The sequence below is a fragment of the Syzygium oleosum genome, unplaced genomic scaffold, assembly GCF_021117445.2.
Source record: "Syzygium oleosum isolate NSW1041296 unplaced genomic scaffold, Sole_v2.1 Sole_v2.02, whole genome shotgun sequence".
NCBI lineage: Eukaryota > Viridiplantae > Streptophyta > Magnoliopsida > Myrtales > Myrtaceae > Syzygium > Syzygium oleosum.
The window spans coordinates 4264379-4405510 of NW_026607486.1; the positions used below are offsets into that span (position 1 = coordinate 4264379).

The 141132-nt window shown below is 40.8% G+C and overlaps 11 protein-coding genes and 1 long non-coding RNA gene across 21 annotated transcripts; 9 read left to right on the plus strand and 3 right to left on the minus strand.

Moving 5' to 3' along the window:
- Positions 1-10991: 10991 nt before the first annotated feature.
- Positions 10992-12773, minus strand: LOC130137427 (uncharacterized). The gene is made up of 2 exons (XR_008815870.1): positions 11519-12773; positions 10992-11432 (listed from the first exon to the last, which is right to left on the minus strand). It is a non-coding gene; the product is annotated as an uncharacterized LOC130137427 (long non-coding RNA).
- A 4518-nt stretch (positions 12774-17291) lies between these two features.
- LOC115668440 (cold shock protein 2-like) lies at positions 17292-18462 on the plus strand. Its single transcript, XM_030589897.2, has one exon. It carries the CDS (start codon positions 17506-17508, stop codon positions 18151-18153), a length of 648 nt encoding a protein of 215 aa, XP_030445757.1. The 5' UTR covers positions 17292-17505; the 3' UTR covers positions 18154-18462.
- Positions 18463-26197: 7735 nt separating this feature from the next.
- LOC115668306 (auxin transporter-like protein 3) lies at positions 26198-29355 on the minus strand. The gene is made up of 8 exons (XM_030589775.2): positions 29063-29355; positions 28784-28969; positions 28528-28640; positions 28189-28372; positions 27922-28019; positions 27298-27505; positions 26890-27147; positions 26198-26675 (listed from the first exon to the last, which is right to left on the minus strand). The coding sequence occupies exons 1-8, from the start codon at positions 29216-29218 to the stop codon at positions 26481-26483; spliced, it is 1398 nt and encodes a 465-aa protein (XP_030445635.1). The 5' UTR covers positions 29219-29355; the 3' UTR covers positions 26198-26480.
- Positions 29356-38262: 8907 nt separating this feature from the next.
- On the plus strand, positions 38263-39725 carry LOC115663451 (pathogenesis-related thaumatin-like protein 3.5). The gene is made up of 3 exons (XM_030585456.2): positions 38263-38444; positions 38719-39382; positions 39578-39725. The coding sequence occupies exons 1-3, from the start codon at positions 38384-38386 to the stop codon at positions 39714-39716; spliced, it is 864 nt and encodes a 287-aa protein (XP_030441316.1). The 5' UTR covers positions 38263-38383; the 3' UTR covers positions 39717-39725.
- Positions 39726-41944: 2219 nt separating this feature from the next.
- LOC115665359 (ubiquitin-fold modifier 1) lies at positions 41945-46097 on the plus strand. Its single transcript, XM_030587239.2, has 4 exons — positions 41945-42104; positions 42266-42363; positions 45574-45606; positions 45831-46097. Exons 1-4 carry the CDS (start codon positions 42010-42012, stop codon positions 45911-45913), a joined length of 309 nt encoding a protein of 102 aa, XP_030443099.1. The 5' UTR covers positions 41945-42009; the 3' UTR covers positions 45914-46097.
- Positions 46098-52073: 5976 nt separating this feature from the next.
- On the plus strand, positions 52074-57674 carry LOC115665349 (O-fucosyltransferase 10-like). Its single transcript, XM_030587230.2, has 10 exons — positions 52074-52636; positions 53225-53321; positions 53559-53626; positions 53821-53909; positions 54275-54472; positions 54690-54894; positions 54987-55154; positions 55287-55454; positions 55969-56159; positions 57080-57674. Exons 1-10 carry the CDS (start codon positions 52280-52282, stop codon positions 57282-57284), a joined length of 1746 nt encoding a protein of 581 aa, XP_030443090.1. The 5' UTR covers positions 52074-52279; the 3' UTR covers positions 57285-57674.
- A 3485-nt stretch (positions 57675-61159) lies between these two features.
- On the plus strand, positions 61160-66497 carry LOC115662757 (pentatricopeptide repeat-containing protein At4g08210). Of its 3 annotated transcripts, none has more exons than XM_056308645.1 (3): positions 61160-63710; positions 63792-63948; positions 65967-66497. In XM_056308645.1, exon 1 carries the CDS (start codon positions 61428-61430, stop codon positions 63501-63503), a length of 2076 nt encoding a protein of 691 aa, XP_056164620.1. In that variant the 5' UTR covers positions 61160-61427; the 3' UTR covers positions 63504-63710; positions 63792-63948; positions 65967-66497. The 3 variants fall into 3 exon arrangements, with proteins under 3 accessions (XP_056164620.1, XP_030440733.1, XP_030440724.1); XM_030584873.2 differs by lacking the exon at positions 65967-66497 and adding an exon at positions 64126-65911; XM_030584864.2 differs by lacking the exon at positions 65967-66497 and adding an exon at positions 64674-65911.
- A 1112-nt stretch (positions 66498-67609) lies between these two features.
- Positions 67610-69716, minus strand: LOC115668759 (uncharacterized). The gene is made up of 2 exons (XM_030590160.2): positions 68870-69716; positions 67610-68334 (listed from the first exon to the last, which is right to left on the minus strand). The coding sequence occupies exons 1-2, from the start codon at positions 69546-69548 to the stop codon at positions 67733-67735; spliced, it is 1281 nt and encodes a 426-aa protein (XP_030446020.1). The 5' UTR covers positions 69549-69716; the 3' UTR covers positions 67610-67732.
- A 5708-nt stretch (positions 69717-75424) lies between these two features.
- On the plus strand, positions 75425-81001 carry LOC115667977 (serine/threonine-protein kinase MPS1). Of its 4 annotated transcripts, XM_056305049.1 has the most exons (7): positions 75425-75797; positions 76805-76933; positions 77039-77215; positions 77394-78427; positions 79280-79480; positions 80011-80172; positions 80253-81001. In XM_056305049.1, exons 1-7 carry the CDS (start codon positions 75641-75643, stop codon positions 80823-80825), a joined length of 2433 nt encoding a protein of 810 aa, XP_056161024.1. In that variant the 5' UTR covers positions 75425-75640; the 3' UTR covers positions 80826-81001. The 4 variants fall into 4 exon arrangements, with proteins under 4 accessions (XP_056161024.1, XP_030445360.1, XP_030445364.1 ...); XM_030589500.2 differs by having other exon boundaries at positions 76805-77215; XM_030589504.2 differs by having other exon boundaries at positions 75426-75797; positions 76805-77215; positions 77463-78427.
- Positions 81002-83886: 2885 nt separating this feature from the next.
- Positions 83887-90231, plus strand: LOC115667532 (biotin--protein ligase 1, chloroplastic-like). 4 transcript variants are annotated; one of them, XM_030589108.2, is made up of 10 exons: positions 83887-84168; positions 84576-84843; positions 84917-84978; positions 85056-85204; positions 85488-85608; positions 85794-85949; positions 86958-87003; positions 88699-88765; positions 89072-89148; positions 89731-90231. In XM_030589108.2, the coding sequence occupies exons 2-10, from the start codon at positions 84578-84580 to the stop codon at positions 89768-89770; spliced, it is 984 nt and encodes a 327-aa protein (XP_030444968.1). In that variant the 5' UTR covers positions 83887-84168; positions 84576-84577; the 3' UTR covers positions 89771-90231. The 4 variants fall into 4 exon arrangements, with proteins under 4 accessions (XP_030444968.1, XP_030444967.1, XP_056164797.1 ...); XM_030589107.2 differs by having other exon boundaries at positions 83887-84163; XM_056308822.1 differs by having other exon boundaries at positions 83887-84152.
- A 7463-nt stretch (positions 90232-97694) lies between these two features.
- LOC115666125 (oxysterol-binding protein-related protein 1C) lies at positions 97695-105875 on the plus strand. Of its 2 annotated transcripts, none has more exons than XM_030587911.2 (10): positions 97695-98438; positions 99184-99540; positions 100753-100852; positions 101115-101563; positions 102101-102256; positions 102600-102767; positions 102839-102979; positions 103950-104180; positions 104755-104868; positions 105394-105875. In XM_030587911.2, exons 1-10 carry the CDS (start codon positions 97899-97901, stop codon positions 105559-105561), a joined length of 2424 nt encoding a protein of 807 aa, XP_030443771.1. In that variant the 5' UTR covers positions 97695-97898; the 3' UTR covers positions 105562-105875. The 2 variants fall into 2 exon arrangements, with proteins under 2 accessions (XP_030443771.1, XP_030443777.1); XM_030587917.2 differs by having other exon boundaries at positions 97696-98438; positions 101118-101563.
- A 19330-nt stretch (positions 105876-125205) lies between these two features.
- LOC115666270 (phosphatidylinositol 4-phosphate 5-kinase 1) lies at positions 125206-129865 on the plus strand. The gene is made up of 8 exons (XM_056308465.1): positions 125206-126660; positions 126752-126913; positions 127173-127338; positions 127433-127543; positions 127634-127827; positions 127925-128055; positions 128153-128246; positions 128926-129865. The coding sequence occupies exons 1-8, from the start codon at positions 125468-125470 to the stop codon at positions 129233-129235; spliced, it is 2361 nt and encodes a 786-aa protein (XP_056164440.1). The 5' UTR covers positions 125206-125467; the 3' UTR covers positions 129236-129865.
- The last annotated feature ends 11267 nt before the right edge of the window (positions 129866-141132 follow it).

Sequence of the window (141132 nt, forward strand, 5' to 3'; positions counted from 1 at the left end):
TTCGTCTGAATAATTTCTTCGTCTGCATTTGCATCTGAATAACTTCTGCATCTGCATCTGAATATCTTCTGCTTCTGAATCTCAGAACTTCGATTATGTGGGTCTTCAAAAATATACTTGACAGCTTGTAAAGTCTGAATAACTTTCTTCTGAGCTTCCAGAATATACAGACCTGGAATAATTCAGAATAAGTATCAGATTTACAATAACATAGAAGGTTTTGTCAACTTCAAAATTAATAGGAGTTTTCCTCAACAATCTCCCCCTTTTTGATGGTGACAAAACTTTCTTTGCAGATTGAATTATTTTGAAAATAAATAAACATATTAAGCTCAATAAACACAGATTGAAAGAGTAAACTCTGTTGATATCTGTGTCTTTCTTCCTTTGAGAATAACCTGTAAATCTGCAATATGATTTCTCCCCCTTTTTGTCATCAACAAAAAGAATAGTAATAGATAGGATAATGCACTGATATTAAGAAATCAACCAGTCTAACAATAAGTATGAGAAATATTACAGACCAATTGAAAAAAATAGAGAGAAATGTTGAAAACCAGGCTATTTTTTAGGAGTACGAATCAGTTGAAAATTTTCCAATATTGAGACAGCCTCCCCAATCTTCGAACTGCATTGACCTATGGCTTTATCCATGCTGGATGAGCACATAGCAATGGCTTCCTCTAATTCCGCCTTATCTGCTGCTGCTTGAAGTTGTTGAGCCTTGGTGTTTTCCTCAACAATTTTCTGTAGGTTCTGCAAATTTTGTTCTAGAGCAGCCTGCTTGTCCTTTATCTCGAGCGAGAATAGAAAGGATGTTCGATTTTCGAGATGGTCGACCTTGGTCATTAGCTTCTTCGACCGATTGTACCCTCGGGCCGATTGGTGGAATCTCCCCCGAACAGGTGATTGATCTTCGAAACATGTTCTTCATGAATTGGTTCTGAAACATTTGGAACTGGTTCGGGAACATGTTCTGGTTCTGCAGTGTGACCTGATTCAAAGTGTGCTGCTTCTGCTTCCTCATTTGCATCATGCAGAAGAGTTTTTCTTTTCTTTCTGTACACTTTGATTGGGGTTGGAGAATCAGTTTGCTTGCTTGCTGAATTGGTTCTTTTCCTTTGCTCCTTTTCTTTCTGAACTTTCTTGCCAATAGATTTTGCCTCTGACTGTTGAGCCTCTTTCCTTTTTACTATGTCCCTTACATCTTCAAATTTCTTCATTTTGGAGAGCATTTTTTCTCCAACAAACATAAGTGGAAGCATAGTTTCTCGCAACTCACCAGGAATAGATAAATTGAGATACATGAAGATACGAGTGATCAAAGCTCCATATGGCAGATGACCCTTATCTTTCTGTAATGCTCTGTACATATGGAATATTATGAGGTGAGGAAGAGAGAAGGATTGACCTGTCAAGATAGCCCAAATGAGCTTGATCTCTGATTTCGAAAGGTCAGTTTTTTAGGCATCCTTTGGCTTTAAACAGTTGATGATGATCTTATGCAAGATCACCGATCGTCTTGATAAGTCAGAATAGGAGAGATGTATTTTTGATCCTTGAGCAAAGTTCGGATTTTCAGAAGCTAGCTGAGAAGCCTCTTCAAGACTTACTGCCAATGGAGTAAAAGTGGAGTGTGTGGCTCCAATTATCCTTGCCAACTCATGCGCCTTTAAATCAACTTTCTTGTCACCAATAGTAAACTGTAACCAGTTTGGTGACAGAATTGAAAGATTTGAATAAAAGTAGGCAGTTAATTCAGCATAAGTGTTGGCAGATTGAAGGCAAAATTCATAAACCCCTAATTTTTCAAATAGGTTTTGTACAGAAATTCCAGCCTTCTCCAAATACTCGAAATCCACAGTTCTATTGTTCATTACTCCTCTATCAAGTAACAGCCTGTAGTACATCTGATGCGCAGTGCTTCTGAATAAGCCTCCTGTTCCAGGCAAGCCAGATGCTATGCCAACTTTTATCTCAAAATTCTCAAAAAATCGTGCATCATCATCTGGAACAACAAATTTTGAAGCACTAGATGTCTTAGGGCTTACATGAACCGATTTCTTTTCAGGTGGAGTTGAAGCTTCTCCAACTTTTTCTTTGCCCTTTCTTGAAGAAGTTTCTTGTGGAGTAGTGCTGGTTGGAACTTGCCCTGATTTAGTGCAGTATTCAGAATAGATTTTCACAAGGTGAGTTTCAGAGCGAAGATCGTTGTCTTTCAGACAAGCACGAAGAGCAGACTCAGAGGCATTATTCCTTTTCAGCCTTTGATAATTCTCCCACACACGTTTAATGTTTATGAACCGAAAATCAGTTTTACCAGACGATTTCGGTGGAGACGAACGCTGAGGGGTTGACGCTTCAGAAGGGTCGGCATGATGATCGGATTCTGAGTCTGAAACTTCTAAAAATTCCGCCGGTGCGGTAGATTTTGAGTCTTGATTAAGAATACGAGAAGATCTTCTATGGGCCACCATCTTGACCGGCATTATGATCACCTTTGAAGACGAAAGTTTCGATCTTTTGGAAGAAGAAGAGGAGAGTCTCTGTATATCGGAAGGTTTTTGAGAGAAAAAGATCGTACTGATAGGGTTTGGAAAAGAGAAGGACGGGTTTAAAAAGGAGGTTGATAACTTTTTGGAAGGAAAAAGTACTTTTAGAAATTAAGAGATATCCTAAACAAGTAGGAAGAAAATATACTCTCTAAAACTTAACCAAACATATCAATATATTAGGCAGATTTTATCAGATAAAATAGAATGCATACCTGATTTGCTTCCAAGTATAACGAATTATAAAAGTATCCTGCCAAAAATGTCAATTATATACCCGCCAAAATTTGAATAAGGAACGTACCTGTCTTTGTGAGTCTGAAAAATGTTCAGACTGAGAATACTTGAGTCTGAACAATTTCCTGTCTATCAAACACTTCAAGAAAATGGATAAGTAATGCACAGTTTTTCTCTGATGAATTCAAATGAAGATTTATCAAGAGATTTTGTAAATATATCAGCTAATTGATTCTTAGAATCAATAAATTGAATATTTACATCACCATTTTGAACATGATCTCGAATAAAGTGATGCTTGATTTCAATATGCTTAGCACGAGAATGAAGAATTGGGTTCTTTGTCAAATTGATTGCACTTGTGTTGTCACATTTGATTGCAACACTTGATTCTTCAATATCAAAGTCTTGTAATTGTTGCTTCATCCACGTAAATGCATGACAAGAACTTCCCAATGCTACATATTCTCGCCTCGTTGTAGAAAGTGCAACCGTACTCGCTTCTTTGAGTACCAGGATACCAACATATTCCCAAACAGTTGACATGTACCGGAAGTACTTTTCCTGTCCACTTTACATCCAGCTAAATCAGCATCAGAATATCCAGTAAGAGTAAAATCTGAATCTTTGGAATACCAAAGACCTAACATTGGATATGTTCCAATGTATTTGATTATTCTTTTTACTGCAGAGAAATGAGATTCCCTTGGGTCTGATTGAAATCTTGCACACATACAGACACTAAAAAGAATGTCAGGTCTAGAAGCAGTTAGATATAATAAAGAGCCTATCATGCTTCTATATACCTTCTGATCAACCTTTTTACCATTTTCATCTTTGTCCAGTTTGGATGAATGAGACATGGGAATGTCTGTCTTCTTACAATTCTGTAATCCAAATTTCTTGATAATCTCCTTTGCATACTTCTCTTGGCAAATGAATGTACCATCTTTGGTTTGTTTCACTTGAAGGCCAAGAAAGAATGATAATTCTCCCATCATACTCATCTCGAATTCATTCTGCATATTCTTTGAGAATTCCTTGCATAGCAATTCGTTAGAAGATCCAAAGATTATATCATCAACATAAATTTGAATAATTAAGAAATCCTTACCCTTTTTCTTAACAAATAAAGTTGTATCAACTTTACCTTTGGTAAAACCATTTTGCAGAAGGAAGTTACTTAACCTTTCATACCAAGCTCTTGGTGCTTGTTTCAGACCGTAAAGAGCCTTCTTGAGTCTGTAGACATGATCACTCTTTCTTGGTTCTTCGAAACCAGGTGGTTGTTCCACATATACTTCTTCTTTGATATATCCATTCAGAAAGGTACTTTTCACGTCCATCTGAAATAATGTAAAGTTATGGAAACAAGCATAAGCTAGTAGTAGCCGAATGGCTTCTAACCTTGCAACTGGTGCATATGTTTCATCATAGTCTATGCCTTCTTCTTGAGAATAGCCTTTTGCAATCAGTCTTGCTTTGTTTCTTGTAACTTTCCCTTTGTCATCCAGTTTGTTTCTGAATACCCATTTTGTTCCAATTACTGGATGATTTTTGGGTCTTGGCACAAGCTCCCATACTTTATTGATTCTGAACTGCTGAAGTTCCTCCTGCATAGCATCGATCCAGCTTTCATCTGATAAAGCTTCACCAACTTCTTTTGGCTCTATTTCTGATATCAAAGCCAAGTTGCTGATGTTCTCTTTGTGTTTGGATCTTGTCTTGATACCATCTTCTATATCTCCAATAACGAGGTTCTTCGGATGACTGGATTTATGTTTCCAGTTTTTGTCATATTTTTCCTTCTGAAAATCTGCAGACTCTGAACTTTCTGGTTGAGTCTGTATTTTATCTTCTTTGCCTTTTGATGCTTCTGATAATTCTTGAATGTTGGGAGATGGTTCAGATTCATCTCTGTGAGTCTGAATGTTTTCTTCAAACCTCACATTCATTGATTCTTCAACAGTCTGAGAGTTCTTGTTGTAGACTCTGTATGCTTTACTTGAAGTTGAGTATCCAAGGAAAAATCCTTCATCTGCTTTCTCATCAAACTTTCCAGTGCGGTCATTTGGATTTTTCAGGATATAGCATTTACAACCAAACACTCGAAAATATGAAATGTTGGGCTTTCTACCTTTGTAAAGCTCATAGGGGGTTTTCTCAAGAATGGGTCCGAGAAAAGCTCATTAATGATATAGCATCTTGTAAAACCGCATCCGCCCGGAAATAAAAGGAATTTTGCTTTCAATCAAGCAAAGTTCTTGCCATTTCTTGCAAAGAACGATTTTTCCTTTCCACAACACCATTTTGTTCTGGTGTATAAGGAGTAGAAAAATTATGTTGAAAGCCATTTTCCTCACAAAAATCTGAAAAACTTTGATTTTCAAATTCTCCCCCATGATCAGTTTTAATGCAGGAAATGGAATAGCCCATTTCATTCTGAACTCTTTTTGCAAATTTTGAAAAATATGAAAATGTTTCATTTTTATGAGCAAGAAAGAACACCCAAGTAAATCTTGTGAAGTCATCAACAATGACTAAACAATATTTCTTACCACCAATACTTTGTGTTCGGTTGGTCCAAATAGGTCCATATGAAGAAGGCGCAAAGCACGATCCGTGGAAACATGATGTATAGACTTGAAAGAACTTCTTACTTGTTTTCCTAGAGTGCGGGCATTGCATAACTCGTTTTCTTGTATTTCAAATCTGGTAGACCTCGAACCAGTTTCTTGTTTGAGATCTTTGAGATTTGTTTCATACTGATATGCCCCAGCTTCTATGCCATAGATCTTCATCCTCTTTGATTGAGATCAAGCAATGAGTGGAGTTTGGATTGACATCTAGAAGATAGATATTGCCATGTCTTCTCCCTGTAAATGTTTGAGAAGAATCTTTGCTTGTCCCTGAGCATGTATCTTCTTGAAAGTTGATTCTGAAACCTGTATCACATAGTTGGCTTATGCTTATCAAGTTGTAGTTGAGTCCTTTTACCAACGAGACATCATTGATTGTAAGTCCTCCAATTTCAACTGTTCCTTTGCCAACGATTTTTCCTTTGGTATTTCCTCCAAAGGATACTTTTCCACCATTCAGATTGTGTAGATCAACGAATATACTTGGATCTCCTGTCATATGTCTAGAGCATCCACTGTCTAGGTACCACTTCCTTTTTCTCTTTGTGGTAACCTGCAAAAAACACAACATCTCAAGTTTTCTTTGGTACCCAAATTTGTTTGGGTCCTTGAGCATTAGTATAGGCTGTCTTAACAAAATCTCTTCTAACAGGTCTCCAGACCTTAGGACATTCATTCTCAAAATGTTGTGGATCTCCACATTTTGAGCACTTGAGTGCACTTCGACCAACAGGTTTTACAAAATTCCTTTTGAAATGATTTTTATAAGCTTGTCGAGGAGGTCTTTGTTTTAATCTCTCCTTGACCTTTGGAAAATCAATCAAGCTATCACTTTCCTTCACAAATCCGAGACCAGATTTGTTGTAGTAAGGAATTTGGATAGAAAGGATATGCTTCAAGGTTTCTGAACCCTTTGAAAATTTGGAAGTAATTTCTGAAACTTGCTTTTTCAAAACTACATTTTCTTTGGAAAGAAAATCTCGACTTTCCTTGACTTGATGAAATTCTTTTTGAAGGAAATCGATTTTTTCTTTTTGTGAAACATCCTGTTGCCTCAGTGATGAATTTTCCTTTTTCAAAGAAGAGATGCATTTAAGAGCAGTCTTGAATTCAAAGCATAATTCATCAATGTAATTTGATACCTCAATAGGCATGTCAGAATGTTTTACCTCAATTTCCACTTTGGGATCGGGAATCGAATCGAGTCCGAGTCGACTTAGCCATTAGACGTAAATCTTCATCACTGTCTTCACATTCCGTGTCACTCCGGTTTCGCTTTTAAGGCCTTCTTTGCTTTCTCAAACTTGGTCTTTTTCGAAGTGGACAATTTGGCTTGATATGTCCACGTTTCTTACAGTGAAAGCATATAACATCCTTCGATCTTTCTGTCTCATCGAAAGATTTCTTCTTTTCAAAAGGCTTCTTTCCCCTGAGGTTTCTTCCTTTGATCTTCATTTTCTTATACTTCTTTATAAATAGAGCTAGTTCTTCATCATCAACGTCTTCATCTTCAGAATCTGCATCAGAATCAATGTTAGTCTTCAAAGCAATTGATTTATTACCTTTGAATTCAATCTCCTCATTTCGTTTCTCAGTCTCATATGATTGAAGAGTTCCAATTAACTCATTCACTGATAGAGGCTTGATCCTTTGTGTCTCTCGAAGAGATGTTTTGATGTTGTCCCACTGATTTGTCAGTCCTCTCAGAAGTTTGTTGACTTTCATTGCATCTGGAACTGGTTGTCCTTGATAAGCAAGACCGTTTACTATATCAGTAAACCTGTCATATAAATCAGCAATTGATTCTCCAGGCTTCATTTTGAAAGATTCATATTGACCAAGCAGAAGATTAATTTGAGTTTCCTTGGCTCGATCTGTTCCTTCATAAGTAATAAGAAGAGTATCCCAGATTTCCTTAGCTGATTCACAAGCAGCAATTTTTTTATATTCAATAGGTGATAAGGCACAATAAAGAGAATAAATTGCTTTGGAATCTAAGGTTTCTCTTTTGGATATCTCAGTTTGAGATAATGGAGGATCTGCTGCTTTGCTTGCATCTGCCTTTTCTTTTGAATCAGAAGACTTTGGATTGACACCTCTGATGATGACATCCCATTGCATGTGATCAATTGACTTTATGAATGCCTTCATCTTATTCTTCCAGACACTATATTCCTTGCCATCGAAATATGGTGGTCTGTTGTTGCTCTGTCCTTCAATGAGCCCTGGAGCACCATAGCTAGCCATATAGATCGTTAGCTCAGAAGTAAGACACTTCAATAAATGAGCAACCTGCTCTGATACCAATTGATGTAGCTAGCAAGGATCACCTAGAGGGGGGTGAATAGGTGATCTAAAACAATTTTTAGTAATTTATGCGGAAACGAAATAAATCACAGAAGAGTCTGAATAAAGTTCAGATTCAAGACAGATTATATAGACGGTGCTCTTGATGTGCAGAATGTAAAGTAAGAGATAAGGGAAAGAGAATCTGCACACAAGTTTATAGTGGTTCGGCTTATAGCAAGCCTACGTCCACTCTCCCACGCTCTACCTACCGGGCCGGATTTCACTATGTAATCAAGAGGAATTACAACTTCTGAGTGTTAACACTCTTGTGTATGATAGGACTCTCTATCTCACACAATTACTCTTACAAAGTGTCCCTCAAGATCTTAATATTTGGCTCAGAATGACAAGAGAAAAATGATTGGATTAAGCTCGGACTTTGGACTTGTTGATTCTTGATTCAGACGCCTTCTCGCTGCTCGTTGATCTCCTTAAATACTCCTCTGCTTCCAAACTAGCCGTTGGACAGCTTTCAGAGGATCATCTTCCAATCTTTACCTTGGACAGATTTGTATAGTAAGAAATTGAGTAGCCATTGGTTGACAGATTCTGAATCCCGCTGATTATGGTCGCCCATACAATCAGAATCTTGGTTTCCATAAGTAGAACTTTGTCCGTTGTAATGCATTCTTGTCATGATGTTTGATTGTCAATCAGTTTGATTCAGATTGAGACAATCAGAACATTCCTTCTGTGAAATCCATGCCAGATCACTAGCTGTTGTGTTACGTTCTGAATTTTGCGTCTGAAGATATTCTGCGTCTGCATCAGAAGAACTCCTGCGTCTCGCGTCCCGAAGAATTTCTGCGTCTCGAATAATTTCTTCTGCGTCCGACGAATTTCTTCGTCTCGAATAATTTCTTCGCCCGCATTTGCATCTCGAATAACTTCGCATCCGCATCCGAATATCTTCGCTTCGAATCTCGTAACTTCGATTATGTGGGTTTTCAAAAATATACTTGACAGCTTGTAAAGTCTGAATAACTTTCTTCTGAGCTTCCAGAATATACATACCTGGAATAATTCAGAATAAGTATCAGATTTACAATAACATAGAAGGTTTTGTCAACTTCAAAATTAATAGGAGTTTTCCTCAACAACAATGAGGGTGGAATTCAGAATCCAGGAAAAAGCAGCATACTTTGGTTTCAACTTTCTGAAAGATGATTTCCCAATTAAACGTGGCAATTTGCATCATTAAAGATGCTTTGACACGAGACAAATCAACAGTCCTTCAACTGTTTGAAGGTAAGGAGGGCAGTTGGTTCAGCCACCAAGTCTCTCTTCTATGGTCAGAATTGTAAGATGGTACTTGGTTCATCCATCCTCCGCCAAGTCTCCCTTCTATGGTCAGAATTGTAAGACGTAAGATGGTACTTGGTTCATCGATCGTCCGCGGTTCATCCATCGTCCGCCAAGTCTCTCTTCTATAGTAAGAATTGTAAGACGGTACTTGGTTCATCCATCATCCGCCAAGTCTCTCTTCTATGGTCAGAATTGTAAGATGGCACTTGGTTCATCCACCAAGTCTCTCTTCTATGGTCAGAATTCAACGCTCTGAAAAGATTCTAGTCGCAGCTCTCAACCCAAATTTGGTAGATTGTATATCAGAATCTGGGAGCCAAACGAGTGACCTACGGTAGTAGCTGCATATGCCTACGATAGTTGCTCTTTCTCGTCGCGTGGAACTCGGCGATGAAAGAGACCGTACTTAGACACCCCATAGATTCGCTCATCACACATTCAACTGTTTGAGGTAAGAAGGCACTTAGTTCATCCAGTCTCTCTTCTATGTTCAGTATCAGAGGCACCAGATAATGCTAATCACAGCTCTCAATCCAAATTGGTAGTCTGTATATGAGAATTCTGGAGCCCAACGAGACACTTGTGGTAGTTGCTGCATACGCATAAGCTCGCCGAGGATAGTTGCTCCGTCTCATCGCATGGAACTCAGCGATGAACGTCGAGATATTAGTGTGGCTGTGATAATAGTGTCACAATGCTTAAGTTTTTTTCTGTCGAAAGTAAATATTTTATTCATATCTCAAGATTTTAAGATGATATTTAGACCTGTTAAACGGGTGGGTCGGGTCGGGTCGGGTTTGGGTCCGATCATAAATGGTCCGACTCAAATTGATCCATTAATCCGTTTATGACCCATTTATTTATAATATAAATATCCCGACCCATACCCGATCCAACCCATATTGCTAAAACACTTCTATATTTAACTCAATATAGGAAAAATTATTTCTTATGACTTTTTTTAAAAATTATACTACTAAAACATTTTCATACAATACAATTTTAAATTTAAATTTATTTAATTTTTTTTAAAATCCAATTTTTAATTAATTTTAATTTTTAAATTTTTCCTTTATTTTTGGCTGGTGGTCGGCCACAACAACGGCTGGCATCCGGCCACCAACCACAGGTGAGGACGAGCTCGCCGGAGGCCGGCGAAGCTCGAGCTCGCTAATCTGACGAGGCTGAGGCCTCGCCGGCCTCGAGCGAGCTCGACCACGCCAGATCTGGCAAGGTCGAGATCGCCCGAGGCCGGCGCGGCGAGACTCGAGCTCGTCGGAATCGGGCGAGCTCGGCCTCGCTGGCTTGTGGCAAGATGCGAGCTCGCCGACCTCGAGTGAGCTCGAGGTCGCCGATCTGGCGAGGCCAAGCTCGCCCGATTCCAGCTAGCCTAAGGTCTCACCGACCTGTGGCGAGGCCATTCCTCCCCTGTGGCCGGTGGCCAGCCGAAAAGAGAAAGAGAAAAAAAAGAAAAAAACGAAAAGAAAAAAGAAAAATAAAAAAATTCGATTTTTAAAAAATGTATTTTTATAAAAAGGGGGTGAGCTTAATGAGTGGGTTTGGAAATGGGTTCCACACTCAACTCACCCATTTATGATAGGCTTAAAACTTTAAAACCCATTTAAGATGGGCTCTTCAAAATTGTATTGACCCATTTAACAGGTCTAAGATACATAAGACCTTCAAAACAACGCAAATCCCAAACAGCAAAATAAAACAATAAAGCACAAATTGCTATGATAAGCACATTCTCATTGCACAAGAACTAATATGTCTCGGCATAAAAAAATAGAACAAACAACGGCCGATCACCGAATAACTTTTGAGCACACACCGTAATCTCCTTCTCCAATAACTACGGCTTGCCCAATGGATGGTGCATGCTTAGATTCAATGTCCTCAACACAGAGACACCAAAAACATGTTGAACAAGCTCCCAAATCTAGATCTAGATCGGGAGAGATTGAATGAACATAGATGCGTCTCTAAGGAACTCCCACATCTAATTGTAGATTGGGAGATAAGAGCTCCCAGATCAAGATTTAAATTGGGAGATGAAAGTTTCCAAAACTCAAAAAATTCGTATAAACGTTTTCAGTGTAGTATGAAAACACCATAATCCTCCTTGATCCTGTCAGACTCTTGGTTTGGAGGATCTGAAGCAGCAACTTGATTCCTAACAATGGAAGGGGAAGATACACATAACGAGCAGAGAAGAGTATCAAAAGTGAGCAAAGAAAAAACAAAAAAACTAAATAAGAACAATAAAAGACTCTCAGATCAGATGAAGAGAGAAAATCTCAATTCGAATTGAAGATGGAGCCTCCTCGACTGAGAGCTTAAGTTTGACCTGCGCAATGTAACATGTATCATAGCGATCAGTTTGGCAATCTAAATACCCCTTTGAACAAAATGAGAGAGAGGGAGGGAGTTCACTTCCTTCTTCACCGTGGATAGTCCTGCCATCACACAAGCTGCAGAGACAATGGCAAGAAACGTGCCCAGAGGAACCCTTTTCAAGTGACGGGCCATACCAAGCCGGCGCCCATTGAGCCAGGCCTAGAACCACCTCTACCACACGCCAAGCGGTGCAACCATGCAGGCCAACCACAGCTTGGGCTCGCCGGTTCCTCTGCACAATTCCGTCCTCACAAATCTCCCGCTCAAAGCCCATAGAGAACCCAGCAACAAAAGAATTAGCACTGTCCCCACCAATTCACACCCAAAACTTTGTCCTTCATTTGCTGCAAGGCTGGGAAATGCCGGTTCAAGGACTTATGAGAACCCTTTTAAAGAGCCATCTGAAACCTTTCGCCGTCTCTACCCCAAAAACCATGGAATAAGCTGCAAGAAACAGACCTGAGAGGAGCGAAACCACAACATAAGAGATTCTTGTACTCAATATCATCCTGCAATTTATCGTAAAAAAATGAGACATACAGAATTGTGGTGATCAATGAAATGTTGTAGCCTCCTAGGGTGTACAAAACGGACTGCCCAAACCCGAAACCGTCCCAACCGGACCGGATCGGCCTATTTGGTCTAGTTCCCGGTTCCTAAAAGTGGAAACAATGTCCGGATGGTCCGGCTCCCGGTTCCAAAGGGAACCGGACTGGATCGGACTGATTATATATACTTTTTTTTCTTTTTTTCTTCAAAAAAATTAGTAAAATGTGAACTAAACTTTAAATGAAGCACGTTTTTTTATTCATCTTTCCAATTTGAGGATCATTGCATGAATATCACTTAATTTAACATGAAAAAATGGCATCAAGTAGTGGAAAAAAAAAGTGATTGGTTCCATTAGACCGGATTAGACCGGGAACCAATCACCCCTACAAACTCTTGGTGTCTATCACCAGGTCAGAATTGGACCAATAACCCAATTTTGGTCTACACCGGTACCATAATATCAGGTACTGGTCATATTATATTCATTAAACATGTGGAGTTCATTGTTGTTGCTTCTTGAAGCCATTTATAAGCTTTCTGTTCGTAAAATTCTAAATCCAAATGAACGTGTCAATAAACTGTCTCACAGAGATTGATTATTAGTAAACCAATTAAATATTAAAAATGGACTAATTCTAAAATTTATCTAACATATTATAGTAGAATTGAGAATAAATGAAAATTGACTAACTTAGAAACAAAATTTCGATACTAAAGGCAGTTAATCAATCAAATAATATATTAGAACATCCGATTTTACCATAACCACTACATATTAATTTCAGATCATTATGTATACAAGAACATTATCAAACATGTGACAGCAGAATTTCTTAGTCTATTTATTATTATATCTCTAGGTATAACAAACCTACTCAGTTTATCAATCCACCATATCTCTATGTGAATTTAAATAAACATGAGTGCATTAAAATATGTGAATATTCCCGGTTAACAATGAATCTTTTGGACTACCTTATCATCGAAAGCCACACAAATAACATGGTATACCTCTATTCACATTTAATTCATGGTTATATATTATAAGGAGTAATTACATATTGTCACTTCTCAGTCTCAAATATGCACATTAGATCATTCAAATGGTGGCCAGTCACTTAAATACATTAAGCACAATAATATATAACTTACATGAATGAAATCACTTATGGAACATAAAAAGTATAAAATTCATATTATCATAGTCAGGCTACATCATAGCCCTAACAAAAGAAAATTAGAACATAATAGAAGAAGAAACGAAAATATAAATTGAACCCAACATCTTGAATCGAAGAACAAGAATTCTGTCACCACTGTCTTCTCTTCAAAATACTTGAAAAACTCCTAAAACAATGAAAAAAATAACAATAAAAAAATTAGCCGTCTCCTATGCTCTCAATTATTTATAAGATAACATCAAAGACTCCCAACACAAGACAATTGCTTATTTTTCGCATAAAATTAGAGAATAAATCGTAGAATTCCTGATTTGGCATCCACTTTCTAACTCTTCTCTAGGTAGCATCTTCATTTCCTTCTTTTTGCCATTTTTCCTTATTTCCTCCATATCTAATTATTCTGCATAAACAAGGAAAATTTGAGTACATAGAGAGAAATCTAAATATTTTCTCACAAATATTGCATTATTTGTTACCTAAAATAAATAAAATAACTCTATTTTTATAGAGTTATCACTTTCTAATGTGCCCGACGTGAAGGACTAACTGACCTACCTATGAGGAACCCCAGAGAACACCCACTGGCCATTAAGGGCGCGCATGGTAACATTTCTATTCTAGAAATCAATTTCTGGCCAGAAATAAATTTTTCTATTTCTATTTCATGGACGAGTTTCTGAGCAAAAATGTGTGTTTGATAACGACACAAAATTTCTGTTTCCGAAATAGAAATTCGTTTGATAACAATACAAATTTCTATTTTCCGGAACAAAAATCTATTCTTTTAGAAATGGAATAAAAAAATTAGAAAATCTGGGAAAATTCCTAAAAATCTAAAAAAAATTCAGAAAATCCATAAAAATTGAAAAATTCCACAAAAATTCATTAAAATTTCCAGAAAATAAAAAAAAAGTCAGATTTTGGGAAAATAGGAAATTTGTTGAATTTTTTCCAAAAAAAATTAAAAATTTCAAAACTTCACAGAATGTCTTAGAATACCTGTGACTACTCACTTTGAGTGAAATTTAAATTTTTTGAGGTGCCCAAAAAAATTAAAAAATTAAAAAAAATTAAATTTCACTCAAAGTGGGTGGCCACAGGTATTCTAAGTCATTCCGTGAAGTTTTGAAATTTTTTAAATTTTTAAATTTTTTTTGGGCACCTAAAAAAATTTGGATTTCACTCAAAGTGGGTGGCCATATGTATTCTAAGCCATTCTATGAAGTTTTGAAATTTTTTATTTTTTAATTTTTTTGGGCGCCTCAAAAAATTTAAATTTCACTCAAAGTGGGTGACCACAGGTATTCTAAGCCATTCTATGAAGTTTTGAATTTTTGAATTTTTGATTTTTTTGGCACATCAAAAAATTTAAATTTCACTCAAAGTGGGTGGCCATAGGTATTCTAAGCCATTCTGTAAAATTTTGAAATTTTTGATTTTTTTGGAAAAAATTCAACAAATTACCTATTTTCCCGAAATCTGACTTTTTTTATTTTTTGGAATTTTTTATGAATTTTTCTGAAAATTTTCAATTTTTATGGATTTTCCAGAATTTTTTTTGGGTTGTGGCCGGCTGACGGTGGCGGGAGGCGGTTGGTGGCCGGCGGTGGCAGGAGGAGGCCGGCGGCAATAGTGAGCGGCGGCGGGGGTGGCCGGCTTGTAGCGAGGGCGAGCGATGAGAAGAGTTGCTAATTTCTAATTTCTGTTTCAGAAATAGAAAAGTAGATTTTTTTAACTTCTGATTTCTGTTTCAAACCTATTTCTAGAATAGAAATTTGTTTCAAAAATAGAAAAATGAAATTGCGTTACCAAACGGATTTCTGTTCCAAACCTATTTCTGGGAACAGAAAAACAGAAATTATCACTATTTGGCAAGTTATCATGCGCGCCCTAACAATTCTCAGATCAAGCATTTTCTGGTTCTAGCCACTAAAAGTAGTGAGGCGTCCTAAATAGCCTGCGGTAAGGGTGAGCATGGTCGAGCTTCTACCCTGGAACCTGAGAACCCGATCAATGGGAACTTGTAGGTTTCAGGTTTCAAAATTTGGAGAACCTGTTTCGACAAGTAGATTCCAGGCTCTAGGTAGGTGGAACCTAGAACTTGAAACCTGAACAAGTTTTTCTATGTTTTCTCTTAGTCTATATCTTTGCGTGATCCTGCTGTGTTTCATGGTATTAGATGATGAGTATATAATCTGGAACCATTAGTCTGAGCTTTCATTTTATGACTTGTTAATGTTTCATATTCTTCGTATGTCTAAATATAAGTTGTGGTTAGTTGATTATAGCAGTAAGTGATGATCATTAAAGATAATGATTTATTACAATTGTTCAATTAATAATATAGGTGGAACTTGAGTAGACTCTGGAACCGACCCTCGAACCTTGATAGGGTAGGTTGCAAGTTCCAAAAAATGAGGAACCTATTATCATGGGTGGAACCTATACATAATATGGATCTGCTCACCCCTAGTATCAATTCACGCAATGACTTTTCATTTTAGTTATATTTATTTGAACCGTAATATCACGAAAACTAGTCTTTTGTATTCTTTTTGATGAATGACAAGTTTGTTCAGTATTGTTGCGTTTATTTTCGATTTGATGAAATAAAAAAAAGAACCTGTTAGACCTTGGAACTTACCTTGAAACCGGTGACAGGATAAGTTCCAAGTTCCAGCTTCTGACGAGTAGGTTCTAGGTTCTAAAAGTTGAGGAACCTGTACCTGAGGGTAGGTTCCAAGTTTCAGGTTCCATGTGGAACCTGCAAGGAATCTAGAACCGCTCACCCTTAGCCCGTGGTTAAGCCAACGGCGAGGCTATCCAAAACACGAGAGATATCACCCTTGAACATAACGCCACACCACCCCATATAAAAGGGGAAATTATAAATAAGGGCTTGAAGTGCCATCATTTTCTTAAATAATAGCTTAAAGTAGACTTTGTGTCAAATAAGGGTCTGAAATGCCATCGTTTTCTCAAATAAGGGTATGAAGTTAATTTTGTTTCAAATAAAGTTCTGAAGTGGCTATATCTGTTTCAAAGAAGGCCTTCGTCTTTCAACTTTTTTTTGAATTTTTTTTTCCATTTTTCTTTTTTTTTTCCTGATTTTCTCTTTGTTCTTCGCTAGTGATCGGTCGCTGGCCATGGGCTAGGGTCGCCTCGCCAGCTACCGGCGAGGGGTGGCTAGCGAGACCCTCGCTTAGGCGAGGCCAGCCCTCGAAAGGCACAAGCGAGGTCGTCCCTTGCCGGCAGCTGGTGAGGCGACCCTCACCTAGATCTTGTGAGGGTGTCCCTCGCCGGTCATGGGCTAGGGTCGCCTTACCGGCAGCTGGCGAGGCAACCCTCACCCAAATCTAGAGAGGGCCGGCCTTGCCCATGGCTGGCGAGGGCGTCCCTTGCCTGTTGCCAGCGGGGGTGGCCCTCACTAGATCGGGCGAAGGCAACCCTCGCGGAGCCCTTTCCGGGTTTCGTCCGGTCACCGGCCACCGGCGAAGAACAAAAAGAAAACCAGATGAAGGAAAAAAGAAAGAAAAAGGAAAAATGATCGACAAGGTCATACCCTTATTTAAAACTGCAATGACCACTTCAGATCTATATTTGAGATCAGCTCTTACTTAACACAAAATCCATTTCATGCCTTTGTTTAAGAATACGAGGACACTTCAAAATTCTTATTCGGAATTTTCTCCGGAAAAAAACCGCAAGTCCCGAGGAGTTATGTAAAGCCGATAAAAGTGGGATTTAAGGGAATTTTTGTCTCGTGCCAAAAAGGAGGGAGTTATTTTTCCCGCCGCGCCGTAACGTTTCCCCGGGTCTGACGTGGCAGGAATCCGATATATGTGGGTGGAGAGCAAGAGCAACATCCTCAAAAGCCCACCCGCCCCCCCGGGATAAAAAATGGGCAAAAAGCCACATGAAACATTGAAACTTAACCTAAAATACATAAAAACAAAATTGAGAACGAATGATGGGAAACGAACCAGAGCGAGGCGAGATGGACAGTCGACGCCGATCCAACCGTCCGTTTCCAACGACCGCTCAACCGCCACCCGCCCGACGCGCGCGCGCCCCCAGGCGACGGCCAGCACGCACCTCTGCAAAAAGCAAAGCGGCAAAAGAGGAAAAGGCGAAAAAGCGGATCCTGCACTGTACTGTCAGTTGAGCGAGTTGAAGTTAGTTCTCGTCTCGTTTCTCTCTCTCTCTCCCCCCCCCACTCGCTCGGCCAGCCGCGGGCGAATCTTCTTCTTCCCCGAGCTTCTAGAAGCTTTTTTAGCGCGCGCTCGCGAGATGGCGGAGCCGAAGCGGGCCTCCGGCACGGTCAAGTGGTTCAGCGCCCTGAAGGGGTTCGGCTTCATCGCCCCCGACGGCGGCGGCGACGACCTCTTCGTCCACCAGACCTCCATCCGCTCCGACGGCTTCCGCACCCTCTTCGAGGGCCAGCTGGTGGAGTTCTCCGTCGAGTTCGCCGAGGACATGCGGACCAAGGCCGCCGATGTGATGATCCTGGACGGATCGCGCCGCGGCGGCGGCGGCGGCGGGGGAGGGAGGGGTTGGTATGGGGGAGGCCGGTTCGGCGGCGGCGGCGGCGGTTACGGGATAGGTGGAGGTGGGCGGAGAGGAGGAGGAGGTTACGGTGGAGGTGGAGGGTACGGCGGCGGTCGTGGCGGAGACGGCGGTGGCGGTGGCGGCGGCGGGGCGTGTTATAGTTGCGGAAGAATGGGGCACCTGGCGCGGGATTGCTACCATGGAGGTGGCCGCGGCGGAGGATACGGTGGAGGATATGGCGGAGGTGGGAGAGGAGGAAGGAGATTCGGAGGTGGCAGAGGATACGGCGGCGGTGGCGGTGGATTCAGTGGCGGTGGTGGCGGAAGGGGGTGTTTCAATTGTGGCGAAGAAGGGCATTTAGCCAGGGATTGCCCTAGTGAGCAGGAATGAGCGCTTCTTTGTTCAATCCGTTTGTTGTGGCTCCAATTTGGGATTTGGGTTAATTCGCTTTGTATATCTGGTGATCTGGTGCTGATGTTCATCGAGTAAAGCTTTCTCTCTTAAATTCCTTCTTTTGATCTTAAATTAATGATTTTACCGTCATTCTTTTACATTGAGATTGCTGATCGAACTGAATTGTCTTCCAGTCAGTTAACTGCATTTTAAGTGCAGACATTCTGAATTTGATGGGAGTTTGGTGGTTGATTGGTTTTCTTGTGCTCATTCTGCATTTAAGTTCGTTTGCTTTTGCTAGACATACACATTTGCCTTCTAATCCCGCACTTTCGCTCTCCCAAGTTCCATTTTCTGCTTTGATGGTGGTGGTGACTCCATTCTTGTCGTCCAAGTTGCAGAAAATTGGCTTCGAGACTGTATTGTCACTTTCAGTTTCTAATGTTGGTGTTTGCTCAATACTTTTTCCAGTGTGAAGAGATGTGAAACTGTTCTGAATATTTTAACGTTCATGTTTTCATATGAAATGGGCCATTACACCCCCCATGTATTATCAACACGTTGAAGTTGTTCTTTTGGAAATTTCTTGACGTTTTCCAATTGTAGAGTGACATGCTTGTTCTCCTTTTACAATTAGAAAACTCTCTGTGAGTTGCCTTTTACTGTCGTGGCATAGAAATCCTTTTCTTTGGTTGTCACCATTGAGGGTCCTATCTCCCATCGTCGCTTTCATGAAGTTGGCTGAAGTTTATCCATTCTGAAAGAAAGAGCGAGGACCAAGTCCATAAAATATGTGGGTGTTTGAGTTCACAGAAACCTTATCTTGTTCTCATTGGCATTGTCTGACAAATTTGACGCTGCGAATCTGCTACTTTATCGCCATGTTATTTTCGGGAAACAATTAGTCATGGGCCTTCTCGATTCACAAGGTTGTGTCTATTTCTTGATCTTATCTTCTACATCTAAAGCTTGCTTTTTCCCCCCTTTTTGGTGGATCCTCTTCCTCTATAGCGGGAAAACTGCCACCTTATATCTTAGTATCTTATGTATGGTCCAGGACTGAATTGGGAACATTTTATTGTTGGAATCTTTGAGCTCAAGGCCTCCTATGCTAATGTTCATTTAACTGAGACATTATACTAAAAAATATTGAACTTCAGAAAAATTGACTCCTTTATGCTCATATGTTTCCCAGGAGATGGTTTTTAGAAGGCATGCATTTGCCGTAAAGGCCATGAGAGAAAGATGTCACTTGACGCCAGTCGATTTGAGAAAACTACTGCTGCATTTATTGCATGACATATCAAATTGCAGAACTTAAATATGGCAACTCATGCTTATGCAAGTGCGAGATTTTTGAACTAGAACTAACATATTAAGTAGATTGGTTGAAACAAAAGAAATATGGATGAAGTTATTTTACAAATTTCTATTTCCCAGGTTCATGCCTTTGCTGAGACCTACCAGGTTGCCACTTGTAGGCTCAGAGCTATCAGTGGCATTCTCACAGCAAGAGGAACTAGTTTTATTTAAGTTCTTTGATCAATTTATTGCTCCTCTTTTACTCTCTCTCTCTCTCTCTCTCTCTCTCTCTCTCTCTCTCTCTCTCTCTCACTCAGAGACCTTGCTGAGTTTTTATAATGTAATGTCCTTTTCCCCTTTCTTGGGTGTGTGTTTGTGGGTGGGTGGGTGGGTGGGTGGGGTGGGAGGTGGTTCAAACAGAATTAGAGAGCTATCTAGAATTAGTTAATTTGTTTCCTCTGAGTGGTCTGCAGCTAGAGCTATCTCTATCATGCACAAGGACGACAAAATGGATATTGTTCGAAAGATTTGCTTCTTGATTTATTTATAATAATTCAGAATTGACATTAGGAGCTTAACTTACCCATAGATAAGACATAGGAGCTTACAAAGGTACACGTTAAAAGATTTTCCTTGACAGGACAGCTTTGCCTGTATTATACTTGCACGTAGCATCATCTCAAGATGGCATCTGCAGTAAGTCGACTAGGATAAAGAGTAGAAGATAATTAATGTTCATTTTTTCTATGGGAGCGCAAGAACCTTCTCTGCCAAGCAACTCATAGTCTAATGAGTAACAGTGTGGCCTTACCAGTTTTTGTTCTGAATGATTATCGCTGTCAGATTCTTCTTCTCTCCTTTTTCAGGGGGGCATATTCACTGCCAAGTAACTCATTGTCTAAAGAATAACTGCCTAATAAGATTTTTCCCAACCCAAAAAAACAGAAGAAGATTATTTCCTCTTTTCTAGTCATAACTACTGTACGCTCTTTCCGAGAGCAATTTCTTAGCGATGGTTTGACCTGTGCTAATAGATTACATCTTCCTTTCTCTTCCAATCAGACAAAGAAACCAAGGCTTTCATTTCTGTATGGCATTGTTGAAGAGACTCTTGAAGGTCCTTAAATGCGTACTTTCTAGCATGTTCCAATTCTCATTCTGTGTTTGTCGATCAGGATGCTAGAAATGTGTGCAGTTCCGCCTTATATTATAGTGAATTTTTGTGTTGCTGCACTGGTTCTCAGTTCAATTATATCAAAGCAAGGTTCATTTCTTTTGGATTAGCGTCCAGAATCTGTACCGGTGGATAGACCAGAATTTGATACAAGATTTGTTTAGCTCTTCAAAAATACCTGTCAACACAGACCAGCATGTTTTGAAGGAATTTTTCAGGAAGTGGATCCAGTATGTGCATTCTCATAATGATGGCCTGGAATTATGCCTAGGGTCTTTCTTTTACTTGGTTTGGTAGATACGAATGCTCGATCCCTTCGGTGAGAGTTGCTGCTGGCCCAATCATTGTGAAATCAGGCAAAATCTGGAAAATGAACCCAGATTGCTCTACGTAATATGTGACTGGGTTCATCTTATGCACTTGCTTTTCCACTTCTCTTTCTCCATGATGGCTTACCTGGCCTTAGTTGCTGATATGAAACCAATTACCGTTTCTGATAAATTGACACCGAAAAATTACATAGCCATCTTTCCTTTTTCTGGAAGAGAATTTACGAGATCGGGGAATACAATCAACAACTCTTTATGGTGAGTTAATCATCCACCCGAACTATGCGGGCTGAAAACTCAAACCTTTCGGAAGACCCGGTCGTGTGTACCTGTTGCAGGATCATATATATGAAATTCATGCGGAATGCCGACACCGTTATCTTCTGTTGGATCCATATCGGAATGTTTGAGGGTGAACTGGTGATCTCCGCGCTTGGTGTTAAGATTGGGGAACATGATGCTTCTGCTGATCTGTGATAGTTGTAAATTTTTTTAGTCCGCATGAAGTCCCAACTCTCTGTTGTGATTTAGTCAGTGAACTGCAAACTTTGGCTATGTCTGTTTCTTCTAGTGAATGTGCTATCACGAATTGAAGTCAGCATATCTATATGGACTGAGTTATCTCAGCAATCTTTTCTTTTCTTGCATGATTTACATGGGTCTGTTTAAACGATCCTTATCGGCCCCTCTTGCAGCGGATGAACAGATTATGATCATGTGTTTGATGAGAATATCCTGCCGATGAGTCTTGCTTAGTGCTCGTGTTAATGCTTAATTAACTTGAGGCTCATGCAGGTTACCAAGTTCTAGGATTCACGAGGAACGAAAGTAAAGATGGAATGTATTATTATGTGCAGATGTATGCTTGCTTGGGCAATTGAAAGAGACGCACTCTTCAGATTCTTTCAAATGCGTAGAATTTCATTGGGCTAAGTCCCTATTGAATGATCTATAAATCAAAAGTTTGGGTTATCCAAACGATCATCACCTTATGCGATTACTCAGAGTACTCCTTTTGAATGCTCGACTCGTATGAAACAAACGGGTCGGGTCATTGTAAGGCTAGTTTTGAAAACTCTTTAGCGGTTTGAGGGATACTTGCTTAATTATTATAATTTTTGTTTAACTTGCTCAGTTCAACCAAATAATAGTTCGTTTCGAAATTGATACAGGACCATCCCGGTCCACGTTTTCGAAATGAGAAGTTGAGTTTGGAGCATAATTATACAACTACTAATACAACGGTCGACTTTTAATACTCTAAATTTACTATGTTTTCCTTTTGTAAAGTGAATCTTTACTTTAGGAGATTAACCCTAACACGTAAGAGTCCTCATAAATCTATAAATCAAATATGATGCGGGCCAACAGTGAATGTACGGGGTTCCAACCTTGAGACCATCTATACTTTATGATATAAAGAATCGATTACTTATGACCGACGGCGGACCGAGAATTCGAGGTTAGGAGGGCGAGATGATTTTATTTTATTGAGAAATCATATATGAGAAAATTCAGAATTTATGGGAATTATGGGCCCGATGTGGTAATTTCGATGATCACTTGTGCCCTGTATGAAAGTTGGAGATTGAACATTGATTTAAGCTTCGTGCCGAGTCTAGACAAACGAGAAAAATTGGTTTGCGATTTGCATGGGCCAAACATTGGGAGTTTGAAAGGAGATGAGACCTGCAGTTGCAGAGTCCAATCCCGTATCTGTACAACCGTGAATTATGGATTTCTGCTCAGACAACTTTTGCAGGCTTAGGGCACGTCACTTAGAAACTTCTATGGAACCAACCCGACCTGACTTTTTTTTTTTTTTTTTTGACAATCCATCGCTTATTTTTTATTTTTGTGATAAGTGTGCTGAAAATCTTAAAATCTATCACGAAAGTGTAATTGAATGCTAAAATTTGTCAAGTTAATGTAATCAAGTTCTTCTATTAACTTCGTCCAACTTCTTAAATGGAAAATGCTAACAAGTTTTACGATTTAATTGTAATAACTTGACAAGTTTTAAGTCTTGATTGTACAGATATACAAGTTTTATGATTTGATTGCCCTTTTCGAAAGTTTATGACTCAATTGCAATTTTATGATAGGTTTTAAGACTTCATTGCACGTTTTGAAAATTTTAAAACTCAATTACACTTTCATGATAAGTTTTAGTATTTCTAATGTGCTTATCTCTTCTATTTTCATCATTTTCTTGATAAAGTTTTGCTCACCAATCTCTCCACTTAGAGATGATTTTTTCAAGAGCATGTCGATTCAAATTCACGATTCCCTATTACAAATCAACAAAATGTTTTTCTGCCCCGCTCTTGCCATTGGATACTTATCCAATTACAAATATATTGCTCTCTTGCAACAAAAAACCACCAGTACTCAAGATCGATGTGACTCGACATCTTTCCCTGCGTGTTTTCTTATCGAAAACTCTCCTTTCATTGTGGGCAATCAAATTTCGGCTCATTCGCCACAGGATGAGATATGACGATCCATCGGGTCGATTTCTTTCAATAGTTACATCTCTACTTTGTCTCAGACAAGCTCCAATCGACCTTCAACAGCATGCCAATCTATTCACATCACTCCTTCCTCCAAACAACAAGCACTGTTGCCTTTAGCATTAGGCAACTTCATACCTCACCATGGACTGACAAAGACGTTGTAAAGCAGAAGGACGCGCCATGGGAATAGAAAAAAGAACAATGGAGGGTTTCTCTTGTCCTCCAATAATTATGAAGGTTGCTGATACATGAAGAATAGCCCTTTTCCTCTTTCCTGCTAGATGGTGTCATGAAGAGGACAGGCATGCAGTGACACGTTTAGCCTCAAATCACACATGATATTGTATCATGATCTGGAGGGCAAGTTGACAAAGGTCACGAGAGGACCCACACACGTGTACCTTATCCACACGGTTGATTTGGCAGGGGTTAGATCAAGATCATAGATTTTGATTCCTTTGCTTCACAAGCCAACACCCACAATGCCTCCAAAACGTATCATTGCCCTGATCGTAGTGTCAGGTGTGTTAGGTGCCTGAAGATGGTTCATGCAGAAGAAAAACAGAAAGGTAAACCCCATCCAACTCGCGAGTATCATTGGTGAAATTTTAGTAGATCGGACAATTGACATTGCTCTTGTTCTAGAAAAGCGGTAAAAAATCGAAGAAAAGACGTTACTCCAACAAGAAAGGAAGAAAGCTCATAAGTTTCAATGGGAAAAGAAAGAATAGGAAAGGAAAAGGGTGTAGAACTACAGTAACAAACCGTCCCGACATCAATATCAGATGATGTTTAACCATTCCATGGCCTTTTGCGCTATGTTACAATTTAAGGGAGATTTTCATTCAATCTCCCCATCAAATGAATCGATACTTGCCTGCTTGGGTCACCCCCCCTCCCATTTGATCTCGACGTTACAACAGTTGGTCAAAAAAGCAAAGTCTTCATCTGATGGCTCGTGGACCCAGGAAAGCAAAAGAAAGGAAGGGACAAGTAGCGGAAACATTCCATGACAGTGACAATGCAGTCCTAGTCTTGCGAGGTGTTAGAAAAAATCGTGACCCCCCATCGATTGCTCATCATATGCAATGACTCGACCCACGATTAGAATTATTGTCCTTCTTCTTCTTCTTTTTCTTCTCACTATTTCCTCTTTTTGGGGATTGAGGTAAAACTGAAATCTACAATAGTCCTACCAAACGCCAATCGAATCCCAACTTGAGATGATGCCTTTCGAGTTGGGGGGGGGATGATGGGGGTGGTGGGCGGGGCGCTTTGCTTATGAACATGGTGATTCATTTGCTTTTGAGTTTTGCTTCTTTATCCATGTGGAATGGGTGACCAATCTCACTTTTCAGTGCTCAAAAGCGAAATTGCTCAAAAGCGAAATGGCCATGTTCTTTGCTCCAAACGAATGGAACCCACCATGCAATGTCCACCCTAGATTTATTTTTTCTTTTGCCTACATCTTAGGCCAGTTCCAGCCCCCAACATGCATTTCCTCAAGATGTCCAGATAAATTTTGTAGTATACAGTAGTTTTATATCTAGCAATGATGCCCCCATGAGGCCAATGGAGGGAGAGGGAGAGAGAGAGAGCGCCCCGGAAATGATTATGATTAATTCAACAGACACTTTTCTTAAAGATAAGGTTTAAGTGGAAAAAAGGTTATAGTCACGTTATATTTATCAAGACTCTTTGAGGGTTCGTACGTCTTTGCGATCGAAGATAGTATGTACTTGCGTGGAGTAATCATGGTAATGTTTTTTCCCTTAAAGTTAAACGCTCGCCGCTCTCAACAAGTCCATCCCACAGCATGTGCAACGACAGTGCAAGAGCATTCTTAAAAACGAAAAAACAGATGCAACAGTTCCAACTCTAAAGCTCAAAATCAAGTTCTCAACCTGAATTCGGACACCAAGGCCACCTAGAAAGAAGGGCACGTCAAATTAGGCAAGGGGGTTGGCTTTTGATGATCTAACTTACGATATGTTTGTAGCTGACATTACTCAAAAGGCATTAAGCAAAGTCAATTTGGGGCCTAACATGAATGACACACCTCCAACTGTAAAGCAGATAATGGATGGGCACTATGAGATAAAACAGCATCGCCCGGATTGATTTTCCATGACATGCAATGTTAGTTCTTGGCATGTCAATGTCGCCAGTCATCCAAACACACGAATCTCTTCTTTCTCACTTCACAGAAAGTGTGGCTGATCTTGGCATGTGAAAAGTGAGCCGAAAGTCTATATCCTTCCTGACTCCTTTCTGGCTCTGGCCTCTCTTTTGTTTTCTTTCTTGGTTGTCCATTTTTCTCTCTCTTTTGGTTGTATTCAGCTTTGGCCTTTTCATGTGGCCTTTGTGGACCTCAATTGACTAGAGGACATTTTTAAAACAAATTTACTTAAACGAACTGAAACCTTTCTATTGAATTTAGCCTTAGGAACTCCCCCAAGACATTCACGAAATACTCCACTTATTTTGCAAATTAGGTGATGCGAGCGACGACCTAAATAAGGTGACCCGAAACATCATCTGTGTTTTGATTAGCTCTTAGAGGAATAGAACTTGTACTGTAGTTTCTCTGCTCGTTAAGCCAATCTTGACGTAGTTATAGCTATCCATTTACTATCTGCCATCTAGGAGTTCTACTAAGTGATTTGCAACAACCCCTGATTACAATACCAAGATCTTGTCATGATTATACATGCACAAAATTGACATCAATCTGAACCAAAGATTGAGATTTCTCAAACGAAAGACTGATGAACACACACAACTGTAAAGGTGCTGCTGAAATACAAGAGAGCCAATATAGCACCTTGTCTGAACCCATCAATGAGCACAGTCTTACAACCAAAAAAAATCAGGGAAAAAAAGAAGTTAAAAAGTGACAAATGCCAATCTCTTTACACACTTACATATGTATCCTGCTAAAAACCCTCTGTTTTTCCCCCTTTTGCTCGCTCAAAAGGGGTGAAGAATCTACTGATGATGAACTCAAGCTTTGTGAGGAGGGCACTGATAACACTTGGTGAAGAGACCAAATGTGTCAATTTGGCGAATGAAGTTGAGCATGCTGGCCCACCCTCCAAACCCAAACCCCACCACCAACACCCACCCCACCACAAATATGTTCACAGAGAACAAACCAGCCCAACCTCCCAGGAACGATGGTGGTCTCTCCACGGCATTCTGTGACAATCCAACCAAAATCGAGATCAATTAGTCACGAGGGATCGTTAACCAGGAGCTAAACAAATGAATCAATTTATAGACTTTACAGACCACGTAGCAGTAAACATTTTAGAAAGTGCCTGCAATGTCACTAATATACAAAAGGACTTTGCCATTGAAAATTCGGTTCCAATTCAGTTACTATGTCAATTTTAAAGAGTCAGAGTTGAACCTCTCTGGCAGCGGGAGAGGCAAAGGTGACCATGTGAGCCATTGCAGGGATGATGTAGACAGTGAAGCTGACAAGGAGAGACCCGACAGTGGAGTTGATGGGACCGAAGAAAGGGAAGATGATGGCCAAGAACCAGATTGGGATCACCACTGGGAGTCTGGCTATGGCCCTCTTGAAAAGGCTCTTTGTGTTATGCACTCCTATGAACTTCTCCCACACAAAGTAGAGCGGTGTGCAAGCAAACCCAAATGTTATAAACTGCACAAAATCACCGACAAAGAAAAACAATTAATCAAGTCCAAATTTAGGAAACTCCCTCTTCTCTCCCTCATGTTCAATGAGGCAACTTACTAATGTTCGACTACCAATGGAGATTAGCAAGTTCTTAGGAAAGAAAAGGAGATGGACCTGATGAATGAGCATGAGGATCACAGCAGCGTCTCTGAACCTGGTCTTTGGGAGGAGGGAGAGAGCATTGGCATGAGTGAGGAGCAAGTCCCCATAGGCCCAGTAAACAGCTGAGGCTGAGGGTAGAGTCAGGGTCAACACATAGAGTGTGGCTATCAAGTATATGAGCTTGAACTTCTGGGGCTTCCACATTGCATGCATGATCTCCCTGCATTTTTTCACTATTGTTCATAAATCCGGAATAACAATGAAAACAAGCATCACCAATTGATATTGCTACCCATTCTATGGATAGCAGTGAGGCTCTCTCGAAGTCACTATTCATCACATGATTCACATCACGTTCAAATTCTTATTAATCTTGGTCTAGATGGGATGAAATCGCAAGTCTTGTGATAGTGTCATGTCTCATCCATTGGATTTGAACCATGTAAGAACATTCGAATCTGATAAGTTATTGTCTAGACTCATTCTGTTAGATTGGACCTATCTCATATAGAAAAATAACGCAAGTTGGTCTGCACATAAAAACACATGTTCGTGTTCATTTCTTAGAGGATGTAAACTGGCGAAATCGTTGCTTTATTATAATTGAAACATAATTACTTTTAGCGGGATACTTACACTGTCACAGCATGTCCACCAAAGGTGTACAGAATGTTGGTAGCTCCAGTGAAGTAAAGAACCATTGTGGTTGGACCTGAATGTTTCACTCCTTCGATCTTTCAATTAAATAACAAAAGAACCATCGGTAGGTCAGTGATTAACCCATTATATAAGCTATAATCAAATCAAGATTAAGCCAAAATTTAACTTGATTAGTACCCATTCACTTTTTATAATTGATTCGAATATTGAAACAAAGACAAATGTTCAAAATGAATGTCATACCTGGCCATGGGTTAGGGAAGCAATGGTGAGATACCATGCAGTGTAAGTAGTCATAATGAGGCCCAAGAATGACCATATTCTATAATTGTGGAATGAAGGGATGAACACAGTTGTTGCGCAACATGCCCCGAATATGTATGTCCATGTCCTTTTGTCTAGGTTGTCGTTTATGTAGTATATGTTACTGCAACAAGTCAATATCAACTTGTTCTATTTAGAAACAAAGTAGGGGTCACTCACAAATTTCCTTTTTCTTCCTAATTGATGGGAGAGAGAGAGAGAGAGAGAGAGAGAGAGAGAGAGATGTAATGTAACTCAGCTTAAATGTTTTAATTTTACCTTGCACAAGCTATTAATTGGATTACAGATCCAAACAATAGGAATGTGCAGTTGAACAGGAGGCCTATGTTCCTCCAGTGCTTCCCCAACAATCCATCAAGCACTTCAAACCACTGCAAGTTGATCATGCCATATAATAACTGATCAAATTACCTTTTCTAAAGTGTGAATTATTCAATATACTATGCATGCAAACTATATGTGAATGAAAAAGAAAACAGAGTTTAATAACAAAGATTTGGTTAATTGAAATTACCTGAATGACATGATTTCTGAAATCAACCTTCTCTCTCTCCTTCCTGGTTCTGTACTCAACATAAAGTACACTTATGAGGTAAGCAGTCCAACTCCCCATCAGACCATAGAACAGCTGAAACAGAATCCCAGACAACATTCCCAGTTGTGAGAATGAATAGGGCAGCGTCAACAGCACTTGAGCCACCTGCATTATGCACAAATAAAAAGATTTCAGAGGTCAACGTAAATATTCATTAATGACTAAGAACAGTCAGTGCTGTTGTGTATGGTATTGTGCCTGGTTAGAAGCACAGCTGAACCAAGCATCATAGACTGAGCCGCCGTGCCAGAACAGGTTCGACAGCTTGCTCTTCGTCGACTTGGAGTCGCCTTCTTCGGGCTCCATCTCGATGTAGTTACCGGCGACGACCGTCTCGACCTTCTCTGAAGCCATAACTTTGCCTTCTTATCTTCTGTAACGGCCTTTGTTTGGCGAGAGGTATATGAAGGAAGCAGTGGAAGTGGGTAGGGTGCTTACATAAATAGAAAGAGCAAGTGCATGCCCTTCTTTTGCTCTTTCTGCTTGAATTCTGCTCCTCTTTTGCCTTTTATAAAAAGAAAAGGGAGCAATAATTGATTAAACCTAAGTGGGGACATGGCTAATGTCACCGTTAGAGCGTCGTTGTGCAAAATTTTTTTTTCGGTAGCAGATATTTGGTTTAGGATCTAAGAAAAGGAACATAAAGATGGTACTAAAAGACTGTAACCCACGTTAAATTCTGATAAAAAAAAACATTTCCTACAAAATTTTCGATGAGGTATGTTTTCAGAACTAAAGACCAGGTCAAACTATAATCATAATTTAGGGTCCAGACAATAGTATGGATTAGATATACGGAGAACTCTAATATTCGGAAACTTTCGTTTTTAATAAAATAATTGCCCTAATTTTTCTTGAAAAATACAACACACGACGCAGGTGTAAAGGAATTTTACGTAAGTGTCTTATCCAACATTAATTTAAGGATTATACTATCCATTTTCTTTATTGATTTTTGTGCGTCAATGTGTAGGCCTATTGTGTCAAGCTGTTTTTTTTTAAGCAGGTAATATATGTTGTAATTGCTCTTTCTTCCTAGTGTTCAAACTTAAGATAAACCGTGACAAATAGAGGGAAAATTTGGAAATAATACTAAACCCAACAATTTCTAACTTGAATATAAATTACGTTAAGATTCGTATTTTGCGGGGGAAATTGGACGAAAGAGCCTGTTTCCTGCAAGACCCTTATTGGATCGGGAAGAGAATAACCACATGATATAAAATAAGTTTAGGGTTTAAAGGGATTTTCTCCGATCCTCCCATGTTGCTCTTGCATTATCGAAGGGATATCGAGTATATTCTCAAATCGAAAAGGATTGCAAAACAACAATAGAAATGACATGATGGGACAAGTTTAAAAAACAAGAAGAAGAGGAAGAACATATCCTGAAATGAAAGTCATCAATTTTGAAAAAAAAAAGATTAGGAACAACGAGCCATACTCACGATTCCAAATAAAACTAGAAGATTAAATTCAGTTCGGTTCATTTTAGGAATTCTAAACTGACTTAAATATTTTTACATCAAATCAAATCGAACCGGACCGAAAGTGCAGAACATTATTACCAATACTAATTATAACAACGATGCTGATGATGATAACAATAATAATGTTTAGGATTCTTTCCTCTACTCTCCGCGATATATTTGCATTTTCTTGACTTCTTTTGCATGCCTTGGGCTTGTTGGGCCATTTCAGTGGGCCCAATCAAGCCCGCACTGCACGGGCGGGGTGGCCCACCTTCTTTGCATTTGTTTTTGTGGCCAATATACCTTTGCATGCCCAAATAAAATAATGGTCTGGAATTTCGAAGATGATTAAGCAAAATGCGTGTGTGGATGTGTGTGTGGGGTGTCATGTAATGGAGGGAATGATTGCCGTGGAGGTTGGCTTTTGGTGCTGATCATGATTAGCACCACACGTGTGCCATCTCCCTTTCCAAAAGATGTAATCGATTACCCATTTTTTCCCCACTTTTTTTCCCTACTTTTTATTTATTTATTAAGGTCACTTGGGGTATAATTATTAGAACCCTTTTTCCCTTTAGGGCCATTGATTTTTTGCTTCTCTAATCATGACTCCATATGCATATTACCAAAGTTCCATCTCGTGTACTTTAGCACAAATATTTGGAATATGAATGTGCTCGATGCTATATGTTGTTCACCAAGTGTTATTTCCTTTTGCAATGCAATTTATTCAAGCTTGTGTTAAACCGAGAATTACGAGAAAGTTTTAGACCCTTAAATGTAGAATGAAGAACATCATTCCCCACTTAAGATAGCATCGCAGTTAGAGGTTGGATCAAGTTTTGATAGTAGTTGGCCAAATAAGAAAAAGTTTCAATAGTTGATTAAAGGGTTAATACCGGATAAAAAATCAAACTATGTCTACTGTGACATAAATATCACAAACTTTTGTTTTGTATCACTAAGAACCCTAAGCTTGCCCATTGTAAAGCAAATACCCCAATTTTTTTTTTTGTGTTATAAAAAACCCTGAACTTATGCTAGTATGACAAATATACTATGGATGGAACTGAAATAGAAGGTATATATGGGTTTCTTGGCGACACAAAAAACGTTTGGAGTATTTGCGTCATAATGGGTATAATTTGAGATTTTTTTGTGGTATTTACCATCATTTATGTAAGGTAATAGTATGGAGGATTTATCACAATTAAGTGTTCAATGCGTCTTCAAAATCGATGTTTGCAAATCCTAATGGATTGGAAGTCCGAAAACGAAAGCTTGTGTTGCTGATCTGAGGTCGAGTCATCATTCATCGGCAGCTTCGAATCGAGTGAAGAAAAGAATAAGAATTTCATTTTGGTTGGTTGAGTTTATGCGCTCATGATCCAAGAGTCAGGAAAGAAAAAGGAAAAAACATCACATCTTTTACAAAATTTGTCAACATCATTCTATATTTGCGTATAAACCTGCTATGACATTCTTGCGTAAACTTAAATTCAACATTTTGCATGTGAAGTAAGTTTTAACTTACTTTTTGCCCAAAAAATTAACTTTGTTGAAAAGTATTCTAAAACAAACCTATTTTTGAGGAAAATTTCTTAGGTTTGGTTGTATTGCTCAAACAATATAGATGCCAATTTCTATTATTTCTTATAGGAAAATTATAAAACACAAATTTGAAAAAAAAAAATCTCGGCTATAACCCTACATCCCAAGGCTCAGCGGCTAGGGTCTAAGGCTAGCCTTGGGGGACCCGTGCTTCGAGGTCTCGGGCACGGGCACGGCCACTGAGGACCTAGTCACGTACTATGGAAAATCGGGCACGAGCTTTTGGGTCCAGTCATACTCTTGAATATGATTTCGGACTTTCTAAAAGAGAAAGTTATTTTGCGAAACTTAAGCATAGAATTCATGTTGACTGTTAAAAGATTTTCGGTTAACTTATTTCCTTAGCGATCCAAACACCGGAAAATGAATTTTTCGCCAAACAAACGGACCTTACGTTGTTGTTTACATCGTTACTACATAAATGTAAATCTCTCACAAATATTAATCTATTATTTTTTTTGAAATTCTGCCCGCTGTCGGATGGTGAGGTTTATTTGGGCAAGCATCTATCTTCCTATTCAAGATTTGACGTACCGGAAGAAAGTGAGAGGTTGCAACATTTAGGTGAAGATTCGGCAACTCATTGGGTAGTGCAAAAGTGTAAAAGAGATGGTCCCTCTTCCGTGATTTGGAAAGTCACGAATATTTGGTATAAAGTCATGTGCATTGTGCACATATAGATAGATTGATATGACCCTACTCATTTTTTATGACTCTTGTTCAATTATTAATAGAAACATCATATATCGATCACATATATGAAAAAAACAACACTAAAAGAATGTTCTCGATTGGTGATTTTAGCTTTGATGACTATGCAATTGCATTCAAATCAATCATCCATTCAAGCTTTTGTTGAATTATTCTTTTAAGAACATTAGTATAAATCGAGTGAGATAATAAAGTTTCTTATCTAAAAAATATGAAGGGGTTGTTCCTATTTGATGTGTAGGGAAGTGGAAGAGGATGGAGTTTTGTGATGATGTGGCTCGACCACAAAGTTTCACTCTAACCAACTTTTATACTAAACAAAAACAAAGATAGATTGTCCAATTTGAGGGAAAATGACACCACAAGTGTTATAACTTTCGCACGGCGTTCATTTGAGTGCAATCATATGAGTGCCATGACTTATGTCATGCGCTCACTTAAGTGCCATAATTTCCTTAAGACATTTATCACAATTGCTATGTCACGTCGGATTTCTAGCACTTGGGTGAATGTTTTTAAAAAGTTATAGCACTCAAGAGTTTTTTTTTTGGTTAAAAAAAGTGATCAATTGAAAGTTATTGCACTAAAGTAAATATTTTTTAGAAGTCATGGCTGGTTGAAAAAAAAAAGTTTCGACACTCAATTGAGAATCGTACAAAGTAATTTGGTATTAGTAAAATATTTTTTACTAATGTGACTCCTTTCTCCTTCTAATTTGGTATTTGACAACTAGTCATAAGAGAATTTCTTAGCTTACTAATAAATTTCTCTCCTATCCTTAAAAAAAAAATAGAGGGCATCATCTTCTCTTGGGTCCAAGGAAGTTAAATCGCAATAATGAGCATATTTCTTGTCAAAACATTGCAAATGATGGGTGAATCAGATGGTTACAATCATTCAAGTAGACGCATCTCTCTCCACTTGATAACCTATGTGTTACCTGACCAAGTTGGTAGGTCACCTCTCTCGCTTTCTCCACGTAAAAATAGGTGCACAGGAACTGTAGGCCAATCCCTTTGCAATAGGGCAACCTCATGGGGCAATCACATGCCCCCACTTTGACTCGGTGTGCTCATGAAATTACATGAAATCATGCTCTCCAAGTCTCTACAATGATCATTGGATGATTAAAATAGCTTTTGCTGGGGATGATTGAGAAGGAATGGACGATATGACTGAAGATGGAATTGGACCAGCAAGTTGATGTGGAAATAGAGGAGTGGGTCTCGAGTGGATCGGAAGTAGTACCATAATGGTCTAAGCAAAAGCTGCCAATCGAGAAACACTGTATTCCCAAATCATTGATTTCGTTTGGGTTGGTGAAGGCTTTGTTATAAGGCCCATCAAACCATATTCACAGTGTCATGCTACTTCATAAATGCTATCGGGTATCTCTATTTCACGATGAGGACCGGACCCTTTTCACTGTTTTGGGACAGTTCAATGGAGAAGAGGCAGGGAGATGGTTGAAATAGCTTTGTCCCCAAGAGAATTGGGGAAGGAACACGGATGGATCAGGTGTACAAAGCAAAAGTTCGACTTCTCCCGTCACTTGGGTACAATCATTCTCATGTTTAGATCATTCTTCGGTATTTTCACTCGTGCCCAATATGGTCAATGAATTTAGGAGAGCTTTTCGAGAGTTTGGGAGTACCTGCTTAGACAACCTCTCCGTAAAAGAGAATAGGGCCATCAAATGGGTGAGTCAAGTCGGGTTTGAATTGGATCAGAAATAGTCCGATCCAAATTAACTCGTTCTACCCCATTTACAACAATACAAATTTAGTGACCTATCTCCGATCCATATTACCAAAGCACATCCATACGTAATAAAACCATTAGAAACCCATATAATTTGTCTTTTTATAGACTAACTACACACCAATTCGATTTCATTCTTCGACTTAAATAAAGGATTGACCAAGTATAATTTGAATAAAAAGAGCATGTGGCGACTTATGAGTAATGGTGGGCGCCTGCAAAGCATAACTTCTTTGTAATTTTTATACCAAGCGTAGCAGGTCTGTAGCAAAACATCATTTAAAACCTTCTACTTAGTAAATATGAATGTCTGATAAATTTTTATGAACACATCTGTAAGATGGATTGAAAAAGCAATGGCCTGAATTATAAACAAACTAGAGCCTGCCTATTTCAGCTAATCCGAGTCATTCTCACTGCAGAAACCATACATAATCAACCACTCATGAACATCGTCGCTTCAGCGTTGTGAAAATTTATTCGAACGAGAGGAGCAGCAAAAGCACTTTCAATGTGATAAAATGCCATATTCAACCGGTTCTAAATCAGCAGCAGAAGTGTCATTCATATATTCGATCGACATAAGCGCGCGCCTTTCTTCCCAACGGAAAACTATTAGTTGCCCCCCGTGCGTATAGACCCGGTCCATGCGATCGTACATGCATCGGGCCTACTATGCTCGGGGTGCAGGCGATAACGTATCTTTCCCAACAACTACAGAAGAACCGAAAGACATCGTTGTTGCTCAACATGACAAGCTCGACGGGTTCCTGGCATCGACTATCACCACCAGTCACAAGTGAGAGAACGAAACCAAACCAATATGCTTCGGCTGTCGTGGAAAAAAACTATTTTCTCATTCATCGAATTTGTTAAGGATAATCTTTCTATGAATGATGATTGAGAAACATTCGGATTGCCTAATGGATCACATCGTGTGTGGAAATGCTCACTATTGTCTCTAGGTATCTTTAAAACATTAATTACGTCCAAGTGCGAGAGTAGTTCTTGCTCTATGAGTTCTTTTAACCTAGTCTTTCTGTGAGTAGGAGGAATGTACTGTTACATTAGAAAAACGCATTTTTTCTCCTCACAGGTAAATTTTTCAAAGGAGCTAGTGAGTGTCAAAAAGATGTCGGTAAAAGGAGTTTCCGGTCACATGATTTTCGGGCAACTTATTTGTAATGTACCGATACTTTAATAAAATTACCAACTCATTTTGGCAATATGTAATTACAAGTTGGTAAGTTACTGACAAGTTGGCTGGAAAAAATGTCACCAATCATCTTTTTTACCAAGGGTTTCTTCACACTTACCGGTACCGAAAAACCTTCATATCTTTTCGCATGGATTAAATTCTGCTCCTAAGTATCAGCCAAAGTAGCAGATTATCCCTTGGTGCCAACAAGAAAAATATTGTGGGCTTCCAAATTATCTAAGAACAGGATATGCTTTTGTTCATTAACTAATAAAATTCACATGTAGGTATTTTTCTACACTGAAAGTTGATGTAATAGTAACCCGGATTCTAATAAGATCTTAGGAAGCTAAGGGTGCGTTTGGCAACCATTCTGTTCCCGGAAATTGATTCTGCTCAGAAATAATTCTTTTTGATTATGTGCCCAGGAACAATTTCTAAACATTTGAAGACGTTTGATAACTGCCCAAAATTTCTATTCTTGGAATAGGAAAAGAACAGAAATGCGTTTGGTAATTGTACAAAATTTCTTTTATTAATAATATTTTGAATTTTTGAATTTTTTTTCCCCTTCCTTGGCCATGGCCAGGTCGCCGGCACCGGCGAGGGCGGCTTGCGGCCTGGGCGAGGGCAACGGAGAGCACCAGATCCGGCAAGGGTAGCTAGTGGCCTGGGCATGGGCCGCCCTCGGCGGCCTGGGCGAGGGTTGCCCTCGCCAGATACGGCAAGGGAGGCCCTTGCCCAGGCCACAAGCCGCCTTCGCCGGATCTGGCGAGGGCGGCATCGAGGGCGGCCCTCGCCTAGGCCACTAGCCGCCCTTGCCGGATATGGCGAGGGTGGCGGCGAGGGTCGCCCACTCCAAATCCGGCAAGGGTCCAACTCTCGCCCTCACCGGCCCTTGCTTGTGGGTGGTCGCCGGTGGCCGGCGGTCGACGACCGGCCACAGGCCAAGAAGAAGAAGAAGAAGAAAAAGAAATTTTTTTTTTTTTCCATTTCTGATTCTTGTTCCCATAATTAAGAAGTAACTTTTTTTTGCTTCTTGATTTTGTTCCAAAACTGATTTTGGGAATAAATTTTTGCAAATTTGTGCCTGAGAACAAAAAATTTACCAAACGGATTTCTGTTCCAAAATTGATTCTGAGAATAAAATAATAAAAATAGTTACTGTTTGGCCGGTTGCCAAACGCGCCCTAAGAATAGATCGTGAAAGCCAAATGAAGAAGGATTCAAAAGGAATCGCAATCTAAAAGGGTTTTCGTCTGTAATATCTAGAATAAAGTCATGGAAGTTCGAAAAGAAGTGTGCATTTATATCATGGAAACAACATATGATCCAAGGAGGACAAGATGATGGATCATACTGAAGTCTCAAATCACCAGCTTCTGTCTGAAGGACAGTATTTTGGTCGCTGTCGACCTGAAGAGGACCAGAGCCAGCTGATCTGTTTTCCGGTGACCGCCGTCCTTTGTATCGATCGCCCTGAATGTCACATAGAACATGACCCCAGATACCGCTTGAAAGTTGGCCTTGACCATCCTCGAGAACTCTAGCTTCCCGTTCTTCATCATCGTCATCGTCATCGCCGTCATCGCCACTTGCTTGGAATTCAGTGACCTACGGGTCATGTCGAGGCCTTTCAAGATTCAGGGGACGGATTCGTGGGCACCAACAAGTTTTTCAGATTCATCGACGCCGAAATAGTAAATAGAGCAGAAGAAGAGAAAGAACTTGGTAACAGTGCCCTTACAAACAAGTCAAGGATCGACGACATACCAACTTACCGACCTCGCTCTCGTGAACCTGGTAAAAGTGTTCCTCAATCGCCTCTGGAACGACTTTTTCATCGTCTGAGCAGCAACAACGCATCTTCTTCTCTTTCGACTCCACGATTCTGATAGCCAATTGCTGAGAAAATAGAGATGACACACCAGTTGAGGTGAGACTGAGAATGGAGGATGATAAACCAGGATGTGATTCATGAGCTAGGGCTTCAATAGGACCGTACATCAGTTTGTGCGTGTCTATCGATTTGTCTGACTCTCATAGTAACATACTCGTACTTTTTGTGTAAAATTTGCATGTGCATGACTGATTTTCAATAAAACGTCCGTCTTCCGTCATTTGCTGAATTTATCGAATAACGGCCATTTTCTTGGACAAAAACGAAGTATGTACGTATTATAAAGTACTTATCGTACAATATACAGGGAAAAACACTTTGATCTTTTTACTTGTTTCATTTCTTTACATTAATCAATTAACAATATGACTTGCCAATTATCATTTATAGACTAAAATGCGGCTGTACAACATCATATGCACACAAATAAGTATGATATTTATTTGATTTCTCATGCTCCGAGTCTCGGCCCCTCACCGAAGCCTGAATTTTAACCGTTTCAGATAAGATGTTTCATAATAATCGGATTCCTGTGCTCAAGATCCTTGAATTACTGGAAAGAAAAAAGTCCATTTCCATGAGAGAATGGATGAACAAAAAGGGAAGCTAAGAACCTTGGAATAAATCTAGAGCGAGTGCATCAGGAAAAGAATCTCCCTTGTCTTTGCTGGAAAGCTTCAGTTCTCCCGTAAAAGAAAGAAAAACAACTGCACTCGATCCTTTGTTTACTCTCCCCCTGCACGTATTCTTCGTCTTCTCCTCCTTCTCTTCTCTCATATATCTACTGATGCGATTCATTCGCATTATGTTCTGTTCGTTTCCAATTCCTGACCCCATGCGAGAAGATAAGAGATAGAGAGAGTAAAATGGCCCCGTCTCTCAGTGTGATTTCACCAGTTCTTTTGATTCTAGCCGTACTTTCAACAGGTAGTATGTTCTCCCTGTATCATTGAATTGCAGACATGATTTTCAATTTCCGAAATGAGTCTGCGACATTATCTCAATGCTCGATCTCGAATCGAAATGAAACTAGAGATAGCTTTTCCAATTATCAGTACAATGGCATAAGAGAAAATAATCTTTGTGTTTGGTTTTTGTACTGTAGATGTTGTTCCACTCTAACTTATTTCCCATTCTATGCGCCAAATTTTTCCCTAGTCATTCTCATTTGATCAAATACCTTGTGGTAATTAAATGACAGCACCCGGGTTTTCCAATTCCGCGAGAATCTTCACCATTATCAACAACTGCAAAGAGTCGATATGGCCCGCAATCACCCCAGGCGAAAACTTCAACGGCGGCGGGTTCATCCTGAAACCCACCCAGTCCATCGTCTTCAAGGCCCCCGTCGGGTGGTCCGGGCGGATATGGGGCAGGACGGGCTGCACGTTCGACAAGAACGGCAACGGCACTTGCCAGACCGGGTCCTGCGGCTCCGAGCTCCAGTGCAAGGCCTCCGGGAATCCCCCGGCCACACTGGCCGAGTTCACCCTCACAGCTACTGACTTCTACGACGTCAGCCTTGTCGACGGGTTCAACTTGCCCCTAGCCGTGACCCCGATCAACGGCCAGGGGAACTGCAGCATCGCCGGTTGCGACCAGGACGTCCGGACCACCTGCCCGTCGGAGCTGTCGGTCAAGGTCAAGGGCAAGACCGTGGCGTGCCGGAGTGCCTGCGACGTGTTCGACACAGACGAGTACTGCTGCAGAGGGGTCTACGGCAATCCGGTGATATGTCAGCCCACATATTACTCCAAACTGTTCAAGCAAGCATGCCCGACCGCTTATAGCTACGCTTACGATGATCCCACGAGCATCTTCACTTGTGTAGGGACTGATTACGTGATCACCTTTTGCTCAGCCAGGTTGGTGAGTTCAACCAAGTCATTAATCACAACGACTTGATCCGAGCCCGTTTCCTAATCCAATTCGCGAGTAAAACCGACCCCTTAATTGCCTCGAGAATGGATCGACCGATTGATTAGTGCTAGGGAAATTTGTGAGTTACGAATTACGAATAACCTGAGGCTGATTTAATACCCTCGTCGTGTGTTTTTCAGGAATCAAACGGTGTGCACGTACCATGACAACAAGCTCGTGTGCAGCGGATCCAACAATGGCGTCAGATCACAGGCCGGAAGATTTGGAATCTGGTTGCTCGCATTGGCATCACTACTTAACTTGCTGAACATGTCTTAAATTTCAAAAGACGAAAAAGGAAATCAAATAAGAAAAAGAGAAAAATTCTTTTCTTTTTTATAAATAGTGTTTGTTCTTCCTGATTCTTTTCTTCCTCGTATGGAGTTCAGTGGTCGGTGGAATTGTCTCGGGGCTTTGTCATTTGGGCAACATCGAAGACGATCGAAGTTTTTCATTTCCATGGATTTGTCAGATTTCTCTGTAAATATGGAAATTCGGTATATGATTAAACTTTTTTTTTTCCTGGATCATGATGAGTTATGCATCTTATTAGCCCTTACGCTGTAATTGTTCTGAGGGGGGAGGGGAAAATCAATTGCAGATTAAACTAATGCTCGGGAGGCCCATAAGCCCGAAAGAACATGAAAGGGCTTGGCCCAATTCCTCCTACGTCATCTTGAATGGCCCAACCCATCTTATGTAAGGCAATGACATGGCCATGTGAAATTTCTTGAGTAAAGAAAAATCTTCCACAAAGAATTACTAAAAAAATTTGGAAAAAAAAACCACAAAAACCCCAAACTATAATTTTAGAAGTGATAAAAATGAACCGTCCAGACCGAACCAGACAGAACCGATCAGTTTCGGACGATTCCCAGTTCAAAAAAAGTGAAATCCTAATTTTCGTTCCGGTGCCTAGTTTCATATGTGCAACCGCCCACTCAGATCGAATCAATTATTTTTCTTTTACAATTCTTTTTTTGGTTCATGAGGAGCTCCTTGGAGGCAAGCCCATAAGGAGACAATTTCACACGCCATCGTCATCCTTATAAAATATATTGCAATCTCCCACATTTCCAAAACCTTATCAGCGACGATGCTCGATTAAACCTTAATCTATCAACTTTGGACATTGATGAAGCATCACCGAACTCGAAAACCTAGATTGGCTCTTGTTTCCTCCAATGTACTCTTGATTTCTCGGCTCAAGAATGCTTTTGCGCCGATCGATGTGCTTTTGGATTTGGCAGGTGATTTAGGGTGCGCATGACAACCATTCTGTGCCCGGGAACTATTTCTGAACAGAAATGATTTTTTTTTATTCTGCGCCCGGAAACAATTTCTGTGCATTTGAAGGCGTTTGGTAAACTGTCCAAAATTTCTATTCCTGGAATAGAAAAGAACAGAAATGCGTTTGGTAACAACACAAAAATTTCTTTTTATTAATAATATTTTGAATTGTTTAATTTTTTTTTTCTTTCTACCCAGGCCATGGTCGGTCGCCGGCGACCGGCGGCCGACGACCGGCCACAGCCCAGGGCCGGCGAGGGCGTCACGGACCTAGCCAACCGCCGGCGGAGGCGAGGGTCCCCCTGCCTGCGAGGGCGAGGGCTAGACCCTCGCAGCTTGGGCGAGGCGGCTCGCCATCGGTCATGGCGAGGTCGGCCTCGCCCAGATCGGGCGAGGCCGAGCCTCGCCGTCGCGACCCACGGCGAAGCCGCCCTTGTCGTGGGTCGCGACGGCGAGGCTCGACCTCGCCAGATTTGGGCGAGCAAGAAGAAGGTTGCTCATAAGAAGGTGGCCGATACGGCCAAGAGAGGAGGAAAGGCTGCACCTCTGACAACATCATCGAACGCCGACTGTGCATGGAGCAGGTCTGGTCTCCTTCATTGGCTCCCACCCATCACTCTTCTCAAGCCGACTGTGCATGGAGCAGGTCTGGTAGAATCGAGAACTAGACTGGAATTGGCCGGTACGGTCCGATCTAGTTCTCAATTTTAAAATATTGAAACCAGGAGTCATTGTCGGTTCTCGATTATAGGTCGAAAACCAATAACTCCTAATCACTTTTACCACGATTTTTTTCTTATAATATCAAAAATCTCAAATTATACTCATTTGACATATTTGCTCTAGTTTTTTTTTTGTGATATACAAAACCCCAAACTCGTACCTATATAACACATGTACTTCCCATCAAGGTCTCGTTAAATGATTTTTTAGTAAAAATAACGTTGTTTTTATTTCACTTAAGCCACGTGGGCATTATGTCCACACTATTTGATTTCTGACATTTATGTATGCAGATTTTTAACGGTTCTCATTGTCAGAATTTTGATATATCATACATGTACAAATTTGAGATTTTTGGCATAGTTTGTGGTAAATGTGACAAAGTGGGCATAGTTTAGGATTTTTTTTGTAGCTTTTACCGTAATTTATATTGAACGCTCAACAAAAAGAAATTTTTAGTCACTTCCTTTGAAAATTAATTTCTCTCCCTCACACAATATAAAGCCAGAAAATACTGAAAACAAAAATTAGTGAAAAAGAACGCAGAACAGACGCAGAGATGGCCGGTACTGCAGCAGCCGCCGGAGGCGGCGGAGGAGGGAAGGTCTCCTTCAAGGTCACTCTCACCTCCGATCCTAAGCTCCCCTTCAAAGTGTACGTTCGCCGCATCGATCTCTCTCTCTCTCTCTCTCTCTCTCTCTCTCTCTCTCTCTCGCTCGCGGCCTCTTGGTTCACGCTTTTTTGTTCTTGATATCTCGATTTCCATCTCTCATTTTTCGTTCTTCGTTCGAACGCGTGATGCACGATCGATTCAGGTTCAGCGTCCCGGAGGGAGCTCCGTTCACCGCCGTCCTCAAATTCGCCGCCGAAGAATTCAAAGTGCCTCCTCAAACCAGCGCCATCATCACCAACGGTACGTTAGTTTTTTGTCCGGAATTTCCTCGATCTAGGGTTTCGTTTTCCGCGTTTTTCAATTTTGCAATTGGCGTCGCTTGATGTCTGATTGTAAATTTTATCAAGTCGTGTGTTTGGCTAATTGAGGGGATTGGAGGTGAGCCTCCACTTGATTTGAGAGTCTCTTTGAAGAACTCTTTAACTTGGCCCAGGACATTGCGTTAGAGCTTCCCAGGTTCATCTTCTAGTGGATAGTTGTCCAGACCACACTCTTCACAGCTGGTTTGGTTAATAACGAATGCATGCTGCAACAAGGATAGCACTTGATTGTTGTGTATGTGTAAGAATCTATGTGGGCATATCTGCTGCTTAAATGGAAGCCATGGGCTTGGTGCTTGAGCTGTCTCGATGGGGCTTTGCCCTTTATTTGGCATTGCTATCATTCATATGAGTCAAGATGGATTAAGCAGAACTTTTTTATTTTGGGTACACTTTATCATTATAAAGGCTTTCCGCTAATAAATGGATAATTTTCTGTTTCTTTGGTTCCTCCTCCTTCTTGAATATCTTCGTTATATTCTTGTGTTTATCATATTCAAACTTCTTCGGAAGAGAAGATTCGTTTGAGTATGTATCAGAAGATCTATCGAGAACAATTGGAAGTTCAATACTCAGAAAAACCTTATGTTCTTTGGAAGTTGTAAGATCAGCATCTTAAGAAAGCTTTGGACAAAAGTACCTAAGATAAAGCTGCAGCAGCATAAGTTTCTTCTTTGAGGATCTAAGATAATGAGGGTCATGAGTAGGATACTATGTGAATGCGGTGACACATCAAGTCTTGCATTTAGGACTTAGTACGCTTAGGAGGTCCTAAAATGAACACTAATCATGCACACGCAGAGAAACTTTTCTTCAGGATCTTAGCCCAAGGAAAATTAAAAGAACCAGAAAACAAAGAAAGAACTGCCCCCTTGTTCGTCCTATAGCATTTTCTTAGTTTCTGTTTCAAGTAATATGTTTTGTCAAAAGTTTATGTGATAAATACAACAATCAGGAACAAGAATAAAGGCAGCCTGGGAGAATGTGTTAATTGATGGATTTAAGGAGTAACTCTGCCCCCTGGGATTCTAGACTACAGCTCACTGCAATCTAGATAGTAATAGCTATGTAACTTTTCCTTTCAGAAGAACCATTTACTCGCTGCCTGTGAGCAAATATCTTATGAACCGCTATATAACATGTCTTTGATATGAATATTGGCATGTTATAACAGTTAGAAGAAGAGATGAAATTTGAAAACTTAATGCATATGTCATAATTTCCTACTGAAAGTATGGAAATCCATGTAATGTATTGGTAGCCCGGTGGGGTACGAAACCCATGTTATGATAGTGATAATTGGAAAGAATGTCTTTCCCTTCTGTCTACTCCCACTGGGGATCTCTTGAGTTTTTCTTAGTTGTATTTAAATGTTAAATATTTTTTGAACCAAATAGTGTAGTTTAGCCATATCTAAAATTAGATGTTCCAGGATCAACATATGCATTCTTTCTGCTTGTAGTCCTTTGAGTGCCTGGGTGGAATAAATAAGAAGTTTGTCCTGTTATACTGGTGAATATTGATGTATTTTCAACTAGCAGATCAGCGAATAAATTTCACATACTTGAATAAAGAGGAGCTGTAACTTTGGAGCTCAAGGTAATGAATGATGACGATGTAGGTACAGTGAGATGTCAAGGAATGGCTTATTTCCTATTTGAGGGTAGACTTTGAACGTGATTTTAGAAGCTATTAGGTTTTAAAAGGGTTAGCTTAGAGCTTGAGGAGCGTCATATGAGAAAAACAAATTCAGCCTTGTAAGTGACATCGAGGCACAAGTACATCAGTGTCTGACTAGAGTGGCACAAGATGTGAAGGGTTACAAGAATCTACATTAGGTATGTTCATATGAAACAAGAGAAGATACAGTGCGCCGGATAGTCAAATTTTGAGTTAAGGGAGGAAAAGATTGGAGATAAAGCTCTGGTTCCGTTATAGTTTTTTAACTGAAATTCAGCCTGGGGGTACGCTAATTCTTTTTTGAGTTACTGTCAAGCATATGATGAGGGAGTTCCACAATTTCTAAATTAAGTGTTGTGCACAATATGTTGGAGATCTGTTAGTTCTAATAGGTGCTCTCTATCTTAGTCTAAGTTAAATATGTTTGCAAGCAGATTTAATTGATTCATCCAACCTATGACCGAATAAGTTAGAAAGAAGGTAATATGTGGTTGTACTGTTGATTCTTAATGTTGACAAAAGACGGGAATATGTCCTGTTATTACTATTTAAAAATCATGCTTTTGTATTCATTATCGCTTAAGGTTATATATTCATGCTTGTTTGTAGGTTAGATCGAGAGGAAAGAAAACTTAACAGATGGAATTTAGCCTTAGGCTGAGATTTTTCATGCTAACAGGGCATGATCATGCACATCATTTTTAAGATTTTGTGTTCACGTAAAAGGTTCAGGCTCTCTCTAGTTTACTGCGTAATTATGTGGTGCATTTGCATCTAGGGCGTTGAACTTTTTACTGCTTGTTTGTGCGGTGCATCTGGTTCTAGCCTTCTAGGAATTTGAGAGCAAAGGCCTTGGACGGGACAGGTCCGACTTTTGCGATGAGAACCCTTTGTTGGAGGATAATTTCCTAAAAATTGCTGATTGGGTGTCTGTGTTACTAGAAATTTTATTTTACTCGGAAGGTTTCTTTCCCCATTCATTTATATTTTGGCATTTATCTTTGTATACTTAGCCATTAGCATACACTCAACTTCTGCAGCTTATGTGCCCATAATACATGAACGGATACTATTTTTGGTTATAAGCTAAAATGGTTTGGAGGGTTGAATTCTCGAGCAAAAATTTTGAGGGAGTGATAGCATTCAGAAACTATGACTTCGCTCTTAAATATCTTGGCCTGGTCTCTACAATATATTGCAAACACTTGCACTGGAAACCGACAATCAGACAGAGTGCTGCCCATTGGGGGGCCTGCATCCGTAGGTTTTGTATCCATGGGAAGTATTTGACTTAATATAGAGTCTCATAAGTGCTTTTCGAACTATTAGAAAGCCGTAGCTGTGGGTGGCTTTGTCTGACTGTTAGCCAGTACATCAAGCTTCAGCGCTAGATATTTTAAGCTTACAATTTATTATTGTGTACTCTATTGACTCTTCCTTACTTTTACAGATGGAGTAGGCATTAACCCTCAGCAAAGTGCCGGTATGTCATGGCCTTTTTCCATCCTGTTCTGTTTTTATTTTTCAGTTTCCATAATTAAAAACGAAAGAAAAAGACATTTGTATGATGTCCATCCTGCTTCTTATTGGACCTATACAAGTGATTTCCTTTCCAGTCTCCGCTAATCTCTTACTAATTTTCAAAACAGTTATATCAACTAGTCTAGATTCTTGTTTGCTTATAGAAACAACTTTTAAAAACTGCAGGTAATGTCTTCCTGAAACATGGTTCAGAGCTGCGCCTGATCCCTCGTGATAGGGTTGGAGCATGCCGATCGCCATCGGTGTGAGCATGTTTCTAGTTACTCTTACCTGTAACTTGACATGCTATTGTCCTTGGATACTTCTTCCTACTAAAACTCTCCATGATCGATCTACTACTGTTGGCATCAAACAAGTTAAAATTGTTGTGTGAATTACAGATGAGAAACAATAAAGATTGAAGGGTGGAGAGAAATGGGCTGTTGCTCTTTTTATCGTGGACAGCATTAATATTCTGGCCACTGGTACCGATGATTTAATGTTGCTGGGAGAGGTGACCCCAATGGGCATTTGTTGTTTTCCTAGTGAATCTGTGAGGTTGGTGGGGTTAGATATGATATTATTAGAGGTGGAGGTCCACATTTCTGCTCACCATATCTATCGTCGGTTCATTAAAAAATTGTTCAAAGTGGTAAGAGTGGACGAGCATTGAGCAGAATTGCAGATTATGCATAATTGTTAGTGGGATTCTGAAGCTGACTCGTGAGTTAATTTGTGTGTCGGCCCACGGCATTCACTTTCATTGTCCCCTGAACAACCATTTTTTCGCTTGTTGGCTCGTTGAAGAACAGGCAGTTCACAACACATTTAAGTTTTCCAATTTTGGGAGGAGTGGGTGCGGTGGAAAGCAATTTGTAAACTGAGACGAGAGAGCCAGTCATTGCTGTATAGAAATGGACACGAAAACGAAATCTGGAAAGAGACGGGATTTTACCTGTGGAAGTGGACGTGTTGAAGGATGCGTGTCGTATGAGGAAGTATGTGATTTTATGTGTATGCCGCGCGATGTTCGAAGGGTCACATGTTTAACCAGGTGACCCCGTTTTCATAAGTTAAAAACTAGACAAACATGGTTGTGTAACTGTGGGGTGTGACATACCTCTGAGCAATGATGATATAGAAAGTAAACTTTCTCGTGTTAGGTACGCTCAATCCTTCCAAGAACAAGGAGAGAATCAAAAGATGACTATCCTGTCCTAGCTCACGGCAAAGAAGTTGGAATCAGGTGCACCGTGGCTGTGTCTGTTGCCCATTGTAGCCGATGTTACGCTCGTAACATTTCTTTGTAGCTGGTGTTTTTGACTAATAATATGAGTACGAACGATATGTTGTTTTTTGAGAGAAGACTGGACATGGGTTATTTTTCACACAGCAAGCATACGAGGAAAATTATCTAAATAGTCATAAACCTACAATACGAAGGTCGATTCAGTTCTAAATATTTTAATTGTATCAATTTAATCTCAAATCTTTTAAAGATTTGCCGATTACAATAAGTTTATGATTTTTTTGGACAATAAACTCCCATGCACGTGTGTCATTGTGCTGTAGACAATGAATAGGAAGTAGCAGATCCATGACGTATCGCGGCTCGATGCAGTCCCCCTTGACTTAACGTAGGATTGACTATGAGTATGAGGCTTGTGAGTGGATCCAAGTATCGAAGATGGCTGAAAATTACCAGGGAATTTTTAGTCAATGCCCTTTAAGATCAAGTGGAAGCCAGAACTTGCCAAGATCAAAAGCTCAACTTCTTCACATGGATCTTGACAATTTCACAAGAGTTAGCTGGCAAGAAGACGGGACGTTCTGATCCACTAAAGAGAGAGGGAGAGAGGGCATGAATGAAGCTAACTGTATTCCGTACTTTTCTTTTCGATTCGACAGCCAAACGTCCTGGCCTTGCCAAAGGGTACTCCGCACACCCAAAAATTTCATCAAGAAGTCGTCTCAGGAAAAAAGAGTAGGACGCACGTTTTCAGAAATTGGAACCTCCCAAAATTGACGGGGAGAAAGGCGCGGCAGATTTGTGTAAATTCATTCATAATGATGCCGCTCCCCTTACCCCCAAAAGGAAGTCACAGAACATTCTAATGGAGGCGTTAATTAGTAATAAAAGAAAAGGGTAAGTCAAGCTAGAGAATGATGCACAGCTGGTTCATATCGTACAAGATCCAATGGAAGATGGAGGAAGAAAGCGCATGTCCCGGCAAGCTCATTAGCTTCCCCGCAAAATCCGCCTCCCCCTCGTTCTTTGCCCAATCCAAAAAACCCTTTTTGAGCTCCTCAATTTTCCATTCCATCTTCGCAAGCATCCGTTGCGTTTCCATCTTTATCGACTTACGCCCTATGTATGCTCATTCTCTCCTAGGGATGAGCAAATTTCACTTGACACTTATCCATTGGAACATATTTTTCATTTTTTTGGAAACTATTACTTGCCGTGTATACCTTAAAACCGACCCTACCATAGATTCTAGAGTCGGTTGCATCTGAATTAATTGAACGATTGTAATGAATCATGACCTTTTATGATCACCACTTGCGGTTATAGTCTACTTATCACGATTTATATTTAGCACATGAAAAATATGAAATATTAACAAAGAAAAAATCTCAATCATAAAATAGAAAGTTCGGACTAATGGTTCCGAACTATACACTAATCATCGGACACGATGGAATATCGTTAGGTCGTGTGAAGACATAAACCGAGAAAAACATAAAAACTTATTCCAGGTTCCACCTACGTAGAACCTGTAACCTACCCGTCGAAACATGTTCCTCAATTTTTTGAATTTGGAACCCACCCTTCATACCCTGAAACCTAGAACCGGACAAGTTCCCACAAATTCGGTTTTTCTGTTCTAGATTCTCCCCTGGAACCATGCTCATTCCTATTATCTCCTTTTGGTCTTTAATGACCGTATAATAACTTGAATCAGCTTTCGCAAACCAATCGAAGATTCGATACCCTTGATTTTGTCGGAAGCGATGCCGCGAGATTACAAAGTTTGTCACATGTAATTACAGTCCCTTTTTGTGATCGCCTATGCTTTCAAAAGAGAGGAATGTTACGTATTCTAGTAAGGGGAAAGAGAATCATCTCGACGAGGACGGCGATAATTGGCATAGAGGTTACATCCATGTTGATCTCCTATCGTCCTAATAAGATCTCTTGTCTTGTCCAAGCGTTACGATGATATGCACGACTCATTAACATTATCCGCACAATGCCGACATGTCGAAGCGAAGGACAGTTAAGTTCGAACAAAGCAAACCAACGTTTTCTTTTTCGGCAGAAAGATGACCCGGCATTTAAAAATTAAGACATTCGATCGGCTTATAAAAACATGCCCCTAATTGTTTTTGGAGGAACAGAACCTTCACCCATTCAGATAATATAAAAGAAGGGTTTAAACACAAGACTAAAGTGCACAACTCCCGAATTAGAAAATGTACTTCTTGGTTATAAAGTAATAGGTTATCTGCGCGGATTAAACACAAGACACGCATTCGGCTTCTCATCTAATCAAGCGTATATAGTTTTGCGTTGACGTGGCTAGTCGCTTGTCTTTCGACTTATGCGCCCGATATTTTTTGCTGCCGAAACTTACTCTCTTTTCTTTAAAATGAATTTTTCACGTCATTAAAAAAATATTTAAATTTTTGGATACTCCCCAAATATTTAAAAAAAATAAAAAAAAAGGGTCCGACAATCCTATCGAAGTCATTTAATTAAATGGGTACGGGAGATTCATTCTTGGAGTAGTCCACCACAACCACACCACCATGTTTTAATCAAAAGACAAAGGAGGGGTGCGTGTGGTCTTCGGTGTTTATTGGGTACGTTCTAAATGCGTGGGAGGCCATACAACGTTGTCGTTAAGCGTTCATCGTCGTTGTCGAACAGTATGTTTCTATACTTTTCCCTCACGTCGGGGAACATTTTTGGGGACTGTCCGTTTCCATAATTATCAATTCCCTCTTCTTTTTTCTCTCTAATTTAATTCAGCTTTTCAACTGCTCCCCACTAAAATTAGGCTCGTACTCGGTCACTAATTTATGACCAACTTATTGAGAGTGTATAGTAAAAATTCAATACATTCATCCGGATAGATCGCCATATATTAATTGCTCTACACTATACCAATTTTTCCGATATTAGATTTGTTCTCCTTAATTCAAGTAATTATGCCATATTAACTTATCTCAACTTGAATTTCCTAGGCCCTCTTTCATACTCGATCTCTTTCTCCAGGCCAAACCACGGGAGGCTACCACCAAGCTTGCATTACTACACCACAACGTCCACCAATCGGATTCCTTTTTTGAGAAATTCACCGAATATCAGAATAGATCGAAGGCCCACCAATCTACCATCGGCTTTGATATCATTTGTTGGGAGCGTGCAACGGAGGTTCGATATCTTTACCAGGGAAGATCGTCAAGAGGGGATCCAAGTCTGGGCCCGTTAATATATCCAGTTGAACTCACCTTCATTCAAAAGCTCAAGCCAATGAGTAATGATCCAACTATGATATATCAACTATTCCACACCATATCAATTGTCCGATGTATGAATTTTTTAAAATAACTCACACGTGCATCCTAACACGCCTATCTTTAGTTTTGATTAAAAAAATGATTCACAGCATTGATATAAGGATCTTTGCAAGCTCTTCAATGATTCACCCATATGCTCAAAATATTCTATTAAGTTCCGTATCGATACCAATTAATAAGTAAGAATAACGCATGATATATTAAAAGTGATTCACAATATTGATATGTTAAATAATATGGTAAGCTATAAGTGTAAGGAAGTAATTAGATAAGTGGGGTCATATTAGATATCGAATTAGAGTCTATCACATGATAAAGTATATTAATTTTACAAACGAGCTTTCGTTTTTTCTTTTTTTAAATCGAGGATTATAGTCTTTGCATCGGGTAAGCACAAATTGCATCGTTCCTTTTTTTTCTTCTGTTTTTTGTTGGGGGGGCTTTCCGCTTTGCTTTGGAATAAAATAAAGGCGAAGCCATTCCAAGCAGATACATCAATATATGTCATTGCCTCGAAAAGGACGATGCGAGCATAATCAAATGATGAAAAAGTTGGTCAATCGGAAGAATAGAGGGCCAAAAGCGTTGCCATAAAGCTCAAGGCAAATGCAAAAGGAGATATTTAGTTGGGGGTGGGGGGGACTCACTTCGCTTGACTTTTTGCTTCTGTACCAACGGCCATCTCCGGCTAATTCAATCGACAAAATTACTTTATCAGTCGTAAATTTATTGTACGAATATCAATCCGGCACTCGACATGTAAATTTTGCCAATTTAGTCTCGAATTTTTGCTCATAATTTCATATCAGCAATTTCCGACGAAAATTGATCGATATGGATTATATTGGAATTTTGCGCAAAGATTTAGGATTAAATTGACAAGTTTAGAGCTGAATTCATATTTATATATGTTTATAACTAATTGGACAATTCCTCGTAAATTCAAGTATATTGCGAATCGTATCAATATAGCTAGTTGCTTTAACGGCACTTTAGGTTTGAGCAAATCAATGGTAATTAGCAAGGACCACGAGAGCAGGCCCTGGATAGTTTAAAGCTCGTAATCATAATTAAAGTGGAAAGGAAACACTGCACCTAGAAAGAGAAATCTTGATTATTCTTGGAGAGTCACTTACTGCTTAATTCTAGGATTTGGGTCTTGATTCGAGCCTCTTTTCGTTGCCTCTTATCCGTTGAATCACAACACATGCAGATGTCTATGTTTATCAGATAATCGCGGTCAAAGGGACCCATCATGAGACACGATACAAGCTGGTCTTCGCATTAATCAAATGCAGCCAAAGAGCTCGCGTCATTATTGAAATGCTGACTTGCTGAGTACAGCCAAACCCCTTGTAAACCACATCACTTCGTTATCAAAAGCAAAGGCTGAAGATGGAATAAAACACTCCAAAAGCTCGGGCATCAAGGCACAGCAATCAGCAGCCACTTCAAGGTTGAAGAGGAAAAATGTATACCTTCCCTGTACAAGAAGAAAACACTTGCTTCTCCGGAAAGAAATCGCCGCCCATTTTTCCTGGTGCATTTCTTACTTTCGCACTAGATGTGATAAGCGGAATTAGTGATGATACAAACATGCCGGTGAGGTTATAAAGAGAGTCCGTACCTTCTCAGAAATATGATAAGAGCTATCTCGCGGCGCGGGATTATACAATAATGATACGGATCAAAATCGGGTATGGTAATTGGTATTGCCCAGAAGTTATTACGTTGGTTTCCCAACATTTTTTCACGTGAGGATCTAAAACAGTGCTGCTTTCATGAGGCTCTTGTTCCTTCCTCAACAAACCAAACCGCTTCTTGCAAAGATTTTTAGTAATAAAACCACTTCCTGGCGTGATACAAACACGACAAAGAAGAAACTGTTCAATGTTCCCCCACCACAACAAAAGTAATAAACTCGAAGCACACTCCTCAACAACGAGAAGAGAAAAAGAGTAGTAGCTTGGTACAGGGACGATCTCACTCCTAAAGCTTTTCACCTTCTCTCTCTGTATCTCTCTCTGGGTGTGTTGTTGCTTGCTTGTATGGCCATTGGGAAGGCGAGTGCAAAGGCCATGAAGAGCAAGAACAGCTGCTGCATCCTCGGCTACAGTAGCAGCTCCCCGAGCCCCCCGCCGTCCCCCCGCCGCGGCTCCGCCGTCGGACACTGCCGGAGGAGGCTCCGGGGCAGGCCCAGCCTCGCCGCCGGCGTGATCCGGCGGAGTGCCCGGTACCTGGCGGCTCTGGCCCTGCTCTACTTGGGTGGGTTGCTCATGTGCGTGGGCCCCTTCTCTTCCCTGGTGGACCTCCTCCTTCCACCCCCTGGCTCTGTCTATCGTAGCCATGAGATCTTCCACAAGCTTTGGCCTATAATACACTCTGATAATTCTTCTGCAATTGAGGTCTCTCTCTCTCTCTCTGTAACTCTGTTTTGAGTTCTTGTTTGTTTGTTTTTGTTCTTTTTATGCTCTTTTTGTGTTTTCTATTCTCAAATGTTCTGTAATTTTGTTGTTTTTCTCATTGACTAAAATGCTGGTGCTCGACCCTGTAGCGTGGCTCTGTAGGAAGCAGCTTGAAATTTCTTGATTGGGAAAGAGAATATGAACAGTTATTTTATTTATTTATTTTCTTTTTTTCTGTCATAGCTCCCTGTTTGCTGTACTAATGTAGTATTGTTTTGATTGTTGTCTTGTGCTGGATTTTATTTTCTGGAAAGATAGGAACTTGTTCGGTCCATTTACCAGTATCAGTTCCGTGTTCTTTCGCTTGGCACAGTGAGAACTCGCAGATCACAGAGTGCAACCATAACTTTGCCTTTTGCAAATGTTTCGTCAGTCTGTTCAAATCGAATAGTTGTTCATTGGACAAATTGTGACCTTCTTTTACTTTCAAGTGCAGCTCTCTCTCTCTCTCTCTATCTTTCTCTGGGATAACCTTGTAATCCATTTGTATTGGTCCTTGAATGCTGTGTTTTATGGAACTTGTTACAGTTGGAAACTCTTTGGACATATAAGAGGAGGCTCAAAGAGCAAAGACCTTGTTTAAGTACAATTGTTGGACAACATTTTGGTCTCTCCAATGGCACAGGTAAAGCTCCAACATTTTTAGATGGACTTTAATGCTTTTCTTCTAGAGATATTTCCTTGTTATTGGGAAATAGAGCGGCACAATATGCGTGCTGATCATGTCCGCCAAAAATGCTCAGAAACCAAACAGATCACCAAGCTCACATTTTATTATACTCTTTAGTCCATACGAGAAATGATTACCCTTTTTCGATGCAATTATAATGAAATGAATTGGTTATGTACTGTGTTATTTCAGAAGCGAAAGAAACGAGTGGATACTTGATCGTTGAAGCCAATGGTGGTCTTAATCAACAGCGCTCTGCAGTAAGAAACTTCTTATGTGTAATAAAAATATAACTGTTAGTTTCTTGTGACCGTTATTGTGGAAGTTATATCCATTTTGTCTATGTAAGAGGGGGAGAGAAAGGATTTCCAACCTTTAGATCTATTTGTTTTTGGCATGAAGCATTGACGTATCCCTTCTAATATATTCCTAATGCCTCTCATTGTTTAATCAGATTTGTAATGCAGTGGCTGTCGCTGGGATTTTAAATGCAGTACTAGTCATCCCTCGCTTTGAATTCAATGGTGTTTGGAGGGATCCCAGGTGATTAGCCAACTCACTTTGCTTCTCATCAGAAGGAATATTGATAAGCAGTAGTTCCTGTATACATCGTGGTAGTGTCTCATGTGTTAGCGTGCCCGTAAACGTAGATCTCAATGCTCGTCTTCCACCCACTCCACTACACTTATGCTCTTGCATGTGTGACTTGATACAACTGGCCATAATAATGTGGATGGACCGATCAGATAACCAGAAATTGGTCCACGACTCTCATTGATGTATCCTAAAGAGAGGGGAACTTGAAGTCGTGCTCGTGCATGATATCATGCTTAATCTTTCCAGCTATACTAGGACAGTTTTCAAACGAATTCTTGACATGCTTGTAATAAAATGAAATTATTTGACAGTGAGTTTGGAGATATATATGATGAGGATCATTTCATTGCCACGCTCGATGGCTATGTGAAAGTGATTCGTCGATTGCCGGAGGGAGTGATAGAAAGATACGGTCACAACATCACAAATATGCCAAACATCCGTGTCCCGGCTTGGGCTACTGCCAAGTACTATATGAGAGAAGTTTTTCCTGTCATAAAGGAACAGGGGTAAGCACAAACATCCATATCTTTATTTCTAATTTGCGATATGTTCATCTAAGAAGGATCTGCCTATAGTCCTCTCAAAGATCATTAGCATGCCTATAAAGATGAGCACGGAGGGAGATCATTTCATCCTGCATGTGGCTTTGTTTCGATTCTCTTCCCTATGAAGGTTAAGGAGATCATTGGAACTTGCTGCTAATACAGTTGAACATCAATGCAGGGTAATCCGACTTGCCCCTTTTGCCAATAGATTGTCAATGAATGTGCCGCCTCATATTCAATTGCTAAGATGCCTAGCAAATTTTAAGGCATTGCGATTCTCTTCCTCAATAGCAGTACTCGCAGATAAAATAGTTGGTAGAATGAAAGAGAAGAGCTTGAGGACTGGCGGAAAGTATGTTTCGATCCACCTTCGCTTTGAGGAGGTACTACTGCCTATTACACTACAATTTGTCCACCCCATGAGAAGGTTGTTTGTTTCCCATTTATAATGATGTGGTCTCCCCCTTAACTGTAGGATATGGTGGCCTTCTCATGCTGTGTTTATGATGGAGGCAAGACTGAAAAGTTGGAACTTGACATGATCCGAGAAAGAGGTTGGAAAGGGAAGTTTAAAAGGAAAGACCGCATTATCGCACCTGGCCTTAATCGGCTGGAGGGGAAATGTCCTCTAACGCCTTTGGAGGTGCTCTTACTTGAACTATCTGGTCATTTTATACGGACATATGATTGCTTCCCGTAAAATATTTTTAATCTTTATAGTATTGCTGTTTGGTTGAATAGGAAGTTCTTGCATGATGTTTTTCTGTCAGCATAGGTCGGGATGATGCTACGCGGCATGGGATTTGATAACACCACTTCATTATACTTGGCCTCAGGAAAAATTTACCATGCAGAAAGGTACTTAACTCCGCTGCTGAAGATGTTTCCTCTTATTTATACAAAGGAGTCTCTTGCAACCCCTGAAGAACTTGCTCCATTTGCGGTAAATGTTCTTACTCTCGCTTCCAATAGTGTCAATTTGGGGACCCTGGGATAGATAGGTAATGCAGACATACTGGTTTTGCACATTGTTAAATCTCTAGGTGACGCAGATATGCTAGTTTTGCACATTGTTAAAGTTCATGCCTTACCTTATATGCTCGCATTCCATGGACTCTATCTCATTAATCGGATATATCGGCATATTACACAATTTGTCCGGTCAGAACGTAACTTGCACTATCACAAGATCTGGTTATAACTAGTTTTAGCCATGAGTGGAGCATCTTCGTAGCGTTTACCTCTGAGAAGTATCGACCCTTATTTTAAGAACTGCATCTTATATATCATGATTGTGAAAGCTTAGGCTCCCAACTTCTTCCCCGAGTTAACCTGGAGACAACAGGAAATTGGGAACAACCAAATTAGTGCTGACTAAAATGGACAAAGATCTAATCTTGTGATGCTCTCTGGAGCTGCAAGTTACCTTGTTTGAGTAGCCCTTTTCTCTTCTGCAGGGTTATTCTTCAAGGTTGGCGGCTTTAGATTACACAGTATGCTTGTTCAGCGAGGTTTTTGTGACAACTCAAGGTGGGAATTTCGCGCATTTCCTCATGGGCCACCGAAGATTTCTATATGGTGGACATTCGAAAACCCTTAAGCCTGATAAAAATAAGCTGGTTCTTTTACTGCAAGATGCAAGTATAAGGTAATGTCCCTGAATCCTTTTTCCGAAAACTCTCTGGCTCTCTTTTCCCTCTCCTACTCCCTTTAGAGTAATTTAGAGTTGCCAAACTAACTATTTCTGTTCCATGAGAATTCATATTTTGCATTGTGTAACTTCATACATGATACATCCATATATAGTTGCAAGTGCACAAAAAAGTACAGTAAAAAGCATCTTCCACTGAACGAGTACTTTACTTGACCTAAGTTGCATATTAAAGCATGTGCTGAAAATTGTTAAAGTTCAGAAGTAATCACGTCTTATACCAGCTAGACACTCTGGACAAAAAGAGGCCCTGGCTTATAAATTCAAGAGCGACCCATTTTTCTGCGGTAAACTGAAGGCTTACATTTTGTTAGGCATCTCACATCAATTACCCTTATGATTTGTACAGAATGCATGTAATATTACTTCTTCGAAGTCTAAGCTTGGGTTAAATTTTTTAACATGATTTCAAAGCCAAGTTTCTTTTTCCCATGATTTTGTCCATGCATCCATCCTGGTTGTGAGTTTCTTGTTTATGTTTATCCCACGATCCATGTCACTTTCTTTTTTAACCTATCCCTCTGTCCATCCTTCAGCACGTGAATTGGGCTGACATTGATTTTGAATGTAACAAACACAAGATTCCTATCATGTTACTTACTCCACCTAATAGTTAAGAATTTTTAACGAGATATAGACAAGATATGAATGGGATATTTTTTTAACAATGCTATTACCAAGTCAAAGGAAGATGCACTAGTGATAAGTTCTCACTATATTAACTCTGGTGGTTGTTGCCCATGAATGCAATCATCGTGGCCACATTCCTGGACAAATATTCTTATGAAAGATGATAAGAAGGGAAGTTGCTATAGATATCTGTTTTCTCACCGCTGTCTGTTTCTGTGTAATTGCAGTTGGACATCCTTTAAGCTTCAGATGGAGGCGATGCTTAGGGAGAACGATCGCAAAGGCATGATCGTACCTAGAGTCAAAAAGTTTAACAGAAAGACTTCCATTTATACCTATCCTTTACCGGAATGCGGATGTCTCCAGCAATCGAATGACTCAACACACAGGCTTGCGCACACATGGAACGTCGAACCCGGTACTGGTAGATAGCACAGCCAATTCATAGTTATCTCAAACTTCCGCTCAATTGTGCAGTTACCCAGATTTGATTTTTCCTTTTCTCCTTGCTGAATTTGAATTTGTGAGGTGCCAAGTTCCAGTTTTGATGACTTAGATATTCTTTCGTTACATTCGACCATAGCCTTTGTTTGTCCAAAAGAATATGGCGCCGGGATTTGATGAAGCTTCTCTGTATGGACCAAGTGTAGATACGAGGTGTGGTGCTTGTATGTGTTTTTACATTTGACATTAACTTGCCAGTCCTCTGGTAAGGGAAGGAGGGCTGTGATTTGTCACATTTTCCTTTTCTCTCTCTGTAACTTATCCTGTAACTTAACAAGCAGGCAAGAAAAAAAGAGATGAACATTTCCAGTTTTTCCATGACACAGCCTCTCTTCTCTCGGAGTGGTTGGATGATTTTGGCTGTCAATGAGGAAGACCATAAGTTACGCAGATCCATTCTTCGACGGTATCCCTCCGAGGGACCGGCTATCTTCAGATGCATCGTTCGTACCCAAGTCCATAGTCCTCGCAATCGACATTGTTGTGTTCGATCATCTGCATTTTTCCCCAAGCATAGACTGTCTGCTTGTGACAATGTCACTATATGTCATCGAGAACGAATTTGATCTCTTAACTCGAGGGCTTCTACTGGCGAGGTCACCTCATCATGAGATTAGATCTCTCCAATGAAATGAAAAAATTTACATATATAATCTCAAGGGTTAATATCGCGAAAAATCTCAAACTGGTATACATGTGACATGTTTACACCAAACTCATTTTTTGATCACGAAAAACCTCAAATTGATACACCTGTGATAAATTTACCCTCAGTTTATTTCCGTTAAATTACTTTGTTAAATGACATGCGGCAATTGATGTATGTACCAATTTTATGTTTTACCCTCCGTTTGTCACATGTGTACCGGTTGATGATTTTTTTGTAACGGAAATCAACGGAGGGTAAATTTGTCACAAATATACAAGTTTAGGGTTTTTGTGGTCAAAACATTAGTTTGGGATAAAATTGTCACAGGTGTATCAATTTGGAATTTTTGGTGGTCAAAACATTGATTCGGGGTAAAATTGTCACAGGTGTACCAGTTTGGAGTTTTTCGCGATATTAACCCTAATCTCAATCTCCATTTCTTCGCTTCGTAACTAAGTTACTCTTGTACAGTAAACAACTTCACGTGCGGTAAATAAACTCGTGCGTGGTAAAAGATCTCATTTACGGCGAGCGAAACTCATGAGTTGCAATAGTTTTGGATCAAACACCACGCAACAAGAGGCCAAACTACATAAACGTACTTAAACTTACGAAGAGTAACTTGGTTTTACCAAGAATAACTTGCATGTGTCAAGAACAACTTGCATTTACGGTAGATGGTGGAAACCTTATTTGTTCTCGGTAAATGCGACTTCTTCTTGATGAATAGCAGCGGTTCTTTGCAAATACGAGTTGTTTGCGGTGAAAATAACTTATTCTTAATAAATGTAAAATTCTATTTTATCGTTCCTGACAACATGTAAAATAGCTTTACTGATGCTGATTCTACTTTATGTTATACAACATTCGAAGCTACATTTACTTGGAATAAACAAAAAAGGTTTACCATTTATTTAAAGGTTTACAATTTATTTGCACACTTTATCTTTGATATTTTAAATAAGAAAATTAACCTTGACAAAATAAGGTTTATCACCAATAAATAAAGTTTACCACAAGTAGGCTAGTTTTTCTTTTTTTTTTAGTAAAGGATCTGAGTCCGAGAAACACAAATAGGCTACTTTTTACTAATGATGTATGTATTATACCACAAAATACATGATGTTATCAATAATAAATAGGGAAAAATGATACAAATGATCCCTGAATTTTGACCAAATGTTCAATGTGATCCATGAACTTTTAATTGGAAAAATGCCAAAGAAGTCCTAAACCTTTTGCATTGGTGCCAATTTAGTCCTAAACCTTTTTTTTGTGTCAATTCAATCATAAATTTTTTGCATTTGTGTCAATTCAGTCCTAAACCTTTTTTATGGTGCCAATGCAGTCATAAAATTTTTATATTGGTGCCAATTCAGTCTTAAATCTTTTATTTTTGTGCCAATTCAGTCATTCCGGTCAATTTTGGTCAGATTTTGCTGACGTGAACGCCGGCCGACCGGTGGCCGGTCACCGGCGCTGACGTGGAAAACTTTAATAATATTTTAATATTTTATTGATTTTTTTGATTTTTTTCTTTTCTTTTTTCCCCCCTCCTCTCCCTTCTTCCTCCAGCCGGTCGCCGGACCGGCGATTGGCCAGAGGCAAGAGGTCGGTGAGGTCAACCTTGCCGGCAATTGGCGAGGGCGGCCTCGCGTTGGGCGAGGCTCGCCTTCGCTGTTGCTGGTGAGGGCGAGCCTCGCCTGCGCCGGCCTCTGGCCTGTGGCTGGTCCGGCGACTAGCTGGAGGAAGGAGGGGAGGGGGAAAAGAAAAAAGAAAAAATTAATTTAAAATATTAAAATATTATCAAAGTTGTCCACGTCATACGCGTGATGGCCAATGGCTCGGCCAAATGTCATGTCAAAAAATCCGACCAAAATTGATCGGAATGACTGAATTGGCACAAAAACAAAAGGTTTAGGACTGAATTGGCACCAATGCAAAATGTTTTGGACTAAATTGGCACCAATTCAAAAGGTTTAAGACTTTTTTGGCACTTTTCCCAACTTTTAAACTATCTAATGTTGTTCATGAACTTTAGCCCAATGTGCAACAAGATTCTTGAAACTTTTGGTACATGTTCAATTTAGTCCCTAAACTATATAAAAATGTTCAAATAGTTTAGGGACTACATAAAAATTCAAGTACCATATTAAACAAATTAAAAATTGATAGACCATATTATACATTAAGCCAAAATTTAGGGATACATTGAACACAATTGGTGTCGTTATCCCTAATAAATAAGCATATTCTACTACTGTACAAGAGATGACCTCATCATAGAAGCCTCCTCGTACTCATACTCATCTAAACCTTGTCCATAATCTCTATCTTTTCGTTTATCATGTGCAGTTGAGTTTTATAAGGGTGCGAATGATAACCATTTTATTTTCCTGTTTTTCTATTTTTTTATTCTCAAGAACAGGTTTGGAACATAAATTCGTTTAGTAAAATAATTTCATTTTTTTGTTTCTGGGATAAATTTTGCCCCAAAAATAAATTTGGAACAGAAATAAGAAATTAAAATTTTTTGCTTTTCTATTTCTGGAACAGAAACAGAAATAAAAACCCTCTTGTATTGCTCGCCCTTGCCGTTCATCGCCGTCGCCTTTCGCTTGCCGTCTGTCGCCGCCTGCCGCTAGCCGGCCGTCCGCTGCAGCCCACCGCCCCTCATTGTCGCTCGACGGCTACCCACCGCCGCTCGTTGCTCGCTGGCCATCCGTTGTTGCCCGTCGCCATCGCCGCTCGCCGGCCGTCCGCCGCCATCGCCTTTCGCCGGCCGTCCGCCGCTTCCACCGGCCGCTCGCCACTGCCATCGGCCACTCACCGACCGTCTGCTGCCGCTCACCCGTTGCTCGCCGGCCATCTGCCATCGCCCATCGCCACCACTGCTCGCCAGCCATCCGCCGTTGCTAGTCGCCACCACCACTCGCCGCCCGTTCGCCCCCGCCACTCGCCGGCCGACGGAAATAGAAATTTTGCGTCGTTATCAAACGAATTTCTATTCCGGGAACAGAAATTTTGCGTCGTTATCAAACGTCACTTTTTGCTCAAAAACTCATCCAGGATAGAGAAATAAATTTTTTAATTTCTAGCCAAATATAAGGCCGGAAAAGAGAAATGTTGTCATTCGCACTCTTACGAGCTCGTTGCATATTGAGCTAAGGTTACAGCTAGAGCTCATAAAAATACTTACTTGCCTAGCAGTTCGTCTCAACCAGCATGGCTTGATGAATTGACTGATTCTGTAGTGCTGTCCTTCCAGCGTTCACGGGCTTCATTCGTGGCGGAGCCCAATTCATGGAACACCCTCTCGAAACTTGAGCTTTGCGGCGAATCAGACTGCTTGAATGTTTTCTAGTGAACTCCCAGTGCAATGATGTGGCAAAGTTAGTTTCTTGAAGCTTCAGGGGAAGTGGATGGACTTGAGCAGTAGTCTCGTGGGGGCTCTGCGCCATTGTCGGCGCTTTCGAGCTCTCAAACCTGGAAGATCAGTTCACGCTCAGGTGATCAAGCTTGGGCTCTCGGATGATGTGTATTTCGCTAACAATCTGATCTCCATGTACGTGGGTTCGAGTGAACTGGGCGATGCATATAAGCTGTTTGATGGTATGCCCTACAAGAATCTGGTCACTTGGGGTACTATGGTTTCCGCCTATGTTAATGTGGGAGAGCCTGTGGTTGCTCTCAGATTGTACCACCGAATGTTGGAGTCCGGAGCAGAGACGCCCAACGAGTTCGTGTACTCTGCGGTTCTGAAAGCTTGCGGTCTCTTGGGTGATCTTGATTTGGGTAGAAGGCTTCATAGCAGGATTTCCGCAGCTAAAATGGAGTCTGACACTGTTTTGATGAACTCCCTTATCAACATGTATGTCAGGTGTGGGAGTGTGAGTGATGCCAGGAGCGTTTTTGGAGAAATATCGCCGAAGACATCGGTTTCGTGGAATACTATGATCTTCGGGTACTGTGAGGAAGGTTTAATGGATGAGGCGTTGAGTTTGTTTCATCAGATGCCAGGCCGGAATGTTGTCTCTTGGAACAGCATTGTTGCTGGTTTTGCAGATCAGGGAAGCCCGCGGGCACTGGATTATGTCCATATGATGCACCACCAAGGTTTAGAGCTTGATGGTTTCACATTCTCCTGTGCTCTCAAAACCTGCGGTTCTCTTGGTTTGCTAGCTTTTGGGCAACAAGCTCATGGTTATGTTGTTAAGTCGGGCCTGGAATCTAGTTGTTACTCTGCATCGGCGCTGGTTGATATGTATTCTCAATGTGATGAACTAGGTGAGGCACTCAGAGTGCTTGACGAATGCACGAATTTCAGATTTTCAGATCATGAAACTTTGGCTCTTTATAATTCCATACTTTCTGGATATGTTGCCTGTGGACACAACAGGGCTGCTCTCAAACTGCTCTCGGAAATTTACTGGTCAGGGGTGCGCATGAATTCTTACACCTTTAGCAGTGGCTTGAAGGCCTGCTTTAACTTGCTTGACTTGGGACTTACAATTCAATTACATGCTTTAGTTGTTACCAGTGGATATGAATTGGACTATATTGTTGGAAGCATTCTTGTAGATTTATATGCAAAGCATGGGAATATTCAGATTGCATTGAGATTGTTTGACCTACTTCCACAGAGAGATATTTTGGCATGGTCTGGCTTGATTGTGGGGTGTGCAAAGCTGGGGCACGACTTGTTTGCTCTCTCCATTTTTAGGGATATGATGGCTTCAGGTGTGTATGTGGATGAGTTTGTAATTTCATGTATTATAAAAATCTGTTCAAGCTTAGCATCTATCAGAAATGGCAAACAGGTGCATACTTTGAGTGTCAAGAGTGGGTATGAACTAGAGGAGGTTACTGTTACGTCTCTAATCGATATGTATTCAAAATGTGGTGACATTGAGGATGGCTTAAAACTATTTGGCAGCACTTTAATAAAGGGCACTGTTTGTTGGACGGCTATTATTACGGGTTGTGCACAAAATGGACGAGCAGTGGAGGCAATTGGGTTGTTCTATGAGATGTTACAAACAGGGCAAAAGCCCAATGAAGTTACCTTCTTGGGTGTTCTTGCAGCCTGTAGACATGCTGGGCTGATTGAAGAGGCAAAAATAGTATTCAGTTCCATGGGCAGTGAACATGGACTAATACCTCATTGCGAGCATTACTACTGCATGGTTGATCTTCTTGGTCAATTCGGGCATTTTGAAGAGGCAGAAAAATTAATTTCCAGTATGCCATTTAAACCTGATAAAACCATATGGTGCTCGTTGCTGGAGGCTTGTGCAAGTCATGGTAAAACTGAACTAGTTGATGGCATTGCAGAGAACCTCCTTGCAATCTCTCCGGAAGACCCCTCAATATATGTGATGCTCTCAAACGTCTATGCAACACTGGGTCTGTGGGCAAACCTGACCAAAGTGAGAAAATCTGCTAAGAAACTGGGGACTAAAGAAGCTGGAAAAAGCTGGGTGGAGATTTCAACCTAGAAGTCTTGATTTCCAGCATGCGTAACGGAGTTTTGATTTTATGCAAAAATGACTTTCAGGGTTCGAAAGCATAAGATAGCTCTTTCTGCAGTCGATCACATGGAAGGAAGATGTGGATGCTTCCTATAGTACCAGAAAAGCTGTTAGAAACTCTAGATATGCCTGTTCACATTATCTTAAAATGTTTCTACGTCTTTCACTTTAGAGGTACACAAGCTTTCCTCTTCTTTCTAATTGAGATTTATGAGTGTCACCCTCTGTACTTAATTCAATCTAAGATGCTTATAGGGAAGTGAAGAAGACATGTCATATTGGTCTATGCCTCTATAGGCTCACAAATCTTCTATTCGCCACATTGAGTTCTTGAGGAGTCGAGAACTTGATATCTGAGAAGCATAATCTGGCAGGTGCTGCTTTGCAGCTACATTATGCACCAAATTCAGAGGTAAATTGAAATTCCTAATTTTTCCTTTTTGGTGTCCTAAAACAGAGTCAATGTGTTCTTGCTACAGTGTCTCCTTTTTGTTTGAAGGTTTGTTTGCAAATGAAGAAACCTGACTTGGGAATCAGCAACAGTGCTCTAAAGATTGTGAATTGAATCCTTCTGAATTTTTGCGTGTAGCCTTGCAGTTTGTATATTCCAAACTGGAAGGTGGAAGCAATGTTGAAAAGGAAGGGGAAAAATTGCAAGGTTATTTCTCTTCAACAGTCCATGTGCACATATACAAAGATATGTTTACTGTTATATAGTATCAGTGCACATATACCTGTTATTACACGCATGCAATAAGACCATTCAAATTAATCATTAGAAGAAAGACAACTTTGGACTAGAGAGCAAATCTAGATTGATTTTGCAAGTCCTTAGGAAGATAGTGAATTAGAAAAGGACTTGCAATCAGTTCCAATTTGGGTTGTCATTACTTGTTGGTTCTCACTCTAAAAAATTGTGTCCTTCATTTATTTACATTATATATTTTAAGTTTCAGATGAAGCAGAAATGAAGTATGTGTTTCTGTGTGCATCAGCATCCGTGTGGTTTTGATTTAAATTCTGGCGCCACGTTTTTAACCTTTTTTCATGAGGCATGGGTATCTAATTGGCAAATTACGTGATTTCTTCAAGATTGAAACTTCCTTGAACTTGAACATTACCCTTTCTTATGTCCAGAAAGTCAGAGATTGGAAGGCACTGAATGCCTGGTTCAGGCTCAGTTCCACTGTGGCTCATATTCAGTTAGGCTCGAGGTCGTATGTCAGCTGATGGATATAGTTCTTAGACAACACTCGCGTTTAGACTGACATGATTCTATCATAAATCGTTCCTGAAACACTAGTACTGGCATTCGCCAGATCAGTCTTTGGTGGAGGAATTTCTGTCTCGCAGAAGCTTGTGGCCTGAGTGCCTTTTTCCTTCGTCGCTGTCAATGGAAATCGGGCTGGTTTTATCCAACCCTGTCATAAGCATATTCTAGAGCCAATCTCTCTTCCTTCAAAGGGAAATGTGAATATGCACCAACCAACCCCAGATGATGCCGGAGCAAAGCAAAGCCTCCCTTTTTGGGGTGGTTCTATTGTGGTTTATCCCCTTGTCTGTGGCGCTGTGAATGACAGCAAGGCCTTCAAATCCGTCAATAGTTGCGACTCCAAAGAAGCATATGTTTAGATAGGACGAGATAGTCCCTGCAAACTTTCAACCTAAGGTGTTGGTATCCAGGTGCCTGACTTGTTGACATCACATTAATAAGTCTTGGTGGCCGTTTTCACACGTCTACTTCTGTACGTGGCAGGAAAAGAAAGCCTGGTGAAATTTGATTATGCCTTGGAAGTAGGATAGTTTTTGAATGGCTCACCTCCAGCATGCTTGATTTGGGACTGATTATGGAATCACGGGGCTGACCTAAAACCATGCTTGATTCGTGTGAATATAGATTCATAGCATGACAGAGAGAAACTAAAGTCATTCGAGACTAAATTTTTCACTCAGATATGACATCACCGATTCTGGTTAGCTGAATCTCCCAGACACAACGCAAAAGAATCCATTTTTGGGCATTCGCTCTGTTATTCCAGTGCCAGTCATGAGTAATCTCTCTGCTTTCTCCTAATATGTAGTGCAAATCAGACGATCAGAGGGCTTCAGCACTTAACAGTACCAGTTCTTCATGGAGTACGGTGCCGCTAATTGATGCTTGCTCCAAGCTATAGTTACATCCTTTCTCAGTACTTTTTTTTTATCTTTTTTCATCTTCACTAGGATTATCAGAGGTAGTATAAAAGACAAACTGTTCAGGTACATTTAAGAAATGTACAAAGTTCACATGTTCTACCTATAGTGTAATGGTCTAGTCTACCACATGACTAGGACTTCTCGATCTCAATGAAAGTCAATGAGTAGTGTGTTCATCTCATCTTCTGTTTGCTTTATTATGGATCACCTTACTCATTCCCCATCGATTGGCAGAACATGAACGGTCCCCCGTCGTCTTTCTTCAATTATAGCGATGGTCCCACGATTGTTCCTGCTATGAGACAAATAAGCCCGACCTCACAACTTTTGGATGAAGCACAGGAACATGGGGTCTGATCATTTGCTTTCTGTAAGGACTCTTATCGTGCTTTTGGTAGTTAGCTCTGTGGAAGTCTCTTTTATCATGCCAATGTTCTGTTGCTTTCATTCTTCAATCATTTCACCAATCCCACCTCTCCTTCCTTATTGTGGCCGAGCGTGAGCAAATGTGAGCTTCTTTTTTCAGTTTTCTCAAGCAAGGCAATCTTTTTTGCCTCCTTTTCGTTTCCTCTTTCTTTCCTAAGCTGGAAACAATAATTTGGTACCAAAATTCAGACAAATGCTCCTAGTGGCCCCTCCACTCCACTTTTGGCGCCAAAGTTTACTCTTGATGAGAGAGACAGAGAGATTTGACTTGCTTATTCTTTATGTGGATATTTTGAATCCATTGATTAACTCGGCTTTAGTCCGCACTTTCCGCGGTAATAGTGCATCTGATCTGTGCGGTACAGGATTCTCCGAGAGGGATTAAAAAATATGCTCGAGTAATGCATTGTGGTATCGACTCTCGAGGTCTTATAGTATACATACAATTTTAGAAATTGTGGAGTCAATTGATGTAAAAGTCGTACACCGATATGGGTATATGGCTTTCTTTAATCTGAAATAATCAGTAGGTGTATAAGGTACTAACTATACACAATATCTCTATATGAGTGCCAGGATTTTGGTTTTCCAAGCCGAAATGTGCACTAATTTCTCTATTAGAGCGCTCATTAATTGAGCCCATCCTCGCTTGCTTAAAAATCTTGTCGAAGTTCAAGAAAGTGAACATCATGAGATAATGAGTACAAAATAAGAGTCAAGAAGATGTCGAAACTGCACATCACAAAGCAAAGAAGGCCATGCGCGACTGTCTATGCAGGAAGAAAGAGACAACTATCATGGAACAAAAACAGGAGCAGAAGCTGGTCTGGCCCAGCCTAAAGTTAGATTGAATTTGTAGTTTCTTCTCAGCACCATTGACAAGTTTGAAGTTTCCTTCACCTTGTGTGGGCGAATTGCCCGCATATCAAGTTTGGGCTCATCTGTTAGTCTTAATGTAAAATAAGCAGGAACCGATTATCCCTCTAAACCAACGTGAAAAAGAATGTTGTTTGGAACTTGAGACGCAAAATTTGATCAAGAATAGGACTAGATAAGAGACTTGATGCTCAAATTAGACTTTCTGAGGTGAATAAGAAAAACTCTCCAATACTTTTCCGTCTTTGTCTGGAGACTCTATTGACCCTGGCTATCATTGGCACTTCATTCCATCTTTGAACCTCCGTTATCAAGTGCCTCGTCATTTGGCACCATTGTGTTTCTCATGGTTGCCCTGTTTGGCCTAAGTGAAGCTGCACTTCTTTAATTGTTTTTGGACAAGTGTACTCCGTGAGGATCGAATTGATTGATTTTTATCGGATAAGCATGTTTGATGCTTCCAGAGATCTATCAAATTTAATCTTTGTGATGCAACTAGCCTATCAAAATTAAATCTCTCAGAAAACAAGCCCCCAAGAGCAACACAGAAAGAATTTCCCCGAGCAGTTTACGCATTGGAAAGGAGCAATTAATCTTTCCTCAACATGATATTGCAGATAGAAAAACTGAAAAAGAAATCAGAAAAACAAATGAAGAAAAGGAAGAGAAAAACTGGAAAAGAAAGCAAGAAGAAACTATTAAAACCCCCTATAGATTACGACAAAGCAAGGCAAAATGGCTCTAGGATTGAACACATACAACTCATCCAAATTGGAGTACAACCCGCAAGCCCCAGCCGCAGAGTCATACTCCTCCATGCTTCCCTCCATGTTCTTCTTCACCCTCCCTGCAATCACCCTGCACACCAGCATTGCTCTCTTCTCATCATCCTCTGTTTTCATCACCAAACTCGCGTTGTCGTGGGCTCTTCCACTAGTTGCTGTGGTCAAGACCCCCTTTTCGCCGACCTTGAACCCATTCTTGATTATGTTGCACACGTTGCACCGCGGTATCAAGTTGCATAGATTGGAGGAGCCGTTGAGGCCTAGCGAGCAAGAGAACATGGTGCAGTGGAACCGGAGGAGCTCGTTCCCGTCAGCTATGCAACGGGGGTTCTTCTTGGTGGCTTTGGCCTTGATGGAGTCTCTGTACTCTTCAAACTTGGAGATGGTCTTTTGGGTGTTGTGGACTTTGAGGATCCTGTCTATCTTGCAAATGGGTGATTGTTTCTTTAACCAGCTGGATTGGAATATGATCTCCACGATGTTCTTGCTCGTGTCCTCTGGACCCAGTTCGGACACTACATAATAAGGAAAACAAAAGGATTAAAATGAATTGGTTGAGTAAGTTGATGAGATAAGCCATAACTAGAACAGAGATAGGTGACTGCCTAAACTGAAAGCAAGTTATAAGGACCAGTTCTGGCTTTTGGGGAAAGTGCAGACAGACACAGTTTCTGCATTTCCGGAAAATTTGATTAGATCATAAATCTCATTGTGGAGTAAAGTCTAATCTTTTATAGCGACAAGAAACTACTATGATTCGCTCTCTACAAGCTTGTTACTGTTATATATCTTAAACTTCGATATCACTGTGATCCTTGCACATTGTGAGGAAGACTCTTCACACTGCATATTTTAAGATGCTAAAAATGAAGGACAGATGAAAAAATAGTCCATTGAGACTCTCGCCATTGCCGTATCTTTTAAATTAGTAGGAACTGCGCCCTCGAATGTCACTCGCTCGAATTCAATGATGGGATGGCTACTTTCCGAAGCAATAATGAGAAACAAATTGAACAGGACTATACTTCGGGGACTCGTGTGTAGGCTTACCTGCATGTCTAACAGCAAGATGAAGCTCCAGATCGTCCGGTTTCATGAAGATTTCCCCACACTCGGGGCAAGAACAAATGGTGGATCTCAGAGAAGGGTCTCTGGTGAAACCGAGAACCGGATCAACCACCATTCGACACTCATAGCAGCCAGAGAATCTCCTGAATGGCATTCCCCTAAAAGACCCACCATAGGAGGAACTATTGGGAGACACCGAGAGCGAGGACGAAGTAGCAGAGGGCACAACCCCATTGACTTCCTGCAGAGGGACTTTCATGGATCTGCTCGAACTCGAGCTATGGTTAGTGTTATTACTAGGACCGCTAAACGAACCCATTGAAGACCTTCTTTTGAGGGCTTCAGGAGCGATCACTTCTGATGGTTTCTGCATGACCTTTGTGTTGCTGCAAAGTGAACCTGAGCACTTCATTTTCTTGCACTTTCTGGTGCTTTCTTCTGCAACTGCTGCTTGTTCTTGTTGCTGCTTCTGCTTCTGGTTTTGCTGCTTCTGCTGTTTATTATCCGGGTTAAGCGGTTGCTGTTCTGGTGTTTGGAGATGCTTCAAGCTCAAGAAACTCTTTACTACAGTCCATGAGGATGATTTCTCTAGCTTCTGGAGATCTTTGCTCTCTGTCTTGTGTGTTTCTTGGGGTTTTCTTGAGATTCTAGGCTTGGCCATTGGAGCAGAAACAAATGTGGTGCTATAGCTTGAGGTACAGAAAAGAAGAAAAAAAGTGGATTGTTTTGGCTGAGCTTGAGGATTTGTTTCACATGGAACTAGGTTTCAGATTGGTTTCTAGAGATATTGAGTGAAGCAAAGAAAGTGAAGAGAGTACCAAGAGAAGCTGCTTTTTTTGTAGAGGTGACAAAAATAATTGGGCCTCATGGGGTCCTACATAAACTTAGGAGTTTGGAATTATAAATTTTATATTGCAAAACCCTAAATAGACCCCCAAAAAAAAAAAACGTTGAACACTAACTACTAGGATGTATATGAGCAATTTATTAGGGTTGGATCTTTTAAGGCCCTTTAAGCGTTTCATTGGGTACATAGAAGTCTGTTTTTCATATCCACTCTATCACAAAGGGAAATGATTTAGAATGTAGATGTAAGAAACTAAGGAAAGAAGAAGAGAAAAGTGAAATTCATCATCGGTCTGTTTTGGGTTTAGGCTTTTGCTTCACGTCCACGAGCAAATATAGCAGCAGAGTCGTGGACCTTTCGTTTTCGTAAGACTATTTGTGATTATAAGAGCGTATTTACTACAGTGAAGTGAATTCTTCCTCATTTTGACTGCATAATCATTGAAACATGCGTACATATCCATTACAAAGGCTCGTTCAAATTTTCGTTCAAACACCGAATTTCAAAAAAGCGTACGCTTATTATGTTCTACAAGACTTATTTTATAAATGATTCTCATGCGGCTTTGCATCCCTGAGGACTGAGACTAAGAGAAACCTACACTGACTTAGCATAATCAATTTAAACCCCTTTTGGCGCGCAAAATTTCTTCACCTAACGCGATATTCCTCGTTATCTATAGATATAACCAGAAAAGATAAGAGCAAAGGCAAGCTAACAGTCTTGCTACCAATGCTTCAACATTTATGTATCTTGCCATGCTAGCAATGCCAAATGGTCATGGAAATTTTCCATACATGATCGTACATTGTTTGCTGGTCCCAACATTTCGAATTAACACGGTGTGGTGAACAGTGTACGACCCCATCATAAATTTTTGTATACTTTCTCAAATACCTTGGATGTCTAATACTCTCACACCACTTGTCTGAACTGAAACTGCATTTTTTTTTTGTAATAAACATCAGAGTCCGACTGAATTAAACAATCTCTCTGCTCTGCATTCCCGGGGCCCAAAAGAGAGAAAAAAAGAAGTAATGAAAGAACAGAGATGGGTCAAGTTCTTTATGAAAACGACCCGTAACCAAAGCTAGGGTTTCATTGGGTTAAGTGTGGGAAATTAACAGGAAGATGCTCCCTGATTATTCCCTCTACATGTAAAAGGCTGCCCGAGTTATTCCTTTTGCCTCCGGCTCTGAAACAGTAAGCTTTATTCACTTTTAACTAGAAAGCAAAGTCATCCCCCATCACCCCTTGTCTTTAACATGAAGCCATTGTCCTGACAGTTAAGCATTTCGAAACCTTAAACTCACTGTGCAACGTCTCTTAAAAATCCCATCGTCTGTAAAAAAGGTTTAATCATATGAGCCTATCCGTTAACTATGTTTTTGTCGTTCCAGAACACTATGACACTGATTTTTATGATGAAAAGCAATAGTATTTCATTTATTGTTCATAAAAGGATTTCAAGTGGGCATGACGTGACTAATCAACAACTTGAAAATTATTCAGAGACAGAAGAATAATGAATGATGCTGTGTTATTAAGGATGCATATGTGGCAAAAAAAAGATCAAATTTTTTGTCAGGCCACATTTTTTTTCATTTCCAACAAAGAATGGTGGTAAACATGGTTAGTTTATTTGAGCACATGGCTTAATGATTGAGTCTTCCTGTCGTGCTTATGCCCGAGACTCGTAGTCGTAGCATGCTTCCTCGGCTTGTTCATGCTCTTCCTTTTCCATGAATCATTTCCTCGGAAATTGAGAACACTGAGCATGCTTGCTTCTCTATTCATACTTTGTAATGGAGTATGCAAGAGCTATCCAGTTCCTTTATAGTTCATTTACATATACTTGTTTTGGACCTTCTTTTTCATTTTGATATCTGACATTCTCACCTGCAATAATTTTAAAAACATCTCTCTTATTCTTTAGATTTTGTGTATAGATTGATAAATCTTTCGTCGATTTTTTTTTCCTATCTTGGCACGCTTGTGACACCACGCATGCATTGTTGCTAGTTTATAATTTAATAAGCACAAACATGTTGATAAGTTTACTGGAAATAAGATTGGCTATCCATATGGTGTGAATACATAAATTTGTACTTCGAAGTTTCTTTGGATACAAAATTGAAAAAGTCACTGAAAGAATAAAAGTGTCGTCATGTACTCCTTAAAATAAGATTAAGAATATGCACGTTGTTTGAGGAAATTAAATCATAAATACCGTTTCTATGTTTGAGAGGATCGTGGTGCACATTATGATTGTAATAGCAATTACGAAATGAAGCCCAACGGTTAGATGATTTACTAGGATTTTCTTAAGTATAAACGTGTAAGAAAATAAAGTTTTAATTCAAGATAGAATGTTGTCTATCACAAACTGTACATATTTAAACAAAATCATTACATAAAAGTTAAAGAAAAGTTTAAGAGTTTTTCATCTGATGTTGACAATTGAATGTGTCATTCGAGAAAAAAATGTGAAATTGGCCCACTTCACAACGGACGAAGGGTCAAAATATATATATCGAAATAAGTAAAGATATATTTGTAATAAATAGTATACATTATAAAAATCAATCAAGATTAATGAATATACTCAAATTCTAAATTAAAAAAGAGCTCCAGAAGAAATAAAAATCAAATTGGATATATACTTATTTTGAAGAAATCAAAATGCAAAGAAATGGTATACATTATAAAAATGAATGGGGTCATGTTACGGATTAATTATACTTTAATTGAATGATTCGATTTTCAAGGCATTAATTATGTATAACATAAGGATAATTAATGCATTGAAAACTGAAAAAAAAAATTCTTAAGTGATTGTTTAATAAGTGACTCTGGAGCACTCACTAACGAAATCCAGATGAATGTTGGAAAGAAACTAATGAAGAATCAGAATTGAAATGATAAAAACTCTATATATTTCAAAACTCTTTACTTAAATGTTCTAGATAAAAGTAAATTACATAATCAACAATAAAATTATCATCACAAAACTCAACTTACGCGTTGAATTGAATTAATTGCTAATTAAATCAGTAAGGCACAAAACTCGGTGTTTGAATCAATGTTCACAATTAAAGGAAAATAATTATCCTCAAGTTTTTTTTTAGAGTTATTATATTTCTGTTCACTAATAATTCGTCTTCTAAGTTGTCTTCTCGTGTATTTGCACGGGGATAAGCTAGTTCAAATTCTACATTAAAGTAACTTGCAATACATAAGAAAAAAACAACTTAAATTTGATGAATCACGGAATAAATATGTTAAAATGATCATTGATATTATCAACATTTCAAGACATGATATTCCATTTGCTTAGAAAATATGAAACGATGTGTACTTCAAGATAATCAAAATTATAAGCATATTAAATCAAAAAAATAATATATTTCAAGCGTCTTCACGGGAAATGGCTCTGGATATTCTAAGATTAAAGCTATCCTTTTTAGTATTTGTCTATTCAGTTAGCCATGAAGTCTGAAAACTAGATGAGACACTTCGGAATGTGACATTACGATTATAAGTTTGTTAATGAGTGCCTCACGAACAAACATTTTCAAAATTTAATGAGATGCGATGAGACTGAATCGACCTAAAATAAAAAGTCCTCAACACATTCTTTTCCTGAATTATTTTATTAGACGGTACAAAAACATATTACTGAACGTAATTACGCGACATGTACGTAAGAGCCGAAGTAGGAAGGCTTTATTTTATGTACGTAACGATGGTTTCACTGTGTTAGTTTGGTTTGCTAGGGGGTTAGAGTGAGTTGCAAGGGGAAAAATGGCACACAGTTCAGGGCACTCTTACATTATTAAAAGATGTAATGTCTTTAGATGTTGCAAGTGATTCTGGGCAACTTGAATATCGAGGAAAAGCTCTTCAAGTATCGATTCTTTTTAGGGAAAATGACATAAATAGTCCCTAAACTTTGGCTCAATGTACAATTTGATCTCTAAACTTTTAATTTATTCAATCTGATCCCTGAACATTCGGTATATGTTCAATTTAATCCCTGAACTATATGAAAATATTATACGCAGTCCTTCCATTAATTCAAGTTTAGGGACTATATTGAACATTTTCATATAATTCAATGATTACAATGAACACGTACCGAAAGTCCAAGGATCACATTGAACAAATTAAAAGTTTAGGGACCAAATTGAACATTGGACTAAAGTTCAGAGACTACATTAAACAAATTAAAAGTTTAAGGACCAAATTGCACATTGGGCCAAAGTTCAGATACTGTTTGTATTATTATCCCTTCTTTTTATGTTCGACGTGCACATGCCATGCAAAAGATTCTAAAAAAGATCATTTTTATACTTGAGCCATGAATTTGGTTGCCCATAATGTTGGTATGTCACAAATGGCTTTGCATTTCCGTCTGTCTTAAGCTTCCTAGGAGACAGAAATGATGAATCTTAGGGTGCGAATGACAACCATTCTATTCTTGAAATAGATTTTTTGTCTTTATTCTCTTGACAAGTGTTTGAACAAAGATAAGCGTTTGATAACGATACAAAATTTCCATTTTTGGAATAGAAATTCATTTCATAGGCCTTCTTACATTTTTCATTCATCGACAGACAGCAACCGGCGAGGGTGGCAATGGTCGGCGGGAGGCAGGTGAGAAGAGTTTTTATTTCTCCTTTTATTCCGAAAACAGAGAAGTATAAATTGTTTACTTTTCATTTCTATCCAAAACGTATTTCTAAGCTAAAAGTTTATTTTAGAAATAACAAAATGAAATTGCCTTACCAAAATTCCAAACTTGGTCCTGGGAACAAAAAAAAATAGATCTGACAAGAAATAAAATGGTTATAATGCGTACCCTTACTGACTTGTACAATACTATTGATTGTCTAAAAAAAGTCATAAATCTATTGTAATTGTGCCAATTCAATCATAAACCTTTTGCATTTGTGTTAATTCTGTCTATCCGCCCAAAATCTCTAACATAAACGCCACTTGTCCTATGTGGCGCGACGACATTGACGTTGATATTTTAAAATAATATTTTAATATTTTTTCGTATTTTTTATTTCTCTTTTATTCTTTTTCCTTTCCATTTTTCCCTTCTCTTTCTTCTTTTTCTTCCCTTTTTCCTCTGGAGGCGAGGGACCGGCGAGCTCAACCTATCCTTTTCTATAAAGCAACTCATCCTTCTCTATAAACTCCAATTTGACATGCCCAAATCTCCACATCTACAAACATCCCCTTTTCCATCGAAACTTCTTCACCCTTTCTGGCGGACCAAATGCGCCTAGCCGGCCTCCTCCGTCATGGTTTATGCGTACTCACATTTTTAGACATATTAATGCGCGAGTTTTCAAATGGTCGGTAGAGATAGATCATATCTTCAAAGCACGATATGTGCTTGTGTCCTAGCAGATTGACTAAATCGCGTTAGCGTTTCCGAATAATCTGCATAAGCGCAGTTCCGATCCTGCGACGTGGATCATGGGCCGTCGCGCGAGAGGCCCATAACGAATGCTGCGGCCCACCAGACAAGATAGACTTGGCCCATTTCGAATCACCCGCGCCATTAACGGATCAAATGGGAGGCCCAAATCTTTTGCTTAGCCACCTGAAGCCAATGGGGCAAAAGGAAAAATCCTCCATTAATGGAGCGCCAAAATGGCCTCGATTCAAAAATCGCCTCGGCTCGCTCGCTGGGACTCGCTGACTCGCGCTGAACTCGCTTCGTCTTCCCCCCCCGCCGGGCATGGAGCTCCGGATCGATCCCTGATGCCCGCTTGAGCCAGGCTCGAGTCCCGCCGGCCGCTCGACCCACGGTTGTTTCCCCCCGCTTTTGCCGGTCGCTTCCGTTTCAGGGTGGGGTGGGTGGGGGAAAGCAATGCCGCTGAGCCTCCGCCATGGACGGGGAGGCTAACCTTCCGGTCCGGCCGAGCGACCCGATCCGGAGCACCGGCCCGACGTCCTCGTCCTCGTCGTCGGCGTGCCTGCCCGGTTCTTCCCCGCCGGGCTTGCTCCGGCATGTGCAGGCCGCCTTCAAGCGCCACCGCCCGCTCGGTAACTGTTCTCCTCTCTCGTGTTCCCTTCTGAATGCCCCCGTCTCTTCGACGCGATCGCTTTCGGATGGGTCGAGTTTGAGTCGATTAGGGTTTCGTGCTTGGCGAGTTTGGTGTTGTCATTGATGGGAGTGGAGGAAGTTAGGTCTTTTTGGTGGAGTTCCTGAACTGGCGAGTGTTGTGCAGTCAATTTCTAATGTTAGGCTAAGAGCTCGAGATAAGTTGATATTTCTCTTGGGGCTTCTTGGTCGAAAATCAAGTGCTGTGAAGTTTAGAGTTTAGCATGTTGTCAGATGTATTGGTTTATGTTGAATCTTCCTTACTTTTTGGGTGTATTGAGCCTTAGATTGATCCTCCAATTCTGATGATCCTTCCTTCCCAGTCACTAATCTGCAGGGCATTGCATCCCAAACTCAAAGAATTAACCGATTCACGTTAATTATTGCACCCCCACTAGAAAGTGTTCTGCCCCATTCCTTTCTTTAGGCGAAGCACTGAAAAGTTTAGCAATTTGGTCGAGGATGCTCGTCGACTATGTCCTCCTACGTATTTTTTGGTACTGTTATATGAATTCTATATTGCAGGAACTTAATTTGTGAAGATAACTTGTTAAGAAGATGAAAATTGTGACATCCTTAGTATCTATATGTTTGATTGAGTTCACTAATAGAGTAATCTTTTCGCCCACAATCAAGCATCTTCCCATCCGATTTTTATATACCTCAACTCAGACTTTCTCTTGAAATATAATATATTCTGCATTTGGGTTGATTGCAATGTGTCAGGAGTAGAGTATAGGGTGTTCATTTACCAGCCGACTCTATTTGTGCAAGTGGAAATCAGTTGAATGTCTTTTGTCACCTTGGAATGTGCTAGAGGTCCTTCAATTTTCTTTTTCCTTTTTTAAATTTTACTTCTGCTTCCATGTTGCAATGATTTCACCTTTCTTCTATCTGGTTAGGTTGGAACATATTCTTGTCTTCATCTTGTATTTTTTGAAACTCATAGGAGTGATGCAGTCGAATGATATGAGGCCCCGGCGTACACTGGCTCCTTCACGAGAAGCTTCACGTAACATGGGTCCAACAGCCGTTCCTGCCGTGGATGACAAGAGGTCAAAAGATGCAGTTCCATTTGGTAAAGTTCACACAGTAAGAGAATCTGTTATGCAGACAAAAAACATAGGCTCTGTCATGAAAGAAACCCAAGATGATGCGACAATCACACCCCCTTCCTTCTCAGGCACCATTACCAAGTCTTTTAATGACAGTTTCAACCCATTTGATGAACGAATACATCAACCAACATCTATCATTGATTATAAGGAGAAGGATCCTATGCCTCTGACCCATGTAGAACCTCAAGTAGACCGTTTAAAGAAAGTCCAGTTTTCACTAGGAGAAAATGTTGCTTCCCGAGGTAACATGTTAATTATGTTTTTCCAGAGATATTTCCATAAACTATTTTGCATTACACATTTTACGATGAGTTTCTACGTAAAAGTTTAACTTTTTACCGCGAAACATCAGTTTGAGATTTTCCTGGCATTTGTCAATATTCTTTGGCAATAGATACAGCAATTCCTTTCAATATGCAGGGGCCAACGCTCAAGTGGCCCCTGAATTGGGGAATTCATCATCTCATATCAGTCCATTTGCATTGACAGAAATGGAGTGGAATGCAAGCAATCATTTGGATGCGTCGACTGTTATCAATCAGGAGTTGAAGCATCAGAATCTCCAGAACACAGACTCTGGTAGCCACTTAAGATCTGATGTTGGAATTCCTCCTCTGCTAGCAAAGAGAACTGCAGTTGTTCAGGATCAGCTACACCATTTCAGAAATTTTCTAAGTCAACCTACGACTCTATCTTCAGTTGTTGGTCCATATTGTGCCACAACAACTTCAGTAAATTCAGCCTCTGCACCCATGCTGAGTTCGACAACCTACACCGCATGTCGTAATCTAGAGGAGGAATCTCAATTGGCAGTAGAAGCTCCTGGAGATGCTAATTCCAATCCTGAATCCGAGGCTCAGAAGAATAAATATCGTTCTTTTGGAAATACTAGTGGCATAGTAGGTGACCAAGCACCTATTACAGCTCAAGCTTCTAGCTCCTGCATGGATGGCCCTACAGAGGACAACAAACATGATTTATCCAAAGTGGAGCTTGTCGAGGTTGAGAAGGACAGCGGCTTTCGACATGATGTTTCCTCCGCTGAGGATAAGTTAATCCAAGCAAAGGGATCTGCTAGTGCCGTCAGTAATATGCAATATGGGGTGCCTGTGTCCAAAGATTCATCTCTGGATGCAAAACAAGAGTCTTCTCAATCAGGAAAACGAGAGAAGGCAATAAGTGGAAGAGGTGCATCGGTCCCTCGAAAAAGGAACTATGATCCTGACCTCTTCTTCAAAGTTAATGGCAAGCTATATCAGAGGCTGGGCAAAATAGGAAGTGGAGGAAGCAGTGAGGTCCATAAGGTCATTTCCTCAGATTGTACAATCTATGCACTCAAAAAAATTAAGCTTAAAGGTAGAGATTACGCTACTGCCTATGGATTTTGTCAGGAAATTGAGTATCTAAACAAATTGAAAGGAAAGAACAACATTATACAGCTGATAGATTTTGAGGTAATCTCACTTCCACGTCCTCTTTTTTGCCCTGTTCTAGCATGATTCCTTCATCCCTTTCATACCTCAATTGCTTATAACAGTTCAGAATAATAAATTTTCATATGCCATGGTCATCAGAATGCCAAACTTAGGTATTCAAAGTGTTGAGGCCCGTGCTTTTAGGCCACATAGGATATAAGTAGATAGTATTGGGAATTTAATGTTGGAAGTGCTAAGTTCCGTGAAGTGTTATAGCCTGCCTGTGAGGAAACAAATTGTTAACTTTATCCCCTTGCCCCCCACCCATCTACTCTTAGTCTTAGCCGTAGCTTTGAATTTTCCTATGGAGGTGGGAAGTTGACAAGTTTGATGTTTGACGGTGATATCTTCTTTCCCAGCAGTATGTCATCTCAATAAATGCATTCACATTGCTTGAAGACTATCCTTATCATAGCTAGGAGGTTATTGAGTGAACCATCTATCAGCACCATATTTTATCGGCATGGTATAATCTATTCATTGTTAGGGATCAGCGCTGTAAATGGTATATGCTGGTCCAGTTGAAAATAATAATTTCATTATCCGCCGGTGTATTATGACATTTTGTAGGTAGTATCTAAGCACCTTGTATCTCATGTTCTTTCCTCCAGAGTTGTTCATGCTTCTCTGGCAGCTAGGTTCTGGAAACAAATGGAGTAGGTGTTTTTAGCTTCTAAATGAAACTTAGACTTTGTGATTTTGAATGTGTTGGATGCCGTTTCTGGTTATGTTTCAATAGATCTCGTTTTTCCCGCCTAATTCTGTTATTGTGCTTTCATATTTTGTCTTGCTATTAATTAAGACATGGCTGATTCCGTTGCTTATGATTAGGTGACAGATAAAACCTTGCTTCATGAAGTCATGAGTGGCTCCATGAACATTAAAGATGGGAGAGTCAAGGATGATGGATATATATACATGGTGCTTGAATATGGTGAGATTGATTTGGCTCACATGCTGTCCCAAAAGTGGAAGGAATTGGATAAGTCAGACCAAACCATAGATGAGAACTGGCTTCGTTTCTATTGGCAGGTATTCAAATTACTTTGTAATGATTGTCATTCTTTAGGTTTTCCTTCTACTAAATAAACTTTGAAACAAACTGCCTATTATTATTTTCTTATTATAATCACATAAAGTACCTCTTTATCTAGTATGCTGACGTACATTGATGATGTTGGGTGTGCGGGAGTCTTAGAACGCCTGACTAATCCCATTTCTGACAATCCTCTGACATACTGCCTCATGATTTGCAACTACTGCTGGATCTTCTTTTCTGATATTACCTATATGATGGAAGTTTACATTTTTTTTGGCAATTCTACGCGTTTTTGGTTAACTTGAACGCTTTAGCTTATGTTATATATTACATTCGCGTCACTTACTTTCATCTTGTAATCCCACTTCATGCTCCATGATGAATGAATCTGCAATAATAGAGATTATCTATGGTTCTTGTGTAAATTACTTCTCTTTCTTTTTCGTCCCTTTGCTTGTGCTCTTGATTATGCCGATTGGCTTGAGGGAAAACTGATCTTTGTTTCTTTGGATATTCGGTTTAGCAAATTCTGCAAGCTGTCAATACCATTCACGAGGAGCGGATTGTGCATTCTGACTTGAAGCCAGCTAATTTCCTTCTTGTGAAAGGTTCATTGAAGCTAATTGATTTTGGTATCGCAAAAGCGATAATGAGTGACACAACCAATATCCAACGAGACTCTCAGGTTATTCTTTTAGTTCACTGTTCTTTCATTTCAGTCCAACTACTGAGCTACATCAAATCACATGTATTTCGTTGCTGTAGGTAGGTACACTGAGCTATATGTCTCCTGAGGCATTTATGTGCAATGAAAATGATGCAAATGGAAATGTCATCAAATGCGGTCGACCTTCAGATATTTGGTCCCTTGGCTGTATCCTGTATCAAATGGTGTATGGGAGAACCCCTTTCTCTGAGTACAAGACATTCTGGTCCAAGTTCAAAGTTATAACCGATCCAAATCATGAAATTGCGTATGAGCCGGTTAACAATCCATGGCTTCTCGACCTTATGCAGAAATGTCTTGCATGGGACCGGAATGAGCGGTGGAGAATTCCACAGCTGCTTAAACATCCTTTTCTTGTTCCTCCAGTTCCATCCCAGATATCTCCTCATCTAAACCACAGCTACAAACTGCTTCAACTTATTGCTGGAGCTTGTACAGATGACAAGGATGCATCAGCTTTATGCTCTCAGTTAAGGCAACTACTTGAGGACCCCATAGCACTTTTGGATTCTCAGTCATTAACATCTCGGAGCCAACATTGCATGTTGCTCTCCCAAATGTCAAAAATTTGTTTTCGGCTACAGGAACATTTAGATATATCTGAAAGATAGATGCGGCTGTAGTGTAGAGGCAAAGCTGTAACTCGTCCTGTTCCAAATTTGTGGGTTGTGAGTTCTGTTTAGGGTGATGAGAATGCAATTCCCCACCAAAATCTTTTTTTCCAATCGGTTTGTAAATTATGAGATTGTTGTTTGTGGCAATGATAGTCCCAGCTTTGGGGGCGTAACGGCTGTTCGTTTCACGGTTTCGAATTGGAATTGTCAGATAGTCTTCTTGCTCTTGAAAGTTGAGCACATGTCCATTTGAGTCAGAGGGCTACTTATCTTTGTTTCAGGTTTGACCAAGCTCAATTCCATTCGTTCAGCAAATATGCTTCCATGGTCTAAGAGTTGGAGTGAGGTTGGAGTTGAACAGCAAATTTTGCGGAACCTCAGTCACAATGAGTTCGGTTCCACTGGTTTTTGTCATCGTGCAGAAATTATGTCCATAGATTTGAGAGATCATGCATGGTATGAGATCTAACATATCTATGATAAAGTCTGAAAAGATTGTGTTCTTGAGTTTGTTTTTAGCTCTGGTGAAATGAGGTGGACTTGGATCGTGTTATGGCCAGGCACCTCAGACGCGCATGGTGCGTGTATCGTCTATTATTAACTGAAAGAGAATTAACAATGTGGTCCTGTAGCACCTTCGATATCGATTAATGGTAAACATAGGGCAATTACGCCGATATCCTGTTGATTTTGAAGAACTACTCTTGCTGTCTGGTTTTTTCTTTTTCTTTTCCTGTTCCTTTTGCTCTTGATTGTTCAACTTTTGGATCGTTATATGCAAACAGTTGCATGGCAAATCATCTTGCTAACAAAACCAAATAAAAGGAATATGATTACACAACTGAGCTAAACAAGACTTGAACCTCGAACAAGAAACCGATCAAAGTAGGTTTAGTGTGAGTAGGTTTCCTTGTCCAAGTGGTTTCTTAGTTTAAATAGGTTTTCTAGTTTAAGTCGGCTAAAATATTTTTCCTATTTTGGATCAAAATATAGAAATAATTATGATATATCTATTGATTATCCGTATTGCACGTATATTGCATGTATATCTCCTTTTGCTTTTACATATCTTGATTGAGATATTATCTTGGAATAGTTATTTAATAAAGTTTATAAATAGGCCGATGTATTCTTCATTAATATAAACATCGAAATATACACAAAATTCTGTATTTCTCTCTTCTGCGTCTCTTTATTCTTAACAGCTCTAATCTTGCACATCGCTGATCCAGCGACGACAATTATTGGAATACCTCAAACTATATTCCTCAAACCAGCAACATAGACGTAACGAAACATGACGATGTGCTTCTTGCTTTTCCCAAATCTAAACCATTTCTATATACAAATAACAAGTGCTAACATGCAGCCACAGGTCAGAGCGCATGGAACTGTGGAAGTAGTAGGGTCTGTTCTATCAAATTCGTATTAATATTAAGAGCCTCGACTGGCCTGATGACCATCCTCTGCCATTTTCCTCAAGTCCATCTCTTGGAGAGTCTGTTGACCCCGACTGCTTGAGCTTGATGGTTTAAGATCATCCTAGCTACTAAGTCGCTGAACTCGCTTTGTGGCTTGTTCTTGGCTTTCCGGGGCCATTATCCTGAATTTCTTTGAATCCTCCCCTAATGTTGGCTGGCGTCATAATCTAAGCTTTCACAACGACTCTATGCTATGCTGTGTCTTGGGATAACTCCTTCATTTGAATTGCTCATAGTAGACATGGCCACGGGCCGGTTTTGGCCCGGAACCGGCCCGTGGCCTACGGGCCCGGTTCCGGTTCCAATAATTTTGGAACCAGCGGTTCCGGGGCCGGTTCCAAAAAAAAAAAAAAAACTACTGCTGCAGCGATTCCTCCTCTCCAGAATCTTCCCCTCCTCCTCCGCCGCAGCAACCCATGGCCCACGCTCTCCCCCTGCAGACCAGCAACATCGCCAACACCGCCGGTGCGGCGGCACGCAAGGGCAGGACCGTGGAGGAGACCTACCAGAAGAAGTCCCAGCTCGAGCACATCCTCCTCCGCCCCGACACCTACATCGGCTCCGTGGAGAAGCACACACAGTCGCTGTGGGTCTACGAGGGCGACGAGGTGGTCCACCGCCCCGTCGCCTATGTCCTCGGCCTCTACAAGATCTTCGACGAGATCCTCGTCAACGCCGCCGACAACAAGCAGCGGGAGCCTGCAGCCCCACGTTCCAACCCCACACACGCCCACCTCCTCCAGTCCTCCTCCAAATCCCTCCTTCCCCCCTCTCCCCTGCGCCTCCTCCGGTCCTCCCCTTTTCTCTCCGCCCGCCCCCCGTCTTCCCAGATCTGACCCCCGCCGTCGTCGCCGCCGTCGCCGCCGTCGCCCCCGCCCATGGCCGCAGCCGCCGACGCCAACGTCCCCTCCTCCTCCCCCTCGCTACCCTGCGCCTCCTCCCCCCTTGAACCGGAACCGGAACCGCCCCCTTGCGGTTCCGGTTCATACATGGCCACGAACCGGAACCGGCGGTTCCTGAACCGTGGCCATGTCTAGCTCAGAGAAAGGTTTCCTTCCTACGCTCAAATTACCTGATTACACAAAGCTCAAATCTTATTCCACACTAGTGGACCAATTCGCATCGACCGGTCAATGCCCGGAAAGTGAGTTGTAGCAAACTAAGACACTGAAAATACCGTTTTCTTTTCCTTCTTCTAGCTCAAATGAAGTGATAACCAAGGACTTTTCATTTGTCGGAGGAGCAAAACCACTAAATAGAGCATAGAGTTAACGTCTATAACGTGGGAAAAAAAGAAGAAGAAGAAAGAAACACCCATTTTCACATTGAACTAAAGGCCTTTCAACTAGACAATGTAGCCGTGTGTCCAAGCAGTAGCACAATTTCGTCGGTATCACAGTCCCTTGGATCAACACCGGCATCGAATTTGCTTTATTCTAATGCTGGTGCGAGCAAAGGGCCTAGAGCCCAAAATTCCATTGGATGAGTCAATTCCATGACATTATTCGAGGTGGAGGGGAGAGGGAAACGTGTAAGGAAAGGAAACGTGGAAGGTGGGGAGGGAGCGGGTGCATAAATGCTTTAACTAACTTCATAACGAGACCGTTCATGGACATCGTTCCCTCCGTCCGCCCAACCATTCCCACCTTCCTCACGCCGACGCAATTTTTTATGCTCTCCACCAACCCTCTCCGCGCTTTCTCCCTGCAGCGTTCTCGCGTTTTCGTCCGTCGCCCATCTCCCGAGAAGCCGATTCTCTCCGTCGCTCCATCGACGGCCGGGGAAGGTGCGTGTTCCTGCGAGACGTCGCTGCTTGCTTGCTTCGATTTCACGGCTAGTCTGGGTTAGGCCGAGGTCTGGTGCGTTTGCCTAGCAATTCCTGTTTGCACTTCACGTGTTCGATGAAATGTCTCCGTGGTTTATCGAGGAACCGAACGACTTAATTGTGGATGCCATGGGGGGGAGGAGGAGGTCCCACCCACCGTGTGGTTTCTGGCTCTTGTCCGTGGACCAAACACGGTGTACTGCTTTGTAATTTGATTGTTTGGTCACCCAGAAAACTGGTTAAACGAAAATTCTGGAATGAATGGTAAATTATCTCGAGGTTTCTTTACTCGAGTGTGGTTCGGGATGAAAAAATGGAGATATTACCTTGTTACTTTATGGCAATATCATCTGCTCTTCAAGTTCAACTCTTTGTTGGTTGTGTTCTACTATCTCAGAGTTGACAGGTTATTCATTTCATTTTTTATTTTATCCTTCTCAGAAATGGACTTGCAATCGCCCTGTGTTCTAGTTTTATCTGGGAAATCGCCTGCAGAAACGGAATTTGCGAAAACTTTGAAGAGCAGTAGCACTCTCAAACTCCCTGACAACAGTGAAGTTAGAATCTTTGTGCATCCAGATACTCAGAGGCCACCAAGTGAAGAGTCTTTCCAAATTGATTTGTTTCTGAAGTCCCTTTTGACAAATCAGTTTGGTAGGTTTTTCATTTGGTCTCCACGCTTGCCATCAACTCACGACGTTGTTGCGCAGTAAGCATCGAGTTAGTGATTTTCTTGTAGCGCCAGTTTTTCGGAAGTTCAACCATGTTTGCTTTCTTTACAGCAACTTTTGCGAACTTCCTATTGGTGCAGTCTGTGCTGCTGACATTCAATCGAAAGGACGAGGTTGGAATTCCAACCGTTAACTTGATACGTGGATCTTTAGCGTTGGTTCTTTGGATCTTATTCGTTTAAATTTGTAGGAAGGTCAAAGAATCTTTGGGAATCTCCAATTGGTTGCCTCCTCTTCTCTTTTACGATTCAGATGGTTGATGGGAAAATCGTGCCTCTTCTGCAGTATGTAATTTCGCTGGCTATTACTGAGGCTATAAAGGAGATATGTGACAAAAATGTAAGCACAGAAAGATCCTCTTCGTTGTTTCTTTCTGTCTACTTTACTATTTGGGAGTGAGCCAAAAAAAGAATGATTAACAAATATTATATTTTCATCTGGTCTGTCTGAGATCACGAGTTCTTCATGATAGAGTTCTTCATGATAAAGCTAAGAAAATTAATTCGAGATTTATGCAAATTTTGTACTGTGCATATAATACTTCTTGGTGTGTACATTTTGGCTGGCATGTTCTACTGAGGTACAATGATTGATACATTTACATACATTCATTTTGCTTCAGGGACTTCCCTACCTTGATGTTAGAATAAAATGGCCGAATGATCTTTACCTAAATGGCCTTAAAGTTGGGGGCATTCTGTGCACATCAACTTATAAGTCGAAGAAGTTCAATGTTAGTGCCGGTAAACAGACTCATCTTTTGGACAAAGCGTATGCTCCCATATGCTTTTTACTGAGAGCCTTGAAGCTACATGCTACTTCGAAAAGTAGAATTTTTGCTGTTTTACTGAAGTTATCCTCTCTGACACTAAGAACTGTTCCATGACTCATCTACACTTGGACATTGACTCATCACCTGTATGTGCAGGTATCGGCTTCAATGTTGATAATGAGAAACCAACTGTGTGCTTGAATGCGGTCTTGCGAGAATTGTCAATTACTTCTTACAAATTTACACGGGAGGATATCCTTGCAGCTTTTTTCAATAAATTTGAATACTTGTACGATCTATTTATAGATCAAGGTAACTCAATGTATTCATTGTGAATTTTTTTTTTTTCTCTTTGAAGTTTGTTTCAATTCAATCATCAATGTTTACTTTTCACTTTTCTCATACTATATTCGTAAGGTAATACATGTTGGAGACTTCCTTTCATATGCCTTAGAATCGATAATTGGGTAGTAAGAAACAAACTTCTTACTTTCCCATGGAGGAGATATTGCACTAATAATAAAAATTTAACCTTGGTCAGTAAGATAATGTACTAAGTAAAGTTTTTGATCTTTATCCTTTGTTACTTGTCTAGAAAAGGTGACAAAACTTCTGATTTACATGCATGGGACTGAATGGAGCCGCCCTTTTCGTTTACTAAGCGAGGGTACCTTTTTCTTATGCTCTACAGTCTTTTCTAGCAGGGTAGTCAGTCTGATAAGTAACCTTTCCCTATGGTAAGAGTCTCTGGTCAAACTATGGTGCACGTGCTGAATGAAGTTAGCCAAGAATGCTCAATTGACTCGCTTTCTTCACTGCTTTTTAGTCTTGATTTTAGGCTCTGCTACTGCGTGTTTGCATCTTGAATAGAAAAACAAATGGGCGGGGGTCTCTATTTTATATTTTCCATTTGGTGCTTTTATTTTGCCAACTTGTACATAATGTCATTTTCTTTAAATGCAAAACTTACATGACTTGTAATGAAACATCTTTTATGACAAAATTGCTACTTGCAAGAATGTGCATGAGAGAGAGAGAGAGAGAGAGAGAGAGAGAGAGAGAGAGAGAAGATATTGGATCTGTGCCAGACTTTACAAGCTTGAGCTGGTCATCCTTGGTTTGTTCAGTAAATTGTCAAAACACTGACTGCTATCCTACTGTGTACATTGTCCTCTTTCTAATGATATGTTTCTAGTGATTTAACATCATAAAATGGACAGTGATTTTGTTGGACTACAGTGGGCTTTTGAGCAGCATTCTGTGCACTATAATTATGGTCTAAAGGATGGTTTTGAAGTTCTTGTGCATTGTGTTGTGCAGGATTTCAAGCTCTAGAGGAGCTGTATTATAAGACATGGTTACACAGGTAATGCAAATGTGCAAATTTCACTTGTTTGTTCTGCTAACGCTTTTCTTCTGCCATATTGTGAAATTTGTGTGTAGAGACCGAAATCATTCTAGGTCTGTGCATGTTTATGACAATTAGTGTAGAATAGCCTCATTTCCTACTTAGATTCCGTGAGAGAGGTGTACGATTCAACAAACTTGTCTGAACATGTTTCTAGACAACTGGTGGATTTTTTTAAGAATTCTGGAGTTGTGGTGTTATTGTTTCAAAATCCTTGTTTTGGGTTCCATTTGGGGTTTATGTGATGGATCCCTTGGTTCGGGAGAGTCTTTCATAGAAGACTTTTGACGTGTGAATTCTTCACATGGGATGGAGGCAAGTCTTTACAAACACTTTTCATGGAATGTTCAACTTTCTAGGTTCTATTGATATTTGGTGCATCAGTTAAACAGCTTTTGTGCTTTTGGAAATAAACTCTACACAACGAAGATGACGGACCTATGTATAAAGCTTAAGACATGCCGTTGCTTATATATAAACCATTTCCTAATAAAAAAAGGGTTATTCTTTTAAGCATTGACTAGGGCTCACTTCACCCATTACTAGTTCGTTGAAGCATAGTAAACAACTTCAAATGTTTCTTGTCAAACTTGGTTCAACAATTCACTAATTTTGAACTTTGTTTTCACAGTAGCCATGCAAGATATAAGGGAATGTTTAGAGCTGTTCTAACGAGCATTTCTTAATTTTAAAGGATATGAAAGATTAGAAAGAAGCAAATGACAACCAAAATTTGTTGATTAAAACTTGATTTTTCAACTAAAAAGAATAGCTTGTATGTGCAGGCCAATGCATTCAAAGTGCTTGTGCTTTTCGAACTTAGTTACCACATTAAGCTATTTTCTCTGATATATCACCTGCTCAGTCAGCAATAAAAGAAATACTGGACTAAAAAAATCAGAAACAAATTCTCAATGAACATAATTCAGTCAAAAAACCTTTCGCGATCATTTGATTCGTATGTAGCTCTTTCTCCTGACTTGCTCCTTATCTTCTGCTGTCACAACAGAACCCATTTGCTTTTCTAAGCTTTGCTTTTCCTGACTTGTTACAAATTTGAAATGTACTGCTTTAGCTTTAACGTGCTAGTCAAACACATCAACAGAGATGCAACTGCCAGCACTGTCTCAAATGTTCTTCTAGGTGGTCCTGTACTTTCTAATTTGCTTTGCGATCAATTTAATGATTGTAACTTTCTTTTACACTCTGTTTTTGCTTGAATTTGCGTTACATATGAATTTCCTTTTCCTTTACCACTGGTACTTCTACCTGATTGGTTTGGGTAGATAACTGAAAGAAAACACACCCATTTCTAGCAGCACATGATGCATTGGCATTGGTTCTTCATGGTGTTACTGATTCTAGCAAGAGGCATTATGTGGAAGACATTATAAAAATTTATACTAGTGCCAAAATGGGTTATAATTTTGTGAAAGAGTAAACTGAAAAGTAAACCAGATTGTTTTGCCATCACGGAGTTCTTCCATCCATTGCCATGTCTTATAACATGTAGTCATGTTGATTAATGTGCCGAGACAAATTTTATTGAAGTTGAGCCTCGATGCTTTCTGTGTCTGCACTTCTCTATTTATGTAAATGCTGTTCTATGTTTTTATCTTTTAATCTTATATGCACTTTACATGTGACTTGTAGTGGTCAGAGGATAATTGTACAGGAGAAGAACGAGGAGCAGGTGGTGGAAAATGTTGTTACTATACAGGTAAGACAAGGAAGGAAAATTTGATAGTCAACATATACCAGCAATATGCACACAGATTTGAGATATTTGTGCACAATTTCGTTAATGCATGTCAAAGGAACTAATTTAGTGTGGATTCTGTTTGTAGGTATGTAGAGAACTTGTTCATTTTTTACTAGCGTCTTGTATAGGTTTGGCTATAACTAGATTAATTTGACAGATAATGTATCTATATTTCTACATAGTGTAGAGCTGTGTAACACTCACGTGTGTCATTAGTGAAATCTACTTACTCAAACGTGATATTTTATTTTGATAAATATTTAGGGACTGACGCCATCAGGGTACCTTTTGGCTGTTGGTGAAGACAACCAGATGTGTGAGCTTCATCCTGATGGCAACAGGTACTTCATTTAAGCTGTATGCCGTTTTTTTTTTCTTAAAAGTGCATTGTGCACGTCAGTTGTATAGAGAGCGATATAACAAATTTCTGCAAACTTTGATGAGTCGCTCCCATGGTGTATGGTAGTTCAGGCGTGCATTGAAGTTGAGTAATTTAGGTTTTCAGAACTCTCTGAACTCAAACACCTCCAGAAAGGATCTGAATGCATTTTTATTTGCTTACTTGCCTAGGTTTTTTTATGCATGTTGTGTGTGCTAGATTTTGTTTCAGTTCCTCTGAGATGGTCTGCTTCTAGTATTTTTGGCTTCATTGGATTCATTGAAACTCCATATATTCAGTAATTTCTTGCTTATTTTCATTCCTACGCAGTGCATATGCTATATATTAGGCATTTTCATTATGTTTAGAATTTACTGGCGAGATGCAGGGACCACCGATCTTGTCTTTTCTGGTTTATCATTCCCCGTTGGACTGACTGCAGGCTATTTGGCTAGGAAATACGTGTAAATGGTTCATGATAACTATGACTTCTATCCACAATCTCATGTTATGTGATGCATCTTTTCTTCTCACATGGCTGCAGTTTTGACTTCTTCAAAGGACTGGTCAGACGGAAGCTTTGAATAAGATTCGTTGCCTACTCCAATCGAGGCATAAGCCATGCACCGCGTGCATCCCTCAGGACTTGTTGCTTCAATGTTAATTAAGTACTCATAAATAACGTTTTAGTTTTCATTTATTTTTTTTAGAAAAACATCCCAGGTAAGATAAGAAGTTCAAATTAATTCATCAGCACGGGAGTGAAGGCAACTTGTGGACATATTGTTTTAGCTTGGTTGCCTGCAATAAAGCACATATGGTTGACCATATGTATCAATTGGGCTTGAATCTCTGGGGACAGGGTTACCAAATCACTAGTCAATTGAACCAATCCAATGTCATTGAATGCCAGTCTTCAATTGTTTAATATATCGTGGCATCTCCTTTGCAAATCGCTGGTTGTGGTATTTGTTTGTAAGGACTGTTCCCATAAAGCATTTTCTGTAATGCTGGAACATGCAAGATGAAGATTGTTCCTTCATTATTTGGGCTTTGTCCCGGTCTTAACACTAAAGTAGCTGGCCTCGCAATTCATCATTGATTGAAGAAGAATTTGCAACCTCTGAAACCCTTGTGTAGCTGGGGATCAGCAAGAGACTCTTTAAATCTTTCTAGTGTTATCATCTCTGATTAATGAAAAGAATCAATTTTTTAACATCGTCGTGCCTTTTTATTATTATGATTGAATAGAGAGTGCTATTTCGGGTTGAACCGAACAGGGGCGTGGGCACTCAGGATAGGAACTATCGGGTCATCTGTCCCTTTCTTCCAACCTTAATGTGTGGAGGGGTGGGCACGCTGGTCCCGCCGTATGTGGTGGGAAAAAGTAAAGGAGGAACCAATACTGCTTCACATGCAAAAAGCTATCAACGTTCGAACTCTGTAGCTTCAAGTTTTGTTTCTCACCTAAAAGAAATATTTACAAAAGAAAAGGACCAGGTAGTTCCAAGGGACTTATCATTTGGAGATGGCCACAACCTGTCAAATGGTTGGTCCATGTGGCGGACACTGTCGCCATCACAACATGGAATTTGCATCGAGGTTACGAGTCTACTTCTTCTTCTTCAGCAAAAGGCTGCAAAAGAGCATTGTGGGGAAACCCCACTTGCCATTGATTGGAACAGAGAACGGGACATGGTGGATGCTCTTGCGTGACTCACGAAAACACTTCGGCTTTTGTTGCTTGCTGGGTTTCTGCTGGGTCCGACACTTGTGCCCACAACACACCCATTTGCACCAGCTTTTTGTCCCTCTCTTCGGTTTTGTCGCTCATCTGCGTCATTGGGAATATGAACTCAATTTTGTGCGCATTGTGAACATGCGACATATCGCATGGCTCAAATCCTAGAGCTGGAGATGGCAATTATATTCTGGTTTCGTAAGCATGGGGTGTGGAAAAGAAATGGTTACTACGTACTTTTACGGGGAAAATTATCAAAAAAGTTCTAAACATATTACATTTGTGCCAATTTAATTTTAAACCTTTCAACTGTGCCACATTTTGCCAATGCAGTCCACTCGAGGCTAACCCTTACCAGCCTCGGTGAGGCTCACTTTCGCAAGAGGGTAACCTCGCCTGCATTGGCAAGGGCCTTGCCGATCGTAACTTGTGGGGCGGAGGAAGAAGGAAAAAGAAAAAGAAACCAAAGAAAAGACAAAAGATACAAATATAAAATATTCAAAAAATATTTAAAAATTAATAAATTTTATCCACGTCAGGGCCGGTCGTGTCACGTAGGACGATCAGCATCTACGTTAGCGATTTCTGGCTAAAATTGGCCGGATGAACTATATTGCAAAACATAAAAAAGGTTTAGGACTAAATTAGCATAATTGAGAGATTTATGACAGAATTTGCGCGAATGCAATAGATTTAGGACTTTTTTTTATAATTTTTCCTATTTTTATGTATTCCTACGAGTAATCGTCTCTTAGTACTTTAACGAATTTACGCTCGAGTAACCTCTTTGAATGTGTAATTTGTAGCTAATAATCATCGGAAAACATATGCCTACCGACAAATATAAGTTAATTAGAAGGTATTCGAGGAGTAGAAACTGAAAATCATGACGATATGGCAAAGGTAATTAATTTCGTCTAGCCACGTACTGTAAACGTGCCTATACCCATCGTTACTCGTTAGACTAGGAGATGGACTTAGCATAAAAAGGATTGGGGCCTCGGGGTTCGGCTCTTATTTTCTTAGCAATATGAGATCGGTGGGGTATTTCATGATTTTAAAGTGCGCTCAGCTAAAGCAGGTTTCCTCACCACAGACGAGCTCCCGCTACGCAATGTCGTGGTTTCTTGTGATTCACATATACAAGAGAGGAAACAGGAGTAGCATCGAACATGATCTGATGCAAGAATGGACATGAATAGTGATGGCGGCAAAAAAGAACCAATGCAAGATGATTATGTAAAGTCTCTTCTTAAGTATCAAATAAAGTGCAAAGATGTTAACCCAGTGGTGGTCAAATGCTCTTCAGTTAATCACATGGAATACACCTTTTGTGGGCCAACATGTGTCGTGGTGGGGTTGACAAATATGAGAGAGAAAAAGGGAGAGAGATTATGTAGGAACTCTAAAGAACATTCAACCATACGAGGTCCTTCATGTGAGTCTTGACTATTCAAATGCTTACGTGCCAACGTGCCAATCCCTGAATTAGAAGAATTTCAAAGCCATCATCCATTATCTAAGATCCAATCTTGTGAGGGGGAAATATCTGTCATTCTTTAAAAACGGGGGGAAATGATGTAAATGGTTTTGGGACTTTGATCCAGTATGTAATGCCGTCCCTGAACTTTTAATTTGTTCAATGTGATTCCCGAACTTTTGTCTAATACTCAATGTGATCCTTGAACTTTTAGACATTTTTCACATAATCTAGGGACTATATTGAACATTCATTAATAATCCAGGATCATGTTGCACAAATTAAAAGTGTAGGAATGACGTTACACATTGAACCAAAAATTCATGGACCATATGTGGTATTATCCCTCAAAATCAACGCGGATATGCGTGATGTTATTTGCGTGGACTATCAATAAAATCGATTGGTCCTGGTCCAAAGGCCGAGGATGTGCACCAAGTGTTAAATAGTCTAATGTGCATCAATCATGTAACAAGACACCGAAAGCAAAAGTTCTTTTATTTTGCATTTGCACGTGTATAATATGACTTCCTGCCCAAAATAATATAAAAAAATCGATCTTATCACACAAAACATGTTTAAAACTTAAAAGGGAAACATAAAAAGTTAATTAATCTATAGTTTCTTGTATATTTATACTATAATTTTCATGAATCACCAAACATAAATCAATCAATTGTTTCGCATTCGGTCAATGAAAGACAACGACACCATGAAGCTTTGGGTTAAGAGCGCATGCACACGATGTAGTGACACAAATAGTTTATGTATTTTGACCCAATATGCGTTGTAGTCCGTAAATTTTAACCCTATATGTAATGCCGCCCCTACACTTTTAATATATCCAATATGTTCCCTAAACTTTTGATACATGTTTAATTTAATATATTCGATATTGTATTTCCGTTAATTCAAGTTCAGAGATAATATTAAACATAGTCCAGAGATTAGATTGAATATACATAAAAAGTTCAGAAATCACATTAAATAAATTAAAAGTTTGAGGATCATATTTCAAATTAGGTCAAACTTCAGAGAAAATTTATCTCGTTTTCTTTTGTAACGAGCCTCGCGAATTTCGGAGTCAAGCTTAGATTTTCAAGAATGAAGTGCTTGGTTGAAGATTGAATTGTTTGACAATTATTCCTCTGATCCGCGACACGTGGACGGTTCTCGACGAGTCAATTTCCGCACGCTTTGACCGGCCTGGAGTTTACGTAAAACTCACCATTTTTCAACTGACAGGAAAAAAAAAACATTTATAATTCCTTTTTGCCTTTGTCATGCATATATAACACGTGACATGCAATAATAAATAAACCGAACGCAATCGTCAAAGCATATAAAGCACACGATATCCACGCAATAAAAAAAACACATTTGCTATATGCAATCTGAACAATCAAATAGACAAAAAGCTTCGCGGAACTTTTAGAGGTTTTCTTTTTTTTTTTCTTTGACGAGAAAATACACCGACGATAGATAAAATCCGAAAAAATTTATCCAAAACGTCCTAATTTTGTTGCATCTTTACTTATCCAATCATAAGTATTTTAATTTTGCCAATTGAGTGTTAAACATTTTTATCTTTTACCAATTGAGGCCATCCAGTCATTTTTAACCGGGAAATCGTTGATGTGGATGTGGCTGTTCTACAAGCACGGCTGACACTAAGGTGAAATTTTTTTAATGCTTTTTTTTATAAAATTTCTAATTTTTTTTATTTTCTTTCTTCCTTTTTTTTCCTATTCTTTTTGTCGGTGATTGACAAATGGCCACTAGCCACGAGCGGCAAGGGCTAGCCTTGTCGGATCTGGCGAGGCCACCGCGGCCTGGGTGAGGGTTGACCGATGGCCTCGCCGGCCACCGACAAAAGGAATAGGGAAAAAAAAGAAGGGGAACAAAATCAGAAAAATTATTTTAAAAAATTCAAAATATTATTAAAAACGTCCACATTAATGCTGGTCGTGCCACGTAGGACGGTCGGCATCCACATCAGCGATTTTAGGTCAAAATTGACCAGATGGACTCGATTGCCAAAATGTGAAAAGATTTATAACTTAATTGGCAGAATTGAAAGGTTTATGATTGAGTTGGCAAAAATGCAATAAGCTTATGACTTTCTGGATAATTTTCCCGGTAAAATCCCCGGTGCACGCGTGACATACACCAGTCGAGATCATACCTAGTAAGTAGCCCGCCATCATCAAAATTTGGTGTGCGAATGTCCAAGGCCTAGGAATCCACCTAGAAGGGGGAGATTCCATTATTCCTTTTGCTCGATGCCGTTGCTGTCGAGCTCGGCGTTTTCGGCAAAAGGATCGTCGTCCAATCACCTAAGTTTGCGGGTGGCAATTGGAGATGCGTGCCGATTGGGGAGTGCGGACTTAGCAATAATTCTCGAGGGAAATTTATCTTATCTTATTTGCTAAAAGTGGGGGTGAAAAAAACGAAAAAAGGTACAACGGAATGAGAACGTTCCGCATCTTTCGAGGGCATAATCCTACAAACGCGCGGCATCTTTCTTCGGGGTCAAATCTCTCTCCAGTGACGTCATCTTTTTGGAGCGTGACGTCAAAAATTTCATGCGCGACCTTGGTATGAATAGTGTTTAGGTAGATTTAACACGCGCACGTGTTACACCAAGAAGGAAATTTTGGCCTATTCCGATTGAAATCCGTCGTGGCACTTGATGAACTGAAGCAAATCAATTGGTGATGATTATGTTCGAAGAAAACGATTGGGACTTGTACAATTAAGGCTTTTCTAATTCCCTATCCCCTTCCATTCTCTAACTAAGATTGATCTATGGCTAGATCAATTGGTCGTCCGCACCGAGTCGGGGTTTCATGTTAATTCAGCGCTCATGCTGGATCCTGGACGGACATTCTTTCTCGAGTTAACTATAGGGCTATGCTTTGTCATTGTTCTGGTCTAGGTTAGATGGAGCGTGGATCGCTCCACTACACGAAATACGAAATGTCGCCGGGGTGAAAATGTGGAACGATCGGGATTGCCTCTTTTCGTCATGTAGTTAGCATAAGACATGTTTTTTTTTTCATAAATTATAATATAGATAAAACAATGTATTTCGGACATGTCTAAGTCACTAAGTTTCGCCCGTTCAAACGAGAAAATGACTACATTTAAATATGTTTTCTAAGGTCAAGGTATCGGCATTAAAAATATAATCTCGAGTAAGTCGCGCGATTATTTACATCGGAACGCTCATTTTAGTGCCACCAAATCGATAGTGTATCGCGAAAAAGAACGCCTATACCAAAGTACGGGTCTTTGGTGTAATAGGTTGGTTTCGAGATTAAGGGCGGAAGATAGGATAAGCTTCTTCTTCTCCTCCAGTTTCTCCTCCTCTCTTTTCTTCTTCCTCTTCTTCTTTCTTTTTTTGCATTTACCTGCTAAATTTTAGACACCATAATCATATTATAATTCAGGGTTAATACAAGAAAAATTCCAAACTGGTACACCTGTGACAAATTTACTTCAAACTAATTTTTTGATTATAAAAAATCCCAAACTGGTACACCTATGACAAATTTACTTCAAACTAATTTTTTCACCACTAAAAATCCCAAACTGGTACACCTATGACAAATTTACCCTCCGTTATATTGGATTAATATTATGAAAAATCACAAATTGATAAATCTATGACAAACGGAGGGGTAAAACCATAAACCGGCACACCCGTCAACTGCCACGTGTCATCTAACTTAGTAATTTGAAGGTAAAATTTAACAGAAATTAACTAAGGGTAAATTTGTCACATGTGTACCAGTTTGAGGTTTTTTTATGGAGTCACAGGTATACCAGCACGAGGTTTTCCGATATATGAAGCCTATAATTCATGATCTCCACAGTAAATTCTCGCGTGGGATTGACGAATTGCGTCAATACACCTCGCGATTATGCCTCCCATATGGCAAGCAAAAACATCCCACGCAAGAATTGACCTTTCGGAACTCGCACTATTCACATATAGAATAGAACCCATTCCCTTCCCGACAAAGATGTCTCCGCCGCTCCATCTTTTTGCTAGTGTGAACGACCGACCTCATGTAAAACAGCCAATGCAATTCGATGCCTTTTGCATCTTCTCCACCGCGTAAGATCTTATAACTGGAAATCAAATCTCCCATCGACTTATCACTTGCTGCGGTACTCTAGGGTTTGCGCCTTGTGTAATGATCCGATACGCACTTCATACCTCAAAAAAGGGAATCGTCCATCGTCTTACCACTTGCCGCGGTATTCTAAGGCTTTCGCCGTGCGTAATCAAACGCGACCCGATGCGTGCATTGGGTGCGCGTGTTTGATGGCTCTCAGTAAGTGTGATGTTCGTAAGCGAGTGCACGAAAACAAAATATGGGAATTTCGAGAATCAATATGGAAAATACACTCCTAGAGATTTCAGAACGGTGACCATAAACGTGTAGATGAGATGCCGGCTAAAATTCGTATATGGAATTTATGAAAATACGAAATGTCTGAGAAGTGACCTCTCGCGAAGAAATTCCTCGCATAACTAAAATCATTATTCGTAATTTCGAAATCATCAAAGAAGATTATCAATAAAATCCCAATATTTGCTCTCTTCCTACCGTCTTGTCACCCTTTTTTTTCTTCTTTCGAATATTTTCTGGTTGCGTGGTTTGTGTTAATTTAACTTTATACAATTGAATAAAAGTACGTATTCTCGTCATATATGAATCTAATAATTTAAACTTCATCGCAATAATAATAACGACGACCACGGCGATAACAGATAAACAAATATAAGGTCTATCATCTCAAAATCTTGATAAAAATTGAAAGACATAATATGTACTCGTGATTTGTTATTTTTTTCTTCTTCTTTTTTTTTTTGGGGGGGGGGGTTGGGTTAGTCTACGATGACGTGGGATGGTACCGGTCCACGCGTCGCTCACGGGGGACATGGCCGACGCGTCCCCTCCTGGGCGCGCCGGCCTCCCCTCCCTCCCTCCGTCGCCGTCCGATCAAAGCGAGCCTCCCCGCAGCCCATCGATCCCCCCTGAGCCAACGGCCTCACATTCAAAACTCTCTCCCCCCCCCCCCCCCCCCAACCTCTCTACTTTCTCCCTCATCGCCGCCACCACCGCCGCCGCAACCACCGCCGGAAAATTCCTCTCTGTCCGCGCTTAATCTCCGCCACTTGCGTGTTTATAGCATTTATCGCCCCCCCTCCCACCCTCTACCCTCACTCTCTCTCTCTCTCTCTCTCTTTCTCTCTCTATCTCCTCTCCCTCGCCTGCACGCACGACTCGTATATAACCGTCTCTCTCTCTCTCTCTCTCTTGCTCTCTCTGTGCACGTCGTCAATTGTCGATCTTCAATTGATCGGCCGTTTCGCGTCCGTTCGCCGCCGGCATCCTCCGATGCATTCCTCCTCCGCCGCCGCCGCCGCCCTCCGCCTCCCTCCCGGCGGCGGCGGCGCCGCCCCGGCCACGGCCGCATGAACCCGTTCTGCTGCGTCTCCCCGCTCTCCGATCACAGGCCCTCGCCGGTCCTCTCCTCCCGCCTCGCCATGTCCTCCGCCGCCGGCGCCAGATCCGATCCGGCCGTCCGGCTCGGCAACCACTTCCACGGCAACGGCCAGAACCACCACGGCCACGCCAGGATCAGCAGCTGCAGCGATCAGAACCGGCTCAGCCAGCGGTCAACGGCGGACGCGGCGGCGGGGATGGCGCGGATGCCGTCCGCGAGGGAGCAGCCGGCGGTCGACGTGAAGATCAACGACATCGTGGGGAACGGCATATCGGGAATGCTGTACAAGTGGGTGAATTACGGTAAAGGCTGGAGGCCCAGGTGGTTCGTGTTGCAGGACGGGGTGTTGTCGTATTACAAAATACACGGACCCGATAAAATCGTGGTTAACCAGGAGACGGAGAGGGGATCGAAGGTTATAGGTGAAGAATCGATGAGGAGGGTCTCCAGGACTTCCCATGGCCAATCGCAGCTCCGGCGTAAGCCTTTCGGTGAAATTCATCTCAAGGTATGGGGAACAACTGCCTGTGATCCCGTCAATGATCTTGTTTCGTTCGTAATTGCATGTTCAGTTGGATTTTTCTTCTCCGATTATCTAGCGATTGCTTCTCGTTTCCATCAAGCTGGAGTTTCCGCATGTGTCGCTAGTTCCATTGGTCTCGATCGTGCTCCAGTGAGAATCACGATGAGATGTTGTAGTTCAACTCTTGTGCTGACAAGACTAGTGAGTGGGTTCACCTTGTCTATGCAGTATTTATTCACTTGCGTGTATCTGGAGCTTAATTTCGCTTTACGAAGTGATCTCGTCAATTCGGAAATGTATGTTGCTTATTTCTTTTAATTTTTCTGGCTCATCCCTTCTTTGGATCCAATTCGATACCGTTGTGTGCAAATTTCACGTTGAGAGTCTGCAACGACTCCATCCTAAATGATTTCTACCCTGATGATAAGCAAATAGGATTTCTTGCCTTCTTGTCAAATTAACTAGATTCAGATTAAGTAGTTCTTAGAATATTTTCTTTTTTACTTCTTTCCCTTGAGCAGCGTTAGTTATTGGTTTGGTAATTCCCTCTTTTTTAATTAACACAAGGGTTTATATTCAGCTTTCCACTGTTTTCTCGTGGTTTGTTGAACATCGATGTTAGAGACCATGTGATTATCCAATTAATTAACTATCTCGATGAGTTGATCGGCGTCATTGGGGTCGGAGTGTCTCTCTAATTATGGGTTCCTCCCGACAAATGTCCTGGTAGGTTTCATCTATCCGGGAAAGTAAGTCAGATGACAAGAGGTTTTCAATTTTCACGGGAACCAAAAGGCTTCACTTAAGGGCAGAGACGCGGGAAGATCGATTGACTTGGATGGAAGCATTGCAGGCTGTCAAGGACATGTTTCCGCGAATGTCCAACAGTGAGCTCATGGCTCCAATGGACAATTTGGCTGTGTCAACTGAAAAGTTGAGGCAGAGGCTTCAGGAAGAGGGTTTGCGTGAGGCAGCCATTGTGGACAGCGAACAGATTATGAGGAGTGAGTTTGCTTCTCTGCAGAGCCAGCTGCTTCTGCTTCAACAGAAGCAGTGTTTGCTTACTGACACTTTGCGGCAATTAGAGGTACGTTTATGTAAGAATGAAGCGATATGTCATCTTCTTTTATGGTTCTTCAGTTTGTCCAATATACTAGAAATGTGCTCCTTCATTTCGAAAGTCCTGCTGAATGAACTACTTTGGCAAGGGACACTTCTGCATGCTCTGCTTCAGTTCTGGTCCTTTGCATGTAGTGCTCTGACATGACCCTGTTTAATAAATGACAGTAATAATGTTGTTGAGAGTATTTCGGTGATTTTTCTTGGAAAGCTATAGATGATCTTGATTTATCCATTTTTCATCTTTTTACATGTAGGACTTCGTATAATACGATCGAGTATGAAGTTTAAGTCCATGTCATGCAATTCGATTGTTACGAGATGTCTATCACCCTACTCTTGTTTTAAACTGAGGCTACTTTCAATAGTTATTTTGTATGTGTTGATATGAAGTGGCAATTTGGGCCTCTTTTATAAGCCTCTAGCGGTTTAGACTTCAGGGATCTCTAGTTTCTAGCTTCTCAGATATAGGGGATCAGTTTATGGTGTTTTCTCCCTACACGCTCATGCACACAAGCTCAAATTGAGGATTTTGTTAAAATGTCTTAATTGTGAAGAAGCTGATGTATTTGCTGGTAAATCTGAGCTAATGTTGAGCAAGTTCATGCTTCTGCAGAAATTATATGCTGTCAAGCACTTACTTTGTAAGCTTGAGAGCATTGGTAAAGTTGTAGAAATGGGCTGTGTGGGGTTTTGTTTTGCACTTTTGCTTTTTCAATGCACACATAGATATGGTACTTTATTTGATATTATTGTTGTTTGAATCAAATTTAGGACATTACTAGTTATATTTGCCTTCAAAAGACTGTCGTTTGTACTCATTTCATGTTGCGATGTTTTTATGAATTTTGACCTCGATACTATTATAGATTAGAGTGTTGCTGCCTTAGCAGTGTTGGCGGTGATGTAGATGCTCATATCAATTTCTGTCATTAGATGTCAAGTTCAGCGGATAGTTTGTACCAAAGTATTGTCAATTATCAATATGGGGTTACTACCTCATTGCAAATTTTTCTGTGAAATCTTTTAAATTTTTCGATACGTGTCCTATGATATCTTACCCATTTAACATGTTACTGAATCAACATCTCTGTCCTTTGTTCCTTAAATTCATAATATGCTCTTTGCCATTCTTTTCCATCTGGTAAGCACTTGTGACTTTTGAAAATGAACTTTGTAGACAGAGAAAGTGGATTTGGAGAACACTGTGGTTGATGAGAGCCAGAAACAGCACACTGATCACGGGGCTGCTTCCATTTCAAGGCAAGACAAGTGCAGTGGTAGGTTGTAACTACTGAATTTGGGGTGACTGGTCTTTTGGCAGAAAGGAATCATAAAGCATGGTTTTTGTTGATTTATTCTTCCAATTCTAGTTAGTTAGACTCCAATTATGACAATTAACGATTTCTGAAAGTATAGTAGGATCCTGTCATACAACAGACATGTCACCGATAACACCCATGGGCAAGAAATTGTGTTCCTCTTTTTTCTATGATAGATTCTCTTTTGTTGTACTCTGATAATCATAATTTATTTTTGAAGCAGAAGCAAGCGCAACTGAATCAGATGATGATACTGAAAGAGTTGATGCTGCAGAAGAAGAAACAGATGAGGAAGTCCATACGTTCTTTGATACTCGCGATTTTTTATCATCTAGCTCTTTCAAAAGTAACGGATCTGAATTCCGGAGATCATCTGTCTCTTCAGATGACGGAATTTATGGGGCTGACTCAGAAGATGACGTTGACCCCTCCATTAAATCCGTGTGCACTAATTTTCCTTATGTTAAACGGCGCAAGAAGTTGCCAGATCCTGTCGAAAAGGAGAAGGGTGTCAGTCTCTGGTCAATGATAAAGGATAACATTGGGAAAGATCTTACAAAAGTTTGTCTTCCTGTTTACTTCAATGAGCCCCTTTCTTCTCTGCAGAAGTGTTTTGAAGATTTGGAATATTCATATCTCATTGATCGGGCCCACGAATGGGGTAGAAGGGTGAGTTTGTGATTTAAGTCTAGTATTCTTCATTTCGGTTAGAATAGCACAATGATTTCATCTTCATTGCATATTGTATCGAAAAATATATATTGGATTGATCGACTTGCATTAACAATTGTGGTTCAATAAAATAGCATCCTCCCTATATTTCTGATGGGAAGTGTTACCTCCAATTGTATAACATGGATACGATCATTTACAATTATTCATGGGAAAGAGGTGTTGTTTTGTTGTATAATAGACGCAATTAAGGTTACCGTGTAAAATATGCCTCGGACAAGTGTATTTCGGCTTCTCTTAGTAATTCGTCACGGCTGTTGATTGGCTAGCTTGATTGATGTTGACATAAACATCATGATTATCCTGTTAAACTAAGAAATGGTCAATCCTCCTCATGCAAATATTAATATGTACTATGCACATCACATCCTCTATTGCTTGACCTTTTTGACTTTAGAAGTTTGTAAACATGATAATATTCTTAATGAGCAGTGCCTTACCCAATCCTTCCTTAAACTTCATCAAGTTTTTCAGGGTAATAGCCTCATGAGGATTCTTAATGTTGCTGCTTTTGCTGTATCTGGATATGCTTCTACTGAAGGAAGAATTTGCAAACCATTCAATCCATTATTGGGGGAGACCTATGAAGCTGACTATCCTGATAAAGGAGTCCGTTTTTTCTCAGAGAAGGTACCTTTTTTATGATTGGGAAGCTCAGTGATGCCTCATTGGCATATTTTTTTGAGACATATGTCAAGAATCCCTATATCTGAAGCAGATTGTAGGCATATGTCTGCACCAGCAACAAAGTCATGCTATTGCAACAGTTGCTTAAACAATTACGATATGATACTTTTTCCTCTTTCTTCCCTATATATGCAGAGAAACTATGAGGAAGTATAGGCTCATCTTTTTGTGATAATTGAGACAGCTCCTCTGCTTGACTAATTCTCTCTACTTCACTGATTCTTCTCCAGTTTGAACTTCCTGTATATCGTGTCTTACGAAAAGCTATGACAAATTCTGCTCTCAGGTCAGTCATCATCCCATGATAGTGGCATGTCACTGTGAAGGAACTGGATGGAGATTCTGGGCAGACAGCAATTTAAAGAGCAAATTTTGGGGTCGGTCAATTCAGCTTGACCCAATTGGCGTTTTGACTATAGAATTTGATGACGGGGAAATTTTCCAATGGAGTAAGGTAAGCATTGGGTATTATATGGTTTTTGGATTATTCAGGTTCAGTTCTTCATGGAAGAATTTTCCTTTTAGGTTACAACATCTATATACAATCTCATATTGGGAAAATTGTACTGCGAACATTATGGTACTATGCGCATACAAGGAAATCGTGGCTATTCATGTAAGCTGAAATTCAAGGAACAGTCCATTATAGACAGAAATCCTCACCAGGTCTCTCTCTCTCTCTCTCTCTCTCTCTCTCTCTCTCTCTCTCTCTCTCGTCCTCAACTTGCTTTGGACTGCCTTACTTTAGCTTTCTATATTTTAAATCCTTACTAGTACTGCTCCTATCTTGAGTTCAAAAGTTTCCCAACTTGGGGGCATCAAATTTGAGGTTTTTAAAAGGTTCCTGGGAATTGAGCTTTCAATTGATGTTTTCTCTTACTCATTTCTACTATTTCGACCATGGCTATGGCTTCTTCATGACTTTACTGGCATGCACATTCAGACAAAACCTGGTAGTTTTCCCTTATATTCATGCTTGCATGAAGACAGTGATGTCAGTGCTTAGAGGGGAATAGAATCGATTGCTCCCTGGCTATCTCATAGTCAGGTGTAAAATGTTGATTGTAAAGATGTTCTCTTCAAAGAGCACTGAAGAGCATGTCCTAATTTAATGTTCTTCTGTCCCACGTTTAGAAGATAGTGATTTAGGCCTCTACACTTGAAGTGGATGAAAGTAATGGGCTTTGAATGTTATGTTTTTTCACTCTGATAACTAGAAAGAAGAATTGGCTCAGCAAGGCCGTTGTTCACTTTAAAAAGGAGGTTGAATCTTGCTGCTATTGTTAGGTCCTCGTTCAATTGTTTTGTTGTGCATTGATAAATATATCTGGTTTTCTCTTTCATGCTTAAGCTTTTATTCACTTAAAGCTAGATTAGCTAGTAGTCTAGGTTTTAAATTCTCGTATGAAGTTTTGAACTGTTATTCACCATTTTGTTGTGCCACTATTTGTCCATCATTATGATTCGATATTGCTTTGTGCTGTGATATAATTTTAAATAATGGCCCTGGGGACGGGTGAGACTTGTTGTTTTGTGGATGGACAACCAATACTGCAACTTCTGTTTCCCTGAATAAATTCCCTTTTGTCTCTTATTGGAACAATGAATGCCAACACTTCACTTTCTTTCAACCCAGGTGCATGGCATTGTCCAAGATAGAAATGGAAAGACGGTGGCAACTTTATTTGGTAAATGGGATGAAAGCATGCATTACGTGCATGGTGACTGTTCTGAAAAAGGCAAAGGATTTGAATCTCTGTCTGAAGCCCAACTCTTGTGGAAACGGAGCAGGCCTCCGCAATTTCCCACCAGATACAATTTTACACGCTTTGCCATGACACTGAATGAGCTTACTCCTGGACTAAAGGTAATGGTTTCATTTGCAGTATTCACTTGTGAAGCACAGAAGCAGGTTCCTGGCTTCTCATTGCATCTCTTTTAATCAAATAAGGCCTTTAATACAACTAGAGTATATGGTCATGCATTGTAGTAAACAGTGTCACGTTTATCCCTCATCTACATGAGTTTAGGAATCGAATTGCCCCACCTTTTTTACCTAAAGAAGGGGTGGGGACTGAATGTTGTTTTGCGCTGTTTGAAAGATTAAGAAAATCTTCTATGGTAAGAAGATGTAATTATCGCTGCTCTTTAAGAAGGGTGCCAATCTGAGGAATAGAATTACCAACTAATCAGGGCGATTGAGGGGAAGCATATTTATCATTAGGTAAAATGCTTCCTCATTGTTTGAAACTTAAGGCACGTTTGATTTGAGAGGTCACCATCCTCATTTTTGTTGTAATTTCTTTGTCCCACACTCCCTAATTGCAGGGATTTCTTTTTTTAACCCAAGTAGGGTTTTAGTGACATTAGTGAATCATACGAGGCACATAGTTGTTCCTCTTGATCGTTCACGATGATGCTTATTTTTCTTTTATTTGCAGGAAAAGCTGCCACCTACAGATTCAAGGCTTAGACCTGATCAGAGACATTTGGAGAATGGAGAGTATGAAATGGCAAACTCTGAAAAGTTGAGACTTGAACAACGTCAAAGACTGGTAAATTGCTATCGGTTTTGTTGTCAAACTTACGTGCTCTTGCTGCCAATCCTTTTTTAATCTTGGTGTCCACTTCTGGTGGAAGTGAATAACCTATAGTTAGCACTACTCCGTGGTTGTTCAAATTGGCGCTTACCTAATGATAAAATTTCATGATCGCAAGTATTGGGGCAGTTGATCAACACAAGTAGTCTAACGGGTTGGGGTTAATCTTTCTCGTCAGAAAAAAGAAAAGAAAATGGTTGATGGGATTAATGTCATGGAGGATTATTCAACTTCAAATTTATTTCTTGAGAGTTCATTCACTCTGGCCGGACCTTGGAGATTTACTTGTACCTTTGTCTTTTATTCCGAGGCTTGGTTTTTGCATACTTCTTTTGCTTTTTTGTGCATAACCAGTCACTACACATAGCAAATGAAGATGTCAGCTTAAGACTTGATCAACGACTGTGTCCTGTTACGGTAACACGTGATGCTATACCTTTTGGGTGGCTAGTAATTTGGAAATTCGGTCTTATATTTCAGGCTCGCAATATGCAAGAGAGGGGCTGGAAGCCGCGGTGGTTCACGAAGGATAAGGGAAGCGACACGTTCCGTTACCTAGGTGGGTATTGGGAGGCGAGAGAGAAGGGGAATTGGGAATCATGTCCTGATATTTTTGGTCAAATTCCTTCGGATCAGCTACTCGATTGAGATCCTCCCCTTCATTTTTTCGCGATTTCATTTGGTTCCACTTATGTTTTCCTCCGTTTCTAATGGGTTTCCAAAGAGAGGTGAAGATGGGAGGGAGAGGGAGAGGGGGAGAGAGAAGGGTTTCAATTCTCATTCTTTTGCAATTTTTCTTTCCTTTTCTTTTGCTCTTTTTTTTTTTTTTTTTGACGTAGCTTTGAGGGGCGATTGCTTCAGTAATGCAAAGGCTCCATTGCGATGTATGTTTTAGGTTGTTGAATTAGATGAAGCTACAAAAAAAAGCCAATAAAAAGAGGTGAATAGTCAATTTTTTCTTCCCTCTCAATCTCGCTCTTTATGACCAAAAAAAAAAAATCTCGCTCTTTTTCCCCAAAATAAGAAAATACAAAATTTCGTGCTCATTGAACTTTTGAATTTTCTGGAATCTTTTGCGATCACGGGCTACATCCGGCACCTACATGTTCCCGGAAGTAGGATCCGCAAGGCGATTCCATCAATTTTCCAATTTCGTTTATTTGCAAATTGCAAATCCATGATTTTTATTATTTTCTCGCCTCTGCTTTTTGGGTCACGACGATTCTTAATATCTTATGTAAATATAAAAATATATATATATATATATATATATATATATGACGCCAAAATGGATCTCGACTCTGACACTCGGAAGATATGAAGCACCCTGGTATTGCACAAATTTTCCTTCATGGTACTCTCTGTTTACATGATCGATGGATGGACGGATTTAATGACCAATCGAACACGATTCTTCCACTTCCATTTGCTTCAAAACTATCCAATCAAACTTCGATTTTTGTCGACTCTCTCCCTCTCCTCTCCTGAGCTGCGCTGTGCGTTCCTTCCTTGTCCTTCTTCTGGAGTCTGACTGAACCCACAATGGCCAAAAGCTCAGATCTGACCATATCCCCAAGAGATTGATGGGTCCTGAGATTTCACCCCGTTTTCCGGAGGAAATCCTTCCCAAAATCGTTTGTGAGTTCATTGGGCAATCTGGGGCGGCTCTTAAGATTGCCCTCTGATATAGTCTTGACAAAACTTAAGACTTGACCATTACTCGCTTAGAATAATAAGTGACATGATACTCCAAGAGCACTTGATTCTTTTTCTTTTGTCTTCCTAATCGGCATTAGGAAAAAATTGTTTGAAGAGCTAATCTGTAAAGCGACGACCATTGCGAATACGAAAGGTAAATCTCAATCGAGCAAAGATATTTTTGAGATCTCAGGGAACTAAAAGCAGGCCTACCAAAGAACGAGTGTGAAAATTTTGTAAGTTTGAAATTATGTATGACAAGCAAAGAGAAGACCTGGTTATAGCATTTGAAACCTGCTGGTTATGGAAATTAATCCTCTATGGAAACAAGATCAGTTCATCTATAGTGATTCCTTCCTCACTAGTAAAAATTAAAAAAAAAAAAACAGAAGCTAGAAGTAACTAATGCTCCTCCTAGTTCCAAGGCTAATTTTCAACATTTGACCCTAAATATATAGGCAAGACGGGTCACAAAGTTTAACTCTTTTTTTCTATCTTGACCTAATCCCAACCGCTCCCATGTCCCGAACTAGATTATTTTATCTTTCGTTATAATTAAAAGGACGAAAACTGGCGACCCCCACTAGCAACCCTTTCTTGGTGTTATCATAAGGTCACGCACTCGTTACAGAATATTCGATTTGAGTCATAACTATCCTCCGCCATCCGTGATTTGAAGATTCGAAATTGGCGAGAGCCCATCACGGCAGCCCTATTAAGATTTTTGTAGTCAGAAAAGTCCGTTCATAATATGAATCGAACTCTTTTCATCTCGAGAAAGGTAAATAACCCCTTTGACCTCGAGATCAACCAATTTTGACGGACTTCTTCTTGGTACGGTAAAATCAACGAAATCAAAGTTCTGAGCAAGATGGAACGAAACGTAGCTTAAAGTCCACAAAGGCGTTCAAGTTCAACAGTAACAACAGGGCTAGCAACAGTCCTTGCTTGTGAGAAAAGGAATTGAATAGAAAGGGGCGGGGCAGGAGCCTCTTTAGCTTCTGAGGCTGCGGTGGCGAAGTGAAAGCATAGGGCGGCTGGTGGGGTGGCTCCTCCTCGTTCAGACCTCTCCGGTCGTGTCGGTCAAAGTTCTCTTTTTCGCCCTTTTATCTCCATAAAGAACGACACGTCGTCCCATGAATATTACGTCATTGTTTGGCGAAAGCGGAGAGATGGATTGGACGTTCTGCACCCTTTGCCATAATATTCCACAAGCAAATTGAAATGCTTCGAGACTTTAGAAACGCCTTGAATGCACATGTAGTAACTGGGGTACTTCTTTTGATCAAACATCGACTGTGGTTGATTTGAAAAGGATTATTGGTACTCGATGGTGGTGTTGAACAAATGTTATTTGTTTCTAGACTAGACAAAATCCGATGCAATGCTTGAAATCTCGGGAAGCTCACATGCATACCCACAAATTATAGGCTCGAATAGGTATCTTCCTACAATAGAAGCGGATAGATTCATTAATTTATCTCTTGAAGATAAAATGTTCCTTTTAACGACTTGTGCCTTTTGAACTAAATTACTTCAAAACAGCATCGAGATACATATTTTTATAGTACGAAATCGAGTTGGCACCGTGGCATAGCTAGCAATAGTCATGGACACGGGCCGGTTTCGGCCCGGAACCGGCCAGGCCCGTTGACCGGGCCCGCGGTTCGGAACCGGAACCGGCCCGTGGCCTACCGGCCCGGTTCCAAATTTTTTTTTTTAAAAAATAATAATAATAATTTTTAAAAATTTCATTATTTAATTTTTTTTTATAAAACAAATTGAACTCTAATTGCCATGCATTGTAAGTGCATGGTCCGGTTCCCGGTTCTATGATTTGCCGATCTGGTTCCTAATTCTAAAATTAAAGGACCGGTCTTATCGGTTCGGTTCCCGGTCGGAACCGGGAACTGATCACCCCTACAATTTTCATTTTAATTATAATTTATATTGAATAATTCATTATTTTTTTATTTCATAATTTATTTTTAAAATTTTAAATTACGAACCGGAACCGTCCGGTTCACACATGGCCACGAACCGGAACCGACCGGTTCCGAACCGTGGCCATGTCTAGCTAGCATAAGGTAAACCGACGGCTTCCCTCGGTGTTGGGGCTGCGTACATGGCGACCGGTGGATGGCAGCACCAAGGCAGGCATCGCAACAATAGAAGGTTACGTAGTAAACTAAACCTTATCATCATATATACATTAAGAGGCGGACAAATTCAGGTGATACACAAATGAACACGTTACCGCTCGAGCATATATCCCTACCAAGGACTTCGTCCCCACATATGCATGATTGGAATTTGCCTAATGACCAAAATGTACCGTACGTATGACTCAGTTTTGCAATAGCCGATGCACAACTTTATCTCTTCCACCAACAGCCATTACCAAATTCTGTGAAAATGATTCACCCTTGCCGATTGAGCAGAACATGCAGCACGTACACACACACACACACAAACTTTCTCTTGGGGAACTAACGGTCGTAAATCCCCATATCAAGTTGGCGAATGCGAAGGAAGCAACGTCTTCAGGTTAGAGATGGGTACAAGAGAAACCCCAAAAAGACATGGCAGAGAATATTGGGCGAATTCTCAAAAAAATCCCAAACTTCAGGTCAAATCCCAAATTTGTCCAAAATTTTTTTTTTGTCTCAGAAAAAACCTCAAATTGCAGATCCAATCCCAAATCTATTCCGAACTTTTTTTGTCTTAGAAAAAAGCCCAAACTTTAAGTACAGTCCCAAATCTGTCCCGAATTTTATTTTATGTAAAAAAAATCATAAAATTTCAATTTATTTTAAAAAATATACCATCGTGATCCGATCCCAACTTTACGTGGTACTTCCACGTCATAACAAATACACATCAGCAAAACAATGGGGCAATAGGTACAGACCGACGTTGCATTTCCACTTCGATAACAAATCAAACCAAATAAAAATTATTGAAATTCTCCAAAATAAAACCATTCTAGAATATGAAAGTTAGGGACGATAACAAATCCATTCAAATTTTTTTAATTTTAAAAAAAAATTAATTTTTAGGTTTGCTCCGAACTTTTCTTTGTCTAGAAAAAAACGCCATTACTTTATTGATGTAGATTTATTATCGACGTGGAAGTGCCACGTCAAGTTGAGACTGGATCACTAGGGTATATTTTTTAAAATAAATTGAATTTTGGTGATTTTTTTTATATAAAATGAAATTCGGGGCAGATTTGGGACTAAACTTAAAGTTTGGGATTTTTTCTGAGACATAAAAAAGTCCGAGGTAGATTTGGGACTAGATCTAAAGTTTGGGGTTTTTTCTGAGACAAAAAAAAGCTCGGGGCAGATTTTAGGACTTGACCTAAAGTTGGGGGGTATTTTAGGGAATTAGGTCGAGAATATTCACCCTCTCCGGCAACACTCGTCGTCGGACTCATCTGGGGCGCAACGACAGCGACCCGCCCTTGCGTTTGTGTCCCGTCCCAGATGAGCATGTAATGTCTTCTTGTGCTGTACCACCGTCTCATCTCTCTCCCTCTCTCTCTCTGTCTCTCTCTCTCTCTGCACTGTCGAATGGTCCTCTTCCCTCATTTGGCTTTCCATGGCGACAACATCATGGGGCGCAACTTGCACCTGGGGCTCGCACGCTTTGAGGAAGGAGAGAGAGGTGCGTGAGACCGACAACGACCATGGCCGAATGGACATTTTCATGCTCTCTCCGTCCTTGCTTTGTAAGATGCCGCTCCGTGCGACACGAGACACGACCCGACCTCCTCCTTCATTCTACTATTTACAAATCACAAATAAGAGTTTGGTGTTTTCGATGTCGCGCTCCCCTAAATTAGTTTCTTCAATTGTTGCTCTGGCGTTGAGATAGACATGATTTGCGATTCCTCTATCGCCTCGCTTTTTTACCGTCTTGCTTCGGATGCCGCTTCCTCTCCCGCCCTTGTGTGCATCGCCTTGCTCGCAAGTTCTTATACGGTACACGGTCTACGTACTCTTGTTTTTAAGACAACCCGCCTTCATCCCCACTAATTAGGTAGTTGTAACTTACAAAATCGATCAAGTATCCAAATTAATTGACTAACGAGTTGTATGCATAAACGAGTACATAGGTTGGATACTTAAATATTTTTCCCATCAAAGATAGACTTGCAGGTTCGGACCTGAGTAGAAGGCTTAAGGAGAAGAAACAAGGGGAAGAACCCCCGAAGGGCGGGATTCCCCAATGTCACTTCCCTTATTCCCTCTCTCTCGGGAAGATAAAGATAGAAAGGGAACTATGGGGCCTCAGGTGATGAAGGTAGATATCACATCAACTTTGGCTAGCTACCGCCGAGTAGCCATGTATAGTAGCCGCCTGCATCTGGGGTGATGATGCCGTTATTTCAAACACTAATCCCAATAAAAAATAGATTGTTAATGGATAAATGCACTACAAGTCCTAAAACTTGTCACAAAAGTGCATTTGACTCCTAAAACTTGCAAAAAGTGCAATTGAGTCATAAAACTTGTCAAATTTGTACAATCGAGTCCTAAACTTAACTTTGTCTAATTTACTAACGGAAAATGCTAACGTGTCTTATTTTATTAATTTTCTTGAGACACATGGCGTCCAACAAGCGCCACGTCAGAAAAATTGAAAAAAATGCAAATTAAATTAGAAAAAGCTATAAAAAAAACAAAAAAGGCAAAAAAAACCAAGGACAAGCAGCTGCGACGGTGGCCAAGCCCTCGCCGGTGGCCGCCGCCATAGCCGTAGAGAAGGGCCGGCAGAGGTCGCCTGGGCCTTCCCGAAGCCCGGCGACCCTTGCCGGCCCCGGGCGAGTCCCCGGCGAGGGCCTCAGCCCTCGATCTAGGAGAGGGCGCGACCCTCGCTGCAGATCTGAGCGAGGGTCGCCGGCCCTTGCCTGGGGCCGACGAGGACCGGCAAGGCCTCGCCTAGCCCTTGCCGGGGACTCGCCCGGGGCCGGCGAGGGTCGCCGGGCTTCAGGAAGGCCCAGGCAACCTCCGCCGGCCCTTCCCGGCGGCTGTGGCGGCGGCTAGCGGCCAGCGGCAAGGGCTTGGCCACCGCCACAGCCGCTGGTTGGTTTTTTTTTTTATAGCTTTTTTCTAATTTAATTTTTATTTTTATTTTTGCAGACGTGGCGCTTGGTAGATACCACATCATTGCCACGTGTCTTAAAAAAGTAATAAAATATTACACGTCAGCGTTTTTCGTTAGTAAATTTAACAGTATTAAGTTTAGGACTCGATTGAATCAATTTGACAAGTTTTATGACTCAAATACATTTTTGTGACAAGTTTTAAGACTTGTAGTGCACTTGTCCCGATTGTTAAAGTAGAAGGATGAAGTCCTATCATAAAAATAAAAAAAGTAGAAGGATGAAGTGATGTATGGCATGGGGTAATTACTCAAAAAGTCATAAAAATATTGTATTTGTGTTAATTTAATCATAAACCTTTCAATTTGGTCGATTGAGTTATAAACCTTTTGACGATTTGCCAATGAATTACTGATGTGAATGCCAGTCATCTTGCGCAACACGGTCGTCGTTAATGTAGACAATTTTTATAATTTTTCTAAATATTTTCGTTTTTTCTCTTTTTTTCCTTTCTTTTTCTTTTCATTTTCTTTTTGCTAGTGGCTAGTTGCCGGCGACAAGCAATGGCTGGCGAGGGTTGGCTGCACCTGGGTGAGAGGCGCCCACGTCCACCACTGGCGAGGGGGGCCGGCGAGGTCGACCCTCGCCTTGACGAGCGTCGCCTAGGCTAGGGTGAGGCCTTCCTAGGCATCGCTTGGGCGGGAGCGAGCGCCAGCGAGGACCCCCTCTCTAGCGAGACCGAGCACTACAATAAACGTCTTCGTCACTCTGAAACTCGAGCGCAACCATGGAGGTCACAGAGGTCATGGAGGTCACTGGGCTCATGCGACCCAGATCTATGGTTGCACGAGGCTGAAGACCTCCATTGAAGCAAATCGACGGAGCTCGTGACCTCCATTGCCGCAGCTAGAGACCTTCACTCATGGTGACAGAGGAGATGGAGGGACATAGCAATGACTCAAGCGGGCGAGCGGCCGGTGTTGATGGCATATGGAGGCGCGATGGCAAGGCCTCGTGGTGGCGGTGGTCGGGTGATGATGCAGCGGCAAGTGAGCAGCGGATCTATGTGGCCAAGCTCGGGGAGGGGAAGAAGAGGAAACTAGAAAAAAAAAAAAAAAAAAAAGAAAATCAATTTTTTTAATTATTTCCAAAATTGTCCATGGCAGCACCGGACAGCCGGCGTCCACGTTAGCGATTTCCGGTCAAATTGATCAGATGGACTACATTGGCAAATTTTCTAAAGATTTGTGATTAAATTGGTCAAATTAAGGGTTCGAGACTCTCTCGGTAATTTCCCCTGAGTTGGCACAAGTTGCACGTGTAGCACTTTTACTAGCAACTTTGATTGGGTCACGATCTGATCAAACATATGTACCTTCGAATTGTGCTTTTAGATTTGCTTCTGCGATGAAATTGGATGATAAGATGTTTATTTGGGTTGGCTCTTCTCTTCGAGTTCCAACCTTATAATCCCACCAAAGCAATAATTCAACACGCAAACATCTCCATCCACCTTCGACAATCCAGCGATCCGCAGGGGTGCGATGTCGCTTGCAAATTTCTGTCAGTGTCGCTTCTCAAAAATGGGTGGCAAACGACCTTGGGTGCCTTGTGATTCTGTTTGATTTGCTCTGTCTAGCTCCAACAAGGATCAGAAAAACCATAGGAAGTGAAATATTCACTTTTCGAAGGAGAAGAACATTCATCCGGTTCGTCTTGACAAAGATGCACGAGAACGCGGGAGATAGAGGTTCGAGCAGTTACAGAGCTCGGCATGCCGATGTCGAAAGCCTATGCAACATATGGAATTGTGTTATGTCCTCTCGATATGTAACAAGTGGACTTGCAAAGAGATCCGATGAGAAGATTCACGACTCAGTATAAATAGCAAAATCTGTGATTTCGATTGTTATAAAAAGAGAATGATAGAAACTACTAATTTGCGATATGACAGCAATTATGTGACGATTGCTTGTTGCTGCGCACAAATTCCCTTCATGACCCAAATAAATTTTGTGAAATCAATCATCAAGAAACGATATTAATGTTTCTCCGTTTTTTTCGTACACAACGCACGAACCAAAATAATGAGATGAAATTTTTCTCCTCTTCATTTTTAGAAGCATTTTATAAGGTCTCTTTCTTTTTCTTTTTTCTTTTTGGTCGGAAAAGGTCTCTTTCATTCCTCGCACATTTATTTAGAATTCGTGACACGAGTTCAATTTTCTTTTTTCTTCTTCCTATTTTAAATACCCGAAACATGCCAAGCTCGTGCGCTAGTGCTACGTACTGCTGATAACATGTCAAGATAATGCCAATAAATCGATATATATATATATATATATATATATATATATATATATAAACATATGATCATGTCATGTCTCATTATTAAGTCATTAATCATTATTATCATCTCTTATCTTTGGATTACGAGGTTCAATGTTATCTCCTCCCATATTACGTTGACATGTATATATATATATATATATATATATATATGTCTGCAACCGCCCGCGAAAAAAAAATAATGATAATAGCGATTACGTGCTTAAACAAAGCGGACACATCTCGCGTCCTGTCCACGTGGAGGGCCACGATTGGGTCCGGGAGGACACGTGTGTGCCAGTGGTTGGGCTTCCTTCCGGACAACGACACGGGCATGTTCTTAGGAACCCCCACCCCCATCCCCCACCGAGAAGCGAGAAGACCGAAGGACGACAGCCCCCGCCTCCCTCCATTGACTCCGACGTGGTGTGGGGGCGATGAGTGGCTGGCACGTCGTCCGGACACGTGGCGCCTCCTGGGGCGTGGGGCCCACGTACAGCTAAGACAAAGCGGGCGGGGGGAGGTCGGGGGTGGGCCCTGCTCGCCGCAAGGGGGGGGGGCCCACCCCCTCCCCCTCGGCGCATCCGCAAAAGGGACTGCTTGGCTCGACCGAATTATCAATTTTTCTTTTCGACCAAAAAAAAAAAATTATCAATTTTTCTTTGTCTTTATGAAATATAGAAGATCTAAGCAAAAGCAAACAAAACCTTAGTTGCGAAAACTAATAGCAACTTAAACATCAACATAAAAAAAATAAAGGAATTTCTCGTGGACCCCGAATTATTTTAATGATCTTTACAAAAAAAATTGTAGTTTCTCACAAAGTTTGAAGACCTGTCGCACACGGGTCGCGCATTTTTTATCGACCTTAAACTTGGAAGTCGTCCGATTCGCAAAATTCAATTCAAAGTCCGACTCGATCGATGTGAACCAAAAACAAAAAAAAGAGAGAAAGCTTGCGAATCATACCCGGTCGTCGGTTATGCCGAGGTCATCGGCTTGCAGTGATTGGAATCCCGCACCGGCGATAGAAGTATTAGAAAATTACGATCAATAGGCTTGTTTCTAAACTAGTAAGATAATATAGTTTAGTGTGGTATGGTCAAAATAAGATCATCGCAAGGTGTGTTTTAAGTTACGCATTATTTCAGGTGATTAAGAGGGCCGTTTGCAGCATCTGCTTCTCGTTTTCTCTTGGTTGGACTATTCGCAGGTAGCCTCCTGGCCATCAGTAGCAAATAGTTATTAAAAGATGCACAACGCTTAAGCTTTGCTTTGGGACGAGCCGTCACGACATAATTCTAAGGTTTTTTGTAGCCACAAAGTCACGAGACTGGTGAGGTGAGTCCATACGTCATTGTCGTCCAAGAGAAATCAGAAAGCAAAGGTCCTAAGATTGACACGATTAGCCGCCTGATCTTTCTAATTACCGAATCAAATTGCCAGGACCGATCGAGCTAAATTGATTATAGTAGTCTTAACCATTTTTTAAGGCGCTTTGATCCGATAATTAAACTTGTACCAATCAAGATACCAGTTTTGATGTTATCCGGAGAGTCCGTAGCTTAATGACCATTTCGAGAGATGGAATGTTATTGCATACGAGATTGACCCATTTGGATATGACAATTTATCCGATAGCTGAATGATCATAAAGAGTCGGTCGAGCGTAGAATAATTTTGGAATGTCGCGTTGCAAAGAAGTGCAGGTGAATCAGTTCGTACTTAACCATATCATTTGGGGCGGCAACGTCACGAGAAAATAACTCCCGGGAAATTGGAACATAGAGATGGACGTAGTCTAGGCTACGACAGTTGACATATAATGCCTAGTCGCCAAAAAGGAAAGGATTATCTAACTGCTATGCCGCCCGAATGTTTTTATGTTTTATTTTTTGGTCGAATACCACCCGAATGTTGAAAAGACGTAATTTTTTTTTTTTTGCTAGAATTGAAAAGACGTAATTTAACTACTCCATAAACATAAATGCAATCTCTCCGGTCCAACTTCATTCATGTTATACGTATACATCAATGATTATTCTCCAACATTCAACAAATTAAGTATATTTTCACTAGATTGTGCATCTAAAAACACACATTACAAGGGAAAAGTGCCAAAAAAGTCCTAAACCTTTTGTATTTGTGCCAATTTAGTTCTAAATATTTTTTTGGTGCCAATTTAGCCATAAACCTTTTGCATTTGTGTCAATTTAGTCCTAAATCTTTTTTTGTGCCAATTTAGTTCTAAACATTTTGTATTTGTGCCAATTCAGTCCTCAACCTTTTGTTTTTATGCCAATTCAGTTTTTCTGGCCAATTTTGGCCAGATTTTGCTGACGTGAACGCCAACCGGGCACCGACGCTGACGTGGACAACTTTTAATAATATATTTTTATTTCTTTTCTTTTCTTTTTCTTTTTATTTTCCTCCCCTCCCTCCTTCCTCGAGCCGGTCGCTGGCCAAAGGTCGACGAGGTCGCCTCGTCGGATGGCCGCGAGGGCGGCCTCGCCCAGCTGCTAGCGAGGCTCAAGCCCTCGCCAGAGGCCTTCGACCTTGCGGCCTCTGGCGAGGTCGAGCCTCGCCCAGTTGCAGGTGAGGCTCGAGCCCTCGTCATAGACCACAAGGTTGAAGGCCTCTGGCAAGGCTCACCTTCACCGTCACTGGCGAGGGCAAGCCTCGTCAGTGGCCGGCAAGGTTGACCTCGCCGGCCTTTGGCATCTAGCCGGTCGCCGATCCGGCGACCGGCTGGAGGAAGGAGGGAGGGGAAGGGAAAAAAAATTCAAAAAATATTAAAATATTATTAAAAGTTGTCCCCGTCAGCACCGGTAACTGGCCGGCCGACGTTCACGTCAGCAAAATCCGGCCAAAATTGGGTGAAAGGACTAAATTGGCACAAATACAAAAAATTTAGAACTGAATTAGTACCAAAAAAAGATTTAGGATTAAATTGACACTAATGCCAAAGGTTTATGACTGAATTGGCACGAAAAAAAGATTTAAGACTAAATTAACATAAATGTCAAAGATTTAGGGCTTTTTTGACATTTTTCGCCGCATTGCAAAATAGCAACCATCTAGAGAGGAACTTTCAAGTTGAAACCCACCAGTGCTTTAGGGGCGGCACAAACCCGCAAACAACGCCAAATTAGGTGGTAGTGGGGGCAATGACTCCCATTTGGTATGACAATGACATTTATGTTTTTGCTTTTAGTTGTGGGTTTTTTTGACTAATAGCCAACCTGTGATTTCTCAAGAACTCGATTTTAAGAAGATGGGATGCCTAAAATTGCTAGAGTGTAGCTTTTTACTCTAGTGTCAAATAAAATACTAATGGTAACACAACTATCTGTTAGCGGTGATAATGTCTAGAAAATTTGAACTAGACCTAGAGTCTTCAATTGACATAGAAGTGAAAAAATGATACAGTTGCGTAATTCCCGCTTTAGGAAAGGTAAATGCCCTCGATTGTCTATTCTGGCTCTCAAGCTACCCGAGCCTACGTAGTTTCTAAAATTGAATACTCAATGAAACCATATTTACGCTCGAATAGTGAGTCAGTCAATCATAGATAAAAAAAAAAAAATAGTTCATAAGCGATTCGGCGTGTATGCAAAACGATTGCGCAATCCACTTCGACGATTGGCTGCACGGTTCGATTAGTCGAACTGGACAGATTGATCAAGAAAATGTTTTTTTCATCGAAGTTATAGTCTCCCGATTTGGAGTAAGTAGATGGTGAACTTTATAAGAATCATAAATTTTGTGTCTTTCTATAATATGGGTAGGTGGCAAAGATGGACCTTTGTGTCCCCTACTAGAGGAGGCAACTTGGAAAGTTGAGTCAATGAGGCATGTATGGCAAGTCACGATCGGAATGAACAAGACTGTCCTAGACGACATTGTGTGCCCTTTGATTAATGGGTGGCGCTGAAAGTACACGTCTTTGGTTTAGATACCTTGCCTCTTTGCTCCGGCTCTGGCCTACCCAGAGCAACATGCCCTGTTCAAGGCCGATGCTTCCGTCATGTTAGTGTCCAGCTAAGTCGACTAATTTGTCGATACGGACTTTGTTAACGACCGTCTCTCGGGGCACTACTTGTTAAAGAAAGACCCCATCGATGTTTGTTGTAATGTGGACGTAGGACTCGGGGGTCGTTGTCTTGATAGTTGGCCACACGAGGAGTCGAGGAAAATTCGGGGATTTTTTTTTTTTTTTATAGTCTTCTTTCCTTTTGAAAATGAGCGTCGGGATTCATACCTTCATCTACCGATGATTTGGCGTCGATGTTCGCCGATGACGAAGGGCGTGCGGTTGATGATGTGATTTTTCCATATATGGCTTATATAATTTTGTAGAATTTTGAACGAAAGAGATGTGTTTGGACAGCATGATTATGAAATTACTATCTTAAGCTGGTGATACTATGTAGCTACAGAGGCGGCAATGAAAACAACCTGATCAAATGGCCGATTCCATAAATTACGACATTGTGATAGAGTTAGTTGTCGCCTTCATCGAAGGTGACATTTGGCCATTTTGCTTTTCCCAATAAATATGGATCCTACCAATGCGTGGAGAGCTGACCGACTCGGTTTTCACCCTAATGCTACCCAAAAAATCTCAGATTTTTAAATGAGTAAATTCAACTTGAAAAGAATCTTTCTAATTCTCGACGAACCCTCGCCGTCTCTTTCTCTTCCGTAACAGTGGTTCGTGTTGAAATTCTAGGACTCCTCTGTAATTCTTTGATTCACGTCAAAACTCTACGGAAATGGCGAAAGTAGTGGAAGCTCCTTCTTTTCCGTAGCTCTCTGGCTCCCTTCAAAAGTTCGCGAAAGCAGCAAGAGAGTTAAAACCCCTTCTCCTCCTTAACTCTATGGCTCATGTTAAAGTTTCATGAAAGTGGGGACAGAATCGAAACGATATAATTTTGAAAATCGCGAAGGTAAATGATTATGTTTTTCTTCTCTATTTAGCATTCGTTTGGTTGATCTACTTCATTGAAGTTACAGTAGCCTGTTTACATTTCCTGTCATAGTTGAACATGTGGCTCTCGAATGCAGCAATGAGCTCATTGCTGTTTAAGATTTAGATCGTACAATAATTATGTTTTTTTTTGTCAAAATAGTAATCATGGATTGATTGATGGAGATTATCGCCGCTTGTGCATATGCGGTTTTCTTAGCGGTGAATCATGAGAGATTCTTTGTGACCAAAAAGAAAAAAAGATCACGAACGATTCTTATCGTCTCCGTTTGTGCATTTCAGGTTCATTTACATTGATATATATATCGTTCATACCAAATAATAGATCAAAGAAGATATGAAGATATTCGCTTTTACTACTGCGATTGTCTAAAAGGTGGATAGGATAAAGCAAAATCCTCAGAATTCATATTCGATCTTTTTCCAATCCTATCCGTATTAGATATTCAGAAAACCAAATACTGCCGAAAATTGCGAGACAGGATTTGGATAGTTTCCAACCGTTAGAGATGACGGTGTTATGATATTGTGATATGAAGTGAGTTTGATTGATTCATTCATTTTTTCGAATAGAGAGGAATTCAAATCATGCAGTCGTAAGCTTGTGATGAGGTCTCTTTGTTAAGAAGCCTAGGATGCACCACGTAACAATGACGAGTAAAAAACTTACGTACTAATTAATTATAGGCAAAGATTCCTAAAATTCTGACGCGACATTCATGGAATGCATCTGTAACGTAATTAATCAGCTATACCACATTAACTTTGTAATCAATACATCCTGATATTATTGGGCTAGAACATAAGAAGCATGAATAGAAACTTCGAAAGGACAATGCCAAAGTGTTGCCAATTAGAGATTAATGCACCTTAAGTTTCGTTTGTTTCGCATAAAATATTTTCCTCGTTTTTCGGCGTTCGGATCGTTTAGGAAAATGAGTCAACGGAAAATGTTTTCCTATCAAAACTTAAATTCAGGAAAATGATTTCCTCTATCGGCGCTTGGAGTAGAAATTCTGCACTTGGGCACGGGAATCCTAACTTTCCGGGCCCTTGGCAGCGGGGTCGAGTCCCTCACGCTCTAGCCTAAGCCCATCCAAGCTGCGCCCAAGACCTCAACCGCCATGCCCGGGATGCCGGACTCCGTAGCATCAGGTCCTCGGTGCCGGTTGACTCCTATTCTAATCCATAAACTCCCCTTGCTATTATCCGAGACTTGGAATCACTCTCGCGTACTCTCCTCATTCATCCAAGATCCGGTTCAAAGGATTAAATTAATTTTGGGAAATAGTAATCGGCACCGCCCAAACAACCTAGCCCCAGTCAAATCCTAGTTTTATACCCAACACAAACCCATCATTTGACCGGGCTAATTAGCACCATACCTTCGTTCTCCGTGATCTCATCGACCCATGAAGACGTAGAAGCTCATGCTTTGACAATTCCTAGAAGAAGATGATTGTCCCACAATGTTTGGATCACATTATTTTACAGTAAATCCGGTATGAAACTGTAACATCGCATTCGCTCATCTCAAGCGTGCCGACCGATCGTTATAGGCAAGTACGCGAATTCGCGACACGTGATACAAGAAAGTCGTTAGATGTCGGACTATAAATAATATATAAGTTCGCGCCGGTGATAAACATTTACCAAATACCAACATCGCCTCGTTAAACAAACATATAGGTTATGAAATAAACAACCAGTGGAGATTAGATCCGACAGCGATGCTTGCGAGCATCTGAGCCTTATGTTCATTCCCTTGTGAATTTGGAGAGAAGCTCCAGCCACGGTGATCTAGATTTCCACAGTTTCGCGTTGGAGTATTAGGCAAGCCTAGTGTCACGGGGGCGTTGTTGTCCGCAACCATCATTGTCGGACCGTGTCAACATTATGTAGTCAAATCCCGCGTTAATTATGTCTGATTAGAGCGCAAGTGATCGAGTCGTATGTATTGTATTGGTTTTTTTTTTATACAATCAATCAATGAGTCTCGGGTATTACTTTTCGTATGTCGGAAGTCAACGTATGCGGCTGAATAAGAAATTACTTTGCCCCGTGGGGATCTCATCATTAACTAACCCCGTAGGACCACTAACTCCAGGATTAAGCAGTCTGGGTGGTGTAATTACGATTGTGTTTGTTGTTATTGTTAGGTGAGAGATCATTTGTACTTTTGTTCCATGGTTATTTCTGTTTGCATGTATTTTCATCCGAATTCTATTTCTTGAAGAAGTGAAGGTTACTTCAGATCAATTGGATACGTGCCATTATAGTTTGAAATGATTTTTTCCTACTATCTGTACGATGTGCTCATCGTACTTTGAAGCATAGGGAGAGAATAGGAATCCATTTACATTGTTGTCGAAGTTAATTGCACTAATTATTGGACACGTTGGCTTTGCTTACAAGCTCGTGGTTTCTCGAAAACATCTTCTACTCAACTCCGCCACTAGAATGAAACGTAAATCAATGGCTAACGACGAGTGTTAATCTTGTTAAGCGTAAATCAACGGATGGTGAGCGTTTTGGACTATCTCAAGGACCGAATTGATGTCTCCCGGGACAATTATTCAGAAAATCCTAAACTTATTGTACGGCAACTATTCAATTCCAAATCATTTAACAAATTAGTCCTAGAATCCTTTAACGATTTGCAAATCGTCGACGTGGCGGTCCAATTCATGCCGACCATTTTATATGGCATGATCAATAAATGGCCGGTGCTGATGTGGACAATTTTCGTAATTTCTTTCTTTCTTTTTTTTTCTTTTCTTTTTCCTTTTTCCCTCCACCCGCCATCTCTGGCCTCAGGCAAGATGCCTGCACCTGGGCTGGCGAGGGTAGCTCTCGCCTGGGCTAGCAACGACCACCCTTGCTAGTCTTAAGTGAGGGTCGCTCTCGCCTGGGCAGACGATGACCACCCTCACTTGGACTGGTGAGGGTGAGGGTTGCCCTCACCAATCTTGGGAAGGGATGCCATACGATAGGTTCTGGATTTTTGGGACAATTTTTCCATATCTCTCTATCTTCTTCTTTACCTAGTAAGATGCAATAGCCCCAATTCTGTCCTCTTCTTTGCCTTGTAACTAAGAAGATGTTGAACATGTAGCGTATAATTCTATGTGATGTGTAGTAGCCTTGTCTAGGTGCCAAAATGATATTATCCAATTGGGTCACTGCTCCTTTTAGAGCTCATCATGCTAGTTTAAGATTTTCGAGAAACTTATCTATCGACGCAACAACCCATATCTAAATAATGAGAATTGGAGACATATCCGAAATTACACATTACCACCTTGGCTCTGATACTATTGTAAGCAGCCCCATTCGAATGACATACACAAATTGTCCGTTTCGGTCACAGCTCACCTCCGCTCGCATTGCCTTAATAAGCATCGTATTAATTCAGGTCGTGGGAAACTCATCTCCCTACGCAACAAAATGTATCTTCACAATGTATCTCTTTCGGCTATGAATCTATCTGATTTAGTGAAGACACATATGAAACCCAACATCGTCGTATTAATTGCTGATTAAGCATATCCGATGTAAAAGATACCTTTCTATTATCGTGTCGTCTTGATTAGATAAACGAGAATTCCACGCGTTCAATTGATACGAGGAGTAATGTAATCCAAACTCGTAATCTCGGCAATGTAGCTCTATTTTTGCAGCCATAACCTACAAAATCTCCAAAGAAAATTGCCCTAAAAAGAGTGAAGCAAAACTAAACGATATTTTTTTGGTTGTGCGATCGACTATGGATCGCCACAATTTGCAATGAGCATCTCGTGAAAGTATTATCCACTCCTCCCCAAAGCTGGTGCTTCCATTAGTAGGGGAAATGGGGCCATCATGAGGCCGCATAAAACAAGAGAGATTTAGTCTCAATCTTTCATCAAGAGCCACATGCATAGCTCTTCCATTGCGCCACCCGCACATGCATGGCACGTGCGCTGAATATATTCGGCACGACCCGTTTGCGCGACAGAACCCGAGATACGACATACCCGTAAAGCGTACGATTACCGTCACGACGCGAATAAGAACGAACAGAGAGAAGATGGTCTCAAATCCAGACTTAATTTGCGATAAGGGCTTTTATACACGACCGAATGAGGGACGAAATCATCGTTCGAATCCACGACGCTTCGAATCACGATTCCTTACATCCGCGCCACTTTCCAAACTCGAATTTAGATCCTCCTTAATTCAAAAGAAGATTTCGATCCATTTCCATAAATAGACCGAATCTCGGAATACTTTTGTTCTCACCGTATCTAACCTCTCCCATACAATTTCTTCTTCTTCTTCTTTTTCTGACATGCAAAATGTGGGGGGCTCCTTTCCTAACCCTAGTCCAATGGCGCAACGAAATAAGTCGATTCTCATTTTAATAAAGCGGCAATAGCATTGCACGGCTTCGATGCTTCATAAACTTAGACGTACATTTATAAATTGTACAGTAGTTCAATTAAACCAATCCTAACATCAGCATTATTAGGTAGATCGTTGCTATTGTTGTGATCATTATTACACATAAATGTACATTATGTTGCTGTTAATATTATTGATAAAATTGGAGATGCTGTCCACACGGTTTTAATTAGAGAGTTGCTAAGTCTTTTCTAAGTCCGCTTGATTCCACGATTCGCGCACCCACCTCCAGTTGGAGAAATACAAATTGGGCGTATCTCGTATTATGACCACTAGATTGCTTCTTATTATTGCCTCAACAAACTATTCCATCATTAGATGCAAGTTACAGAATAATCTCTAATTTCTTTTATAGCGCGAACAACAATATCAATGGAAAGCTCGGAGCGTTACTTTGTTTCTCTAAGATTGGGAAGTGAGTTTGCTTTAGAATGTACACAAAAGGAAAAAAGTGACGATTTTCCATTTTGCAATTCGCGTGGAATATCCATCGACAGATTACTCGATTTGAAATGTCGGTTGTTCGATGAACCGTAGCGATAACGACGCTTCGAAGCGAGCTCCGATACGATAAGACGGGGAAAAACGACGAAAGGTCGATGCTGATTCACGAAGTGATGTGTACGCGTTTATTCAATGGACACACACGGATCACTTTAGGTAGCTAACCCAATTACGGGTCGCCACGACATTCGATCCGGTAAAAAATCGACTTCATGTCATACTCCCCCGCTACTCCCGCTACTCCGAACAAAGTCCTGGAGAGATCTTGCGGGTGGACCGGTTTCCCTGATTAGGACGGCTCAATGAACCTTCGTCAGCGCCCGTCCCAGACACGGAGCACCGAAATTCCTAATCTCGGATCTGACAATTATAAATACATATTTCTATATAATACTTTTTTGTTCGAGAAAAAACGGAGAAGAAGAAGAAGAAGAAGAAGAAGAGGAGGAGAAAATTGGGATCTTCACCGATTTCATCTCTCCCCAGCCTGTTGGGACTCGCCAGATTTGAGTTGGTAAAAGGGGGGCCACAGCGGATGAACCCCACAGCTTGATCCCATAAAAAAACAGAAGAGCGAGCGAGCAAGCAGAACAGTCAATGGGATCCGACCCGGACCGACCACCGTCCACCGGGTGTGAGTCGGAACAAACCGACGGGACGGGACGGAGGGACGGAGGGGCGTGGCGAAATCTCGGAATTAACGGGGGGTTGGCTTAGCTAACATTCCCGCGTGTCGCTTTATGAAGCGCGACGGAGATGTCGTCACGCGTCACGATGATACCCAAGGATGCTGCTGCTGCTGCTGCTGCTGGTGCTAGCTACAGCCCTACGAAGGGGGATCCGTCCATCCGTCCGTCCACCCTAAGACGGGAATTCCGAAGATCCTTACGAGGGCAAGCTCGTCATTCGACCGCCGGATTAAGGCCCCCCCGCCCACCCTAAATTAAAAAAGAAAGCTGATCCCCCGTCCCTCCGTTATGCTCCGTTTCCCGATGCAGAGCAACGCCAAGCCGTCTCAAATTTAATACACACAATCTCTCTCCTCCTCCTTCTCGTCCATCGCCCTCTCTCTCTCTCTTTTTCTCCATTTTTTCTTTCTTCTTTTTCGAGAGCTGCACAAATCAGAACACACACAAACACACACACACACAATCTCTCTCTCTCTCTCTCTGTCTATCCTCTTCTGTCTTCGCTCTCCGCGGCTGCTCTGTTGCTCCCAGGATCCTCCTCTTCCCCCCGGCCGGTTTCTCTCCCCGAGCACCGAGACGACGACAGCGCAGCGGGAGTTGGGGGACCGCTCTCCGAATCCGGAACCGCCGCCGAATGTCGCTCCGGCGTTGTGCTCGCCGCCGATGCCGAATGCGGCGCTTCCCAATGGATTAGCCCCACTACGACGAGGAGAGAGCCCTGAGATTTCCAGAGGAGGGGGGGTGCTCGATTTGATGTAGAGCCCCGACGGTGCGGGGACAGCCGAGAGAAAAATGCATGAGGGGGTGTTGCTGGACGACGTGAGTTCGCTGACCAAGAAGAAGAAGTCGTCGGACGAGCAGGTGGAGGAGGAGGAGGAGGAGGAGGAGGACGGGATTAGGGTCACGCTCGTCTCCGACAGGGGCGGCGGCCGGAAGCCCCTCGAGCTCGTCGTCGCGCCCCCGATCGTCGTCAGCCGGAGCCGATCGCAGGCCGGGACGCGCCGGGTCGCCCCGGCGGTGGCCGCCGCCGCCGGGAGGGCCGTCGAGAAGGCGCTCCCCAACGGAGATCTGTACATCGGGAGCTTCTCGGGGAATGTGCCGCACGGATCTGGCAAGTACCTCTGGGCCGACGGCTGCATGTACGAGGGCGAGTGGAGGCGAGGCAAGGCCTCCGGGAAGGGCAAGTTCTCCTGGCCTTCCGGCGCCACCTTCGAGGGCGAGTTCAAGTCCGGCCGGATGGAGGGCCTCGGCACCTTCGTCGGCTCCGATGGCGACACCTACCGCGGCTCCTGGACCGCCGATCGGAAGCACGGCTACGGCCAGAAGCGGTACGCCAACGGCGACTTCTACGAGGGCTCGTGGAAGCGGAACCTGCAGGACGGGCAGGGCCGGTACGTTTGGAGGAACGGGAACGAGTACGAGGGCGAGTGGCGCAACGGCGTGATCTCCGGCCGCGGCGCGCTGACGTGGGCCAACGGCAACCGTTACGAAGGGCAGTGGGAGAACGGGGTCCCCAAAGGGAATGGCGTGTTCATCTGGCCTGACGGGAGTCGCTATTCCATCTCTTGGAACAAGGACCTGAAGATTCAGCAGCAATTGGACGGGGCGTACTATGCCGGCAACAACGGGAAGGAGCTCTGCTTGAAGAGCAACAACGCCGCCTTTGTCGCCGAGCATCTGATGCTCGCCACGATGAGGAAGCGGTCCTCCGTGGACGGCGCGAGGGGGAGCTTGACGGAGAGGAACTTCCCCAGGATATGTATTTGGGAGTCTGATGGCGAAGCCGGGGACATCACCTGCGACATCATCGACAATGTGGAGGCGTCCATATTCTACCGGAACGGGATGGGGTTGGGCCGCGACGGGTTTAGGGATTTTAGGAGGGGACCCTGTTGTTTCAGTGGGGATGCCAAGAAGCCAGGCCAGACGATCTCCAAAGGGCATAAGAACTACGACTTGATGCTCAACTTGCAATTGGGTATCAGGTAATTTGGCTGCCGGAATCGACATTGATCTCCGAAATTTGCTTGAGGACCTTCTAGATTATGGGGTTTGATTTTGTCGATTATTTCTTAGGTACTCTGTCGGGAAGCCGAGCGGCCTTCGGGATTTGAAGCCGAGCGACTTCGACCCTAAGGAGAAGTTCTGGACAAGGTTTCCGCCGGAAGGATCAAAGGTTACGCCGCCCCATCAATCGGTGGAATTCCGATGGAAGGATTATTGTCCAACGGTGTTCAGGTAATTGCGCGGAGCGTGATTTGGGGGGGGGGGGGGGGGGGGGGGGGGTTATTATGCTTTGCTTGGTGTGCAGTTTATTCAGTGTTTGATTTGTCCTTGATGAATACTTCATATCTTTCTTGAAGTCTAGTAGTTATGATGACAGCATTCGATCGATATGTTCTCCTGGTTGCAACTTGTGGGTCATCATTCGTTTTTCCAACACTTTTTTTCCTATCTCCTGTTTTCCATCTGCTAAATGGATGGCTCGATATTTCAGGCACTTGAGGGAGCTATTTCAAGTGGATCCTGCCGACTACATGTTAGCGATTTGCGGCAACGATGCATTGAGAGAGCTCTCTTCGCCGGGGAAGAGTGGCAGCTTCTTTTACCTTACTCAGGACGACAGATTTATGATAAAAACTGTGAAGAAGTCCGAAGTTAAGGTAAGCTTTCGCGCTACTTCTGTGATTGAGCAAATACGCCTGAGAGGTTGAGCAGCTACTGGATTGGAACTGAGTTGTGGAAATCTATGTTCAGGTGCTTATAAGGATGCTCCGTAGCTATTACCAACATGTCAGCCAGTATGAAAATTCCCTGGTGACAAAATTCTTTGGCGTGCACTGTGTCAAACCTATTGGAGGCCAGAAGGTATGCTTTGTTGAAGATATTTCAACCTATTATCAGGTCTTTGAAAAGTCCGGGCATTAAGTACTTACTTCCGATTCTATTGAAATCCAGACCCGGTTCATTGTCATGGCCAACTTGTTTTGCTCGGAATACCGAATACATCGGCGGTTTGATCTGAAAGGATCCTCCCATGGCCGCATGACGGATAAACCTGAGGAGGAGATTGATGAAACAACAACCCTGAAGGACCTCGATCTCAATTTCGTATTTCGCCTGCAACGGAGTTGGTTTCAAGAGCTTATGACGTGAGTCTCGGTCCAAACCCGCACTGGCCTTTTTATTAGTGGGCAAACCTTTTCCTTCTTCTGTATAGTACTTATATTCTCTGAAATCTTTGATCAGGCAAATCGAGCGAGACTGTGAGTTCTTAGAAGCAGAGGGAATAATGGATTATAGTCTGTTGGTTGGTCTTCACTTTCGAGATACGAGCACGTGCGACAAAATGGGGTTATCTCCATTCGTGTTGCGAACTGGTAATTTATTATGATTCTTTCTCACTAATTATCTCTAAGTTAGATCCATTATGTTTCTAATGAAGAACATTTCATAAGAATGTATTCATCTTTGCAGGCAGAAAAGATTCATATCAGAATGAAAAGTTCATGCGGGGCTGCCGTTTCCTTGAGGCGGAGCTACAAGACATGGACCGAGTTTTAGCTGGCAGGTATGATTTAAGACTCACTGTTCTTTTCTCTCATGTCCACCCTAATAATGCCTTCTATTTGAGTTGGAGTTATTGCCAGCGTACTCTCTTGTCTTTAACCGAGTTGTTGTCTGAGCTTTGATATTGTACTTCCTAGAATAATTGACAAGATTCATGATTGGTTTTTTGTCATCTAAATCCAATACATTGAGATTGGCCATGTTTTCTTGCCAACATTTTCTGATCGAAGAGTAATAAAATCTAGCACGATTGACTAGGTGCAATCAGTGGCCTTGGTAGCTTAAGCAAAATAGTTGTATGTGGATCACGTACGTCTTGTGTTCTGTCTTCATCTCTTAGGACGAGGCTTGTGGACTATTGTTGGCTCCAAGATTGGGTTTGGGAATTTTTAATGATGGAGCCTATGTTGTCCTATAGAATACTGATGGAGAGCTTCTGTGCCCTTTTTTTTGGTCGAAAGCGTCTATTTCCTGGTTCATTGATTTCTCTCTCGATTTTGTTCCAATGAATTCGCGAGTCCGGGATTCTTTTCATTCGAATCAAAAAAGATGTAGCGGGACATCAATTGTATATGTGATGTAGCAGGACATCAATATTGTATGTGTGATGGCTTTGGTTTTTCCCAGAACAAATCTATGAAACATTCATACTGATATAAAACCGAATTAATTTTTATCAGGAAACCCTTGATACGGTTAGGAGCAAATATGCCTGCAAGAGCAGAGCGGATGGCTCGGAGGAGTGATTTTGACCAGTACACTCAAGGGGGAGTGAGCCATTTGACCCCTTCACGAAACAGTGAGACATACGAGGTCGTTCTTTACTTCGGCATCATCGACATCCTACAGGATTATGACATCGCCAAGAAGTTAGAGCATGCATATAAATCGTTCCAAGCTGATCCCACCTCAATCTCGGCGGTGGATCCAAAACTCTATTCCAAGAGATTCCGCGATTTTATAGGAAGAATCTTCATAGAGGAAAGGTAGCTGCTGGAGGGAAAGAGAAGTGTTTGAAGATACAAACAGGCTTTGTGGATGAACCAACGATAGACCGCATAAACACTCGAGTGGCAGCGAAGATTCATGGTGGATCCCTCGGAGGGTCAGAGCGCGAGAGTCTGTAAATTGGAGGCATCGCTGCCAGTGCGGAGTTTATGCGGTGGGTAAGCACCTCATCGAGCTGGGATGGTCGGCTGAATTTTGATGATATCAGTCATTGTGAAGTGAAAGGGGGAAGGGCAAATACTTGTACATTGGTTGGGGGGGAGGGGGGATGGGGAGGGCTCTTCTTAGCATGGGAGGGGTAATTTCTTTTGTTTTTATTATTTATTTTCCCTTGCTATTTTGATTATTTTTTTAAAATGTGTTTCTTCTAGAAATTTTGTGGGCAAGGCAAGGCAACCTAGGATATGTGAAGATTTTGGAAAAAGGGGGGGGGGGGGTGGTATAGGGAAGTGAGGAAATGTTTTCCCCAGAGAGGAGTGAGAGAGATTCAAAAAGGAAGAAAATGGGAGGAGACTGTGGAATAAGGAATTGTACAGGTCATAGAGATTTATGATGAGAATTTTAAATGAATTATTATTATGATGTGAGATATTTCCCAGAATTACTTTTGAACCACATTCACACTCCAATCACCAAATGGTGGGGGTGGTCCACTGCATCTCTCTCTCTCTCTCTCTCTCTCTCTCTCTCTCTCTCTCTCTCTGTTGTTGATATGTATGTTTGTATATTTGTGAAGAAAGAAAGAAGTAGCATGGGAATGGGGTCATTGGCTTTTCCTTTTGCAGTGGAGAAGAGGTGAAAGGCCATTCACATGAAAAGCAGAGAAAGCTAAACAAAGATGCGCTTCTGCTTCCTCCTTCCTTCACTTTCTTTACCCTCTCTCTCTGACTCTCTCCTTCTTTTACTGTTTACATTGCATTATGTCTTCTTCACCTGCTTTTTACCCCCTTCATGTTCAAATACATCTTGAGTTGCCAATCAACTCGAGCGGAAGTCATCATCACAAGCATACCCCAGTTTTCAATTGCTGTTTCTTTTCTGGGTAATGAACAGATTGTTGTTAATCGAGTCCATGAAACGCCACCTTCTTTAAACATTGATTTGAGGGGGGAGGGGGTAGTGTTGTCATATGCAGGGGGGATGATAGCAGCAGAACGTGGTGCATAGGGTTTCGTGCGATGGGGCGCTTTCTTTCTTTATTTCTTTCTTTCTTTTCTTTTCTTTTGTGGGTTTGTTTTTGGGTGAATATATCACTGCAGAGGTCAAAGTCCGATGCAGAAGTAGTCCCCGCCCCAGCTCCACACGGTACACTTCTGCTCTCTCCTTTTTGACCCCATATTCTCTCCTTTTGGGTCCACCTATCGTGTGATCCCTCACACCATGCAATGCCATTTCAAAAAAATTAAAAATTAAAATCAATGTTCTTTTTAAATTTGAGTCAATTTTTTGGGCGAAAAAAATTTAAGTTGGAGAGGGACAAAAGATGCGTTCGGTAGGAAACTATAAAAAGAAGAAGAAGAAAATGCATGTAAAATGGAGTTTGCTTTGAAGAACAAATTACCTGAGTAATGATATCTCTATAATCTCTTCAATTCTAACCATGTCCTTTTACTCTTATTTGGATAATAATTTGGGAATAGCCACACAATCTATTGTCTTTTAGTCTTATTTCAAAGGAATTTACGTGCAACAAAAGGAGGAAAAAAACGAAGAAGGGTTCACACTCACTGATTTTAGCCCATATTATTGTCTCCTCTTGTAAAAGGGGCCGATCCTTTCCCTAATCTCCTCCTTAATTCTTTCCAAACATGAGCGTAGGAAACTAGCAAAACCAAAATAACCCAATCCTCGGTGTCATTGTGGAGTTAAAAACCCCATTCGAGGTGTTAGGTCGAAAAAGTCATCAAATTGGGGTCAAAAGTTAATAAAACTTCATACCTAATTACGTGGAAACCAGCGGCTCAACATGGTCACTTTTCCTTTACTGTTGGCAACTTCACGAGATCAAACACTTGATTAGCGATTTCTCCAATTTGAATAAGCCTCACAACCCTCCAAAAGAAGGTCTAATGCAATGGACCCAACAGCATCTTTGCCACAGCTAAATGGATGTGCCCCCTCCCTGCCGCCGAAGGACCACAAATTGACCACCTTAAAAACATAGAACTCTAATTCTAGGATCAATTCGCTGACGCAATCGATTTTGATATCATGTGCATATTTTTTTTTGGTAGCAACTCGTACTCTCTTCCTTCAAGTGTTTGTCGTGTTTTTCGGCCACACATGTTATTTTAGTGTAACGTATATTTTATAGTAATGCAGGCGCTTTTTGGGCGTATGTTATGGTGGGTGGAGTCCACGTGGTGATGGGAATAGGGCCGATGTTTGCGCGGCAGATTTGTCAGCCACATGAAAATAAGGGTCGATTATAAACTTAGGGATTTGGATAAGAGAAGGGTAAGGAATTTCTAGTATTTGACTGGGGGGAGTTCGCCTCGAAAGACCAAGTTGGGAAGATCTTTTAAGATCCCCTTGCTGCCCCATTGCTGAACTCTATACTGTTTTTGTGCGCCCTTATATGTTTTGTATATTTTAGAGAAATAAAGGAAACTGCGCAAATCGATGGGGAAATCTCTGTTTTTTTAAGGGGCAAAGATTATAATGTAACGAGATTTGTACTCGTCTCTCTAGAAAGTGGGAGGCGGTTCTTACCACCACTAAACTAATGTTGTATCTCGTGTTCTCCAGCCAAGGATAAACGATTGTTTAATAACCTGGACTCTCCGTCTCTCTGTCTCTCTCTCTCTGTCAATCTTGTTCCACAAGTTGGTCCTTTAAGATTGCTTTTGAGTGAGTCGTTTTTTATCCTGGGGTGAAAATTAGAACATTAAAAAAATTTGAAATTGTGGAATTTAAAAAGTAAAATATATATATTTGGGTTGCTCTGAATTTGGAAACCTTGGCGTACATAGATATAACTTAAGGATCCTAAAAAAATCGTTGGGCACATTTCGTCGATGAAAAATGAGAGGGACGACTTTCAGCGAGTCGTGACATTGAGTTGTTTTGAATTTGAACGAGTAGATCTCATGTTACGTGCAATGTATTCGATTGCTCTCCTGTATGTACAATCGATGTCTTGAGAATTGAATTTTTCCAGATAAAATATATTTAAAAAGTGTCGCGCGCACCCTCATTAATAATACCCTTTTTCCGTATATTTAACTCTTTTGACCACCTTGTATTTTTTGTTAAAAATGACATAGCTAAATAGACCGGCTCTTCTATTAAAACAATAGTTTCAACCAAAATTTCAAGGATAAAGTTAAGTGGCTAATTCTTTTTATTTTCTCTTGGGAATCGGTTTTCCCGGGCAGACAACATTTCATGTCCTCTCCTTCGTTGAATCGCCTTTATGAACTTCTAAGTATTCAAATTTGGAGCGTCTTTATCAGCACTTATAAGGCGAGTGACTGCGATGTTTTTTTCTCTAAAAAAACCTTTTTAAATCACGACCCTGTATTCGAAGACTAGAGAAATAAAGAGGTGAGGAGTATGGTGGAAACCAAGCATTGGAAAGTATGCAAAGCGAGGTGAAGATTACGGTTTGCAAAAATTTGATTAGAAAATCATTCTTGGAGGCCCCAATCCGGAATGATCATCACCAACTTTGGTGAAAGTGTGAGATTCCCGGATTTGTATATGGTGTGAAAATGACTCGAGACCTCTCGCCTTTTTGACAACTTTGTTTCGTGACATCAAATCGGACTCAAGGATAAAAAGGGTCATTTTCTTTTCCTATTTTGTTCTCTCTTTGCAAACCCAATAAAAATTAGGTTAATATAACGAAAAATTTCAAATTAGTACACACGTGATAACCAAAAACTCCAAACTGATATATTTGTGACAAATTCACTATCCATTAATTTTCCGTTAAATTGGATTAATACACAAAAAAAAAATATCACAAATTAGTACAACCGTGACAAACGGATGGTAAAATATAAAACCGATACGTCCGTCAACTGCCGTGTGTCATTTAATAAAATTTAACGGAAATAAAGTGAGGGTAAATTTGTCACAGGTGTATCAGTTTGGGGTTTTTTTAATAAAAAAATTAGTTTGGGGTAAATTTATCATAGGTGCATCAATTTGGGGGTTTTTCGTGGTATTAACCCTAAAAACTATGATTTTCTCCATAAGATTTCTCAAAAAATCCACAAATTAAAAAAGCAACTTACATGTTATCTCTCTCTCTCTCTCTCTCTCTCTCTCTCTCTCTCTCTCTCTCTCTCTCTCTCTCTCTCTCCAGGTGTAAAAGCTGACACATCGGGAGTCTGCTGATTTTGCTTAATGTCAATTTAATCAACCCGAGCTTTACATTGAGGCAAAGTCATTATAGTCCCAAGTGACTCTAATTAAGATGATGATCCCATATTAGAATATCATTCATTTGTCGACTATAGTGGGACCCCCTTGCCAACTTGGGAATGGACAGCAGTTGCTAGAAGGGGAGGAAAATAAGGCCAATTTCCTCTATGCAACCCCCCCCCCCCCCCCTTAACTTTGCACTTTTTGCATAAAATCACCTCGTCTACCTCTGAAATTTTTTTAATTTTCCTAAGTATTTTTTTTGACCGATCGAGTCAAAAAGCCACAACTTAAACATCGTTTTTTTTTTCCCACGGAATAGACCGTAACTAACTCTCTATGTTACGATATTCATCGGCGGTGCGCCGGTTTTCTAATAAAGCTGGCACTATAATTTGCCTCCATTTCCCGACGAAGCATGGCGAGGCCAATTAATGCAAACGTACACGCATCAACATCCAAAGCACGCGCAGACAATTGAAAACATGCTCCAACCCAAAACACCTCCTCCTCGAAAGCCTCTCGGTCGTCGCTGGAAACAGCAGCATTTCGGATGACGACGACGACGGCTTTCCGTTTCTGCTGGCTACCGTGATTTGATATGGAAGGGGGATTTAGGGGACCGAAGAAGGGAAACGGGGTGACAAGAATTGGAGATTATTGAATGCGGGGATGTACTGGGTGTCGTCGTCTACGTAGACAAAGATTAGCCGTCGCCATAAATGTCAAGGCCGCCTGCTCATTCCTCGCTAACCTTCTGGGGGAATTTGCGGCCCCTTCTCTCTCCGTATTCTGTCGCCTGCATTGCCCCATCGTTTTCAGTTCCAGAGCGCCAACACGTCCCCTTTCTTTATTGCATTCATACGAGGGAAAAAGTCGCAAAAGAAACCCCTCAAATTATGCCTACTTGGACAGCTTTTTTTTCTACATAAAAAATCTCAAAATATATTCACCGTGACGTTTTACCCTGAATTCTTTCTCGTGATATAAAAAAACCCGAAACTTGTATTTATGTGACGCATGTACTCTCCTTCCGTTAAGGTTCCGCTAGATGATTTTTCAGTCGAAACAACGTCGTTTTTATTTTGTTTACTTTCTAGTGTCAAGATTTTTAACTGTTATTAGCGACAGAACTTTGATAAAAGCTAAATGTATCATACAGGTACGGGTTTGTGATTTTTGATTTCAAAGAAAAAAAGTTTAGGATATATGCGTTACAGCGGGTATAGTTCTGGGTTTTTGATGACTTTTGCCCTTCCTATTATATTCGGATGCCCCGAAAGATATTTATTAAGAAATTAATTAAAAAAATGATTTTGTTAAACACTTTTGTCATTTATTAAACAATCCTAAAGAAGTTTTTGCCTTTCTTAAAATACCTCTGTTTGCACGTTAAACACAATCGGGGGCGTTTTCGTGTCAAATGCAACGAGTTCATCGAAATGAAAATATTTGTTTCTTAGGTATGATTAATCAGTGTTGCGTGGCACTCGTAAATGAGGCCTTCAAGAAAATTTTGCTTTTTCAGTGCACTTACTTGTCTCGTAGTACGTAATTCATATCTCGAAGGATGAATCATTTCACATGAATTACGCCCTAAACACTCGTTAATATAGAATCATATTCATTATGCAAAAATAAAGAAGAAGAGATGAACATGAATCTTCCTTCTTGTTTTTCTGTTAGAATATCTTATGACCGCAACCCTGTGAAATGGAACCTGAAAGGTCAACCGAAACAGCTATCATATGCGATGTGAAAAACCTTTCTAAATCCGGCTAACGAACAAGCCCACTTATGCTGCTGGAGAATTCAAGCCCTGAGCTCCAATTTTCCTTGTGTCGCTCTTCCAAAAATGAAAATAGAAAATCACTGCGAGTTTGGTACCATAGACTTCACTTTCGATCCGATCGATCTCCTGGAGCGAAGAAACTGATTGGGTCGATGGAGTTGATGTTTTGATATTCTGGAGCAATCGGAATCGACAATCAGAAGCAGTTTAATGAAATACTACAGTTTTGGTCTCTGAATTTCTGTTCTAGTTTATTACCTACTGAGCAATGATGAACATCCGTTCGTAAGACATTAGTCGACAATTGCCATGTCTACTTAATCCGATGTTACAACCGAACACCGAGATATTAGAGCCTAATTCAGCTGTCAACATCGGGTTAATTCGACCGAGCCTGATGTAAGTCATCCATGTATACCTTTTAAGGACTCATATGATATTGAGAAACATTGACAGATTATGGATTTTGTGCCTTTTCTAATTCTCAAATCAGAAGTAGTAATTCAACTAGAATATGACTGAATAGGAGGAAATTGAGATTGGACATAGCATGACAGAGATTATGGTGGTATACGATATTATATGAAAATGCTCTTTTTCCCAGTAAAGTTAATTTTTTTGGCCGTTGCCTGAAGTAAAGCAAATGAATTTTTATATTCCTTTTCGTCTCTGAACCAAAGTCACAATAAGATGCTGAGAAAGTAGTCTCAACTGAGAAGGCTGCTAAAATATGCTTATTTCCACACGAAATGGGGCTCATCAACATGCTGGTTCCACTGAGCTAGTCAGACATTGACATAATTTTGCATGAGTTTCATTTTTTTGGACTGCCCTTTCTTTATGCTCCCATGATGGACAGGCTTTGTATGACCGCTTGCCTGATGCAGTATCGAGCAGAAGCTCATCGATCATTGCTTCCCTGGGGAAAAGAGAAAAAACAAAGACGAAGTTGTGCAGCTGCATCAAATTGAAAGATGATGCGTTGACCGGTTTTGAAACAACGCATTTGTATGCTTTCGGTATTCAACGAGTGCATAAAAGTATCATGCACTCCTGCCATAGCTTGTCTCAGCCGTTTGATAGTTTTTTTGTCGACAATTGTAACTAGAGAGGCCTATAACTTATTGCGATAATGTAATTGAGTTTTAAAACTTTTATTTTGTACATTGAGCCTCAAAACTTGTCACTGTCCTCCATGTTAGCCCTTCGATCAGCTTTTTTTTGGATGGAAAGTTCATGTGGCTTTATTATCATTTTTTTTCCTTCTATTTTTCTTACAACCGTCGTTGTTGTTGCACCGGATTGGTATCGCATGACGCGGTGGACACGGGTAGGCACTAGTAAACTCGCAAATGAGTGCCCGAAGGTACATGCACAAAGCGCACCGAGAGAAACCTCTTGATTTTATGCACTTCTAAGAGAGGCAAACTTGAATTACATGAAAGTAATGCAAATATTCACATGCGTAAAACCCTATCCCTAAGAATTACTACTCATGCGGTAGTGGCTGCAGCGACTCTTGTCGTGACCGGGTGAGGATTAGCTGACCGTCGCTTGGATCGAGGCTTGAGCCGCTCATTGTGGCATTGAATCGTGTCTTCAACTGATTTTATAAAGTTAATGGCTAGGTACTTCGCGAGTTATGAATTTACCTATTTATACGAAATACACTTTCCCGACATTAGAAAAAGTCTTAACCAATGCAAACTCCATACTTATATTCGAGTTAAAGGTTGAGTGGGACAGCCAGTTCCTCTAGAAACTTTTAGTTTTAAATCAAGTCAAAGTTGAGTAGCTCGATTCGTTTACTAATGAAGTGTCAATGTGACTCGGTTTTTTTTTGTCCTTTTTTCCGAGTCTCCACGCATAATCTACAGGGGCACAATCAATCGGTCAGGTGTCCATCTCGTGATCCACTGAATAAAGCGCAGGGCAAAACGGGACGCAATGATTTTTAGGGTTTCCACACATTCTCATGCAAACTGAGATTGCGCCATGCATGCCTCTGCTGCTGAAATAATGTACGTGCGATGTGCATGGATCGATGAACCGTCCATATCTCACTTTATCCGCCAGCCATAATTTTTATTTTCTGTCTTTCCTTTTTCGTTTTAGAAGCCCGATGGTGACAATTATGCGCAATCTTATGATATTGTCACTCAAAAGCCGAACATCCCGCGTGAGCCAAGAGAACGCTATCGAATTATTATTTTGTCATGCAGTTTGCCCTAGAGGGGTTTAATTAGGATTTCAAGAAGTAGATGCAAGTTTCCACGACCCTAGTCTTCCGGGAAATTTACATAAACAAGTGTTGCCGCCTAGTTCATAGGTTTGGTATATCGGCATCGTTTGCATGTGTTTCTTGAGATTGTAGTTGGTGCGACAACGAGGTGTTGCTTTCTCGAGGATACGCCTCCTGGGTTTAGGTAACCATGTACGATGAACAAGGACTCGGTCTTTTTAAATTTCTGTATTTCGCCGGGTCCAAGTTAAAGGGATATATGTATTTCAAAAGTCTAAACTATATCAAGAGCGAGTCGAGAGTAATATATATCGAATATAAACCGGAACACTCTTGCATGTAGGCCGGTCCTACGAATGAGATTCTTAGTAATGTGAATTCTATCACACTGGTGAAACAAAGAGGGAATAGAAACTTAGCAATGCACAATAGTAATAGAGAAATAAATGAGATTGATTGTGATGATAGGAACCTCTCGTACGTGCTTCAATGCCACGCCGGGTAATATTTCGTCGGCAAAAGATTTAAGTTTTTTATTCTATCTCTTACTTTGAACCAAACGCGTTCCTGAAACGGAGTATGCCGAAACGCTTGATTGCATATCGTATGTCTGCATGTTTAATGCAGATTCACTCAATTAATCTCAAGCAAGCGGGCGAGATGTGAGGAAAACTTGCGCCCCAGAAGATAAAATCTTCACAATCAAGTTGCGATCTTCCAGATGGAACCAAGCATCATGAATCTGTCGACACGGAATGATAGAGCTTGATTATATTTAATTTCATTGGGCCAGACAGAGCTCGGACTGAGACTTCACATGTGCAAATGGAGGATCTGCCTGGGCACCAAAATAAGGATCGCCAAGTGTGCGTGCCACGGCGCTGTGTCCAGAGGGGCAGTCCACCATAACCACCACACTTAAGTAGATGTAGGTCCATGAACATTCATAAAATTATAACATGGTCCTAAGTGTATCTCCTTCACATATGGTTTATAACTCAAAAGGGACATATATCGAACCAACCGGTGCATAGAGACCTAATCGCATTTTATGTTGCAAGCCATGATATGATCAGCTTAAAAATAATCATAGGACGAACGTGCAAGATTTCGGTTATTTCTCTATAAATTTAAGTTGGTGGATGAACTGTCGATTCATTATTCATTATGTGAATTAGGTAATTGGATGTATGATGTAGATGTATTGAATATGGGGCGGCCAATGTGTCTGGAAAAAGCTACGAATCATGTCCAACATGAGGGGCTTGTTTGCAGGGGACAACTTCGCTCCCTTCATTATGAACTACTTTCACCCAGGAATAATTGCTGACCTGCATGATGGTGGAGAATAAGGCAAAAAAAAAGGAGAGAAAAGATGATAGTAGCTGAAACCATATAATTATACTGTCTCGAGCTACTTTTAAAAGAGGCATATGTTATTGTTCTCAACTTTTATACTGGGGTAGAGTGGCTGATTGGTCGCCATGGACTTTCTTTATATGATATTGTCACTCAGAAAGAGTTACAGCAAAAGGATAATTCTTATTTGCTCTCTGTATATAACCACGAATATACCACATCTGTAATTACGCACTGAAAAGGCAATGCTTGGTTATCCCTCAGAGCTAGCTAGATTTTAGAAAGGGAAAAAATGCATCGAAAGTCCGACATGTTTGGCCCAATATACAATCAAATCTTGAACATTTGAGAATGTACGATCAAGTCCTACACGTTTTGAGTCTTGTGCAATCGAGTCATTCCGGGGACTGCTCGGACAAATTTTCTGACGTGGCGCGTGGGAACATTATGATTATGTGGTGCCTCGTCGGAAGAAGGGAAATTTTATAGAAGAGAAGAGTAGATGCAAAAAGAAAAGTATGGAGAAAAAAATGAAAAGAAATTTAAAAAGGGAAAATCAAAGAAAATCGAGTTAGAGAGAGTAGCGTTGGGGTACAAGTGCCTTGAGGCCTCCTCCACGTCATGGCGAGAGCTTGTGAGCCCTCGCGCAGTGGTGGCTGGTGGTGAGCTAACCCCATACGAGGGCGCGAGCCCAAGGGAGGGCTCGCATGCCATGGCCTGTCTAGGACAATGGTCGTCAACCCTCATCGGTGACGTCGATGAACAAACCGGTCTCATTCTCTCTCTCCTAGGTTAGTTCATTATTCATTTTTCTTATTTTTTAATGCTTGGCCTTTTACTTTACTTTTTTTTAACAATTAGCCTTTTTCCTTTATTTTATTAATTTTCGGATTTTCATACCGTGGTTCCACATCAACACCATGCCAAGCCACATATACGTAAAATAATTAAAAAGGAACGCCGTGCCAAATTCCAGTATGTCACGTCACCAAATTTGGCCGTGAGCTCACCAGAAGGACTAAATTGCACCCACAAAAAAAATTGTTTGGTACTTGATTACACAAATCCAAACGTTTAGGACTGTCAGTGCAATTATCTCGTCTAAACATATACGAACTTTCATGCGAGACTCGTTTTATACGAATGTTCATGTTCATTGCGAAAACGACATTCCGCAAGTAAGAAATCCCGAAATTCTTTTTCTGACATAATGATAGAAAAACAGAGCATCTCTCAAGGTTCAGCGGAATTTGCTGCTAATTAGCTGGTTGCACATGCAGAAAGCGATGGAACTTAAATGTTGGGAAAAAAAGGTCATTAGGGCAACACGAAGACGAAGTATTGGTTACTAGATATGAACGGGAAGGAATAATGAACAGTAATGGCATTAATCGCGACCGCCCCCTTCCTTCCCATTAATTGGAAAGGTACCCTAAGACAAAACGAGCCCCACCATTGACTTCTACAATTCGTAATAAAGGTGAATGAAAAGTCACCACTAATTAGTGTTAGATCCATCTTAATAATAATGGGGGCTAGCCCCCTAGGGTTTAACTCTATGTTTGGCAGGCTAGAATGGCAAAGCGCTGACATTCATCAATCACAACATTTTTTTCAAGTGATAGGTTCGTAGGGATGAGCTAAAGTCGTGTCACGTTTGACAAACCTAGCAAATGATGCGAATCGTGTGATTTGGTTTGGTTTCAATACGTAAAAAGGTCCCGTTTGGTTTGTCAATTGAGCCAAATGTATGTTCTGCGGGATTGGCTTATCGGTTAAGAATATGCCTTGTATGTTTTGTTGGTTAGGCGCACCACATGTGTTTGATTCTCCGCGCATCATCAAGTGCAGTGATTTCATATTTAGGTCATTCGTCGTGATTCAAGCTCACGTCTTTATATGATCTATGGAGATAGCGAGGTATTCATAGCCCGCAATTTACCTACTTACGGTGGAGTTTCCCGTCATCTAAAAAGACTAAGCCAAATGTACGAATTGGGTGGGCTTCTGTCTAATCAAATCGGATTGAGAAATTGATTCTAAATGTGTTAGATTATGTTATAAATAGGTATAGAATATAATATCTATGGAAATAATGATAATGTCATATGATTA

Coding starts and splice junctions, on each gene's coding strand:
- LOC115668440 (XM_030589897.2), top strand. CDS start 17,506: ATGGCGGAGCCGAAGCGGGCCTCCGGCACGGTCAAGTGGTTCAGCGCC.
- LOC115668306 (XM_030589775.2), bottom strand. CDS start 29,218: ATGGCTTCAGAGAAGGTCGAGACGGTCGTCGCCGGTAACTACATCGAG. Junction 28,970..29,062: donor TCAGCTGTGCTTCTAACCAG/GCACAATACCAT, acceptor TGCATAATGCAG/GTGGCTCAAGTGCTGTTGAC. Junction 28,373..28,527: donor CAATTAATAGCTTGTGCAAG/GTAAAATTAAAA, acceptor GACTTGTTGCAG/TAACATATACTACATAAACG.
- LOC115663451 (XM_030585456.2), top strand. CDS start 38,384: ATGGCCCCGTCTCTCAGTGTGATTTCACCAGTTCTTTTGATTCTAGCC. Junction 38,445..38,718: donor TCTAGCCGTACTTTCAACAG/GTAGTATGTTCT, acceptor ATTAAATGACAG/CACCCGGGTTTTCCAATTCC. Junction 39,383..39,577: donor ATCACCTTTTGCTCAGCCAG/GTTGGTGAGTTC, acceptor TGTGTTTTTCAG/GAATCAAACGGTGTGCACGT.
- LOC115665359 (XM_030587239.2), top strand. CDS start 42,010: ATGGCCGGTACTGCAGCAGCCGCCGGAGGCGGCGGAGGAGGGAAGGTC. Junction 42,105..42,265: donor CCTAAGCTCCCCTTCAAAGT/GTACGTTCGCCG, acceptor CGATCGATTCAG/GTTCAGCGTCCCGGAGGGAG. Junction 42,364..45,573: donor CAGCGCCATCATCACCAACG/GTACGTTAGTTT, acceptor TTACTTTTACAG/ATGGAGTAGGCATTAACCCT.
- LOC115665349 (XM_030587230.2), top strand. CDS start 52,280: ATGGCCATTGGGAAGGCGAGTGCAAAGGCCATGAAGAGCAAGAACAGC. Junction 55,455..55,968: donor AAGAACTTGCTCCATTTGCG/GTAAATGTTCTT, acceptor TCTCTTCTGCAG/GGTTATTCTTCAAGGTTGGC. Junction 56,160..57,079: donor CTGCAAGATGCAAGTATAAG/GTAATGTCCCTG, acceptor GTGTAATTGCAG/TTGGACATCCTTTAAGCTTC.
- LOC115662757 (XM_056308645.1), top strand. CDS start 61,428: ATGGACTTGAGCAGTAGTCTCGTGGGGGCTCTGCGCCATTGTCGGCGC.
- LOC115668759 (XM_030590160.2), bottom strand. CDS start 69,548: ATGGCCAAGCCTAGAATCTCAAGAAAACCCCAAGAAACACACAAGACA. Junction 68,335..68,869: donor TCTTGCTGTTAGACATGCAG/GTAAGCCTACAC, acceptor CTTATTATGTAG/TGTCCGAACTGGGTCCAGAG.
- LOC115667977 (XM_030589500.2), top strand. CDS start 75,641: ATGGACGGGGAGGCTAACCTTCCGGTCCGGCCGAGCGACCCGATCCGG. Junction 75,798..76,804: donor CAAGCGCCACCGCCCGCTCG/GTAACTGTTCTC, acceptor TGAAACTCATAG/GAGTGATGCAGTCGAATGAT. Junction 80,173..80,252: donor ATATCCAACGAGACTCTCAG/GTTATTCTTTTA, acceptor TCGTTGCTGTAG/GTAGGTACACTGAGCTATAT.
- LOC115667532 (XM_056308822.1), top strand. CDS start 83,918: ATGGACATCGTTCCCTCCGTCCGCCCAACCATTCCCACCTTCCTCACG. Junction 84,153..84,575: donor CGATTTCACGGCTAGTCTGG/GTTAGGCCGAGG, acceptor TATCCTTCTCAG/AAATGGACTTGCAATCGCCC. Junction 85,950..86,957: donor CGATCTATTTATAGATCAAG/GTAACTCAATGT, acceptor TGTGTTGTGCAG/GATTTCAAGCTCTAGAGGAG.
- LOC115666125 (XM_030587911.2), top strand. CDS start 97,899: ATGAACCCGTTCTGCTGCGTCTCCCCGCTCTCCGATCACAGGCCCTCG. Junction 102,980..103,949: donor TAGACAGAAATCCTCACCAG/GTCTCTCTCTCT, acceptor CTTTCAACCCAG/GTGCATGGCATTGTCCAAGA. Junction 104,181..104,754: donor AGCTTACTCCTGGACTAAAG/GTAATGGTTTCA, acceptor TTTTATTTGCAG/GAAAAGCTGCCACCTACAGA.
- LOC115666270 (XM_056308465.1), top strand. CDS start 125,468: ATGCATGAGGGGGTGTTGCTGGACGACGTGAGTTCGCTGACCAAGAAG. Junction 126,661..126,751: donor AACTTGCAATTGGGTATCAG/GTAATTTGGCTG, acceptor ATTATTTCTTAG/GTACTCTGTCGGGAAGCCGA. Junction 127,544..127,633: donor AACCTATTGGAGGCCAGAAG/GTATGCTTTGTT, acceptor ATTGAAATCCAG/ACCCGGTTCATTGTCATGGC.